The sequence below is a fragment of the Lithobates pipiens genome, unplaced genomic scaffold, assembly GCF_037356315.1.
Source record: "Lithobates pipiens isolate NorthernLeopardFrog02 unplaced genomic scaffold, aLitPip1_a1.2 Scaffold_28, whole genome shotgun sequence".
NCBI lineage: Eukaryota > Metazoa > Chordata > Amphibia > Anura > Ranidae > Lithobates > Lithobates pipiens.
Window position 1 is genome coordinate 36,590,864 of NW_027507789.1, and position 144,179 is coordinate 36,735,042.

General features: G+C 45.2%; 1 protein-coding gene and 1 pseudogene across 3 annotated transcripts in view; both read left to right on the top strand.

The window, feature by feature from the left end:
- Positions 1-2,792: 2,792 nt before the first annotated feature.
- On the top strand, positions 2,793-105,187 carry SGK2 (serum/glucocorticoid regulated kinase 2). Of its 2 annotated transcripts, none has more exons than XM_077459091.1 (12): positions 2,793-3,228; positions 46,972-47,067; positions 48,715-48,772; positions 61,333-61,416; positions 61,537-61,668; positions 69,034-69,146; positions 70,549-70,585; positions 72,290-72,376; positions 77,211-77,306; positions 78,210-78,365; positions 100,062-100,151; positions 102,026-105,187. In XM_077459091.1, exons 2-12 carry the CDS (start codon positions 47,027-47,029, stop codon positions 102,221-102,223), a joined length of 1,092 nt encoding a protein of 363 aa, XP_077315217.1. In that variant the 5' UTR covers positions 2,793-3,228; positions 46,972-47,026; the 3' UTR covers positions 102,224-105,187. The 2 variants fall into 2 exon arrangements, with proteins under 2 accessions (XP_077315217.1, XP_077315218.1); XM_077459092.1 differs by having other exon boundaries at positions 2,793-3,136.
- Positions 105,188-123,185: 17,998 nt separating this feature from the next.
- The window catches only part of LOC143934784 (intraflagellar transport protein 52 homolog), a 28,901-nt pseudogene continuing 7,907 nt past the window's right edge, over positions 123,186-144,179 (top strand). Inside the window, exons 1-5 of the transcript XR_013263367.1 lie at positions 123,186-123,480; positions 124,427-124,539; positions 126,330-126,417; positions 128,642-128,771; positions 137,689-137,764. The product of XR_013263367.1 is annotated as an intraflagellar transport protein 52 homolog (transcript). The remainder of the gene's footprint in view (positions 123,481-124,426; positions 124,540-126,329; positions 126,418-128,641; positions 128,772-137,688; positions 137,765-144,179) is intronic.

Sequence of the window (144,179 nt, forward strand, 5' to 3'; positions counted from 1 at the left end):
GCCAGCCTGTGTCCCCAGTGTAGCCAGTCTATGTCCCCAGTGCAGCCAGCCAGCCTGTGTCCCCAGTGCAGCCAGCCAGTGTTCCCAGTGCAGCCAGCCTGTGTCCCCAGTTTAGCCAGTCTATGTCCTCAGTGCAGCCAGCCAGCCTGTGTCCCCAGTGCAGCCAGCCAGCCTGTGTCCCCAGTGCAGCCAGCCAGCCTGTGTCCCCAGTGCAGCCAGCCAGCCTGTGTCCCCAGTTTAGCCAACCAGCCAGCCTGTGTCCCCAGTTTAGCCAACCAGCCAGCCTGTGCCCCCAGTGCAGCCAGCCTGTGCCCCCAGTGCAGCCAGCCTGTCTGTGTCCCCAGTTTAGCCAACCAGCCAGCCTGTGCGCCCAGCCAGCCTGTGTCCCCAGTTTAGCCAACCAGCCAGCCTGTGCCCCCAGTGCAGCCAGCCAGCCTGTGCCCCCAGCCAGCCTGTGTCCCCAGTGCAGCCAGCCAGCCTGTGTCCCCAGTTTAGACAACCAGCCAGCCTGTGTCCCCAGTGCAGCCAGCCAGCCTGTGTCCCCAGTGCAGCCAGCCAGCCTGTGCCCCCAGTGCAGCCAGCCAGCCTGTGCCCCCAGTGCAGCCAGCCAGCCTGTGCCCCCAGTGCAGCCAGCCTGTGCCCCCAGTGCAGCCAGCCTGTGTCCCCAGTGCAGCCAGCCTGTGTCCCCAGTGCAGCCAGACAGCCAGCCTGTGCCCCCAATGCAGCCAGCCTGTGCCCCCAGTGCAGCCAGCCTGTGCCTCCAGTGCAGCCAGCCTGTGCAGGGGAAGAGAGGGAAGAGAGAGGAGAGCCTCTGCTTCCGCCTGGTTGATTATAGCGCGCCGTCACATACAGCCCCTTCCCTTTGTCCGGGGACGGATGATCTGTCTATCAAAGTTGTGACGGCACGCGGCAGGGAACACACAGCTACTGAAATTAAAGCTGTTATGTTCCCTGCACTCTAATCAACCAGGTCTCTTCTGCGCTATAGGGCACGCCCATAATGGGTGGCACCAGGGGTGGGGGCGGAGCCCCACCCAGGCCCCACCCCTTTCTCTGCTCCACTATTGGCCATTTTTCTCTTTCGGCAAGGTCATTTTCAGCCGAAATTTCGGTGCATCCCATATATATATATATATATATATATATATATATATATATATTATATTTTTATTATTATTACATATATATTTTGAACTATCAAATCTGTAAAAAAAAATAGGTCCAAGTTGCAATAAAATCCCCCCCAAAAAAGTTGTGCAGGAACCTTTTTCAAATCCGCTGCAACTTACATTGCAATGATTTGAACAGTTCCATTGCTGACTATAGGGTGCAACTGGTCAGGCGATGGTCACGCGATTTTGAATAAAGTTGCAATAAAATCCCCCAAAAAGTCGTGCAGGAACCTTTTTCAAATCCGCTGAAACTTGAGTCGCAAAGATTTGAATGGTTCCATTGCTGTCAATAGGGTGCCACGTGTCATGCAGTTTTGAACTATCAAATCTATCAAAGTTGCAATAAAATCCCCCAAAAAGTAATGCAGTAACCTTTTTCAAATCTGCTGCAACTTGAGTCGCAGCGATTTGAACGGTTCCATTGCTGGATATAGGGTGCAACTGGTCAGGCGATTTTGAATAAAGCTGCAATAAAATCCCCCAAAAAGTCGTGCAGGAGCCTTTTTCAAATCCGCTGCAACTTGAGTCGCAAAGATTTGAACGGTTCCCTTCCTGTCAATAGTATGCAACGTGTCATGCAGTTTTGAACTATCAAATCTATCAAAGTTGCAATAAAATCCCCAAAGTGCAATAGTGCAGGAGCCTTTTTCAAATCCGCTGCAGTTCAAAATCAAGCGATTTTGAACTAACAAATCTGTCAAAAAATCTGTCAAAGTTGCAATAAAATCCCCAAAAAGTAGTGCAGGAACCTTTTTCAAATCCGCCGCAACTTAAGTCGCAAAGATTTGAATGGTTCCATTGCTGGCAGTAGGGTACAACTGGTCATGTGATTTTAAACAATCAAATCTATCAAAGTTCCAATAAAAAATAAAATAAAAAAAAGTTGTGCAGGAAACTTTTTCAAATTTGCTGCAACTTGAGTTGCAACAATTTGAACGGTTCCATTACTGGCAATAGGGTGCTACTGGTCATGCGATTTTGATATGTCAAATCTATCAAAGTTGCAATAAAAAAAAAAAGAAAGTGCAGGGACCTTTTTCAAACCCACTGCAACTTGAGTCGCAACAATTTGAAAAGTTCAATTTCTGGCAATAGGGTGCTACTTGGTGATTTTGAATAAAATTGCAATATAATCCCCAAAAAGTAGTGCAGGAACCTTTTTCAAATCCTCCACAACTTAAGTCGCAACGATTGGAACGGTTCCATTGCTGGCAATAGGGTGCAACTTTTCATGCGATTTTGAACTATGGAATCGCATGACAAATTGCACTGATGTGATGTAAAGAGTGCTATGCGGGGTCTTTCTTTAAGAAACAATGGTGTGTGTTGCAGCTCACAGGTGCCCAGCCAAAAACTGGACTGCACGTTTTGGGTGGAGGGGACATAAAAGAAAAAACGTTTTTTGTTAGGACGGTGGTTAGTAAAAAAAACTCAAAAAGTTGAAAAGTTGAAGTGACTCCACTTTGCCGATCTTTATCATAGAAGATTATGCACCGTTCACCTAGGGACCTGTCCGACCCCTCCCTGGATTCCTGGATTCTCACTACCTGTGGGCAGAGCTGCATTTTTGGCTTATCTTGAGCAGCCAGTTTGTCTTCCTCCTGCGCCTGTCATGGAATGCCTGAGCGACTCTACAAGTGTCACTGTCACAAGAACTCCTTCTGCACATTCAGAAATCCCTTTAAAAAATGCCCAAACACAAAGAGGGAGGGGGGGTTACTCATTAACTTGCCCAACTTCAGCCACTCCTTGAGACAAATAGATTTGACCTTCACACTCGTCCCCAGCCTTTTTTCATTTTTTTTTTTCTCCAGCACAGCAGCCTCCTCCTCCTCTTCCTCCTCCCCTGCCCACATTCCCCCCACCTCCCCCAGCTCAAAAACAAGTCTGCTTACTAGCCGCAGGTAATTCGGGGTCTGCGACTTCAGCGACAGCGGGACGCCCACCGCCATCCCACTTCCCAGGTAAGGACGTTCATCCGGCTAAAAGACATTTAGCTCCATAGGAGGAAGAGATTTCTGCAGCTGGAGAAAGAGTCGTCTGTGGTTGTAACAAGGTAAGTGCAATTATTACATATTGGCACATAATAATTAGTATATATAATTAGCAAATAATAACTAGTATATAATAATAAGTGCTAACAATAATTTACAAAGCCACCCATAACGCTGCTCCCAACTACATCACTAACCTAGTCCCAAAATACCAACCAAGGCGCTCTCTCCGGTCATCCCAAGACCCCCTGCTCTCTAGCTCCCTTGTCCCCTTCTCCCATGCTCCCCTCCAGGATTTCTCCAGAGCTTCTCCCATTCTTTGGAACTCCCTACCCCAATGTGTCCGACTGTCCCCTAATCTATCCATCTTTAGGCGATCCCTGAAAACCCTTCTCTTCAAAGAAGCCTATCCTGCTTCTAACTAACGCTGTTTTACCACCTCCATCAGCTCAAGCCCGACCCAAGCTATTACCTTTTGTATCAATTGACCCTTCCTTTTTAGATTGTAAGCTCTAACGAGCAGGGCCCTCTGATTCCTCTTGTACCAAATTGTAATGTAACTGTAATGTCTGCCCTCATGTTGTAAAGCGCTGCGCAAACTGTTGGCGCTATATAAAACCTGTATAATAATAATATTAATAATAATAATAATAATAATAATAATAATAAATGAATTATTATGTACTAATTACTATATGCAAATTATTATGTGCTAATTATTACATACTATTTATTACGTGCTAATTATTATATACTAATTATTACGTGCACATTATTACATATTAATTATTACGTGCTAATTATTATATACTAATTATTACGTGCAAATTATTGCATATTAATTATTACGTGCTAATTATTACGTGTAAATGTAGTCCCTCGTACTACTAAGTGAACAATAACTACTAATTAAATACTGTGAAAATGCTGCTAGACCTAATGTGAACACAACGCACAAAAGAATAACAAAACGAGGGAAGTGATCTGCGCAAATTCCTAAAGTGGGGAACTCTAAAAATACGATAAATGCGGTAATATAGTCCAATAAGGTGTAACACAGAGTCCAAGCAAGTGAAAGTGAAATTGCTCTTCTGAAAAGTGATAACAAAATCTTCAAATCTTTAAATGCCAAGTGAATCCTTACATAAAATCAGAATATAACAAGCAATAACGATGAAAACACAATATTTACGTCACTTCTGGTTTGTTACACCATCCGACCACGCCCTGCACGTTACGTCACGGCACGTGATGTGACTTCATCAGGGGTTCCCCATACTATTACGTGCTAATTATTATATACTAATTATTATGTGCTAATTATTGCATACTAATTACTATATGCTAATTATTATATACTAATTACTATATGCTAATTGTTACATACTAATTATTACGTGCTAACTACTATATGCTAATTATTACGTGCTAATTATTACATACCAATTACTATATGCTAATTATTACATACTAATTATTATGTGCTAATTATAATATATTCCCATTACTATATGCTAATTATTACATACTAATTATTACGTGCTAATTATTATATACTAATTACTATATGCTAATTATTACGTGCTAAACACACTAATGCTTAGCTACTTATTATACCTAGGGATTTTGAGGTCTAGTAAAATCATAATTATCTGCAATGGGTCACTGATATCTGAACATTTTTCCGGCACCGTCTGCCTGTACTACCATCGCTGGTAACATTACCGGTTTATCAACCTATTCGGATAAAAACTCATCTGGGTCATATTAGGCTGGCCATAGACGATTCGCATCTCGGCCGGACCCTGCTGAAATTCAAACCATTGGTGGACAGGCTGAATGTACCAAGTTGATCGATCGATCAACTTGGGTACAACCAGCCTGCGGGATTCGCTTGCGATTATCCCTATTATATAGCCACTAGCAATAATCACTGTCTTCTTCCGGGGGAGACGGCTCACCCCCCCCTCCCGCTTGCCTCCCGTCAGGAATTACATGGCAAATCACATCAATGTGAACCAGGGCTCAAAAAGAGATCAAATCTGCCAGTAAAATGATTTAGTAGGTGGACATAGGTCACTGCTTATATAAAGTATGAAGATGTCCAAATATTGAACCCTCTATGACAGCCAAATATCTGCTAATGTCTTTCGTATGAGTGTTTATGTAGAAGATCACTAATTCACACATTATGAACTCTATATACTCTTCTCACCAATGATCCCCTATTTCCAACAAGTGCAGGTCATTACTCGTCATCACTTTACATAGCAGTGCTTAGGATTCTACCAAAGCACTTTTGCAAACAGTAGCAGCTGTTTCAAGAGACGCCTTAGCTGGATGCAACAGAATTCTACTGTAAGGTGGGAAAAGTCAGCCCGGCTCCACACCTTGGGTCGAATAGGAAGGTTTACTTGCCCTAGCAGGGACAGTAATAAAAACCTGACAGAGGTCCGAAACCCTCACCAATCTATCTTAAACTTTTTCCCTTAAGGCCGGGTTCACACTGGATGTGATTTGGATGTGAATTTCATGCATCCAGTTCGCAATAGCAGGAGATTGTGACTCTCTCTATGGAGCCGGTTCACACAATTTGCATCGGATCCTGAGCGTCTTCTGGTCCATTTCAGATCCAAACTCAGCCAAAAATTCGGGCTGAAATCGACCTGAAATGGTGAACGGGGATGCAGCAAACTCCAGCTGTGAGCCGCATGCCGCAATATTGTGATCCCAGCCTTAGATACACTTTAATGGGCACTGTGATCCATTGGCAGTGCATGAAAATGCGTGCATATTCATACACTGCAATTGTCAGTTATGAGTACACTGACGCACAACAAAAATTGTCAAGAACTTTTTTTTTTTTACAATGCTGTTTGACAACATATACATGAGAACTTGTTATATTACAAATATTAGGAAGTCTTAGCGCATTCATTTCAATTGGAAGGAGAATTTTCGTTGCTTTCTTTTTTTTTTACTCACCAAACTTGCTCCAAAAATGCGGCAAGCAGGATTACTTTACACCGCAACAGAAGTGCGCCTCCCCAGTGTGAGGACATACATAGAATTTAGAGAGAAGCATTTTTCTTGAGCTTTTTTAAAAGGAAAGGCGCTTCAAAAGCTCCTTAGTGTGAAAGCAGCCTAAAACCCAAATTCAAACATTTATTATATTGCAGATTATCAATTCCTAGATACGATGGCTGCATTAGCTTTCTTTTGTAGGATTTATGTCTTCTATTTTCATTTGGTCATCCAGCTAGCAAGTCTGTTGTCTTTTACAAGCTCAAGCTCTCCAGCAGAATGTATCAGTTTACATGGATGAGTCAAACCACTTACTGATTGTAAAGGTTCTTTTTTGTTATTTAATAACAAACATGTCATACTTACCTGTTCTGTACAAGGGTTTTGCACAGAGCGGCCCTGATCCTCCTTTTCTCAGGTCACCTAGCGGCGCTCCTGGCTCCTCCTCTGCATCGAGTGTTCCCACAGGGAGCCGCATGCCATGGGGGCACTCATGCGGGCACGCTCCTGAGTCCTGCTGCTGGACTCGGCCCTGCCTCCCCCCCGGCTCCCACATCGTTGGATTTGATTGACAGCAGCGAGAGCCAATGGCTCTTGCTGCTATTAATCTATTTAATGAGGATCCGAGACAGCGGCTGGAGCTACTGTGCTCATCCCTGTCACTGGAACAATTGGGCTCAGGTAAGAAAAAGGGGGGCTCTGTGGGGAGCTGCAGCACAGAAGGTTTTGCACCCTAATGCATAGAATGCATTAAAGCGGATTTCCGGCAAAAAATTTATTTGATTTTTATTTTTTTGATGCTAGCATCATTGCTAATGAAATTAAAATAACAGTATACAATGATCCTGATAGATTATTCAAAGATATAAATTCCTTACTGTAAAATTTCATTCCGTTGTTTGTGGCCGTTTCCATCATTAATGTGGGCATGTGAAGCCCAATCGAGATCGATTCCTGGAATATGCATGGAGAGGTGCATGCTGGGTAACCAGCATGCACCTCTCGATCTTGCGCATGTGCGATTCAACGGCGGCCATATCGCCGATTGTTTGTACTGCCCATAGACTCCTGGGTAATGATGTGTCATAATTTCCCAGGAGCATAGGCGAGGGAGGAAGTCTCAAAGAGCTCTGCGAACCAGGAAGTGGCAGATTACGAGGCCTACATAGTAACAGGGCGTTTAGGGCAAGTCTAAAAACGGTTTTTCATTTAAAGAGGAAGTAAACCCTGATGGGTTTACTTCCTCTTTCATTCCCTGCAAAGGTAAAGCATAATGGACTACTATGCATCGCATACAGTAGTAGTCCATTATGTGTCACTTACCTGACACAGGAGCCAGTGAAGTCACCGCTGTCCCCTGTTGTCCGGCGCATCCATCTTCTCGGTTGGGTCTCGCTGCTCCACCGCTGTCGTTCGGCGAAGCCGCGATGACGTCACTCCCGCGCATGCGCACGGGAGCCGCCACGCATATTCGCCGTTGACGGTGCCGCGCTCAGTGCGCCTGCACGCCGCTGTCTATGGCAAATGCGCTGTAGACAGCGGTGCCTGTCTTTCGCCAAATATCTCCTAAACCGTGTAGGTTTAGGAGATATTTCTTGGACCTACAGGTAAGCCTTAATCTAGGCTTACCTGTAGGTCAAAGTGTGTGGTAAGGGTTTACAACCACTTTAAATGAGTAATTTAAAGGAAAAACATTTTTTAGGGTGGAACTCCGCTTTAGGGTGAAAAACCACAAGGGTTTACTCCTTTACCACTGGCAGGGATGATTAAGACCGCTTTCACACTGGGGCAGTGCGGGCTTTAGCGGTGAAGCCTTACCGCTGTTATAGCTGCGCTTCTCGACCACTAGCGGGGTGCTTTTAGCTCCCGCTAGCAGCCTAAAAATGACCAGTTACACTTACCGGTAACGTCTTTTCTAGGAAATCTTCCAGGACGGCACACCTGAGAGATGACTGGTCCACCTGACAGGAAACACAATCAACAACGAATTTAAAAGTCCCCACCCTTCCCTCAGACCTTCAGTTATGGTAAAGAAAATCCCACACCAGTGTCAGAGGGAACATTCTGTGAAGAATCAATATATCACACCAATAAAACAAGGGTAGGGAGTAGGCCTGCCGTCCTGGAAGATTTCCTAGAAAAGACGTTACCGGTAAGTGTAACTGGTCATTTTCTCCAGTCATCTTCCAGGACGGCACACCTGAGAGGATAAGCAAGAAGTTCAGGCCTACCTTTAGGGCGGGACAACCGCTTGTAGGACCTTCCTGCCAAATGCCAAATCCTGAGGGGACAACAGCTCCACTCTGTAGTGCCTCAGAAATGTTCTATGGCTCGTCCATGTTGCTGCTCTGCAGATCTGGTCAATTGAGGCGCCTGCCCTCTCTGCCCAGGAGGTCGCTAGGGATCTAGCTGAATGCGCCTTAAGGCGGGTTGGTACTGGTTTACCTGCCTGTCTATAAGCTATGGATATGGTCTGTCTAACCCATCTAGCTATCGTAGATTTAGATGCTTGAAGACCCTTTTTCTTCCCTGAAAAAGTGACCAATAAATGACTGGATCTCCTAAAGTCTTTCACCCTTTCTAAATAGACTAGGAGACAACGCCTGACATCTAAGAAATGAAATCTTTCTTCTTCCTTATTCTTAGGATTCTGGCAAAAGGACGGGAGAATAATCTCCTGTGTTCTGTGAAATAATGAAGCAACCTTTGGCAAATAAAGAGGATCCTGAGTGAGGATTACCCTATCCTCTAGGATGCGCAAAAACGGCTCTTTAATCGACAGAGCCTGTATATCACTCACCCTCCTGGCCGTAGTGATAGCCAGGAGGAAGGCCAACTTAAATGATAAAAGCTTAACCGAAATTTGAGCCACCGGCTCAAAAGGCCCCCTTGTTAGGGCATCTAATACCAGGGACAGATCCCATGGAGGGCAACTGACCGACCTAACTGGAACTACCCTTTCCCTGGCCGATAAAAATCTTTTTATTAGCGGCTCCTGTCCTAGCTTCCTATCAAAAAACACGGACAGGGCTGCCACCTGGACCTTTAGGGTGCTAACTGCCAAACCCTGGTCCACCCCCTCCTGAAGAAAGTCTAGGATGGTGGGTATCATCTGGAGAGCCCCCTCCTTAGACTGTAACCAGTGGGAGAAGACTTTCCAGACCTTTGCATAAATCTTTCTGGTGACGCCTTTCCTACTGAAGAGAAGAGTATCTATCACTTTTTCCGAACAGCCCCTGTCTCGGAGTATTTCCCTTTCAATAGCCATGCTGTCAGAGAGAGACGACCCGGGTCGGGGTGAAAGACTGGACCCTGACTGAGTAGGTCTCGTTGCACCGGCAGATGCAGTGGGGGAGCTATCGCGAGACTCTGAATGGTGGGAAACCAAACTCTCTTGGGCCACCAGGGTGCTATCAGTATCAGGACTGACCTTGAGTAGGTTAATTTTTGCAGGACTCTGGGAAGGAGCACCAATGGGGGAAAGGCATAAGCCAGTCTGAAATCCCATACTTGTACAAGAGCGTCTATCCCTTCTGCTTCTTGATCCTTGTAAAGGGAGAAAAACCTGAGAACCTTCGCATTCTCCCGGGAAGCGAACAAATCTATTTCTGGCTTGCCAAAATGTTTGCACACCAGGAAGAAGATTTCTTTGCTCAATCCCCATTCCCCCTGAAGGATGGGCTGTCTGCTTAAAAAATCTGCTTGCAGATTGAGTGAGCCCTTTATGTGAATCGCTGACAATGAAAGGACCCTCTTTTCTGCCTTCACAAGGATCTGTTGCGCTAACCGTCTTAGTTTGTCCGACCTTGTCCCTCCTTGGTGGTTTAGGTATGCCACCGTGACCAGGTTGTCCGAGAGGACCTGAACCTCCCTGTCCTGCAGTTCCTCTCGGAAATAGTCTAGGGCTTTTCCTACTGCCAGAAGCTCCCTGAAATTGGAAGACTCCCTGGCTTGGCTGTGGTTCCAGGACCCCTGGGAATATCGGTTTCCCAGATGAGCCCCCCAACCCCAGGCGCTGGCGTCCGTGGTTACGACCAAAGGGTTTACCTGAGACCAGGGGCGACCATTCAACAAATTCTGTGGGTCGAGCCACCACCGCAGAGAACGAGATACCTCCTCTGTGATGGGCACTCTGTTCTCTAATGTTTCTCTTTTTCCTCCCCATGAGGCAAGTAGAAAAGACTGAAGCTCCCGAGAATGGAGTTGTGCCCAGGTTACTGCCGGAATGCAGGCCGTCATGAGGCCCAGCAATCTCATTATATATCTCAGAGAGGCTTCTCCTCTTTCGAGAAGGGTGACAACCGCATTCTGGACCTTCGTTACCTTTTCTGTTGGTAAGAATACCTTCTGTGCCTGCGAGTCTAACAGGTAGCCTAGGTATAACTTGGACTGAGATGGAGTCAGTGAGGACTTCTCCTGACTGACCATCCAGCCCAAGGTCTCCAGAGTTTCCAACACGATGTCTCTGTCTATTACTGCTTGCCTCTGATCGACACTGTAGATCAGCAAGTCGTCCAGGTAGGGTATTAACCTTATCCCCTGCAGGTGTAGGTATGCCACTACTTCGACTAACACCTTTGTGAATATCCTCGGACTTGCCGCCAGCCCAAAGGGGAGAGCCCTGAACTGCCAGTGTTGTATCCTCTGCTGTATACAAACTGCGAAGCGTAGGTACTTCTGGTGTTCGGGAGCAATGGGTACGTGTAGATAAGCGTCTTTTAGGTCCAGGGTGACCATAAAGACTCCTCTCTGCAGATGCTTTCTTACTGAGTAGATACTCTCCATCCTGAACTTCTTGTGAAGCAGGTAACGGTTGAGTCTTCTCAAGTTTATTATCAACCGAAATTTTCCTGAGGGTTTTGGAACCACAAATACGTGTGAGTAAAAACCCTGGGTAAGCTGATTGGTTGGTACTGGAGTAATAACCCTTTGCTCTGCTAGCTCCTTTAGATTTTTCAGTAACCCTTCTGCCTTGGTTGGGTCCCTGGGAGGAAAAGTAACCAGAAATTCCTGTGGGGGATGGGTCTGAAATTCTAGTCTGTACCCCACTTCTAAAAGGTTTAGAATGTATGGACTCTGCGTGATCCTTTCCCACTGTGGAAGGAAATCGCGGAGTCTTGCGCCTACCTTTACGGTGGCGTCATTTGCCTTCTTTCTGAGAGGCTCCGGAGCTGGAGAAAAGAATTGTACTTTTTTCTCCATCCCAAGTCTTGACCCATAGAGCTCTCCTGGAAGAGTTCAAAAGTGCTGCTGCTTTAGCTGTGGTCCTAACAGTTTCTACAGCTGCATCTGCCACATATGCTACTGCTCGACTGATTACTTCCAGCGAGTCTACAATCTCTTTAGCCTCCTTACTGCGGGAAACATGATCCATTAATTTGCCCAGCCAGGTGTCAGCATTTCTGGCTACACAGGCGGAAGCTAGGGCAGGCGCCATTGCTGCCGCATTCGCCTCCCAGGCTCTTTTGAGTAAAGTTTCCGACTTTCTATCCATCTGATCCTGGATATTTCCGGAATCCTCAAAGGATAAGTCAGACCTCTTAGATACTTGTGCTAAGGCTGCATCCAAGCGAGGAGCCTTAAAAATTTTTTCCTCCTCCTCATCTTTAAAGGGACACCTCCTTTTCCAAGCTTTCAGTTTGAGAAGCTTGCGTTCAGGTTCCTTCCATTCTCTAAGGATTATCTCCTTCAGAGACTGGTGGATGGGAAAGGTTCTGGTCTGTAACCTTCCTAGACCTCTATATACTCTATCTTGAGCTGAGACTTGAGCAGAGGGAACCTGAATATCTTCTGAGGCGTAAATGGCTTTTAATAAACCCTCCATGTCCTCACTCGGGAACAAAAATCCCCCAAGCTTAGCCTCCCCCTGGCTATCTTGGTCTGAATCTTCCTCTCCAGAACTACAATCTGGTACTTGGCCTTCCTCCACTTCAGATAATAGGGAGACTTGGCCCTGGGAACTTCCCGCATAAGATGTGGAAAGATTTTCCTGTAACTGAGGAGTCTCACTCTCTGACGGTACTTCCTGCAAACCCTTCACAAGGGTGGACTGAAAAGTTTGAAGGGTAGCCAACATTTCTGCTTGTAAGGCCCTACATTCCTTCACGACCTGAGCGGTCTCCCTGCCTGCGAGCTTGATGATACATCGATCGCAGAAAGGCTTGGAGTGGTCTTGTGCTAACTTAGCGTTACAGTAACCACAACGCCTGGACTTTGAAGTAACCTTCCCCTTAGACCTAGCAGCTGACCCCTGGGCAGAGCTTTCGGTCCCTGGGAATAGTCAAAAAATAGACAATTTTAGCTACACAAGTCCTAAAAGGGGCACAGGAGCTCTACCCCGAGAACCCTGCCCCTAAATAAAGTTGGATCACTCACCCCCAGTGGCGACCTCAACGACTGTCTGCTCAGACGGACCTTCCTCTTCCATGGCGATTTGCTGCCCTGCAGGATCGCTGGATCAGGTCTCGAGCATCCCCTTGTTGTCTTTTCCAAGTGCCAGGAAAGCGTCTTGCAGGACGAGGAGACTGGGTGTATTACAGCACACCCGTTCTGTTTGAAAAACCGCGCCGCTCGGCGCCATCTTTAAGGAGGTCCGTCGCCCGGAAATGACGCACGGCCTCTTCCGGTCCTGCGCACTGAGGCTGGAACGCACATCGGTGCGTCCAGCCATCTCAACTTCCGGAACTCGATACCCGGAAGTGACGCCCTTGGACTTCCGGACATGCGATGTGGCGTTGGAACGCACGCCATCCGCGTCCGCATAAGGAAAGGCATCACCTCACCACTCCACCAACGAATGTGCAGGTAGGCCAATACAACAGGGGAATAGCCTACTGGGACAACTCCCCTGTCCCACGAGGCTCATACAAGGCTCCCTAAGGAGACCTTGAGTGAGGCATACCCCCCCAAGATTTCTCTTGGGGGTATACAAGGGAGCACCACAGACCCTGTCTGTTTAAGTCCCTAAAAGGAAAAAAGAACCTCACGAGAAAAAAACACAGGGTCCCAGACCCCAAGGAAAAAACTTTTTAGAAAGAAACTTGGTTTCGCTGTCATCCTGTGGGAAACACAATCAAGAACTGAAGGTCTGAGGGAAGGGTGGGGACTTTTAAATTCGTTGTTGATTGTGTTTCCTGTCAGGTGGACCAGTCATCTCTCAGGTGTGCCGTCCTGGAAGATGACTGGAGAAAAAAGAGTTAAAAGTGCCCATGTTGCAGCGCTGCTGAAGCGCTTTGCAGGCGCTTCGGCAGCGATGCCCATTCATTTCAATGGGCAGAGGCGTTTTTGGAGCGGTGTATGCAGCGCTCCCGCACTGCTCCAAAGATGCTGCTTGCAGGACTTTTTTTCCCCCATCCTGCAAGCTCACCGCCCCAGTGTGAAATCACTTTGGCTTTCACACTGGGGAGGCTTAAGAGGCGCTTTTCAGGTGCTTTACAGGCGCTATTTTCAGCAATAAAAGCCTGAAAAGCGCCCCAGTGCGAAATGAGTTAAAAATTATCAGCTATTATTTATTCATGCAAAACCTTTATCCAAAAAGGAACACAAACAGTTTGCTGTAACTGATTAGAAAATGTGAGCCAGAGTTTGGCTTCAATTAGTTACTGTATCTAAATCCGCCAATACATTTAACACTCCGCCTCGCCCCCAGACTGACAATGCTGCTGTCTGCTGTGCCTCCTACACTGTGTCTCACTAATAACGGAGGTGTGTTATTAGCCAGATCACCAGGTGAAAATAGGGGTGGGGGGGAGCCAAAGAAAACAAATTCAGCCATCACATCTAATGATTGGAAAGCTGCAATTTAATACATTTTTGGTTTTGGGTTTAATAACGCTTTAAAATGTAACTGAGGCAGGTGGAAAACTATGGGCCAAACTGTCACTGTCTAATCAGATGAAATCGCTGGCAGGGGCAGGAGCCATAGCTGCCAGTGTTCTGTCAAAAACTGTCTGGCCATCAGATAGCGTCCGCCCCGTACTGCGCAGGCGCAACGCAGTACGGAGGACAAGGAGACTCCGAAAGTCTCCGAAGAAGAACGGCGCCTGCGCACTGAGTCCAGGTTGAAGCCCTACCATCCAAGTGGACAAACGGTAGCACATATGAACAGGGCCCCTCGCGGGCTCGCTTCGCTTGTAGCTTCGGGCACGGCCACGTTTCGCTCTGCTATTTTTTGTTCTAACTCTATGTCCACTTGGATGGTGGGGCTTGAACCTGGACTCACGGCGCAGGCGCTGTTCATCTTCGAAGACGTTTGGCGTCTCCTTGTCCTCCGTACTGCGCAAGCACAGTAGGGGGCGGACACTATCCGATGGGAGACACTATTCGACACGACACATCACCGGTATGAAATGGAGGGTATGAAATGGAGATTCCACACTGGTCAGTGGTAAAAGGGAAATCAAGCAATTTCCTCTCTAAGGCTGACCATACAGGGTGCAAATTGCTTTCCTTCAACCACAGGTTGCATGAAAGCAATTTTCATGATTCCCCCATCAACACAGATAGTTCTGACAGGACATTCCCTCCTGCCAAGCTCAATAGGGGGGGGGGGGGCAGTGATTATCGCTAGTGGCTAGCAATAATCGTAAGAGAATCCGACAGGCTAGTTATACCCAAGTTGATCGATCGATCAACTTGGTACACTTAGCCTTCCCATTAACGGTTTGAATCTCAGCTGGTTCCTGCTGAACGCCCGAGATTCTAACCGTGTATGGCTGGCCTAACTCGCACCTCTCAAAAGACTACATTTGAGCCATTGTATTTAAGTATGTCTACAAGTAATCAAGACAAGAATGCGGTAATGTTTGTGCCCCTTGGCCATAGGTGAGATGTCCAGATAGACAACTCGCTGAAAAACATTATTATGTCTGCTGACTCATCACTGATACGGATATCATTAAGAAATTGTTTATATACTGCATAGCTCCCAACTGTCCCTGATTTGGAAGTCCCTCTGTCCCTCATTGCTCCTCATTTGTCCCTCATTTGGTCTGATCTATATAGTTGTATATAAAATGCACTTTTTATCTATCAAAAAGTGTTTCCCAGCGCTAAACCTTTCATCCAAATTCTAAATTGCTACATTTGTAAATTTTAAAAGCCAATATAAAGGAATAGTAGTGGTAAAAAATAAGCACTTGTAGATTTAATTAACCTTTTTTTGGGTTAATGCTCCTTTAGGGGGTGTGGCAGGGGCGTGTCCTGTGCCTACATACATTTGCTAGTAGGTGTCCCTCATTCCCATCTCTTGGGAGGTGTGCGAGCGTGCATGTTCATACCATGATTGCCCTTAAAAACAATCAACGATCAGATGTTACAACTGCAATTCTTTGCTAAATTAGAGGAGGAATGAGGGACGGAGGGACATTGCATCAAATCAGGGACAGTCCCTCCAAATCAGGGACAGTTGGCAGCTATGTGCTTGTATTGTCTGAGCCTGTAGGTTTATGCAGTGAGAAGCTGACCCTAGCACCAGCTTTATCTTGGGATGCCAATTTGGCAAATAGAGGCTGGGAATAGTCAGTGGGTGTTCGAAGATGAAGCTGCAGAGTGCCCATAGACAAGTTTGTCTACAATCATCCAGATCAGGTTACACTCGTGTGTGTGTGTGTGTGTGTGTGTGTGTGTGTGTGTGTGTGTGTGTGTGTGTGTGTGTGTGTGTGTGTGTGTGTGTGTGTGTGTGTGTGTGTGTATATATATATATATATATAAATTATATATATATATATTTATTTATTTTTTTATTTTTTTTGTGAAGTTTGGGGATACTAGCTCCGCGGGATTAAGTGCATAAACCGTTATCATTTATAATTAAATAAAAAATAAAGCTTTTCTTCAGCATAAAAAAAAAACGTAAATTAAAATCCGCTTATCTTCAGCACAAACAATACAAAAAGAAAAGCACCTACAGTTCTGTAGACAGGTCTTCACCAAAAAGTTTCTTTAGAGTCCTTGCAGAGATCTTTTTGCAGCCTCCAAAACAGCAAACAGCAAACAGCAAAATTCAACAACACAGCCAGACAGCTCTTCAGACAGGTGTTCATCTCCTTCTCCTCCTCACCACCACCTCTCTACTACTTCCTGTCTTATAGGCTGTCTGTCTTCCTGGAGGCCGTTAACCCCCTGTGGGCCAAATCCCTGTGGTCAGGGAGGGAGGCTCTTTCCCACCCAAATGTCACTTCAGAGCCTCCCAAATTCCGGGTCCCAACTATCTCTCTTAAAATATAGAGAGGACCGCGAATCAGTCTTCTCCCGAAAACTATCCCCGGAATTTGTCACCCATTTTTGGGTGACCCCCTGAGGCCTACCATGATTCCCTTAAAGGGACCACATCCCAAATATAGGCGCCATATAGTACCCATCCAGGACCCAACCTTGGTATCCTGTACATATCCCCCCCCCCCCGCCTCAACACGGAGGAGTTGGAGGCACCATTTGAAACCATACAGTGGACCCGGGAGAGGGCATCGGCATTCTGATGTAGTCTCCCGGGTCTGTGCTCCACCACAAAATTGAACTCCTGGAGAGACAGGAACCACCTCGTTACTCTGGCATTCGTGTGTTTATTTTGCCTCATCCAGGTAAGCGGGGCGTGGTCGGATACCAGGCGAAACCTTCTGCCTAGGAGGAAATACCGCAAGGAGTACAAGGCCCACTTAATGGCAAGACACTCCCGCTCCACCACCGCATAGTTTTTCTCCGCTGCCGTCAGCTTTCTACTCAGGAAAACTACGGGGTGCTCTTCCCCGTTGATTACCTGCGACAGGACTGCTCCTAACCCCTCATTTGAAGCGTCTGTCTGTACTACAAAATCCTTATTAAAGTCTGGAGCAACAAGCACCGGATCCTGGCACAATGCCGTCTTAAGCTTCTGAAAAGCTTTTTCGGCCTCTTTATTCCATTTTATCATCACCGACTTTCTGCCTTTGGTCAGGTCCGTCAAGGGTGCAGCAATGGTGGCAAAGTTGGGGATAAACCTCCGATAGTACCCAAAAACGCTCTGACCTGCTTCTTGGTTAGGGGACGGGGCCAGTCCTGTATGGCTTTCACCTTACTCATTTGGGGCTTTACCAGCCCTCTACCCACAATGTACCCCAGGTACTTGGCTTCCTCCACCCCAACTGCACATTTTTCTGGATTTATGGTGAATCCTGCTCTTCTCAGGGAGTCTACGACTGCCTGAACTCGGGGAAGATGTGACTCCCAATCAGGGCTGAAGATGACGATATCATCCAAATAAACCGAAGCGTACCGATGATGTGGACGCAAAGTTTTGTCCATGGCCCTTTGGAACGTAGCGGGGGCAGAGTGTAAACCAAACGGCATTAGTTTGTACTGGAAGTGGCCTTTCGGGGTAGAGAAGGCCGTTTTCTCCCTAGCTTCCTTGGTCAGGGGAATCTGCCAGTACCCTTTCGTGAGATCCAGCGTGGTAATATACCTGGCAGGCCCCAACCTCTCAATGAGCTCATCTACCCGTGGCATGGGATAAGCATCAAACTTGGAGATGTCATTCAGTTTTCTAAAATCACTGCAGAAACAAAGAGTGCCGCTGGTTTTGGGTACCAACACGATTGGACTCGACCACTCGCTCTGCGATTCTTCAATGACATCAAGCTCGAGCATTCTTTTCACCTCTTCAGACACTGCCACTCTATGGGCTTCTGGGATACGGTAAGGCTTTAACTGCACTTTTACCTTGGGGTCAGTTACAATGTCATGCTCGATGACATTGGTGAGTCCTGGCAACCCTGAAAACATGTCCCTATTTCTTTGAAGAAACTCCTTTGCTTGCTGGGTTTGGGGTCTAGTTAAGGTAGAAGCCACCTGCTCCAGGTCGATCCCTGCATGGTCTCCTGACTGTACCGCTACCACCGCGGATACCTTGTCTCTGTCTCTCCAGGGTTTCAACAAATTCACGTGGTAGATCTGGTATGGTTTCCTTTTCCCTGGCTGGTGTACCTTGTAGTTTAACTCCCCCACTTTTTCCACTATCTCAAATGGACCTTGCCACTTGGCCAAGAACTTGCTCTCCACTGTGGGTATTAGGACAGCCACCCGGTCTCCTACTTGAAACTGTCTGACTTTTGCAGACCGGTTATACACCCTTCTTTGGGCTTCCTGAGCCCTCTGCATGTGCTCCCTCACCAGCGGCATCACCTTCGCCACCCTCGCTCGCATTTGAGAGATATGCTCTACTATGGTTTTGTGTGGTGAGAACTCACTTTCCCACGTTTCCTTTACCAGATCCAGCAACTCCCGAGGCCGTCGCCCATACACTAGCTCAAATGGGTAAAAGCCCGTGGATGCTTGTGGAACCTCCCGGATGGCAAACCAAAGGGCAGGGAGTATCATATCCCAATCCTTCCCGTCCTTCTGGATGACTCTTTTTAGCATGGTCTTCAAAGTTTTATTAAACCTCTCCACTAGGCCATCAGTCTGCAGGTGATAGATGGATGTCCGCAACTGCTTAATTTGAAACAGTTTGCACAGGTCCGCCATCACCTTTGACATAAAAAGGGTGCCCTGGTCCGTTAATATCTCTTTGGGAAAACCAGTTCGCGAAAACATTTGAAATAGTTCTCGGGCAATGGCTTTAGAGGAAGTTTTCCTCAAAAGGAACTGCTTCTGGGTACCTGGTTGCATAGTCTAGGATGACTAATATATACTGGTGCCCCCTTGCCGATTTTACCAGGGGTCCCACGAGATCCATAGCGATCCGCTCGAATGGAACCTCAATAATTGGCAAGGGTACCAGAGGGCTTCTATAGTGGGGCACTGGGGCAGTTAACTTGCAAACGGGACAAGATGCACAATATCTTTTAACCTCAACTTTCACCCCTGGCCAGTAAAACCGGTCAGTTATCCTGGCCTCTGTTTTCTCTGCCCCCAAGTGTCCTCCCAGTGCGTCGTTGTGGGCTAGATCAAGTAGCATCCGCCTATACGGTTGGGGAACCAGCAACTGCTCTATAGTTTCCCCACGGCTTTCAGCCACTCGATAAAGCAAGTCCCCCTTTAAGGCAAAATGAGGAAACCTCTGGTCTGCTCCTGGCATTTGTGAGACCCCATCCACAACAGAAACTTGCTCTCGGGCATTGACCAAGGTAGGATCCTGCAGCTGGGCGCTGCCAAACGCACCCCTGGGTACATCTAGATCTGGGTGTACCGGCCTTGAGGATGTTTCCCCTTCACTTTCCTCAACCGGGGACTGCAATGGGGAGAGCTCCTCGTCATCCTCCCCCAGCATAACCTGTAACGGGAAGACTTCCCCCCCTCCTCAGAGTTTAACTCGGTTTTGCAATCTGAAACAGACACATCCTTTAACTTAATATTCTCTATAGTATCATTATCAATAATGGGTATCTCTGTATCAGTGGGGTGGGTTGTGGGGGATTCAGGCCCAGGTTCCTCAGACTCTCCTGGCTGTCCTGGCAGCCCCATCTGTACCTGGCTCCACAGTTCGAAAAATAGTGGACAGTCCCGCCCCACTATAATGTCATGTATTAGACTTCTCACTACCCCGAACTCTTGGGTCACTGAGATATGGCCATAGGACACAGTCACCAAAACCATGGGGTACTCCTTGGTGTCCCCATGGATGCACACTACCCGTAGGGTTTTCCTTACAGGGCCAAGTCTCCCAATCACCTTGGCATGTACCAATGTTACCATGCTACCAGAGTCTAATAGCGCCCTGGCAGGAAGGTGGTTCACCCACACTTCACACTCAAACTGTCCTGCAATTGGATCTAGGTGAGTGGTGCAGACTCTTTGCACGTAGAAGGAGCTTCTCCGACCACTCCCGCAGTCCATAGGCTCCTCCTGAAGTGGGCATTGCGCCCGGGTATGTCCCCAGGACCGACATCGCCAACACTGTAGGTCTCCTGTTCTTGGGACAGGAACTACCCTTCGAGGTTCTGTAGCAGATGATGCGGTTTTGCGGATCCCAACGTCTGGCAGGGCATCTCTGCTAGGCGTTATGGCTGGTCGGTTTGCCCTTGGTGTGGGTTCCCTACGCCTGGCAGGCCCAAGCAGGTCCTCCACCACGGTGTACCTTTCAACCAACTCCACCAGCTGGTCAGCGGTTGCGGGGTCTCCATGGCTTACCCAGCGCTGTAGGTCATCTGGCAGAGACCGCAGGTACCAGTCCATCACTATTTGTTCCACCATCTGTGGGCCTGACAGTTTTTTTGGCTGCAGCCATTTTTTAACCAGCTGAACCAGTTCATGCATTTGCGACCTGGGTGGTCGGTCAGGTTTGTACCGCCAGCGATGCACCCTCTGAGCCCGGACAGCTGTGGTCACTCCTAGGCGGGCCAGGATCTCTGCCTTCAGACGCTCATAGTCACTGATAGGTTCTGCTGGGAGGTCAAAATAGGCCTTTTGCGAGTCACCGGTGAGGAAAGGGGAGATAATGCTGGCCCATTGGTCACGGGGCCACCCCTCTCTTTCCGCTATCCTCTCAAAGGTGGTTAGAAAGGCCTCTACATCATCGCTGAGCGTTAATTTTTGTAAAAAATGGCTGGCCCTCACAGACACCTGGTTGCCAGCGGCGACAGCCGCTTGTTCACGTCCCTGAGCCAGCCGCTGTACTGCCTCCTGCAAGGCAGCCACCTGTGCTTGAGTGGACTCCTGCTGAGCAGTAAACTGGGCGGCTAGCAGCCGTGTGCTTTCCTGTTGTGCAGCTATGGCCTGTGCCAGGGCCTGCTGCTGCTGCTGAGCCATCGCTTCCTCATGGCGACAGTTTGCGTCTGCTGAAGCTTGCTGCTGGGTCATGGTGGCTTGTGCCAAAGCCCTAATGACCTCCTCCATGTCTTTGCCTGCTGCTTGCAGCATCTGGGCTGGCTTCACCCAAGACATGCAATTTGTACACATTCTCTTTTAAATGTCATTTTTTTGAACGGTTTTTGCAGCTGCAAATGCACTTTTGCCTGCATTCTCCACCAGTTGTGAAGTTTGGGGATACTAGCTCCGCGGGATTAAGTGCATAAACCGTTATCAGGTGAAACCAAAAATATATTTATTTATAATTAAATAAAAAAATAAAGCTTTTCTTCAGCATATAAAAAAACGTAAATTAAAGTCCGCTTATCTTCAGCACAAACAATACAAACAATACAAAAAGAAAAGCACCTACAGTTCTGTAGACAGGTCTTCACCAAAAAGTTTCTTTAGAGTCCTTGCAGAGATCTTTTTGCAGCCTCCAAAACAGCAAACAGCAAACAGCAAAATTCAACAACACAGCCAGACAGCTCCTCAGACAGGTGTTCATCTCCTTCTCCTCCTCACCACCACCTCTCTACTACTTCCTGTCTTATAGGCTGTCTGTCTTCCTGGAGGCTGTTAAAGAGGAAGTAAACCCCTTCAAACCACTTTGACCTACAGGTAAGCCTAGATTAAGGCTTACCTGTAGGTCCAAGCAATATCTCCTAAACCTATATGGTTTAGGAGATATTTGCCCGAAAATGGGCACCGCTGTCTACGGCGCATGCGCCGTAGACAGCGGCGCGCAGGCGCACTAAATGCGGCAAGTCCAAGAATGGATTTGCCTAATTTGTCGACTCCCGTGCGCATGCGTGGGAGTGACGTCATCGCGGCTTCGCCGAATGGCAGCGGCGGAGCTGCGAGACGCGACTCCCGTGCGCATGCCACCAGCAAGATGGATGCGGCGGACTACAGGGATCAGCGGCGACTTCGCTGGCTCCTGACACATAATGAGCTACTATGCGATGCATAGTAGTCCATTATGCTTTACCTTTGCAGGGAAAAAAAGAGGAAGTAAACCCATCAGGGTTTACTTCCTCTTTAACCCCCTGTAGGCCAAATCCCTGTGGTCAGGGAGGGAGGCTCTTTCCCACACAAATGTCACTTCAGAGCCTTCCAAATTCCGGGTCCCAACTATCTCTCTTAAAATATAGAGAGGACCGCGAATCAGTCTTCTCCCGAAAACTATCCCCGGAATTTGTCACCCATTTTTGGGTGACCCCCTGAGGCCTACCATGATTTCCTTAAAGGGACCACATCCCAAATATAGGCGCCACATAGTACCCGTCCAGGACCCAACCTTGGCGTCCTGTACAATATATATATATATATATATATATATATATATACTGTATATATATATATACAGGGGCGTAACTATAGGGGGTGCAACAGTCGCGACCGCAACTGGGCCCTGTGCCCATGCAGCCCCCTCTACATATGGTCGGCAGCAGCATAGGCAGCTAGGGGTACCAGTGCACCATGCACACGGGTGGCTGGAGGTGGAGGGTGACCAGCAGAGCTCCGTGCTCGACTATCGCACTGGCTGCTCTTTAGTTGTGCATTCCCTGCATGACCTGTGTCCTCAGCCGGCTCCTCAGAGTACCCCTCTCCTGTTCCATGCATTGCCGCTCAGTCCGATGTCTATTCTCCCCAGCCCCCCCCCCCCCCCCCCCGAGTCCGGCCCACACTGCACTGCATACTTCTCCTGGGTAAACAAACTTTAAGCACACAGATGCAGTGCTGCCCTATGAGAGCCGGCTCCCGGAGGACACTGCAGGCTTGTCTGCCAGCCCCCCTCCTCCCCCATCACACACAGATGATGAAAGGTCTTTCTGGGAGATATGCTGATCACCCGTCCAGCACACTGGATGGAGCCCAGACCAACATGGATGAGTGTGCGGCCTGCAGCTTAGTCATGGTGAGTGAGAGGACCCCATCCCCCACACACCATTACATACCCCCTCCATCTCCCCCTGGGGACAGGGGCCCCTTCTCATGTGGGGACAGGGACCCCCATCTCCCCTGGGGACAGGGACCCCCTTCTCACCTGGGGGCAGTAACTTCATCTGCCCTGGAGAAAAGGACCTCATCTCTCTCTGGCTGGGGTTCAGGGGGGACCTTCATGGTTTCTTGCATCGGGACCCTGAAGGTTCTAGTTACGCCACTGTATATATATATATATATATATATATATATATACAGGGCTTTTTTTTTAGCGGGAACGTGGTGGAACTGCACTGAATGTATGTAATAGCATGGGGTGTGCTGGAGGATCTATTGTCACTGGTGTGGATCTGATTTTGTGTGAGGGTCTATTGTTGCTGGGGAGTCTTATGTGGCTGGAAGGGATCTACTGTTAAGGGAGAGGTCTATTTTTACTGGCTGCTGGAGGATCTATTGATGCTGGCTGCTGGGAGATCTGTTGTTGCTGCTAGGGAGGAGGGTCTAATGTTGCTTGGGTGGATATTTTGTTACCGGGTGTGATATTTTGTTGTGGGTGGTTCACTGTTTCTGCAGGGAATCTATTGTTGTTGGGGTGGAGTCCATTGTTGCTGGGGGAGTCTATTGTTGTGTGGGGATATATTGCTGGGATTCTATTGTTGTTGGCTGCAGGGGATCTATTTTACCGCTTTTCGTTTTATCATCAACATGTTCCATACAAATGATTTAGCACCACAAAATTATACTTGGTTCTGTATTCTCTAAAAGGGGCAGTACTAGGAGGTGGAATTAAGGGACGTGGTCAGAGGTGGGTGGGGCTTTCACACTCGGGATTTCACACTGGAGACAATGGTGCAGCAGTTTGAGGGCAGATTGCAGGCGCTATTTCTAACACTATAGCACCTGCAAAATGCCCTTGGTGTGAAAGGGGTCTTAGAAAAAGGTTCCAGTACGACTTTGAGGGCAACTTGAGGCGACTTGCATTGACTTCTATAGAGAAGTCGTTTTGCAAGTCGCCAAAGCTGTTATGTCCAGGTCACCTGAGGCAGTCGCGCTACAAGTCGTGCTGCCTCAGTGTGAACCGACACTTAAAGGGGTGGTACTGGGAGGTGGGTAAGGGGTGGAACCAAGAAACGGTGGATGAAGGTGGGCAGGGGGTGCAGTCAAGGGTGGCTTGGAAGGGAGTTCCTGCACCTATTGTCTGAGAAAAAAAGCCCTGTATATATATATATATATATATATATATACATATATATATATATATACACACACACACACACACACACACACAATTTGCCTCTGCTGACTTTTTATTGGTGCAGGCCCTGGGGCTGTCATTCTTTTGCGTACTTCTTCTCTTGGTGAATCCATGACCTGGAACAAATATGCAGGCAAAGTGCCTATTGTATCTAAAGCCAACAGTTTTTTTTTGTTTTGTTTTTTTAGTTGAGGGGTTTGGGAGATTAAAGCAGAAGTTCAGTTAAAAACATTTTTTTTCTACAGTTTTAGTCACATGATTTATCTGTAATGAAGAGTGTCCCGTGATGTGCAGGCTTTTGGATTCTGTAGAAATCTTCGCTGCAGGACTGCCCTGTCCTCTTCCTGTTGCTGAACTTCCAGCACTGTGGGGGTTCATTTTTAGTTTTCCAAAATGAGCAGCACTAAAGATGATCCGACAGGGATATACCCCCTCCTGCCCTCTCCTCCATATAGAAAAGTTATTCCACTTATTACACTGCCTTTAAGGTCCGGTTCACGGTGCGAGAACCCTGCAAATCAACTGCGGGTTCCCGCATCGAACCTGACACACACAGCAGTTCACACTGCCATATGCGAACTGCTGGGGAGTGTCATTATATGTTAACGACACCCCCATTTCAGCTCACATACCGCACTGCGAACTGGCAGTTCAGACAGGAATAGGATTGCATATGTGTGAACACCACATGCGATCCGATTCTGGTCCGAACAGAAAAAAGGGTCCTGTATGTGTTTGAACCGAATGCGGTGCAATATCAGCCATAATAACTGTATGGCTGATATCGCACCTCGCAGACATTGCATGTAATGTGAACAGCAGTGCGCTGCGAATTACATGCGATGTCTGGCATCACACAAGTGGGAACCGGCCCTAAGACAATCTGTGAATGGAGGAAAGAATTCTGTGACAGTTCAGACTCTTCCATTAATCATAGATTGTGTTACAAGAATTTTTTTTTTTTAAGTTAAACTTTAGTTTTAAAGAGGAAGTAAACCCTGATGAGTTTACTTCCTCTTTGTCTCCCTGCAAAGGTAAAGCATAAAGCATAAACTCTGGCCACTCACTGTGCCGGAGCAGTGATGACGTCACTCCCGCCCATGAGCACGGGAGCCGCCACTAACGGCATATCGCCGTTAGCAGCGGCATGCTGCTAACGGTGATAGTGCGCCTGCGCGCCGCTGTCTACGGCGCATGCGCCTTAGACAGCTGTGACTGTCTTTTAGTAAATATCTCCTAAACCGTGTAGGTTTAGGAGATATTTCTTGGACCTACAGGTAAGCCTTAATCTAGGCTTACATGTAGGTCAAAGTGGTTTCTAAGGGTTTACAACCACTTTAATCTTCGTATTTCCCTGGTGAACATTTATATGTTATATGTTCCTTATATCAATAGTGTTGTACCATTGATGAAGGCAACATTTTGGAGCTACAGTGCCTTGTTCCTAGCTATCTTGCAGACCTTCTAACTTTAACTACTTGCTGCCCGAAATACGCATATATAATATATATATATATATATATGAGTGAGTGCCTTGTATAGCGCTACCTATGCGAACTGAATCGCCTCAGGGCGCTTTCTTGCCACCAGAGTCCATCTGTGGCTTTTGTGTGGTCCTTTCCCCCCCGTAAGGTCCTGACACGCTTACTAACACATACAACATTGACATACACATACACATATTAAGGCCAATTTTTTTTAGACAAGGTCTAATTAACCTACCAGCATGTCTTTGGATATATATATATATATATATACACACACACACACACACAGTGGCTTGAAATAGTATTCATACCCCTTGAAATATCCCACATTTTGTCATGTTACAACCAAAAATGTAAATGTATTTTATTGGAATTTTATGTGATAGACCAACATAAAATGGCACATAATTGTGAAGTGGAAGGAAAATGATAAATGGTTTTAATTTTTTTTTTTTACAAATAAATATGCGAAAAGTGTGGCGTGCATTTGTATTCAGCGGCCTTTACTCCAATACCCCTAATGAAAATCTAGTGGAATCAATTACCTTCAGAAGTCACTAGATTAGGAAATAGAGTCCACCTGTGTGTAATTTAATTGAAGTATAAATATAGCTGTTCTGTGAAGCCCTTAGAGTTTTTTAGAGAACCTTAGTGAACAAACAGCATCATGAAGGCCAAAGAACACACCAGACAGGTCAGGGATAAAGTTGTGGAAAGGTTTAAAGCAGGGTTAGGTTATAAAAAAAATATTCCAAGCTTTGAACATCTCAGGAGCACTGTTCAATCCATCATCAGGAAATAGAAAGAGTATGGCACAACTGCAAACCCACCAAGACATGGCCGTCCACCTAAACCAATAGGTCAGGCAAAGAGAGCATTAATCAGAGAAGCAGCCAAGAGGTCCATGGTAATTCTGGAGGAGCTGCAGAGATCCACAGCTCAGGTGGGAGAATCTGTCCACAGGACAACTATTAATCGTGCACTCCACAAATCTGGCCTTTATGGAGAGTAGGAAGAAGAAAGCCATTGTGGAAAGAAAGCCATAAGAAGTCCCATTTGCAGTTCACGATAAGCCATGTGGGGGACACAGCAAACATGTGGAAGAAGGTGCTCTGGTCAGATGAGACCAAAATGTATCTTTTTGGCCTAAAAGCAAAACGTTACGTGTGGCGGAAAACTAACACTGCACATCACCCTGAACACACCATCCACACTGTGAAACATGGTGGTGACAGCATCATGTTGTGGGGATGCTTTTCTTCAGCAGGGACAAGGAAGCTGGTCAGAGTTGATGGGAAGATGGATGGAGCCAAATACAGAGCAATCTTAGAAGAAAACATTTTAGAGTCTGCAAAAGACTTGATACTGGGGCGGAGGTTCACATACCAGCAGGACAACGACCCTAAACATACAGCCAGAGCTACAATGGAATGGTTTAGATCAATGCATATTCATGTGTTTTTATATATATATATATATATATATATATATATATATATATATATATATATATATATATATATATATATATATATATGTATTGTGGTCAGCAAGTGGTTAAAGTTAGAAGATCTGCAAGAAAGCCAGGGGCACCATATGGCCAAAAATTGGCAGAAGCTTGACCATCAAACAAACTGATATGAGTTTGTTGGACATTCCATTTCAAAGCCATGGGCATTAATATGGGGTTGCCATTCTCACCCCCTCCCTATTTGCAGCTATAACAGTCCATTGCTTCAGCCTATACTATACTATACTAGGACCTAAACATCATTCCAAAGGGATGGTTCCAGAGATTTCCTATGACCACTGAACTGTGTATGTTGTGCATAGTGTTGCGGTCAAATGCACTGCACAATAGTGGCCAATGTGTTGCAATTCACTGTTAAAAAAAATGGTGCATGATTTTTGGGGTGATAGGATGAGCTCCCAGATCTTTTAAAATTAGATTGTCTGCTCTGAGACAGACAATAAATAGCAAAATCAGTTTACTGAATCAGATCAGGCAGCAATTGCGATTGGTTTCCAGAAGTTACAGTGTATCATTATCGCTCACTGACTGGCTGCTACAGGTTACAGCACACATAGTGGCTCACGGATTATTTGCTAGGGGTTACAGCACATGACTTCAGCTTGTTGACTGGCTGCTAGAGATTACTATACAGGTTGCTGGACATCCTTACCAGTCACTAATCGGATGCTAGAGGTTACTGCACATCATTACTGCTCACTGATTGGTTGCTAAAGGTTATAGCACATCATCTCCTCACTGTCTTCCCACCATGGACTGGGGTGGTGAGGGGATCCATCAATAGACAGAAAACTCCCAGGTATACTAGGACTCCTGGGATTAGTGAGATATCGGGAGACAACATGGGACTAAAAATTCGAGGGACAAGGGAATTTAAACTGGGATAGTTGGCAAGTATGAGGCATCTGCTTTGGGCCCCATAACAATGATGGGGCCCAGGGTAGCTGCACCTTTTGCCCTGCCTTAAAGATGGCATTCCCCATCTCCTTTGTACCCTTTTCTAGACCTTAAAGCTGAGTTCCACCCTAAAGTTGAACTTCCGCTCATCGGATCCCCCCCCCCTCCAGTGTCACAATTGCTACCTTTCGGGGGAGGGGGGACAGGATACCTGTCTTTGACAGGTATTCTTTCCCACTTCCGAGAGTTCGGTTGTGGCGTGATGTTGCCGTAAAGTCACAGTGGGGCTCCCTCCTCCTCCTCCCTCGGCCTCTGGGCTAATAGGAGAGAGGAGCGGGGCATCACGCATGTGCAGTAGGGTTCCCAGCGTGAAGCCGAAAAGGCTACACTGCCGGGTTCCCTTACCTGCAATGACGGTGGCAGCACCCGACAGCTGATGGAAACATCAGCTGCGGTGCCGATATCGAGGGACTACAGGACAGGTAAGTGTCCATTTATTAAAAGCCAGCAGCTGCAGTATGTGTAGCTGCTAGCTTTTCTTTTTTTTTTTTCCCGGAACATCACTTTAAATACCCCCTTTCTCTGAGATCCGGACACAGGCTTCAGCATAGATTTCTATGGGACCACCTCATTGACCCCGTCCTTCCTTTTTTACCCCTCCCACTTGGTGAAAATGGGCATGGTTTCAGTGAAATAGTGGTCATGGCTCTGAGGTGGTGTGGTTAGTGTCTGAGATGAACGAGGGATGGAGGGAGAGGGAGGGATGGAGGGAGGGACAGTAGGCCCAGATCCTACATAACAATAGAAATATGTGTGTTCTAGAAAGTTTAACAATCAGCAGATAAAGATACTCCAAACACCTGGTGTTAGCACTTCAATCATCCCGCCACCATGGTTGTTGTGGTGTCAGGATGATTGATACGCATTATTTCTATTATTACATTGTAATATAAAATGAAATCGTTCAACTCACCATAATGCAGAATCAGTGGGAGCCCTGAGCGTGTCACTAGCCAAGTCGCCTGCCACCAGATGCCATTCGGTGCCCCCCAGCGGAGTCCCTCCTTACATGCAGCCTGTGTCACATCAATGCAGTTTGTTTCACATAAAATGCAGCCTGTGTTACATCAAATGCAGCCAGCTTGTGTCACATTAAATGCAGCCAGCTTGTGTCACATCAAATGCAGCCAGCTTGTGTCACATTAAATGCAGCCAGCTTGTATCACATCAAATGCAGCCAGCTTGTGTCACATTAAATGCAGCCAGCTTGTGTCACATCAAATGCAGCCAGCTTGTGTCACATCAAATGCAGCCAGCCTGTGTCCCTGTGTCCAGCCTGTGTCCCTGTGTCCAGCCTGTGTCCCATGAAATGCAGCCAGCCTGTGTCCAGCCTGCATTACATGAAATGCAGCCAGCTTGTGTCACATCAAATGCAGCCAGCCTGTGTCCCTGTGTCCAGCCTGTGTCCCATGAAATGCAGCCAGCCTGTGCCCCATGAAATGCAGCCAGCCTGTGTCCAGCCTGCAACACATGAAATGCAGCCAGCCTGTGTCCCTGTGTCCAGCCTGCGTCACATGAAATGCAGCCAGCCTGTGTCCCTGTGTCCAGCCTCTGTCCCATGAAATGCAGCCAGCCTGTGTCCCTGTGTCCAGCCTGTGTCACATGAAATGCAGCCAGCCTGTGTCACATATAATGCAGCCAGCCTGTTTCCCATGAAATGCAGCCAGCCTATGTCCCTGTGTCCAGCCTCTGTCCCACCAAATGCAGCCAGCCTGTGTCCCTGTGTCCCACCAAATGCAGCCAGCCTATGTCCAGCCTATGTCACATGAAATGCAGCCAGCCTATGTCCAGCCTGTGTCCCATGAAATGCAGCCAGCCTGTGTCCAGCCTGTGTCCCATGAAATGCAGCCAGCCTGTGTCCAGCCTATGTCCCATGAAATGCAGCCAGCCTGTGTCCCTGTGTCCAGCCTGTGTCCCATGAAATGCAGCCAGCCTGTGTCCCTGTGTCCAGCCTGTGTCCCATGAAATGCAGCCAGCATGTGTCCCTGTGTCCAGCCTGTGTCCCATGAAATGCAGCCAGCATGTGTCCCTGTGTCCAGCCTGTGTCCCATGAAATGCAGCCAGCCTATGTCCCTGTGTCCAGCCTGTGTCCCACCAAATGCAGCCAGCCTGTGTCCAGTCTGTGTCACATGAAATGCAGCCAGCCTGTGTCCAGCTTGTGTCCCATGAAACACAGCCAGCCTGTGGCCCTGTGACCCATGAAATGCACCAGCCTGTGTCCCTGTGTCCAGCCTGTGTCCCATGAAATGCAGCCAGCCTGTGTCCCTGTGTCCAGCCTGTGTACTTACCTTGCTGTGGTGTGCTCTCCTGCAATGTCTCCATCTGCTGGCATTGGCGATTCCGTTCCTCATACTTCCTGTTTCCTCTCTCCCGGGCGCAATGGGAGAGAGAAAACAGGAAGTGACATCAAACTCGGATGTCAATCAAACCGCCCGGCCATAGTAATAGATACTAAAAGCGCCGGGCAGAAGCTACTTGGCACTTCGGAAAGCGCCGCAAGGTGGGATAAATGACCGCAAATTAAGCGCTATGTGGCACTTCCCATAAGTGCACTGTGTCCGGCGTCCGAACACAGTGCTCTTTTTGTGACTGCCTGTAGGGGGGGTGGCGCCCATGTGCTCCCTATGGACGGGCCGCCACTGCCTGCAATGATCCAAACAGCAATGTCTATACCCAACCAATCTGAATAGTAGAGCTGTGTTTAGTCTTTCCCAGCAGAAGAATAGCAGCCTGATTTTACAGGAAGAGAATACAAGGTGTACTGAGCCTTATCTTAATAATCGGTTTACAATGTTTCCAAAACAATCCCTTTTTTATTGTTTTCAAAGCACGTGAAGACTTGATAAACTTGTTTCAATCATCAGTTTTAGTACTTTTTTATTTTTAGAATTTTTGAAAGTCAAATGAAAAGGTAATAAAGACGTTTTACACATTCAGGTGTAAAGTCCCCTATACCTTTATAAATAGAGGTTTCCAATTTAAAAGTCTCTTGAAGGGTTGCATGTGTCCTATAATGTGACTGTTAAGAGCTGAATTATATACAATTCACACCCTAATGAAGGTGCATGTACATTCGTTCTGTGCAAATGGGGCAAAAATGAATGTTATGAGGCTATAACCTATGCTGTTTGAATGTAAATCGTTGATTTTAAATGGAAAATACTGCATTTGGCCACTAGATGGAGCTAAGTATTATAGGAAACTTTTTTCAACAATGATTTACATTCGACCAGCACATGGGTATTAAAATTATTTTTTGCCCCAGTCGCACAGAACCATGTACATGCACTTTCACGGGGCAAATGGCTATGCAAACCCATAATTTCCTTTTCTGGATATCACATCTGAAATTACTTGATTTTCCATAGTTGTAGACACTCTGGAGGTCTTTTTTGGTTGCAGGATGATGTTGGAGGGACCTTGTCACCAAGTAAAAAATTTGCAGAAAAGGCATAGAAAAATCTAATATTTTAAAAGCTTATTCCAAAAAATGCTTTTTTTTGTTTGCAATGTGCCTTTGAATTTTTATAAAATATGACTACAGGCAATCCCCAGGTATGTATGTAGGTTGGAACAGGTACACATTTTATGTGTAACGGCAGCCAAAAAAAATATTTTTACGTTTTTGATAGCATAGGAAAGGGTTAAACGTGTATGTAACCCCTCACATATACCCACTGAAGTGAACAGCCTCAGATGATACATAGAGATGTTTAGAAAGTGCTCTTATGGCGCGTACACACGATCAAATTATCCGGCGGACTTGGTCAGGGGGACCAGAATCCGCCTTTTTCCCAAAAGTCCGGCGGACTTAGAAATTAGTTTTGACTCAAAAATTGTCCGCTGGACTGCGAGTCTGCCGGACTTTTGAAATGAACGGACTTTCCTGCACACGGAGTAAAGTCCGTTCATTTTAAACGCGGCTCCAGGTAGCCGGGACTAGCAAAGAAAGTCAATGTCGCCACCTTTAATAAGGGGTCCCCCAGATACCGGCCCCCCACCCTATGTGAATGAGTATGGGGTACAATGTACCCCATACCCATTCACCTGTAAAAAAAAATGTAAATAAAACACAACAGACAAGGGTTTAAAATAATTTATTGCACAGCTCCGGGGGTCTTCTTCCATCTTGCAGGGTCTTCTCGCTGGACTCCTCCGCTATCTTCTGCTAGCTCTTTTACTAGCGGATGAGCCCGGCTTTCTTCTTCGTCGCCGCCCGGGGGTCTTCTTCTGACTTCGGGGGACTTGTCCCCCTCTTCGGGGGTCTTGTCCCCCGGGCCTCCGCTTTCTTCCTTTAGCTCTTTTACTAGCGGTGGCCCGGTCTTCTGTCGGCGCCGCCTCTTCTTCCGACTTCGGGGGTCTTGTCCAACTCTTCGGTTCTTCTTGCCAGGCCCCCGCGCCTTCTTCCAGCTCTTTTACAAACGGTGGCCCGTCTTCTATCGCCACGGTGCCGCCTTCTCTTCTTCTTGTTCTTCTTGTTCTTCTTGTTCTTGTTCCTTGACATCTTCTGGGACTGTGACATCATAAGGGGCGGGGACATCACCCGGCGATGTCCCTATATAAGTCGCCGCACACCGCTTACCTGTCATTGCGGCCAGAGAGTGTCGAGTCAACATCTCAAGGAAGAAGAACAAGAAGAAGAGAAGGTGGCGGCGGCGGCGATAGGAGACCGGGCCACCGCTTGTAAAAGAGCTGGAAGAAGGCGCCGGAGCTGTGCAATAAATTATTTTAAACCCTTGTGTGTTGTTTTTTTTTTTTTTACATTTTTTTTACCAGGTGAATGGGTAGGGGCCGGTATCTGGGGACCCTTATTAAAGGGGGCTCCCAGATTCTGATAAGCCCCCCGCCCGCAGACTCCGACAACCAATGGCCAGGGTTGTTGGGAAGAGGCCCTTGTCCTCATCAACATGGGGACAAGGTGCTTTGGGGTGGGGGGGCCACGCGGCTCCCCCTTCCCCAAAGCACCCCCCCATGTTGAGGGCACGCGGCCTGGTACGGCTCAGGAGGGGGGAGCACACTCGTCCCCACCCCCTTTCCTGACTGGCCGGGTAGCGTGCTCGTATGGACCTAGGGGGGGAACTCCACGCCGTTTTTTCATGGTAGGGCTTCCCCTTTAAGTCCATACCAGGTGAAGGGATCAGCGACGTGTCAATCTCGCCACCGAAGGCGGCAACATTGACTTTCTTCGCTAGTCCCGGCTACTTGGGGCGTGTTCAAAATGAACGGACTTTCCTCCCTGTGTGGGCAAGTCCGTTAATTTCAAAAGTACGGCAGACAGCCGCCATAGTCCGGTTGTGTGTGGGCAGGTCCGCTCGTTCGGAAAGTCCGGCGGACTTTCCGGCGGTTTGACCGCCAGACTAAGTCCACCGGATAGTCTGATCCTGTGTACGTGGCATTAGTCTTAGAATTTTCACTTCCTCATTCAGCAGTAGCAGTGTAGTGTTGGATTACACTGGGAGACAGCTGATTGGAGGAAAGGCACACACCTCCCTCCAGATATGCAGAGACTTTGAGAACTGTCCTGTGAGTAGAACAGCTCTCTGCTAATCTATTTATAGCACCCTCCCTGACACAAATTCCAGGCTGGTTTTATCACGTGTCAGAGAAATTGTCAGGCTTTAGCAGGCTGATAACAGAAGAACAGAGCAGGAGAAACCCACTGGACTTAGTGCTTTGAAGAGTGATAAGAAAACACTGCAGATATATGTGCCCAGCTCAAATTTAATGAATTGAGTTTACATCCACTTTAAGCAGTTGCTGACCGCCGCATGCTGATATGCATCGGCACAATGGCAGCAGGGGGCAAATGGGTGTACCTGTATGTCCCCTTTAAGAATCAGGGATAGCAGATGCCAAATCCCAATAAGCGTATATTGATTGCTTTGCGCAAAAAGTTATATCGTTTACAAACTATGGTATCTATACTGGATTTTTTTTCTTTTTATACTAGTAATGGCGGCGATCAGCGACTTATAGTGGGACTACAATATTATGGCAGACAATCATACACTAACTGACACTTTGTTGGAACCAGTGACACTAATACAGTGATTGGCTTCTGCGCGTTTCCCCTAGGCAGAAGTGCAGAATCGCATATGTGTATATACAGTATCTCACAAAAGTGAGTACACCCCTCACATTTTTGCAAACATTTTATTATATCTTTTTATGTAACAACACTGAAGAAATGACACTTTGCTACAATGTAAAGTAGTGAGTGTACAGCTTGTATAACAGTTTAAATTTGCTGTACAAATACACGCCTCAAAAAAACTCATCACACAGCCATTTATGTCTAAACCACTGGCAACAAAAGTGAGTACACCCTTAAGTAAACTAGTCCAAATTGGGCCCAAAGTGTCAATATTTTGTGTGGCCACCATTATTTTCCAGCACTGCCTTAACCCTCTTGGGCATGGAATTCACCAGAGCTTCACAGGTTGCCACTGTCCTAGTCCACCGGAGTCCTCTTCCACTCCTCTATGACGACATCCCGGAGCTGGTGGATGTTAGAGGCCTTGCGCTCCTCCACCTTCCGTCGAGGATGCCCCACAGATGCTCAATAGGGTTTAGGTCTGGGGATATGCTTGGCCAGTCCATCACCTTTAGGGCCGGTTCACACAGGGGGCGATGCGAGGCGACACCGACTTGCCTCGCCGCGACCTGCCGCGACCTCAGCGGCGACTTGCAAATGACTTCTGTATAGAAGTCAATGCAAGTCGCCCAAAAGTAGTACAGGAACCTTTTTTCTGAGTCGGAGCGACTCGAGTCGCTCCTCTCAGAACGGTTCCATTGTACAGAACGGGGGCGACTTGTCAGATCGCGGCACGGCAAGTCGTGTCGCCTCGTGTCGCCCCCTGTGTGAACCGGCCCTTACCCCCAGCTTCTTTAGCAAGGCAGTGGTCATCTTGGAGGTGTGTTTGGGGTCGTTATCATGTTGGAATACTGCCCTGCGGCCCAGTCTCTGAAGGGAGGGGATCGTGCTCTGCTTCAGTATGTCACAGTACATGTTGGCATTCATGGTTCCCTCAATGAACTGTAGCTCCCCAGTGAAGGCAGCACTCATGCAGACCCAGACCATGACACTCCCACCACCATGCTTGACTGTAGGCAAGACACACTTGCCTTTGTAATCTTCACCTGGTTGCCACCACACACGCTTGTCACCATCTGAACCAAATAAATTTATCTTGGTCTCATCACAAAACAGGACATGGTTCCAGTATCCATGTCCTTAGTCTGCCTGTCTTCAGCAAACTGTTTGCAGGCTTTCTTGTGCATCATCTTTAGAGGAGGCTTTCTTCTGGGACAACAGCCATGCAGACTAATTTGATGCAGTGTGCGGCGTATGGTCTGAGCACTGACAGGCTGACCCCCCACCCCTTCAATTTCTGCAAGCAATGCTGGTAGCACTCATACGTCTATTTTCCAAAGACAACCTCTGGATATGATGCTGAGCACGTGCACTTCTTCTGAGTGGAACCTGTCTGGTTAAACTGCTGTATGGTCTCGGCCACTATGCTGCAGCTTAATTTCAGGACCTTGGCAATCTTCTTATAGCCTAGGCCAGTGATGGGAAACCTTGGCACCCCAGATGTTTTGCAACTACATTTCCCATCATGGAAAATTTAGTTTCAAAACATCTGGAGGGCCAAGGTTAGCCATCACTGGCCTAGGCCATCTTTATGTAGAGCAACTATTCTTTTTTTTCAAAAAAAGAATCCTCAGATTCTCAGTTCTTTGCCGTAAGGTGCCATATTGAACTTCCAGTGACCAGTATGAGAGAGTAAAAGCGATAACACCAAATTTACCACACCTACTCCCCATTGACACCTGAGACCTTGTAACACTAAGGCCGCGTACACACGGGCGGACTGTTCGCCCAACCTTGTCCGCTGAACAGTGTTTGGGCGGACAGTCCGCTCGTGTGTGGGCTTTCAGCGGACAGTTTCAGCGGACAGTTGGACGGACAAAGTCTTTCGGAAATTCCGAAAAACTGTCCGCTGAAACTGTGTTTGAGCGAACAGTCCGCCCGTGTGTGGGCTTGTCCGCTGTACTTTCGAAATGAGCGGACTGTTCCCGCTCGGAAAGTCCGCCCATTTCGAGCGCGTGTACAGGTAGGCGGGGCCCGCGAAGGAGACGTCGCGGGCTCCGCCGCCTGGAATGGGCTTAAAGGGGAACCCCAACGCCGAAAAAAATCGGCGTGGGGGTTCCCCCCAAGTCCACACCAGACCCTTGTCCGAGCACGCTACCCGGCCGGCCAGGAAAGGGGGGCGAGCGAGCGCGCCCCCCCTCCTGAGCCGTACCAGGCCGCGTGCCCTCAACATGGGGGGTGCCTTGGGGAAGGGGGGGCCGCGCGGCCCCCCCACCCCAAAGCACCTTGTCCCCATGTTGATGAGGACAAGGGCCTCTTCCCGACAACCCTGGCCGTTGGTTGTCGGGGTCTGCGGGCGGGGGGCTTATCGGAATCCGGGAGCCCCCTTTAAGAAGGGGGCCCCCGGATACCGGCCCCCCACCCTATGTGAATGAGTATGGGGTACAATGTACCCCTACCCATTCACCTGTGAACTAAAGTACAATAAAAAACACAACACAGAGAAAAAATATTTTATTGCACAGCTCCGGGGGTCTTCCGTCTTCGGGGGTCTTCTCGCCGGACTCCTCCGCTATGTGTGTGTAGCTCTTTTGCTAGCGGAGGAGTCCGGCTTTCTTCCTCCCCGCCGCCGGCCTCTTCTCCCGACTTCGGGGGTCTTGTCCCCCTCTTCGGTTCTTCTGCCGGGCCACCGCGCCTGGTCCGGTGGCCCGGTCTTCTGTCGCCGTCTTCCGTTCTTCTGTCGCCGCCTTCGGTTCTTCTGCCGGGCCACCGCGCCTTCTTGTAGCTCTTTTACAGGCGGTGGCCCGGTCTTCTGTCGCCGCCGCCGCCTTCCGTTCTTGTTCTTCTTCTTCTCCTGGAGATGTTGACTCGACGAGCTCTCCGGCCGGAATGCCAGAGCCGCGCTGTGCGGTCACTTATATAGTGACAATGGGGCGGTGTCACATGGTATATGTCACATGGGTTGGTCACATGGTGACCCCGCCCCCTTACGATGTCATAGTCCCCATGTGACATCAACCCATGTGACCAACCCATGTGACATATACCATGTGACACCGCCCCATTGTCACTATATAAGTGGCAGCGGAGCGTGTCCCTGGCATTCCGGCCGGAGAGCTCGTCGAGTCAACATCTCCAGGAGAAGAAGAAGAACAAGAACGGAAGGCGGCGCCACCGCCTGTAAAAGAGCTACAAGAAGGCGCGGTGGCCCGGCAGAAGAACCGAAGGCGGCGACAGAAGAACGGAAGACGGCGACAGAAGACCGGGCCACCGGACCAGGCGCGGTGGCCCGGCAGAAGAACCGAAGAGGGGGACAAGACCCCCGAAGTCGGGAGAAGAGGCCGGCGGCGGGGAGGAAGAAAGCCGGACTCCTCCGCTAGCAAAAGAGCTACACACACATAGCGGAGGAGTCCGGCGAGAAGACCCCCGAAGACGGAAGACCCCCGGAGCTGTGCAATAAAATATTTTTTCTCTGTGTTGTTTTTTATTGTACTTTAGTTCACAGGTGAATGGGTAGGGGTACATTGTACCCCATACTCATTCACATAGGGTGGGGGGCCGGTATCCGGGGGCCCCCTTCTTAAAGGGGGCTCCCGGATTCCGATAAGCCCCCCGCCCGCAGACCCCGACAACCAACGGCCAGGGTTGTCGGGAAGAGGCCCTTGTCCTCATCAACATGGGGACAAGGTGCTTTGGGGTGGGGGGGCCGCGCGGCCCCCCCTTCCCCAAGGCACCCCCCATGTTGAGGGCACGCGGCCTGGTACGGCTCAGGAGGGGGGGCGCGCTCGCTCGCCCCCCTTTCCTGGCCGGCCGGGTAGCGTGCTCGGACAAGGGTCTGGTGTGGACTTGGGGGGAACCCCCACGCCGATTTTTTTTGGCGTTGGGGTTCCCCTTTAAGCCCATTCCAGGCGGCGGAGCCCGCGACGTCTCCTTCGCGGGCCCCGCCTACCTGTACACGCGCTCGAAATGGGCGGATTTGCCTCCGCCTTACGTGGGCGAGTCCGTTCATTTCAAAAGTTGAGCGAACTGTTTGCCCAACCTTGTTCGTCAAACAGTCCGCTCGTGTGTGGGCAAGTCCGCTCATGCAAATTTTGAGCGGACTGTTTGATGAAACTGTTTGCCGAACAAGGTTGGGCGAACAGTCCGCCCGTGTGTACGCGGCCTAATGAGTCACATTACACCGGGGAGGGAAAATGGCTAATTGGGCCCAATTTTGACATTTTCACTTAGGGGTGTACTCACTTTTGTTGCCAGAGGTTTAGAAATTAATGGCTGCGTGTTGAGTTATTTTGTATGTTTTTGCATGACGCAATTAATTACTTTTGTGTTAACGGGCCCTCAATGTAAATTTAATTGTATGGGAAGAATTTTGCTTAAATTAACAGTCAATATGTTCACCATTCTTCCAGCGGATCAGATGAGAATGGACAGGCTGTCCGTTTTCATCCGATCTCCCCATAGAGAACAGCGAGGGTCTGACAGGTCCGTCATTGTACAGTGAGTCCGTCCATTGGATCTGCTCCAAGTGAACCCAGCCTTAAGGTCAAAAGTGACAGGTTTCCTTAAAAACACATCGACCTCTCACGAATACCTGCACTGTGCTTGCCCACCACTCCATTTGTTTGTTGGAGGCCTCTGAAATACACAGTACTTCTAGGTTCGAGGTGATCTGTATAAATTCTGGCCTACACAGAGCTTACACAGGGATTATACTGGGGGTCCTGGCAGATGCACAGGGTGGAGAAGGAGCAAGTGGGTGGTGGTGCTATGAGGAGTAAAGATAGCAATAATGATAATTAATAGCAGTTTGTTCTTATTTCCCATAGCTGGCTATATATACTTAATAGCAGTTAAAGAATATGCACATGGATGATCTGTCTGTCTGTCTTGTCAACATCATGTGTGAAGTCCAGAGTAGCTTTGGTAACACAAGTGAATAGTTGGGGGGAGGGCCCAATAAGGGAGCACCACCCTACTGGAACTAGAGTATTCTGGTAACAATCGGAGGGGGGCTTCCTACAGTAGCTGGGGCTCTTGGAGAAGGTGCATGCGATTAGGCTCAGATTTGGCTGCCCGCACACCTGTTCTGACAGTGGAGGGCCTTACACCTAGCTGCACATCATTTGCCCAGCTGCCTTGGCCTCATCAGATGTGGCCTCTTTGATCGGCTAAGGGCGGGAAGCTGAGAAACTTATATTCCTTGGACATGTCCAGGAACCCAAGGTTTCTGAAAAAAAGGTCTATAGATGGATAGGTGATGGAAGCCGCTAGATGGGTGATGGGAACCCTGAATTTTGTTCATCTCAGCTTTATGTCTTCCGACAAATGGGATCAAATCAGAAAGTGAGCATGCCCTTAAGGCATTTGACCCCATTGACCCACTCCAAGAATACTTAAGAGCAAATAAATTAAAGCAAGTTGATTTTTATTCTACCTTACCTCTGCACACAGTGAATTGAAAAAGCATGGTTATCACATATGATACAAGATGAAACAAATTTACTTTATAGTTTCTTTCGTAGGCAGAAACAAACTTATTTTTCCTATTTTTTTAGAGTAAAGTCATAAAGGCTTTCTATAGGATCCCTCCACATAAATAGCAGACCGCAGTCTGGACAGGACTGTCACTAGGTATGGACCCCGGTCCGCCATTTAGTGACCCATGATGACCCACTGCCACAGCTGGGTATCTCTCTCAGATCTCTTACCCAGCCACCAATGTCATCCTTACAGTGGGCAGGAGGTGCTGCAGATCAGGACAGAGGGTTGGAGTCTTTTCATATTAACAACCCAGGTAATCACCCAGCTAACATAAAAAACTCGGGCAGCTCCCGCCCTCCATCCCCATATGCAGCTTCTCCTGCTTCCACCCACTGTAAGGATGACATCGGTAGCCAGAGACTCGGGAGAGGACCCCAGGATAATTAGTGCCTCTGTCCTGCCAAAGGTACTGTAGCACTGTGCGGGGGAAATTTGCATTAAGACCCCTTTCACACTGAGGTAGTTTATCAGGCATTTTAGCGCTAGAAATAGTGCCTGAAAACTGCCTCCCATTCTCTGTAATGGGTGCTTTCACACCCGGGCGGTGCACTTGGGGAGCATCCGGAAAAGTCCTGCAAGCAGCATCTTTGGGGCGGGTATACTGTATACAACGCTCCCAAAACGCCTCTGCCCACTGCGCCTGAAAAGCGGTTTGGAAGCGCTGCAACACTAGAGTTTTTAACCTCTTCTTTGGGGTTAAACGTGTCCTGCTAGTGGCCGAAAAGTGGTGCAAAAGTGATGCATAAACAGCAGTAAAGCGCTGCTAAAACGAGCGGCGCTTTACTGCGAGTGCTCCTGTGGCTCCAGTGTGAAAGGGGTCTAAAAGGGGCCCTGTGTTGTGAAGAGGCACTGTTAAGGGGAACTGTGTTTTGAAGGGGTGCTGTTTTGTGAAAAGGCACTGTTAAGGGGCACTGTGTTGTTAAGGGGCACTATGCTCTGAAGGGGCACTGTGTTGTGAAGGGGCACTGTATTGTGAAGGGGCACTGTGTTTTGCGAAGAGGCACTGTTAAGGGGCACTGTGTTGTGAAGGGGCACTGTGATGTGTTATAAAGGGGTGCTATGATGTTTAAAGGGGCACTGCAATGTAATGGGGTGAGGATGTGAAAAGTAGGCTGAAGACAATGATGTAGAGGGAGACTGTGAAGTGTTCTAGCCACTTATAGTGGAAGGAACACCAGGACAATGGAAACACCCAATAAATAACCCAATTTTGGAGAGTAAACACCCCAATGTATTTTCTATGAGGCATAATAAGTCATTTTTTTCAACAAGTTTTTGGAAAATGTGGAAAGAAAATGAAAATTCTTTTTTTTTTTTTACACAAATTTGTCCATTTACAAGATATTTCTGACACATAGCATGTACATAGCAAAAGTGACACCCCAAAATATATTCTGCTACTCCTCCTGAGTATATCAATACCACATGTGTGAGAGTTTTCCACAGCCAGGCCACATACAGAGGCCCAACATGCAGGGAGCACCGACAAGTGTTCTAGGGACATATATTTAAAATCTAATTTGACTACCTCTTACACTTTTGTGAGGCACTGATGTGGCACTGATAGGCACTGTAGTGGCACGGATGAGCACTGATGTAGCAAGGATGTGGCATGGATGAGTACTTATGTGTTATGGATGAGCACAGATGTGGCACGGGTGAGTACTGATAGGCATGGATAAGCATTGATGTGGCCCAGATGTGGTATGGATGTGGTATGGATGAGCACTGATGTGGCACGGATGAGTTCTGATGTGGCACGGATGAGCACCGATGTGGCATGGATGTGGCACGGATGATCATTGATGTGGCATGGATGAGCACTGATGTGGCACGGATGAGTACTGATGTGGCATGGATGTGGCACAGATGAGCATTGATGTGGCATGGATGTGACACGGATGAGCACTGATGTGGCACGGATGAGTAATGATGTGGCACGGATGAGCACTGATGTAGCATGGATGTGGCACAGATGAGCACTGATGTGGCGTGGATGTGGCACAGATGAGCACTGATGTGGCACAGATGAGCACTGATGTGGCATGGATGTAGCACAGATGAGCACTGATGTGGCATGGATAAACACTGATGTGGCACGGATGGGGATGGATGAGCCATGGATGGGGATGGATGAGCCATGGATGGGGATAGATGAGCCATAGATTTGGATGCATGAGCCATGAATGGGGATGGATGAGCCATGGATCAGCAAGAATGAGGGTGGATGGATGAACCATGGATGGGCACAAATCAGCGCTGTGGGAACTTCAGATCCAGCCCACAGCGCTGCTGCACCGGCTCCCTCCTCTCCTCGCACTCTGTACGGATTGGTGTAAGGAGAGGTGAGGAGCTGAACCGGACAGGCTCTGGTTTGTTGTCAACTGATCGTTCCATCATTGAAAGGAGGGATCACTTGGTGAAGGGCCGCTGTCATTGGCCCTTGAGAGTGATCTGTGATGCGCTGGGTCCCATAAACTCGACGAGCATGGACAGTCCCGTGTGCGCGCCCCAGGGGGTGCGTGGGAGCGTGATTCTTGGAGATACCAGAGTTATCCGACCGTGCTGTAGAACTTCACTCTCCCTGGAGCTCCTCTTATTCGTGTTTGTCCTGGATACTTTGACGTGTACTTATGAATAGATCATTGGACAATCACTCCAAATGCTTTTTTTTTTAGTCCCATATGCTCACTGTGTGTACTAGGCATAACCGTCACCTATTCCAATAAAAGGATCAGTCAATAATCAATAAAGCGTTTGTAAACCTCAGTTTGTTATTCTTACCTACAGGTAAGCCTATAATAAGGCTTACCTGTAGGCAAAATTAATACAGTATCTCCTAAACGTTCCCGTTCACGAAAATCTGCAGCACATGCGCTCTTAAGGTCCGGCACACCACGCTGGATCTTTCTTACCGGAACCAAGGGCTCTTGTGCGCATGCACGGGAGTGACGTCATCGTGGCTCCAGCCACTCACTTCTCGGGAAAAAAGGCCGGGGGAAAATGTCAGCCTTCTCGGCGGTGATTGGGAGCCACTGGGAGGGCTTTTTTTAAAGGTAGGTATTTCATAATGTGCTAGTATACGATGCTAGCTAGCTAGCTAGCAATGCATACTTGCACATTATGCCATTGTCTTGCAGGGTTTTTTTGTTGTTGTTTTTTTAGGCGGTTTACTACTGCTTCAACAGTCTTTAGATTTGCAATGTCAGTTATTCCAGAAATATAGAATTAGCCTTTTACATAGCTCTACATTCTAGACACCATTAGCCCCTGAACCGTTTTCAAATCGGCACCGGTGTGAACGGGGGCTAAAAGCACCTGAATGATGTAGCTAATGCCAAGAAGTTTCTGTTCCCAGGAATGGGTAATAAGAAGAGGTAGGGCACAGCTATGATGTCATCATTGTTATCAGTAACAAATGTAGCAAGGCTTTTAAAGCATTTGTTTGATGTTTTTCTGTGTAATTAGTCTATGGCCGTGTGCCCTCATCATAATCCATGGCAGTGTAAATGTTATAAATGTATCTGATAGTCAGGGCACATAATGGAAATGTAGCTGTTGTGTTTTGCTATGGAAGTGATCGCATGAGAGAAAACCAGTTCCACTACATTAGTCTGGATATGATTCTTCATTAAAAGAGTGGGCTATAGACACATACAATCATTATTTAGAGCTAATGTTGCATGATCATATAGGATGAGTTTAGGAAAATAAAGCAGTTGGGTCATAATCTCATTTTATACAGTATATCCGGTCTACATAAATACAGTAATGGTTTATGACACCATGGATAGCCAGTTTAGTATATGTTACTGGTGCTGCCTATTGCCTGTTTTTTAATTTAAAGGGTTAGTTCACCTTTACCAAAAAACAACCTTTGCAGATAAGGGGCGTCTAAAGAATAAAAACAAACCGGGCAGCTTTGACTAAAGTTGAATAATGCCCTTGCTATAGGCCAGCGGTCACGTCCTGAACCGGGTCGAGTGGCAGTCCTGAACCGGACCGTGGCCATGCTAATGCTATGGCTGGGTGTCCTCTCCTGGGCATTCTGCCTGGTCACCAATGTCATCCTCACAGCAGGAGCTACAGATCGGGACTGAGGGCCGGGAGCTGCCCATGCCCAAGTTATTATGTTAATAAGCAGGTGATTACTAGGCTTGTTAATATGAATATACTCCCACTCTCTGTCCGAATCTGCAGCACCAAGGTCGAGGCAGAGAGCGGGATTCTTTTCAGATTACCAAGCCGTGTAATTACCTGCTCCTCCGGATCCCACCTGCTGTGAGGATGACATTGGTGGCCGGGCTGGAGGCCTGGAGGACACCTCATGATGATTAGTGCCTCTGCCCTGCCAAAGGTACCCTAGGGTGACCGCATTTCCAAATTGACATTCAGGGACACCCCCCTTTCCAAAAAAAGATGATTTTTGATACCTTTTTTTTTCCAATTTTTGGAAAAATAAAAGTAAACAGTGGGCATCAGTTTAGACAGGTGGTATATAATGTGCACGTGCTTTAACCTCCCCAGTGGTAATCCCGACTGTAGCTCAGGGTGAATTTTCATTACCAAAAGCAGTAACCCCGAGCCACACTGGGGATCACATGGCAGAATCCAGGCAAAGTTACTTGCCTTGTCCCCAGGATCCTGCAATGTCCTCCGCTCGATCTATCACAGTGCCAGGCTCCGTTCCTTGTGAGCGTCGTGACACATGGGAAAGGGGCCCGGCGCCAAATTCAAAAAGTGAAGAACACAGAACACATCAAAAGCAGCTTTGGACCAGCTAGAAAACAGCGATAGTAAATTGGAACATTTTCAGAATTGAGCGATAGCGATTCACGGGGGAAATTTGTCATCAAACACTGAAAGTAATGTCAGCAACAATTCTGCAACTGAAAAATATCAGTGTTGATTTGATTACATTATTGGATAAATGTTATTATTATTATATTATTATTTGTTATAATTATTTATTGCATTATTATTTATGATTTCGTGTTTCAAACTTTATCATACCCCAGATTTCTACTAGACTCTTGTTTGGACAGATTTAATTGATTTGTGTTATTCCTAAGAATTACAGGCCTACAATATATAAAATGCCAAATTTCTATGCAAAACAATGTTTGAGAATCAAAAATCTGACATAATCATACCGCCAGGGAGGTTAACTAAGTCACGTAGTGTTCTTTGTACGTCAGTCTGCCTGTAAATTGGTGCCTCTGTAGCATGCATAAAACATGCATAAATCACATTTCTAAAAAAAAAAAAAAAAACAAGTCAAATCACATTTAAATCGACTTGCAGTTGAAATTGCCATTACCCGGGTATTGAAAAAAAAACAACAGTGCGGTCCTTTAGGTCTGGTATGGATTTTAAGCCCTCCTCCCCCACCACAAAATCCATACCAGACCCTTATCCGAGCAAGCAGCCTGGCAGGTCAGGAAAGGGGGAGGGATGAGTGAGTGCCCCTCTTCCTGAACCATACCAGGCTACATGTCCTCAACATGGCGGGCGGGTGGGTGCTCTGGGGCAAGTGTGCTCTGCCCCCCCCCTCACCCAAAAGCACCTTCTCCCCATGTTGGTAGGGACAAGGGTCACTTCTGCACAACCCTGGACTGTAGTTGTGGAGTATGCAGGCAGGGGTCTTAATAATGGGCCCCCCAGATCCCACCCCCCCCCTCAATGTGTCAAAAATCATAAAAACATAGAGACAGTTTTTGACAGTTACTTTAATAAAAAATAAAAGAGTGTCCCCAGGCGTCAATCACACCACCGCTGGACCTGTAAAAGAAAAAGAAAAATGCTCACGCCGATCCGGGTTCATGGGCTCCTGTCCTTTGAATAGACAAGCCACAATGACGTCACTCTCGTGCATGCGCACGGGAGTCACTGTTTATGGCACAGGGCTCAGAAGAGACGGCATGCTATGGTATGGTATGCTGTTCCTTCAGAGCTCATACGCCGTGTTGCCTCTATGCGCCTGTGCTTTATATCTGAGACATTTTTTTAAATTTTGCTACAGGTTCTCCTGGTAGATCTGAATGTCATTACCATCACAAAACCAAGAGCAATCTATGCCTTATGTCTAAAAGCCAGGTATTCTCAACCAGGGTTCATTGGAACTCTAGGGTTCCTCCAGAGGATTGACCATCATTTGATTGTACCATCATTTGATTGTCAGAGATAGCAGCATGACACCAGTTATCTTTATAGCTGTCGGTAAGAGTGGCATTTTGACCACCATTGTAAGGGTTTAATTCTTTCTACTGACCACCAACGTAAAAAGCATTTGTCCCACTGACCCTCAATTAGCTGGCCTTAGTAAGGTTTCCCTAAGACCCAGAAATGATTTTAGGGGTACCTCTGGAGTGAAGGGGTTGAGAAAGCCTAGTCTAAGCACTTAAAATATGAACTTACTCTGCAGAAACCAGTACTTGGGGTATTAAAGGGTACAACTAAATTGACGCTGGATGTGTTACATCTGATGCAGGGGAAGAACATACAATCTAAATGGTGATTCTTCCCTTGGTTAAATCATATAACTAAACGCCTAGACATTTTTACATGTGACAGCCACCATGTGATCATCCTGAGGTTGTGGTTCCTGTAGAATATGTTATATGGTTATCGTTATATGTCCTGTTATATGGTTACGGGCAGGTTTCATGAGACTGGGGGGCTGGGTAAGGGCCTTACATGGAAATAGTTCTGCTTTAACATTTTTTATACTGGGGAGCTGGTGGAAATGCTCTGAAAAAGTACAATAACTTAAAAAAAATGTGTTTACTGGCAGGGGTGGACTGACAACTCATGAGGCCCCTGGGCAATAGGAGATTATGGGGCTCCCAGGCAATCAGAGATTATGGGACCATAGACAATATTGGACTATTGGCTGAGAAGGTACTGGAGAGGTGGGGCAGGTATAATCTCTGGATTTTTAGACCAAAAAGATGTCAGTAAGGGACATTTCAGAGACAGATGTAAAAAAACCCACAGATTTTTACATACTGTCCCTGGTTTTACTGAGGCTGGCAACCCTGATGGGGCCTCCTAGTTGCCTGGGGCCCTTGGGCAGTGCCCGAGTGGCTGAATGGTCAGACCGCCCCTGTTTACTGGTACAGTCCTTTTATATTGCACCTTCTGCCCTTCCTTTCTTAATGTGTTTGTGGTTAACTGCAAAGAAATCAACCTAAGTTCTTCATTTTACAGTTCACTGGATGACATCGAGGCAGGAACAGGTGAAAAGCTCCACTTCATTCCCATCATGACGTCAACAATCAACCTGGGCCCCTCTGCCAATCCCAAGTGAGTGCATGGCACACGCCCCGTAAAAGGGTTTATAGAGAGTCTATTACTTGAAAAAAAAGAAGATTTGTGGAAGAACTGGTTTACAGAAGACAGAACACTTATTCAGCAATGTGTACTGGGAAAGATATACTTCTTCTTTACAATACATAGTAGGACTTGCATTGACCTGTTATTTAGAGAGTCTGCTATTTGTAGATTTCCACATTCCACCCTTTTAAGTGACCAAATAGTAGAGTGGACATTATCGGGATTAACCAGTTCGGCTCCAGAGCAATTTTTTTTCTTTGTCGCACACATGTAAATGTCCTAATTTTTGGCAAAAAAATGATATAAACCCCCAGAATATTATATATTTTCTGCAAGCAGAGGCCCTGTAGAATAAAAAGGTGATAGTTGCAAATTTTTGTTTCACAGGATATTTGTGCAACTTTTTATTAAATGCAAATATTCTGGAAAAAAATATAATAAAATGGACCACGCCATATAATATCCATTTTTGGTTAAAATATAAAAGATGAGGTTGCATTGAGTAAATTGATACCCTAGCATTCCATGTTTTAAAATTGTGTGCGCCCCTGATATCGCCAAAAATGATGGTGCCCAAAAATCACCAAAAAAATCTGTTACAGCTCATCAATTTAGAGTTAACTAGGAGCTCTTGTGCTAGAATTATTGTTCTCACTCTGACGTTCGTGGCGATATGTCAAATGTGTGGTGCAACCGCGGTTTACACGTAAGCTCCCTGGGCTTGCGTTTACGCAGGTATGTGGGGCAAATGGGGGTTGGGCAATTTTTTTTTGCCATTTTAATATATTTTATTATAATTTTATATTTTATTTTTCCTTCATTTTTTTTTTTATGTGATAGCATTGGGCAGGTGACAGGTACTCTTTTTGGAGACATTAGGGGTCTAATAGACCCCAGTTTCTCCCCTGCCCTTCACACCATCTAACCAAGCACAGATCAGCTTGGTTAGATGTGTGCCCTGGCTGTTCTGGCCAGGAAATATTGCATTTGAAAGCACGAGTGACATCACTTCCAGTTTCACTGTTTGCATGTGAAATCGAGGCACAGACGTGCCTCAGTCTCACTGCAGTATCTTCTCCACAAAGCCCCCCCTCCCCCCCGTATAGCCCGGGAACCATGGGAAAAGAGCAGGTGATCAGCTTGTGATGAAAGGTTCACTTTTTGGACGTACATAAATAGTAACATACAGACATAGGAGTGTGCACAGGGTGCAGGGTGTGGTGCAGACTCCTCCTGTTTAGACCCCTGATATTTTACCAAAGAAAAAAAAAATGTAAAAAATAAAAATAAAAAAGATAAAATTGTAAAAAAATAATAAAAATAAAAACTGACACTGTACACTGCCCTTCTGACACCAACCTTTGCCCTACTGATATACTGTATACACATGCACACACACCCAAATGTGTTTTTGCTTTGGGGTGCACACCTTAGTGCAATAGGCTGTGCGGACCTATGCATACAGAGTATAATGAAAAATGCAGATCCCTGCAACAGTCGTAATGTATCTTTTACCTTTTTGGGCTGCTTTTCCCATTTGATTACTCTTTGCATTGACTTCTATATTGATAGAGTTCTGTGGAATAATGCTTTGCGTTATCTTGTTGTGTTTTGCAGTGCTAAACCTACCGATTTTGACTTCTTGAAAGTGATTGGAAAGGGGAGCTTTGGAAAGGTTTGTGACCGAACTATAAAAGCAAAATCTATGTATACTAAAATCAAAAACTTTTTCATTTTGGATAGGGTAGGGGGTGGTTAAAACCCTTGCCTTTTATTTTTTAATTTTTCCTAAAATGTTTATTTTTTATTTTTTCCCCCGAATAGGACAAAGTACATGGAATACTTTGCCCCATGTTTCTAAGTATTACCCAAATTAGGGGCAGCTGGTGCTCCATCGGTCGGTGGGGGCAGGCAGACGGCCCATACCCACAACTCCGGTTGTTGGCTTACTCACCCTGTGCTGCCCTGGACTGACATGTTGGAGGGTGCCCGCTGGCGGCGGCTTCCCCCCTCTGTCTTCTCCGCTTCCCAGCCTCCATCTGTGGAAGGGTGCTGTGCTATCATCGTGTTGTGTGCAGTGAGCTGTCATCAAGGGCTGCCATTCTCAGCTATAGATGGATCCAGTGGCGGCTGGTGGTCGGTCGGTCGTGCTTTCCCTGCGTCTTCATGATAGCCGTGAGTCTCCTCCCTCCTCCCCCTAGGTCAATAGGATCGCTTCTCCCTTCGACCAAATGGGAAATGGGTCTCAAGACCCACTTTCTGATTGGCCAGGAGGAGAATCAGTGTGACAATAGCAAATATTCATGTGCTATTGTCACACAACTGGGTGGCCCACCCTTTTTTGAAGCCTATTAGAGCCTCTGGCTCTCATCACATGCTTAAAAAAAAAGCCCCATTGGAATCCATGCGTATGGCACCCTCATGTAGATTAGAGGGGCAGATGCATGGATATAGGGTTCCAAATCTTGTTATGAGTACTGACCTTCCCCCTCCTCTCTGGCCACGGCCGAGCTGACAACATCTCTATAAAGGAGACAGCTGATTTTTAGCTGGAGTTTGTTCGCTGGTGAGCACTTTCCCGAGACAAGCAACTGCAAGAGGAATGCAAAGGCTGGCATGTCTTACTCCCTCTGCCTTCCTCTTGACATTGCTTGTCTCGGGAAAGTGCTCACCAGCAAACAAACTCCAGGTAAGAATCAGCCGTCTCCTTTATAGATGTTGTCAGATCGGCCATGGCCAGCGAGGAGGAGGAGGTCAGTACTCGGAAAGCAGAGGGAAGCTGTACTTATGAATCAGTGGTCTCCTTCATAGCTATTGTTGGATCAGCTGCGGAAGAAGGGGAGAGAGGCAAGTCAGACCTCATGTATAGGGTTAGCAAACATTTAGAAATGTGAGGCAATATACTACATGTACTTTCTCCCATGGAGACATAACTGTGCAATATAAGTTATAATGATTAATCTTCTTTAATTCCTATTAACACAACAGAAAGTAACAGAAAATCTGTCCAAAGTAATGTAAATTCTCTTAGAAGAACAGGTGTCCCTGTTGTAAGATTTCGGCTCTATTCCTGTTAAGGTGAGAACTCAAAATTTTGTATTTTCCCTCACTGTCACTCCCCGTGACAATTGTCATTAGGACAAATCTTCCCAGCAGGAGCACAAACAGCAATAAAACTTGACAAAGGTTCCTAACCCCCCTCACCACTTTAGCCTTATAAAAAAGAAAACGAATGCTGGTACCCCATCTAATGACTAGTAAGCTGCAATTTAATACATTTTGGATCTTGAGTTTAGATATTTCAGTTTTGTCAAATTGTTGTTGGAGCAAACATGAGCAGATTCACCTATAAACTAGCAACTTCTCTAACTAGGCTTTATATACAGTTATAATATGTGAAGTTAAAGTATTGAATCTTTTATTTAATAGAAATTATGGCCATGCATGCAGCAACCCATAACATTTCAATCACCAAAATATATTTTTCCATCTGTACGATCCACTGTACGTCCACCAAATATCGCATCCATTAGTCATTCAGCACACTGCTGAAATGTGGATGTTAATTGGCTGCTACCGTTTACTTTAAATCATTGCTCTTTGGCCCATATTACGACATAAAGGCCTACATGTAAAATAATTCCTAATCCTTGTTCTGTCTGCTCTTTGTCTTCAGTGGATTGTATGTAACACAGTGCTGGGGGGTTAACGAAGTCTGAATCCCGATGCACTGCTGTGAGAATTCCAGCCGGTTCTGCCAAGGACTCGAAGTTGGTCGCTAATCTTATAATCTGGAGCTGACTTGGCAGGACATTCCTGGGGGATGAGGGGCTCTTTTATCACTCTGTATTAGTAGAACTTGCTATTTTTTTTTTGTCAAACAGTTCTTCAAATGCGCTTAAATATCTCCATTTTGCATATTTTACAATCTGTAAGGAAGGTGTCTGACACGCGAGCCTTGATTCATCAACTTGCAATAACACTTAGCCCTTGTACACATGGTCGGACATTCCGACAACCAAATCCGTCGGATTTTGTCCGAAACTGTTGCATACACACAGTCGGACAAAGTTGTCGGAAAATCCGATCGTTCAGAACGTGATGCGTTATTTCATTACGACGGGACTACGTTCAGGCTAGTAGCCAATAGCTTTGGTGTAGGAATTTGATCTGAGCATGCGCGGCACTTTGTCCAATCGGAATTCTCTACACATGATCGGACAAGGTCCGATCGGATCTTGTTGTCGGAAAATTTTACCGACAACAGTCCGATGAAGACCACACACAGTCGGATTATCCGACAAAACGGTCCGATCGGACACATTCCGTCTGAATCTCCGACCGTGTGTACAAGGGCTTAAAGTGTTACTAAATCCAGGACCCTGTATTTACTATATCTGGTTTCCCACAGTATACAGAACATGGAAATGCAATTATTTTAGTAAATATAAACTGCTAAATACCTTTCCTCATAAGCATTATGTAGGAGTCTTGTGACTTCTATCAGTGTCCGGCCGAGCACTGGTTAATGCTTGTAGGAGGAGCTTTCATGCTTCTCTGACTGTCCTTTGAGGCTGCATGACCCCTGACTTTCTGTCTGGACAGTGCTTATTGGCACTGTGCTGATCATATGCACCCCCCCCCCCCCAAAAAAAAAAAAAAACTCGTTAGCAATATTTACCAGACCAAACATGTGCAGAATGCTTCCAAGGTGTATATTCAGGAGGTGGACTGGGGACAGTAAAAGAAGGGGAAGATCAGAGAAGATAGGATCAAACAGCCTTTTCTTATACACAATGCACAAGATTAACCCCATAGGTTTCACATTGAGTATAACAAGCATAGTTTACTATATGTAGAGTATATGACAATCAGCGCCACCCTAATCCTTAATAAAGTGCTGAGTGCAATATAAAATTTCTAACCGTGTATATATAAAAAAAAAAATATATATATATATATATATTTTTTAAACAAATCCTATAACGCAGCTGCTGCTATAGTCCCGTCGTACGTGTTCTATGTCACCTCGTTCAGAACGATCGGATTTTCCGACAACTTTGTGCGACCGTGTGCATGCTAGACAAGTTTGGGCCAAAATCCGTACAGGGCATAAGTATTGTGCACACCTCCACCAGCTATTTTACCTGCTCACCCCAAGACGGAGTCGGGTAGACTCAAACATAGCTCTTTATTTTTCACTCCTCAATGATCTCTCCCTTCCACTGTGGATCAGCTATTCACCATCCGCCCTTTTGCAGTTTTAGCTACTCCCAATATGATACACATGGATTGAGGGTTGATCTCTCATACAAAAAGCTTCTCTCCTTAGGCTCGGTTCACACAGGGGTGGCACGACTTGCAGCACCGCGACCTACACACGATCAGCGGCGACTTGCAAAACGACTTCTGTATAGAAGTCAATGCAAGTCGCCTGAAGTCGCCCCAAAGTAGTACAGGAACCTTTTTTCTAAGTCGGAGCGACTTGAGTCGCTCCTATTAGAACGGTTCCATAGTACAGAACGGAGCGCGACTTGTCAAGCGGCGAAGTCGCCTGGACAAGTCGCCCCCAAATTTATTAAAAAACCCCCGCTTAAAAAAGGGACACGTACAAGGTTAAAAAACAGACATTTGCTTGGGTGTAATATAAGAGTGTCCGCTAACTCACCACCATGGCTGCGTGACGTCACAGGCTCGGTTCCTGCCCTCTGCGCGCGTATCGACTTCTGATTAGTCTTAAAAAATATGTAGCAGAATACATATTGGCCTAAATTGATGAAGAAATTCAATTTTTTTATTTTTTTATTTATTGGATGTGTTTTATAGTAGAAAGTAAACAATATTGTTTGTTTTTTTCAAAATTGCCACTCTTTTTTTGTTTATAGCGCAAAAAAAAAAAAAAACTGCAGAGGTGATCAAATACCGCCAAAAGAAATCTCTATTTGTGGGAAACAAAGGACATCAATTTTATTTGGGTACAGCATCGCACGATCGTGCAATTTTCTGTTAAATTAACGCAGTGCCGTATCGCAAAACATGGCCTGGTCAGGAGGGGGGGGGGGGTAAACCTTCCGGAGCTGAAGTTTAACAAACAGAGACACTGTCACTTTGCCCATTCAGATATATACATACCAATGCTTACTTGCCGACTACCCTAATTTCCAGAGTTCATAGTAATAGAGCTGGCCTTCTAGGTGCTGGGTATTTAGTATGTGACCTCCCCTACTTCGCAGTGTTTGGGCCTGAGCCCCCAATCACCAGGCCACAATACTGTCACATAGGGGAGCTGTGACATCATCCCACTGTCTAAGCTTAAGCTCCAGCAGCATATAACACCGAAACTTAAGCTGGCCATACACAGTTATGCCCAGAGGCGGCTCTAGACTTTCTGAGGCCTTAGGCAAAACTTAGACATGAGGCCCCACTCACGCCCATAATGGGAAAAATATTATAAAAATGATAAAAATTAACTGTATGAATGCATATATTTACTTAAATCCTATGAACTATGAATTCACAGTTTCTATAAATTTCTCTAGCCAATTATTCTTTAATCAAATATCATTAAACATAGGGTGGGTGGGTATATATGTTACACGCACACAGATATAGATCAAATTGTGCAGCTGCCTACTCATTATCCTTTGTGCTGTCTCATAAATGTGAAATTAATTTGTCAACAAAGTATAAAACAAAAAAAAAAGTAATTTTACAACATATTCTAAAACATAACCTGTTTAATGCAACAAGTGATTTTTTTACAAAAATGTAAAACATAAAAACATATAAATATGTAACTTTGAATATTTGCTCAGTAGTGCATGGAACATAATAGGTATAAAGTGCAATATTTTTCAAGTAACAAAATAACTCAGTTTCTTGTATTCTTTAGCAAAACATCAATAAAAAAAAAACTTAAATTGGAACTTTAGTCAGAAAATTAAGTCCTGCTATCCTGTGTAGCCAAAGAAGCTGCTTCTGTTTGATCTGCAACTACCATGGTGCTGCTCCAACAAATTACTGTCAATTCTGAACAGGTGTCTGTTTAGGGTGCCTGCAGGAAAACAGCCTGGTGTAAGAGTGCCCTATTAGATTAGACTTATACCAGGGTCCTTTCTCAGGCACTTACTGAAAGCCAATCAAAACAAAAACAAAACAAAACAAAACCTTTGTTTCAATATACAATGCCACAATATATGTGCTAACTATAGTTGGGGCTCATACACAAACCCCCTGGGAAGTTTTAACAGTAGTACATTTTTTTGAATGTTTCAATATCAGAAGTTGCAAAACAGTCGCCTACATTTGGCAGTTGTAAATTCATCTATCACAGATGAATAATTTAATTTTGAAGCCAAGATCAAGTTCAATGTACAAAACTGCTAAGGCAGACAATCCTTTTGCCACACCTTGCTGATAAGGTTGATTTTTACTAAAATCTCATACCATACAATTAATGACAGAACAAACTCATATAACAAAATTTCTTCTTTTAGTGAAGACAGTCCAAACCAGCTAAGGGACAGTCCCATATAAGGGACGGTCCGACCCAGCTGAGAGACGGTCCAATCCAGCTGAGGGACGGTCCAATCCAGCTGAGGGACAGTCCAATCAGATGAGGGACAGTCCAATCAGATGAGGGACAGGCCAATCAGCTGAGGGACAGGCCAATCAGCTGAGGGACAGTCCAATCAGATGAGGGACAGGCCAATCAGATGAGGGACAGGCCAATCAGATGAGGGACAGGCCAATCCAGCTATGGGACTGTGACATTCCAATCCACCTAAGAGACAGTCCGACGCCCAGCTAAGGGACAGCCTAATACAGCTGAGAGACAGCCCAATCCAGCTATAGGAGTTTGACAGTCCAATTCAGCTATGGGACTGCGACAATCCAATCCACCTAAGGGACAGTCCAATCCAGCTAAGGAGCAGTCCCAGCTGAGGGATATAGTCATAGTCCAACCCAGCTGAGGGACATAGTCCGACCCATCCAATCCAGCCAAGGGACAGTCCCAGATAAGAGACAGCCCAGCTAAAGGACAGTCACCGACCTCACATCCATGATACAAGAGATGGTCAGAGACTGTGTACGGACAATAATACAGGAGATGGTCAGAGACTGTGTGTGGACAATGATACAGGAGACGGTCAGAGTCTATGCAGACAATTATACAGGAGATGGTCAGAGACTGTGCAGACAATGATACAGGCAATGGTCAGAGACTGTGTGGACAATGATACAGGAGATGGTTTTATTATGGTAATGACAAGCAAACTCTTACCTGGCTAACATGGTATCAAACGTTGGAGCCACTGACAGGGTGCTGACAGACAATCATGCAGGAGATGGTCATAGACTGCAGAAAATGATACAGGAGATGGTCAGAGACTGTGTGTGGACAATGATACAGGAGATGGTCAGAGACTGTGTGTGGACAATGAATCAGGAGATGGTCAGAGACTGTGTGTGGACAATGAATCAGGAGATGGCCAGAGACTGTGTGTGGACAATGAATCAGGAGATGGCCAGAGACTGTGTGTGGACAATAAATCAGGAGATGGCCAGAGACTGTGTGTGGACAATGATACAGGAGATGGCAAGAGACTGTGTGTGGACAATGATACAGGAGATGGCCAGAGACTGTGTGGACAATGATACAGGAGATGGCCAGAGACTGTGTGTGGACAATGATACAGGAGATGGTCAGAGACTGTGTGTGGACAATGATACAGGAGATGGCCAGAGACTGTGTGTGGACAATGATACAGGAGATGGTCAGAGACTGTGTGTGGACAATGATACAGGAGACGGTCAGAGACTGTGTGTGGACAATAATACAGGAGACGGTCAGAGACTGTGTGTGGACAATGATACAGGAGACGGTCAGAGACTGTGTGTGGACAATAATACAGGAGACGGTCAGAGACTGTGTGTGGACAATGATACAGGAGACGGTCAGAGACTGTGTGTGGACAATGATACAGGAGACGGTCAGAGACTGTGTGTGGACAATGATACAGGAGACGTCAGAGACTGTGTGTGGACAATGATACAGGAGACGGTCAGAGACTTGCAGAGACAATGATACAGGAGACGGTTTTATTTTGACAAGCAAACTCTTACCTGGCTAACACGGTATGAAAAGTTGGAGCCACTGACAGGGTGCTGACAGACAATCATGCCACAAAGATGCAGGAGATGGTCAGATACTGTGTGCGGATAATGATACAGGAAATGGTCAGAGACTGTGGGCGGACAATGATACAGGAGCCACTGTGCCATCAAAAGCAGCCACCGTGCCATTAATCGCAGCCACTGTGTCATCAAACGCAGCCACTGTGTCATCAAACGCAGCCACTGTGCCCTCAAACGCAGCCACTGTGCCCTCAAATGCAGCCACTGTGCCCATCAATTGCAGCCACTGTGCCCATCAATTGCAGCCACTGTGCCCATCAAACTCAGCCACTGTGCCCATCAAACTCAGCCACTGTGCCCATCAAATGCAGCCACTGCGCCATCAAACGCAGCCACTGTGCCCATCAATTGCAGCCACTGTGCCCATCAATTGCAGCCACTGTGCCCATCAAACTCAGCCACTGTGCCCATCAAATGCAGCCACTGCGCCATCAAACGCAGCCACTGTGCCATCAAACGCAGCCACTGTGCCATCAAACGCAGCCACTGCGCCATCAATTGCAGCCACCGTGCCATCAAACGCAGCCACTGCGCCATCAATCGCAGCCACCGTGCCATCAAACTCAGCCACTGTGCCCATCAAACACAGCCACTGTGCCCATCAAACTCAGCCACTGTGCCCATCAAATGCAGCCACTGCGCCATCAAACGCAGCCACTGCGCCATCAAACGCAGCCACTGTGCCATCAAACGCAGCCACTGTGCCATCAAACGCAGCCACTGCACCATCAATTGCAGCCACCGTTCCAAACTCAGCCACTGTGCCCATCAAATGCAGCCACTGCGCCATCAAACGCAGCCAATGTGCCCATCAAACGCAGCCACCGCGACATCAAACGCAGCCACTGTGCCATCAAAAGCAGCCACTGTGCCATCAAACACAGCCACTGTGCCCATCAATTGCAGCCACCGTGCCATCAAACACAGCCACTGTGCCCATCAATTGCAGCCACCGTGCCATCAAACTCAGCCACTGTGCCCATCAATTGCAGCCACCGTGCCATCAAACTCAGCCACTGTGCCCATCAAATGCAGCCACTGCGCCATCAAACACAGCCATTGTGCCATCAAACGCAGCCACTGTGCCATCAAACGCAGCCACTGTGCCCATCAAACGCAGCCACTGCGACATCAAACGCAGCCACCGTGCCAACAAAAGCAGCCACTGTGCCATCAAACACAGCCACTGTGCCCATCAATTGCAGCCACTGTGCCATCAAACTCAGCCACTGTGCCCATAAAATGCAGCCACTGCGCCATCAATTGCAGACACCGTGCCATCAAACTCAGCCACTGTGCCCATCAATTGCAGCCACCGTGCCATCAAACACAGCCACTGTGCCCATCAATTGCAGCCACCGTGCCATCAAACTCAGCCACTGTGCCCATCAATTGCAGCCACCGTGCCATCAAACTCAGTCACTGTGCCCATCAAATGCAGTCACTGCGCCATCAAACGCAGCCACTGTGCCATCAAACGCAGCCACTGTGCCCATCAAACGCAGCCACCGTGCCCATCAAACGCAGCCACCGTGCCCATCAAATGCAGCCACCGCGCCATCAATTGCAGCCACCGTGCCATCAATTGCAGCCACCGTGCCATCAAACTCAGCCACTGTGCCCATCAAACTCAGCCACTGTGCCCATCAAATGCAGTCACTGCGCCATCAAATGCAGCCACTGTGCCATCAAACGCAGCCACCGTGCCCATCAAATGCAGCCACTGTGCCATCAAACACAGCCACCGTGCCCATCAAATGCAGCCACTGTGCCATCAAACGCAGCCACTGTGCTCATCAATTGCAGCAACTGTGCCATTAAACGCAGCCACTGTGCCATCATTAATATGGCCTTTGGACTCTTAGATTTGGTGGGGGTGCATTGTTGTTAGGTTTTTCATATATATATATATATATATATATATATATATATATATATATATGAAAAACCTATATATATATATATATATATATATATATGTGTGTGTGTGTGTGTGTGTGTATATATATATATATATATATATATATGTATATGTATATATGTATGTATATATATATATATATATATATATATATATATATATATATATATATATATATATATAAACTGTACCTGCTCCTGCTCCTCGCCTTGGTGACAAATTGGTAAAGGCAGCAGGACTCAGTTGGAGAAGCAACACATGATGTTCTAGCTCTGCCCTGCAGTGCAATCTGGGAGTTGTAGTCTCTGCAGAGCACAGGCACCAGACGGCCATGTTGAAGTCTATGTGCCTGTGCTCTGTGGGAGAACTACAATTCCCGGCATGCAATGGGGCCGCCGTTAGGGGAAGGAAGGGCTAGGACTCGGAGGACGGCGCTGCTGCTATTGGACACGCAGGCAGCCTAAGCCATGCAGATTAGACAGTCAGACATACTCTTATCACCCCCCCTCGTCCACCGCCGCGGAGCTCACTCTGTCTGCAGCTGTGTGCAGCGCGCCCGCCGCCCGCTCACTCAGCCGTTTGAGAGACTGTCCCACACTCCACACAGCAGCAGACAGTGCAGCACAACACCTCAGAGACAAATTAGGCAATCGCTCGATGGCGAGGCCCTTCCTGTGGGCGAGGCCTAAGGCAATCGCCTAATTTGCCTAATTAAAGAGCCGCCTCTGGTTATGCCCTGTACACACGGTTGGACATTCCGACCACAAAATCCGTCGGAAACTTGTGTTGCATACACACACTCGCACAAAGTTGTCGGAAAATCCGATTGTTCAGAGCGCGGATGTAAACCACGTACGACGGGACTATAAAGAGGGCAGTAGCCAATAGCCTTTGTCTCGTAATTTATTATGAGCATGCGTGGCACTTTGTCCGTCGGAATTGTCTACACACAATTGGAATTTAAACGATCGGATTTTGTTGTCGGAAATTTTTAGATCCGGCTCTCAAACTTTGTGTTTGTCAGAAATTCCGATGGAAAAAGTCAGATGGAGCCCACACGCTATCAGAATTTCCGACAACAAGAGCCAATCACACATTTTCCCTGGGAAAGTCTGACCGTGTGTACAGGGCATTTAGTATTTAGTAATAAATGTCAGCACCCATTTGCTCATATGCAGTTTAGTGCTTGGAATGGTGTTGCATAGGGAAATTAAACTTTTCCATGAATGCAATTTCTTCTGAAAGAATTAATAAAAAGAAATTTGCCCAAAAAATAAATAAATAAATAAAAAAAGATGCAACTGACATAAACTTTTGGTCCACCCATCGGTAATGTGTCAACATCTCCTGGGGAAGAAGAAGAAGAACAAGAAGAAGAAGAAGAACGGAAGGCGGCGACGGCGACAGCGACAGCGGCGACAGAAGACCGGGCCACCGCCTGTAAAAGAGCTACAAGAAGGCGCGGTGGCCCGGCAGAAGAACCGAAGAGGGGGACAAGACCCCCGAAGTCGGGAGAAGAGGCCGGCGGCGGGGAGGAAGAAAGCCGGGCTCCTCCGCTAGTAAAAGAGCTACACACAGATAGCGGAGGAGTCCGGCGAGAAGACCCCCGAAGACGGAAGACCCCCGGAGCTGTGCAATAAAATATTTTTTCCCTGTGTTGTGTTTTTTTTTGTACTTTATTTCACAGGTGAATGGGTAGGGGTACATTGTACCCCATACTCATTCACATAGGGTGGGGGGCCGGTATCCGGGGGCCCCCTTCTTAAAGGGGGCTCCCGGATTCCGATAAGCCCCCCGCCCGCAGACCCCGACAACCAACGGCCAGGGTTGTCGGGAAGAGGCCCTTGTCCTCATCAACATGGGGACAAGGTGCTTTGGGGTGGGGGGGCCGCGCGGCCCCCCCTTCCCCAAGGCACCCCCCATGTTGAGGGCACGCGGCCTGGTACGGCTCAGGAGGGGGGGCGCGCTCGCTCGCCCCCCTTTCCTGGCCGGCCGGGTAGCGTGCTCGGACAAGGGTCTGGTGTGGACCCTTGGGGGAACCCCCACGCCGATTTTTTTCGGCGTTGGGGTTCCCCTTTAAGCCCATTCCAGGCGGCGGAGCCCGCGACGTCTCCTTCGCGGGCCCCGCCTACCTGTACACGCGCTCGAAATGGGCGGACTTTCCGAGCGGGAACAGTTGGCTCATTTCGAAAGTAGCCTACACACGGGCGGACTGTTCGCTCAAACACAGTTTCAGCGGACAGTTTTTCGGAATTTCCGAAAGACTTTGTCCGTCCAACTGTCCGCTGAAACTGTCCGCTGAAAGCCCACACACGAGCGGACTGTCCGCCCAAACACTGTTCAGCGGACAAGGTTGGGCGAACAGTCCGCCCGTGTGTACGCGGCCTAAGAGTTATCATGGGGAAAAAGGTGTCTCCACAGAAGCTTTGTTGAGTTTTTCCACGACAACCCAACATTTTCAAAATCCAATTATCACAGGGACAGAAAGTGAGGTGAAATCTTCTGAACAGGGGCACAGACAGCAAAACAAATGTTACAGGGGTGTTAACCCTTTCCTATGCTATCCAAAAAACTTGTACTTGTTCCAACTTACATACAAAATAAACTTAAAGTGGACCTTCACCCTCCTGAGGGAGATACCGCCTTGTCACATATCCCAGGAGGCATAGGCTATTATTGAAGAACAGGAGGAGGGGCGGACCTTTTGGCGCGTCATCTAGAGGCCCGCCCGCTGAACCCGAAAGAGTCGGTGGGCCTCTCGATGATGTCATAGAACATAAGAATGTAGAACATAAGAATGTAAAACATGGCGGTGCAGGACGTAGCTGTGGCCGAGCATAAGATGATCTCAACGGGTCAACGCCGTAAACACTGGATTGGTGAACATTTGAAATGTGCAGATACCACCATCGGGTAAGTGGGGGGGGGGGGGGGATGGGGAGTTCTTCATTAAGAACAATCCTACAGAACATATTGTTTGTAAGCTGGAGACTGCCTGTAATTCAAGCTGTAGTGTTGATGAGCAGTTGTTCAAGGTGGCTTTACACAATCGTTTAACAGCATCCCTATATAAGTGTAGACGTATACATCTTGTAATGATTTTTTTTCCCCTATAGGTCCTCCTGGCAAAACGTAAAAGTGACAGTAAGTTCTATGCAGTGAAAGTTCTGCAGAAAAAGACCATTCTGAAAAAAAAGGAGGTAAGATTGATTTCCTACGGAGACACATTATGGTATATGACGTTCCCAATAGGCAGCTATGTGTGTTTTGGTCTCTAAGGTCAGTATTCATTTTTAATGGTATGCTATTCTTTTTCCCAGCAATCTCACATTATGGCTGAAAGGAATGTCCTGCTTAAGAACCTGAAACATCCTTTCCTGGTAGGCCTGCATTATTCCTTCCAAACTGCAGAAAAACTCTACTTTGTCCTGGACTACGTCAATGGAGGCGAGGTGAGGCTGCAGTAACTTCACACTCCATTCCTACATAGCACACAAATGGTCCTTTTGTGAAAATACAGGTTCTCTTGGAACTCAGAATCCTCTGCCCCTCTGTCATACTCATCATTGTACATAATGTGCATTCAGTTTGTAGAACTGTATAAGTAAATGTCTATTTGTTTTTTTTAAACGTTACTATTGCAGGTACGTAGTGCAGGCCCCGACATGTGCCTAGTTGCACACTACTGTAGCACACCCCTCGTAAGAGTTGCTGATGTTCGAGTCCCCACTGCTGCACAGCCAGTCACTTAGCATTTCCTTCACTCACTCAGACACAGAAATCAGTCCTTGGCTTGTTTTTGTTATTTTATTAGCGGGTGATAACTTGGATGTCACAGGGATACCCAACTTGAAACAAAACAGGGACAACTCCCTCCCTATTTACATGAAGATGCTCGACTTCCTTCCTCCTCCGCAAACTTGGCTGTACAGTAATCCAGTGTGAAACATTGCCTCTGTAATTAAGACCGCTCACTGCTGCTCTCCCTTCTTGTGCAGGGTGACTGGTCTTGTCTCCGCCCCCTACTGTAGTTTTCAGTAGGCAGTTTGTAGTGGGTGGAGCCTGCTGAGCCCCTCCCACAGCTCTGCTCTGGCTATGTACAGCACGGGATGACATCGCTGCTACTTTTGTATGGTAATATCTTTTACGGCTATTGAGGAATATATTCAAATGTAGAAAATACTTACCTCCTCTTCTATAAATGCCGGATGGCTGCACATCCATAGGTCCATAGAATCATAAACAGATTCCCTCCCTTTTTTTTTTTCCTACTGAGATCCTTTGGGTGAGGGGGTCCCTTTATAAATATGTGTACATGCCTTAATAAGTGTACATTGCAAATGACCACTGTGTTTATTGTTTGGTTTGATTTGGTTTGATTGGTGGTTTGTTGTGCCTTCACTTCAGCTGGTATTTTCAGATGAAGGTCAGCAACGGCAGCCTTCATATTTTACTCAGTGACTTTGAAAAAAGTTCTTGCACTACCTTTTTCCCATTTCATTGCAACTTGCATAGACATTTGTTAAACTAAGTCACAAGCCTCAATGATATCGGAGGTGCAAATCACACTGACCTGCGGCTTTGAAGTCGCGCTGGAGTTGCGCAGTGAATCAGGGCTAAGTGCACAGGAAAGTACAGGGACACTGGGTTGGGTAGTAGTGGGTTCTAAAAAAAAATAACCATAAGTAGAAAACAAAACATTCACAACTTACAAAAGTCAACATATGACCCCACCCGGACGCATCCAGGTGCCCATGCACCAATGGATTGCATTGTTAGGCACAAGCGCTATACATCATTTTTTTTCTCAGCACTCGTGATAATGGCGTGCTGGGGCAGGACCATTGGACAGGTGCGTATGGAGACTTTAGTGCCTGTATTCTGCTGCTTTGCTTGGCTGGCATGTGATGACGTCACTCATGTGCATGTACAGCAGTGCAATTATTCCAGCACACTATGTGGTTGATATACTAAATCTGGAGAGTGCAAAACCTGGTGCAGCTCTGCATAGAAACCAATCAGTTTCTAGGTATTTTTTTTGTCATAAATGAATTGAACAAGTTGAAGTTAGAAGCTGATTGGCTACCATGCATAGCTGCACCAGATTTTGTACTCTCTAGTTTTAGTAAATCAACATCTACTTAGCTGCACATGGGCAGCTCCACGTACATTTTGCTGGGGATTGCGAACAGGCAGGTAAGTCGTTTTTGCAGAAGAGATATAGGGGTTTGCAGCGGTACCCTCATAGGGGCTGCTGGATTTTGTGGTCCACCTGTAACCCTGCCCAGCCCAGCATTCACTTCCCAGTCACTCTTGAGACAATGAACAGTCCATATGTTTGTTTTGGATTTTAAACTCTTGATAGGTTAAGGGAAATTATGGGAGGCCCAAAGTCAATAAGGGAAATCAATAAAATGATCAGTTAAAACCTATATTGACACTTCTAGAGTTCCAGTCTCCTGCAGCACAACGCTTATTTGTACACTGTTCCTCTCTCTCCTGTACAATACTTGGTTCCTGGTACAGCTAGAACATGGTAGGTTCAACTCTGACTCTGTCAGGCCTTAGCAACTGCCATTTGCAGGCAGGGATCACAGGTCCCCTTAGTGTAGCAACAAAAATAGGGAAGTCTTTAGTGATAGCTGACCTTGGTGGACTATTGCTCCCAGTCAGTCCTCTTCAGGCCCTGCCAACCTTCCTGGCTGCTGCTGCCCGACTCCACTGCCCATGACATCACAGTCTATCCTGCTGGCTCTACATCTATCTCAGACTGCACACTACCAGTCTGCTCCGGCATGCCTCCCCAGCTTTGACAACTTTGCCTGTCACAAACCAGCCCTCCAAACTGTACTCCGGTGGACCCCTCCTGGTGACTTGCCTGGCAACACTAGCTCCCGTTTTTCTTTCTCGGTTCTCTCTGTGCCTCCTGTCCAGATCCTTCTTTGTTTCTCAGCAAGGGTCCAACTTGCACCCAAACTCCTCAGGCCCAAGGTCACCGCCCCCCCCCCCAGACTAGGGAGTGCCTCATAGGCCCCTGACAACCTAGTACTCCATCTACAGCTTCTTCCACCCGACAACTCCTCCCAGCTAGGCTGACTCAAGGTATTTAAGGAGGCCTTCCCCCTGCCAGTCCAGGTTGGGGATTGGTCATGGCTCCTTAGAATGCCTCAGACAGCTCCACCTCTGTTCCCCTCATTCCTTCTAGAAGCAGAAGGGAGGTAACCAAAAGATGATGCTATCTGTGAGTCACCAGCCTACTCCTAGCCACTCCCAGCCCACACAGATCAAAACAAACAGGCCTGATTACATTTTTCTGTACTTACAAAAATCCTACTACTAGCACCTACCTAAAGTAGAGGGTGGTACCGGTTGATTTACTAAAGGCAAAGAGACTATGCACTTTGCAAAGTACAGTTGCCCCACAGCTTAGTAGATGATCAGAAGCTCTGTTGACCTCCATCATCCAATCATGTGCAAGCAAAAATGCTGTTTTTATTTTATTTTATTTTTTTCCTTGCACGTGATTAGGTAGTCTTTTCAAAGTGAAGTTTTCCTCATTTACTAAGTCCTGGAACAGCTGCACTTTGCAAAATGCACAGTCTATTTGCCCCAACCCCATTGCATGTTTCTTCTGCATTAAAAAGCCTGCCTGTTTGCAAATTTTAATGTTTTGCTTTCAGTTCCACTTTAATACAGCCACCAGATCTAAGAACCGGTAAGCTGCAGTATATGCCATTTTCGGTTTAGATATTGTCACTGGCTATGGCCAGGCGAAAAAAAGGCCCATTGTTGTCACCATACAATAGCCCCATACAGACAGAGATCTCTCTATATGGAAATCTTTAGAACGCTGAGAAATTTGTCTGTAGCTCTCAATGACACCTGAGCCTAGGTAAGCAGATCTCGGAGGCCACACACAGGTCATGTAGAAAGAATACTTTTCTTCTAGAATCCAATTGATGTTCCATATTCCCGATCAGTAAATACGCGCTGACACCATGGTGTTCTATCCTTGGTACCTGATCCTCTGTGCAGAGAACATTATGCCTGGGGAGCTTTGTGCTGTGTCATCAGCCTCTTCCCCACATGTACACCGTACAGTCATTTGACTGTTTATAAACAAGGTGGATGGCGACTAAGATAGCGATGATTAATCTGCGTGTTCAGCAACTTGTCAAAGCCTGATAAATGTTATGGGAATTGAATCCCGCTTATCGTGTACTTGTGTGATCTCTCTGTGGCAGAGATGAATAGTATAGGGGTTGGCAGTGGTTTGGGCTGTCATATAGGTAGGATCACTTTAAAGCTGAACTCTGGGGTAAGCAAATATTGTCTAAATACAAGTGTGTTTTTACTGGGATCTTGGTGTGCTTTGTGTATTTCTTCCGGATCTGTACAGTAATCAAGTGTTAAACATTGCCTCTGTAATAAAGACCGCTCACTGCTGCTCTCCCTTCTTGTGCAGGGTAACTGGTCTTGTCTCCGCCCCCTCCTGTAGTTTTCAGTAGGCAGTTTGTAGTGGGTGGAGCCTGCTGAGCCCCTCCCACAGCTCTGCTCTGGCTATGTACAGCACAGTGATGACGTCGCAGCTACTTTTGTATGGTAATATCTTTTACGGCTATTGAGGAATGTATTCAAATGTAGAAAATACTTACCTCCTCTTCTATAAATGCTGCACATTCATAGGTCCATAGAATCACAAACAAGTTCCCTCTGTTTTTTTTTTTCCCTACTGAGATCACTTTGGATGAGGGGGTCCCTTTATAAATATGTGTATATGCCTTAATAAGTGTACATTGCAAATGATCACTGTGTTTATTGTTTGCTATTGGTGGTTTGTTGTGCCTTCATTGGCTGTATGCTTGTTCTGGGTCAGCGATGTTGAAGCCATAGACAGCCAGGCAGCTGGTATTTTCAGATGAAGGTCAGCAACGGCAGCCTTCATATTTTACTCATGATAGGTTTCCTTTAACCACTTGACCTCCACAAGATTTACCCCCTTCATTACCAGGCAATTTTTTGCTTTTTGGCAGGGTGTTATTTTAAATGACAATTGCGCGGTTGTGCGGTACATAAATTAAAGAGGAGGTCCAACCTGGGCGAAAAAAATTAAAAGTCAGCTGTTACAAATACTGTAGCTGCTGATTCGTAAATGCGGATCTTCAGAACGACTCCTGGGTGCTGCCACCACCATTCCTGGTAAGGGAACCCATCAGTGAAGACTTTCGGCGTCACAGCTGGGTCCCTACTGTGCATGGGCGAAGCGCACTGTGCTTTCTAATTGGCCCGGTGGTGGGGGAAAGAGGAGGGGGGCTGAACTTCCAGGAGATCAGGCCGCGTCTGTTTTTGACAGGTCCCCATTCCCCCCCTCCTCCCTGAAAGGTGCTAAATGTGGCACCGGAGGGGGCGGGGGGGGGAAGCATATAAGCGGACTTTCCACTTTTGGGTGGAACACCGCTTTAAATTTATATCCCTTTTTTCTCCACAAATAGAGCTTTCTTTTGGCGGTATTTGATCACCTCTGTGGTCTTTATTTTTTGAGCTATAAACAAAAAAAAATACAAATTTGAAAAAAACAAAAAAAACAAAACAAACAAAAAAACAGTATTACAGTACTATATAGCATGTCCAATAAAAAAAAATGTAAAAAATCGAATTTCTTCATAAATTTAGGCCAATACGTATTCTGCTACATATTTTTGGTAAAAAAAATACCAATAAGCATAAGCTGATTTGTGAAAAAGTTATAGAGTCTACAAACTATGGGATATACAGTATACTGGAATTTTTATTTACTTTTTCTTTATACTAGTAATGGTGGCGATCAGTGACCTATAGCAGGACTGCGATATTGTGGCAGACAATTAGACACTAACTGACACTTTTGACACTTTTTTGGAACCAGTGACACTAATGCAGTGATCAGTGCTAAAAATATACACTGTCACTGTACTAATGACACTGGCTGGGGAGAGGTTATACATCTAGGGCTGTCAAACAGTTGAATGTGTGCCTAACCAGTGTTTTTGTGCTTACTATGTGCTGTTTTACTGCTTTGCAAGGACAGGAATTCCATCACATCCCTTCTGACAGAATAGAGCTCTGCCTTGTTACATAGGCAGAGCTCTGTTCTGTGTGTCTTCTTGCTGATCAGCGGGTGCCGTGCACATCCACTCGCCGGCGCCCACTGATCGGCTTGTTCTGTATCTTAACACAGCACAGCCGCAGGGCTCGCAGCGCGCCACGTGCCCCTTACCTGGAAGTGCCACCGTATAACCAAGTTATGTGGTCGGCAAGCGGTTAAAGTGGTTGTAAACCTCAGACATGGAATATGAATACAGTAAGGAGCAAGGGAGAGGGGATTGTTGTGGTGCCAAAAATAACTCAAGACATCAAGTTAGAAAAAATGGAATATATACATTTTTATTACAATACATCCAAATTTAAAAAGAGCCAACAATGCAGTGTGTATGATCACATGTAGCGAAGAAACAAATAGCAATATTTTGTTGACCAAAGAAATGATGGTAAGTAAAATAGCAGGTCAACTCTTCTCTACTATTTTCGCCAAGGCAAAGTGATCTTTGCTTTATTCCATTCCCCTGAAGAAGCCAATGCCTTGGCGAAACTAGTCTGGAAGAGTTGACCTGCTATTATACTTACTATCATTAATTTGGTCAACAAAATATTGCTATTTGTTTCTTCGCTACATGTGATCATACACTGCATTGTTGGCTCTTTTTAAATTTGGATGTATTGTAACAGAAAAAATTTAATATATACATTTTTATTACAATGCATCCAAATTTAAAAAGAGCCAACAATGCAGTGTATGATCACATGTAGCGAAGAAACAAATAGCAATATTTTGTTGACCAAATTAATGATGGTAAGTATAATAGCAGGTCAACTCTTCCCTACTAGTTTCGCCAAGGCAAATTGATCTTTGCTTTATTCCATTCCCCTGAAGAAGCCAATGCCTTGGCGAAACTAGTCGGGAAGAGTTGACCTGCTATTATACTTACCATCATTAATTTGGTCAACAAAATATTGCTATTTGTTTCTTCGCTACATGTGATCATACACTGCAATGTTGGCTCTTTTTAAATTTGGATGTATTGTAATAAAAATGTATATATTTAATTTTTTTCTAACTTAATTTCTTGAGTTATTTATGGCACCGCAACAATCCCCTCTCCCTTGCTCCTTACTGTATCCACTTTATGGGATGAGGTGCCTTATCTATTAAGGACATACCAGCCACTACCCTCTTTTTCAATGGAATATGAATAAGGCATATCCCTCTATAGTGTGTACTTGTCTCAATCCAGAACACTGAGTGTCATTTCTGTCTGCTGCTTCATTCCTCTGCTATCAGCATGAATCAATTCTGACAGGTTTTCCTGACACCAAGAGAAAAAGGTGACAAAGAAGGGAGCTGCAGCACACAACCTGTGATTGGCTGCCTCCGCTCTGTTCCAGTGTGCTGTGTGAAGGAGGGTGTGTCCCTTCCCTCCAATCAGCTCTCACTGAGCTCTACGACTTCAGCTCCCTGCCCCCTGCTTTCTGAAAGGTCAGACAAGTTGTAAAAATTCTGCACTTTGAATAACTGTAGAGAAGAGAAGACTGCATATAAACAGGTACAACTTATGTACGAACATTTGTTTAATCTCTGTGTATTACCTGAGGCCAGTCACTTCGCTGGGTATATGGAAGGGTTTTTATATATAAAAAAAAATTTTGTCAGGTTTTCCTACTTTGCCTCTAAGTTTTGTATATCACTAAAAATGTACTTGGTGTTTATCCTCCCTTTATAGCTTTTCTTCCACTTACAAAGAGAGCGCTCCTTCCTGGAACCCCGGGCCCGCTTCTATTCGGCGGAGGTGGCTAGTGCTATTGGCTACTTACACTCTCAAAATATCATTTACAGGTAAGAGTTACTGCAGATTTCAGGTCATCAGAAGTATTTCCATAAATCTTTTGTTCCTACTAAAGTTATAAAATGTTTTAATTAAAGCTGTACTCCAGACAAACAGGAAAATGCACAGATGATATACATACAGTATCTCACAAAAGTGAGTACACCCCTCACATTTTTGTAAATATAAGTACCATATTTATCGGGGTATAACACGCACCCCAAGTTTAGGAGGGCATTTTAAGGAAAAAAGTTTTAGGAGGGAAGTTTAAGGAAAAAAAACTTAGATTTAAATGCCCGTCAATGCAGCCTTATCAGTGTGCATCAACAGCCTTGTCCATCATTGCAGAATGATCAGTGTCATTTGCAGCTTGCCCAGCATCATTTGCAGCTTGCCCAGCGCTGTTTTCAGCTTTGCAGTGTCATTTGCAGCTTGGCCAGCGCTGTTTGCAGCCTTGCCCATGTTTAAATTTCCTGCCGCGGAGACAGACTGAGCGAGTGCCGCCGAAAAAGACCGAGCGCCGCCCAAAAAGACAGAGCCGACTTGCTCGGCTCCGCTCGTAGTCCCGCCTCCCTGCTGTTTCTGGAGCGAGCGCTGCCGAAAAAGACAGAGCCGACTGTACTGTGTACTTTTTCGGCGGCGCTCGGTCTTTTTCGGCGGCGCTCGGTATTTTTCGGCGGCGCTCAGTATTTTAGACTCACAGACAGTGGGGATCGGCGTATAACACGCACCCACGACTTTCCCCCGATTTTAAGGGGGAAAAAGTGCGTGTTATACGCTTTACTGTCGTTTTAGTGGCACTATTCCCTGCTAGTGGGGAGGTTTTAACCCCAGCTAGTGCCCAAAAAGGGGTTAAATCTGCCCTCAAAATGTTGCCGCAGCGGCGTTTTGCCAGCGGTGTGACAACGCTGCCCCATTGATTTCAATAGGAAGGAGCGGTGGAGGAGCGGTGAGTTCACCGCTCCTTCACTGCTCCAAAGAAGCTGCTGGCAGGACTTTTTCTGACGCACTGCCTGCGCACCGCTCTAAGGCTTTCACCCTGGAGTGAATGGAGCAGCTGTTTTATGGTGGTTTGCCAGCGCTATTTTTAACGCTATAGCGCCTGCAAAACACCTTCGGTGTGAAAGGGGTCTAAAAGTAGCACAGTGCTAAATAGCAAAAAAATGCCCTGAAGGCCATGTCATGAAGGGGGTAAAACTTTCCAGAGGTAAAGTGGTTAATGGTTATGTTTGAACTTAATTATAATTGTCCATCTATGCTTTAATTATTGTTATTAAAAAGAAGACTGAGACAAATCTAGGCCATAATGAGAAATATAGGACATAGTGTTCATTTTAGAGACACAATAAACCTAACAGCAGAAACTGCTTGTTCTACAAATACATGCTTATTATTATATTATGCCTTTTCTAGAGACTTGAAGCCTGAAAACATCCTGCTTGACAGCCAGGTAAGAAAAGAGAAAGTGAAAAGAGATTTTAAAAAGAAAAGAAGGCAAAGTGAGGTGACAGTCTTAGGTGGCACTTGGTGGGCGGCGGCACCAAGGGCGGAATGTCACTTCTGACCAGCTGCAGCTTAGTAATGTTGCCATGTATACATGCAAAGTGTTGCTAAGCAGGTTGCTAAGATGCTGGCAGCTGGGCCACCCAGCATGATTAGTTATTATGGTGCAGCCTGCCGATGACCAAAGATGCTGTACAGCCCAGCCAAATGCATGATATCACTGGTTGCTGGGATGCTGGCAGCTGGGCCACAACGTCATTGGTTTCTGTGCCAGAGTCCTAGCAACCAAAGAGGGAAGGGGTAAAAATGGGATGGGGACACCCACCAGAAATCATTCTGAGTTTTCATCTAGAGTAGCCCATGAGAAGAACATAGAAAGAAATTACCACCCTTGGAAAGGTAAGTATTATTCATATTCTTTCTTAAAGAGGACCTCTTTTTTTCTTGCCAGGGATACAAAAATATTCACAGTCACGTTTGTCCCAACACGTTGCAGGGCACATTGCCAATTTTTGCCAGTTTTAAAACATTTGCCTTTTCATATACAGGCAGTCCCCGAATTACAATCTGACTTGCATACGGAGGCAGCGCGACGTTACACTGGTCCTGGAAACTGTCTTGCTGCTCACCGCATTCTGCAACCTACTGTCCAGCAATCCTATATCACTGCATGGCCAGTTAAAACTTCCCTATGCTATCCAAAACGTATAACTTTTTTGCGCAGATACACTTAAAAAATGTACCTGTTCCAACTTGCATACAAATTCAATTTAAAGCGGAGTTCCACTCAAAATTGGAACTTACACTTATCTGTCTCCTTCTTCCCCTTCGGTGCCACATTTGGCACCTTTTAGGGGGGAGGGGGAAACTGTTGCCTGTTTTTGACAGGTACTCCTTCCCCACTTCCACAGCACCGTCCCTTTAGAAGTTCGGCCCCCCTCCTCCTTCCTCCACCGGCATTCGCAGTAGGGACCGGCCTGCAATGTTTCCTTACTGGGAATGGCAGCACCCACCAGCCGATCTGAAAATCGGCTGGGGTGCCAACATCATGGGCTCCCTGGACAGGTAAGTGTCCTAATAATAAAAGTCAGCAGCTACAGTATTTATAGCTGCTGACTTTAATTTTTTTGTGGAGGGCCAGAACAACTGTTAAGAACTAACCTACAGAACCTTGGGTTCACCTCCAGGAACGGAAGTGTCAGATTTTGCAGAGTCTTAAAGTGGTTGTAAACCCTTCCAGACCACTTTGACCTACAGGTAAGCTTAGATTAAGGCTTACCTGTAGGTGCAAGAAATATCTCATTTACCTACATGGTTAAGGAGATATTTGCAAGAAAGGCGGCATGCATGCCGTAGACAACAGCACAGGCGCACTGGGCATGCCGTTTCATAATGAGCTAGTATGCTATGCATGCTAGCTCATTATGCCTTTGTCTTGCATGGTGTGTTTTTTTTTGTTTTTTTTTAGAGAGGCTTTACTTCCTCTTTAAGGCACCTGCTTCCCTTCATTACAGCTGAGATGTATGGGCATCCGAAGGGAGGGTGTTAGCTGGCTTATTTGCAAGGAGGACTTTATTTACATATTTTTTTTAGCTAAAGAGTTGCTTTAACAGCAAAATTCAGCCGAATGTTATCTCCTGCTTACTTCTAGGGCCATGTTGTTCTGACTGATTTTGGTCTCTGCAAAGAGGGGATGGAGCCAGAAGAGACCACTTGTACCTTCTGTGGGACTCCTGAGGTATGCAGATCTTCTAAAACGTATACAAAGAAAAATGCAAAAATGTGCCTTTAAAGTGACACTTAAAGTATAACGAAAGGCAGTGGCATCGCTAGGGGGTGGCTTTTGGGGCTATAGCCCCGAATCTGGGGCCCATAACTCAGAGTCTCTGCAGGGGTCCCCAAGGGGAGGGGAGGCTCTCTGGGGACCCTGATGTAAGTGGGAGGCTCTCTGGGGACCCTGATGCGAGGGGGGAGGCTCTCTGGGAACCCTGATGTAAGAGGGGGGCTCTCTGGGGATATACACACACACACATATTATATACATGTGTATGCCCGCCCAAGCGTATGACTTTCTTTACTACGCTGCTATGGGCTCTAGCCCCAGATCTTTTGTAGACCTAGCAACGCCCCTGATGAAAGGCAAAACTTTTTTTTTTTAGTTTTAGATAGTGTGGATGTGAATTAGAATGCTTATCAGTTTGTATTGCTGCCTGGGCCCTCATTAAGGAGATCCACCCTCTCTATTTGTCCTGTTTACCATTATCATTGAAAGTGAAAGGTATGAAAATTCCAAATTATGGGTCGTAACAAGATAAGTAATAGAGGGGAAATCTTCCAATGGGGACACTAGTACTAGTGACCTGGGGGTCCCCAAGCAATTCCCTTAATATGCAGGGATTTCCTCTCACTTCCTGTTTTAGCTATGGGACAGGAAGTGAAGGGAAATTATTATTATTATTCATTATTCACGATTTATATCGCGCCAACAGTTTACGCAGCGCTTTACAATGTATAGGGGGGACAACACAATTACAGTACAATACAAAAGGACCTGCTCGTAGAGCTTACATTCTAAAGGGAGGGGGTGGTGGTACAAAGGGTAATAGCTGCAGAGAATGATTTGATGGGAATCTCCGCAATGGGGCACAGATTGCCCAAAAAAATCTGACAGAGGTTATAACCCTCCCTTACCCTATCCAAAAATGGAAAAAAAAAAGTTTTGCCTATAGTTCTACTTAACAATATCTAACAATATCCTTATTCTCCAAATAGAATCCATATACACCCACTACTTAATGACCCTATACTCTATTTTTCATGAAATAGTTTCTTATGCCGCGTACGTATGTATGGAATTTTGGCCAGCAAAAGACAGATGAGAGCTTTTCGTCTGAAAATGCGATCGTGTGTATGCTCCATCGGAGTTTTGCTGGCCGAATTTCCGCCAGCAAAAGATTGAAAGCAGGTTCTCAATTTTTCAGACGGAAAAAGTCTCTTTCGGAAATTCCGATCGTGTGTATGCAATTCCGACGCACAAAAACTCATGCATGCTCAGATTCAACTACGAGATGGAAGCTATTGGCTACTGGCTATTGAACTTCCTTTTTCTAGTCCCGTCGTACATGTTGTACGTCACCGTGTTCTTGGCGGTTGGAATTTGGTGTGACCGTGTGTACGCAAGACAGCTTGAGCGAAATTCCATCGGGAAAACCATCTGAGCTTTTTCCAACCAAAATCCGAATATGTGATCACTTTAACCCAGCATGATTTATCTTCAGAGTTTACCTTTTTGGTGTATGCCAAACTAGTCTTACATCTAACATATCAAATTTTATTTATTTATGTGGAAATCTTCTATCTGTCAAAAATAGGGCAAAGGAAAGCCGTTTCTCCATCATCCTCTATTATGTGAGCCGAGGTAATGGGCCAAATATCGGGTGGTTCATTAGACACCATCTGACATTCAGCCCATGTGTGGGGCAGCTGGAAGTGGGAGCGAGTACCTCTCAAAACCAGGTACCTGCTCCCTGGGAGAAAAGGAAACTTCAAAAGTGTAAGCCCTTGTACACACGGTCGGAGATTCAGACAACCAAATCCGTCGGATTTTGTCCGTTGGATTTTGTCCATCAGATCTTGTCCGAAACTGTTGCATACACACGGTCGGACAAAGTTGTCGAAAAATCCAATCTTTCAGAACGTGATGACGTAATTTTGTTACGATGGGACTACGTTCAGGCTAGTAGCCAATAGCTTTGATGTAGGAATTTGATCTGAGCATGCGTGGCACTTTGTCCGATCGGAATTCTCTACACATGATCGGAGTATATCCTATCGGACCAGTTTGTCGGAATATATTTCCAGCAAGTTGGAAAATTTGGTCCAACGGATATTCCGACGGAAACAGTCCGATGCATACCACACACAGTCGGATTATCCGACAACACGGTCCGATAGGACACATTCCGATGGACTCTCCGACCGTGTGTACAAGGGCTAAGAGGGGGTGGAGGAGAAAAAGCGAAATTTCCCTTTCCAGGTGAAGTTCAGCTTTAAAAAACAGGTTGGAAACTAGTGACGCAGCGAAGTTTCGCCTGCCGAAAATTATCGTCCGGAAATTGGATTTTCAGCGTTGTACTGAAAGAAAAAAAGTGCAGATAATGGCTGGTGAAAACACCTGCGATTTTTCCGTGAATTTTACCACGATTTTGTTTTTGTGTTGTTGATGTGTTTTTCATAGGTATGTGACTAATGCATCAAAAACACAACACTTGCTGCGTTTTCAATACATTTCAATGGAGAGGTGTGTTTTTGGTGCGTTTTTTTTTTAACTGACCAAATATGCACCAAAAATGCAGGATTTTTAACATTACTTCAAAAGGTGCCGACAATGAATTAATATTCATTTAAATTCATGATATTAATTAAAAAGTTGCATATAATGCAATTAGATGTGCATTGCCAAATTCGTCATTCGTTATGATCGCAATTCGAAAATAAGAAAAAATAACTGACTAATAATAACTATTAAATTATAGGTATTGGAATTTCCTTTCAAATTTGGCTGTCAGTGAACGTAATCCCACGTACACACGACCAGACTTCCTGGCAGACTAGTTCCAACGGTCTTCCCGACTGACTTTTCGGCGGCGTTCCGACAGACTTCTGAACGAACTGACTTGGCGACACACGGACAGACTAAGTGCATTCGTTTTGAATGTGATGACGTAAGATGGGACTAAAAAAGGAAGTTCAATAGCCAGTAGCCAATAGCTGCCCTTGCGTCGTATTTGGTCCATTGGACCAGCACACAGAAGAACGGTTTTCCCGATAGGAATTGAGTTCGTTGGAAAGATTTGAAACATGTTCTATTTCTAGGTCCGTCTGAATTTTTTTAATGAAAACGATGGGATTAGCTCACACACGATCGGATTGTCCGACGGACTGAGTCCATTGGACCTAGTCTGCCGGAAAGTCCAGTCGTGTGTATGCAGCATAACAAATTTATCCGAAGTTACGAATTATCCAAAACAATGAATGCCGCATCTAAACAAATAGAACAAATTAATAATTATTATTATTAATAATAATAATAATAATAATAATAATAATAATAAAAAGTTGTTATTACTATTATTGTTATTTATTATTATTAATTTGTTACGTTCCATTTGTTTAGATGCGCCATTCATTATATTGGATAAATTTGTTTTTGTTACGTTAACGAACAGCCAATTTTGAAAGGAAATTCCAATACCTATAATTTAATAGTTAGTAATAGTTAAGTCATTATTAGTTAACTATTATTTCGGATTTTATTAATGAATTTGTCGGACTTCGGAACAAAATTAATTGCATGTGTCTAAATGCAATTATTTATAAAAATATATCAATTTTTTTCAAAAACTTCAATTTCGGTTTTGGCTTCGGCGAACTGCATCCTGATTTTTTGGTTTCGGCACCAAAATGTTCATTTTGGTGCACCACTATTGGAAACTAACAAAATAGAAATGGAAAGCAATAGAGAATTACAAGATTTGAGCAGAATATTGTATTAACTTATTTATTGAAGGATCTGATTGACAACAGCATGGCCATTTGTCACTTGTCACATGCACTTATGGAGACTAGAGCCCCATACAAATGGACAGAATGTCAAGACAACGCACGGCAAAAAAAATAAAAAAAATAAAATCCGACATTCAGTCCGTGCATTTGTCGATCTTTAGACAGAAATTGGCTGCAAAAAGGCTACAGGAGATCAACCGAACTAAAATTTAACGTTAAAAGAAAACAGTATCCTATTTAACCCCTTTGCACTGGCTCTTTAAATGGGCTGTGATGCCCAAGGCTGATAGAGTGGACTCCCAATAATGAGGCATGGTAATTCTCTGCAGTGCTGACGTGTCCATCCTACTGGCTGCCGATGGTTGGTAGTTAACCTGTCGGTGTCGGTGACAGTTCAGGGATCACTGATGGAGTGAGTCTCAGAACTAGACATATATGCAGCAACTGGGTGTTAAGGCCCACCCACTTTCCACTGCATATATGCATATTACTGTCATAAAGTTAAAAGAATGGTTATTGTTTAACATCAACCTTAAAGCCCAACTGCGGGCATATAAAAAATGATCCCCTTGCAGTGTTGCTGCACTCACACTGCAAGGATTAATTAATTAAGCTCTGTTTAGCTAGGCGAGAGGAAAAAACATGTAACTTAGCTGATCCTCCACTCCCCGGCAGGCGGTGCTCCCCGCAATCCAGCAGTGGGCTTTCCCTCGGCGTCCTGTCATCCAGTGCAGGACTATGGACTCTGCTCTGGTCTTGATGAAGTCAGGATCCTAGCCTGCTGGAGTTTGGGGGTGCACACCCTGCACAGACCAGTCTGGCTGCAGGGAGGAACGGAGGGTTGGGTAAGTATATCTCCTTATGTTGTTCCCCTAGCCATAAACAAGCACAGCTTCACTGCAAGGGATCATTTTTTATTTGCCCAGAGTTGGCCTTTTATGACCATCTACTAATGAGCATGGATGCCATTCGTGTTCTGATACCACAGCTTTACCTCTACTCCCCAGTACCTGGCCCCTGAGGTCCTGAGGAAGCAGCCGTATGACCGCACCGTGGACTGGTGGTGTTTGGGCGCTGTCTTGTATGAGATGCTCTATGGACTGGCAAGTATCTTTTCTGAGCAGAGAGAACTAGTACTATCCTTGTTGTACACACTGTCAGATGTTCTTCTCTCATCACTTTTGCATTTTCTCTTTCTTCTATTTCTCTGCTCCCTTTTCACTAAAGGCATGGTGCTTACACAAGAGGTAAGGCCAGGTTGAGCAATCTCAGACTGGTGTCGGCAGGTCATAGTTTGTCTCCGATGTTATTATTCTTGGACTATCTCCACCTTGTTATTCACACTTAGCCTATTTCTTTACACCTGTGTCTGTCTGGACTCTGAACTTCAATCATCTGTTGTTTCTGTACTCCCCTTTTTTTTCTAATTTCTCATAGTTACACACCCCATCATGTAACCCCCCCAAAAAAAAACTTGCATGAGCTTCTGTGCTGGCCTGGCCACATCGATGAAAGAAAAGTGTCTGTGTTTCTAATACTAACCAATCAAATAATTTTGATTGCAGTCATAGTTTGGCTATGCAAGGTGGTCCCATTCACTTAAATGGTATAGTTTGACAGTCGGTGCCATCTGTCAAACTCGGCATGTCGTGTTAATGTCATGGCAATGTGTACTGCCCCAAGTGGCACCATGTCTGCCTGTAGGTGGGTGGTCAAGGGGCAAGAAAAACAGATGGTCCATCCACATTTTTATTGCCCACCTATAGGCAGAGATGATGTCACTTGGGGCAGTACACATTGCAATTATATACCATCATCACCCATGTGAAAAGAGCCTTAAGCTGGGCCATACATTATGCAATATCTGTATATCTTCCCGTGTATGTATTGTTCTGTTTACAATTACTGTATTTATTCACTATTACTATTTACTTATCACTGAGCTGCATTTACTATCCCACCAACATTCAACATTCTCACATCCATCCTTCTTTGTCTCTGCTCAGCCTCCGTTTTACAGCCGGGATGTTTCCCAAATGTATGACAACATCCTGAACCAGCCGCTGCAACTCCCAGGAGGAAAGACAACCGCCACCTGCGACATCCTCCAGGGTCTTCTGCATAAGGATCAGCATTGCCGATTGGGTGCCAAGTCTGACTTTGTACAGTATCTCCTTCCATTACATATTCATAGCTCTTCGTATAGTATGACCTCTGTGTTTCCAGCTAAATAAGTTAAAGGTTCAGTCATGGTTTTACGCCTCCCCACCTGAACCTGGGCATGCAGCCACTCAGGGCTGAAAACATCAAAATGTTCTGTATAAAAAATGGTGATCCTAGCAATGGGGTTTTGACTTACACCTACCAGCTTCAGTAATGGAAATCTGGCCCTGGGGTCACTCAATTTTGGTCCATGGCACTCCCAATGGGAGGTATGAATGCTAGATCATACCCTTGTCTCACATGATGTAACAGAGATTGCTTGAGCATCAACTGTGACATTTTGCTACAAAAGGGTGGGGATTTGTGGAAAGGTATACAGAAAATGATGTGGGAGAGACACTGCACATAGTAAATAATGGCTAATCCAGCTCAATACTCAGTGTGGTTATCAACCCAGAGAAATATAACCAAAAGTAGAAGAGCAAAAAAGATGTGGGTGTTCAAGGATGACCACTCAATAAACGACATGTATATTATAAAAAAAATCACATCTTTATTACAAAACATTAAAAGTTGTACAAACAATGGGGGCAAAATTTCCACCCAACATAAATTAAGCAGCAGTCAGAGAGATGTGCTGATGTGAGCAGGATCCGTCCTCATTAGTCAAGGGAACTACTGGACATTGTGTACCTTGGCAGTCATCCAGGAGCAATTTTACTATATAGAGTGTATGATGGAAGCGCTTCTTCATGTTAACTATTGTTGATGGTGCTGTATTGCCAATGCTGCCAGACCATGATGGGAATGGTGTGAATGCCATTTACCTCCTGTTGCCATAGCCCCATTCTTTGAGAATCATACTTGGCTGGTAAAATCCTTTTTCAACCTTCTTTCTGGTTAGTTTCATCTATGCTGGGCACTATCTTCGCCTTTTGGTTACATTTTTCGCCCCCCCATAGCCCAGATTTACATGATGAATTCACTTGATTTAAATTGTCGATATTAGGCACTTTGTCGGATGACGAGGTTGTGAAGCCCCGAGGAAGTAGCTGTGACCACAAAACGTGTAGGAAATACTCCTATCTCTCTGACCGCTGCTTTGTTGGTTTTATTTTATGTGGGGTGGAAATTATACCCCCATTGTTTGTACAACTTTTAATGTTTTGAAATAAAGATGTTATTTTTTTATATTATACATGCCGTTTGTTGAAATAGATATACTGAGTGGGCACTGGTCATCCTTGAACACCCATATTTTTTTGCTCTTCTACTTTTGGTTAGATTTGCGGGAAGGGGTGTAACCTCAGCACAATGAAACTTTGGAACATTTATGAAATGATGGTGAGCAGTATAGCATCACTATTGCAGAACAGTGTATTGACAGGTGACCTCTTGAAACAGTTTCTTCTGACTCTGGGGTTCCTGTACCCCATAGTTTCAGGATCTGCAGGCTCTTGGAGCATGCAGCAGAATAAGGGAAAGGGGTAGGCAACCGATGTTACCAACCCTTGTATGCAAAGTCAAAACTTTTCTTTGTTTTGGATAAATTTGTTGATTTTTAAAACCTGTCAGATTGTGTCCCATTGGGGAGAATTAACTTCACTTCCTCTCTGTTAGACACAAAAGGAAGTAAGCGGAAATCTCTCCAAAATAAGAAAAATCCCCTCTCTAACCAGCCATAACGCTATACAATCTAATTTTGAGTTACAAAAAACATGTAATATGAGCAAACATCTAAACCTCCCATTTAATTTCCTCTCAAATCAGGGAGTTCCTTGCACTACCTAGTTGATGGGAGATCTAGAGGACATTAGATAGCATTGTTTATGGCCAGCTTTAGACAATATAGTATGCTATATAATTAGAGTGTATAGGGCAGTGATGGTGAACCTTGGCACCACAGATGTTTTGGAACTACATTTTACATGATGTACTCTGCAGTGCAGTTCCAAAACATCTGGGGTGCCAAGGTTCGCCATCACTGGTATAGGGTATGGGTCGCTTTAGACAGTTGCCTCCAGAACAGGCATCCCAGTAGAAAATGCCCTCTCTATTTGTGTTCTGGTGACCACTTAAATATTATGTTTTTTCCTACCAATTTCTTTCCCAGTGGCAATGGTCACTGGGGCAAATAGAAGGGTAAATCCTGGTTTGCGGGTCACGGTAACTGAACACTGGTGCTTAGTTTCGACATAGAATCTTATTTTCCTACTCCCACTCCCCAGCCTGAAAAACACTATTATTTTGCTGTTCTTTGTTGGCACAACAGCAGACTTACAAAGGAAGCACTTTTTTGGGTTGCGTTTCTAACAAAGAGCCTTTTACACAACCAGCACACCTCTTTGGTCCTGGTATGCATCAGGTTATGAAGAGCCTTGATACAGAAGTCTCTGGGTTATTCATTAATCTTTACTTTGGGACAGTTAAGACTGTGGCTTAGCATAGTAATCCACTGCTTAGGAGTCATATAAATCCAAAACTATTAGAATCATATGACAAATTCTCTGGGAGAACATGTGCCCAAGCAAAACTCCAGGTCCCGAGTTTAAAAACTGCCCTATGTCTATGTCCTATCTGAAGAGGAATGGGAAGCCTTGCTGGGATGCAACCACAATCAGCTAGCCCTTTTGTGGTAGAGATTTCTGTTGGCCAAAGAAAGCATGCCATTCAATACGGAAAACTTGGTGATATTACACTACAAGATTTTTGAATAAACGTTCGTTACGAACGTACACTCGCTGATATGAAGAATGTCATTTGAGACCACATCAAAAAATGTTTGCTTCGGAATGTATGGAGTTTCCCAAATGAGGACCACATTCACTGTTTGAAATTCATTGGTTCAAGAAAAAATGTCCATTCTGCTCCTTTGAATTTTAATTTCACTTTGGTCAAAAAACAAATGTCAATTTGACCCCACTAACAATTACAAAAGATCGGGGGCGTGGCTACCGCGCACTGGTGGATGGCCGCATAGAAGGAGAGCTCCGCTCCAGCGACGGGAATCCTTCCGCTTTAGAGATCCCCCGAGCCGGCGAAAACGACAGAAAATCACTCCGGTGAGTCTCCCTACCCTCCGGAGATGTCGCCAAAACGGAGAGGACCCGCGCAGCCCAAAAAACTGCCGGATTTCTTTCCGCCGGCGCCCGCGAATCGAGCCAAGATGGCGCCGGCGGCGGCCTGCATGCCTCCCCTGGATCCTCTTCAGCCTCCACCGGGAGCCCAGCACCCAGCATCGGTCAGGGGAGAAGGTCGCCGGGGACATCTACGCCTCTGAGCAGCAGCCCTGTGAAATCTAGGCCGAGACTATCGGATGCAGCTCTTCAGGTTAGTGCTGAACACAGATCCTCTGCTGACACCAGGGAACTCGCTGAGTGCATCTCTGCCTTTCCTGCCACTAACCAGCCTGTCTCTGAATCAACTCTTAAGGACATGCTTGTCTCCCTGCGGGCTTCCCTACACACGGATTTTATGCAATGTATCAGCAACTTTAAAGTTGAAGTGGGTGAGCTTGCCAGGAGAATGGACCATGTTGAACAAAAAATGGGGGACTTTGCCGTAGCCCACAATACATTAGTGGATGCACATAATGATCAATCCGAGGACATTGCATGGCTCAAATCCAAAATGGCGGACCTGGAAGATAGGTCCAGACGCAACAACGTTAAACTGCGGGGAATCTCTGAGACTGTCTTACCTACCCAGCTTGCCCAACATGTCCAAGACCTTATGAAAACCCTGCTGCCCTGTTTATCAGATCAAGAACTGATCATTGATCGCATTCATCGACTCCCAAAGCCTGCGCACTTACCGGACAACATCCCACGAGATGTTCTGATGCGGGTTCACTTCTTCCATATAAAAGAGCAACTGCTGTCGGCGTTCCAGAGGGAGACCCAGCTTCCAGATAGATTCTCCCACATACACATGTACGCAGACCTCTCCCGATTCACCATGCAGAGACGTAAAACACTCCTGCCTGTCACTAAAGCTCTTCGGAACCACGGAATCCCATATCGGTGGGGATATCCCCTGAAACTGCTGATCACCCACGAGGGCAAGTCCTCTGTGGTCTCTACCCTCCAAGAAGGGCTGGATCTGCTACGTATCTTGGACATTCTTCCCGAGGAACATACCGCACATCTGGCTGCATCCCCACCTGCAAAATTAGATACCCAGGAAGACTGGCAGACAGTGCAGCGAAGAAGAAAGAAGAAAAATAAAAAAAGAGATCCCTGAAGCGGACTGCTGCTACACTCTTATCGACTGAGTTTCCTAGTCGCTGGATGCACTTTGGTGCTCATCCTTGATATACCCCACATCAATGGGCATTCGTAGTGCCTTCAGACCTCCTCGGAGGTCATCTTTTTTATTGTTCCCTGTTTTGAACTTTTGTTTCTCGATTTTTTTTGTTTTTTTACAGCTGTGTTACAGCTCTGTTCTGGTTTGTCTGTGCCCGAACTGCCCTACTTCATTTTGGTCCTTCCATCTCATGCACCTTGGAGGACTCGGACCCTCAGGTGATGTTGGTACTTACCTTAATTGGAATCCCACTTTATCTGTTTTGCATCTGACTGCTATATCCAATGTCGCTCAATTTTGTTTCCTTTAATGTTCATGGCCTAAACCACCCGGTCAAACGGAATTCTGTGTGGAAGGAGGCCTTAAGTCTGGGAGCGGATGTGTTATGTATCCAGGAGACTCACTTTTTAAACTCAGCTGCTCCTAGGTTCCAGCATAAGAGCTTCCCTCACATATTTCGGGCCTCCGCCTCAGAAAAGAAACGGGGGGTAGCTATTGCCATAAAAGACACAGTGGCCTTTTCCTTTTCTGAGGTGCTGACGGATCCTGAGGGGAGGTACTTAATTCTGCTTGCTGAATTGAATAATAAGGCATATACTATTGTGAATCTTTATGCTCCCAATGTACATCAGTTAAGGTTTCTGAACAGGCTTTTTCGCAAGATTAATCAGTGTCGCAGGGGGTCGTTGGTTGTCTGTGGCGATTTTAATATAACGGTCGACTACACACTGGATACTACATCCAGATCCAACCGTCCCTTGCCGAGACTCCAACACCTCTTAGCAGCTGAAGATCTGTACGACGCCTGGAGATGTCAACATGCGAGCGAGAAAGACTATACGTTTCACTCTGCTAGACACAACACTTACACTAGGATCGATTTGATTCTGGTAGATAGGTTGCTACTGCAGGCAGTGTCCTCCTCCACCATCCACGATATCTCGTGGTCAGATCACGCACCCGTATCTATTGCAGTGGTGGAGGGGCACGCTCCGCGCTCAGCCTATGTTTGGAGAGCAAATTCTCAGCTGTTCCAGAACTCCTCGCATGTTGCCGCTATCTCCAAGCACTTATCTGAATTCTTTGAGTTGAATGTCCGCTCTGTACGCAGTCCTACTACACTTTGGTGTGCCCATAAGGCTTTCATAAGGGGTATCATGCTTCAAATTTGCTCTAGGGAAAAGAGAATAAGGCCGCGTACAAACGAGAGGACTGTCCGTCCAACTTAGTCCGCTCGTGTGTGGGCTTCAGCGGACTTTTTCAGCGGACAGTATGGCGGACTAAGTCTTTCGGAATTTCCGTAATATTGTCCGTCCAAACTTGGTTTCAGCGGACAGTCCGCTCGTAAGTAGGCAAGTTGGACGGACTAAGTATGGCGCATGCTCAGAAAGGATTTCCGCGGCCGAAGGTTGCATTGCAGTGTATTGGACGTCGTATTTCTAGTCCCGTCGTACGTGCTGTACACGTCATCGCTCAAGCTTTCAGCGGACTGTATGTTCATCGTGTGTCGTCAAGTCCGTTCATTCAAAAGTAGGACGGACTGTCTGTCGGATTGTCTGACGGACTTAGTTGGGCGGACAATCCTCTCGTGTGTTCGCGGCCTTAGGAATCAACAATTGGACTCTATCCTGGCGGACATTCGGACCTTGGAATCCTCTAACAATCTTAAGCCTGATCCCAACATGGCCCATAAGCTTACTCAGCTCCGTGTTGACCTCCGACGCTTATTGCTTGCTAAATATGATAAACTTGTATATTTCCTTAAGCTGTCGCATTATTCCTCCAGCAATCGTGCTGGCAAATACTTAGCCAACAGAGTGAGGGCAGCTAGGGTCAAGGCCAGGATCCCTTTTATCTACCACCCCGTGACCAAAGATAAGAAACTAAACCCGCAGGAAATAACAGACGCCTTTGCCGACTACTATTCTTCCTTGTATAACTTAAAATTAGATGCAGACACCCCCCAGCCTACAGATGATAGCATACAATCTTTTTTAGCTAGTGTTAATCTCCCCTCTCTTACTAAAGATCAATTAGAACTTCTCAACCAGCCCATCTAACCGGAAGAAATAGGGAAATGCATTAAATCTCTCCCCCTGGGCAAATCTCCAGGTCCGGATGGCCTAACTAATGATTTTTACCGCACATTCTCTGACCTACTTGCCCCAAAGCTCTCGGAGGTATATGCAGAGGCATTTGCCTCGGCCTCCTTTCCCCCTGAGATGCTTGGGGCTTATGTGGTCACAATTCCCAAGCCAGGTAAGGACCCGACTACCCCCTCCAATTTTAGGCCAATATCCCTCCTAAATACAGACGTTAAGATATACGCCAAAGTTCTTGCCCAGAGACTTCTACCCCTCATCCCCTCGCTGATCCATCCGGATCAGACGGGCTTTACACCTGGTCGGCAGGCTTCAGACGCCACCAGGAGGGTTATTGGTGTTATCCAATATGCACGGACCTCTCGGACGCCTTCTCTGCTCCTCTCTTTGGACGCGGAGAAGGCGTTCGACAGGATCCATTGGGGCTACATGGAACGGGTTCTACAGAAGTTTGGCTTTGGTGGGCCGATCCTCTCAGCTATTCTCGCCCTTTATTCCGCCCCTTCGGCACAGGTCTTCACCTCTAATATGTTGTCATCTCCTTTTCCTATCTCGAATGGTACCAGGCAAGGGTGCCCCCTTTCCCCTACAATTTTCAATCTTTTGATTGAACCACTTGCCGAAAAAATTAGATCTCACCCTCAGATTGCAGGCATCCCACTGCAAGAAGGCCACCACAAAATTAACTTATTTGCAGATGATATTATCCTTTTCCTAACCCTCCCACCCTCATCTTTACCTCAGGCCCATCAGGTACTCCAGGAGTTTAGCTTGATCTCCTACTACAAGGTAAATTTCTCCAAGTCCATTATCCTAGACCTAAGCACTAACCCATCCCTCTATACTGATTTGAAGACCACGCTTCCATATACTTGGAGCAAATCCACCATCCCCTATCTAGGCCTTCATTTATCCAGGTCAGCTCAGGATTTGGCGGATGCCAACTTCCCTCCACTTATCGATAAACTATCCAAAGAGGCGAGCAGACTGGCTAGAACTGAGCTCTCATGGTCAGGACGCCTTGCATCCTTTAAGATGCTGCTACTTCCCCAAATTCTGTACATATTTAGAGCGTTGCCGGTCCCCCCCTCTGGGAAACATCTTTCTGGACTTAATTCTCTAATGAATAAACTTATTTGGTGTTCGAGGAGACCGAGAAGTTCCAAGACCCTGTTGACAAAACACAGGCTGGCGGGAGGTATGGGCATGGTGGATCTTAGAGACTACTATCTGGCATCTAGGCTTGTCCAACTGAAACACTGGTTCAACCCTACCCAGGAACCAAGGTGGTGCAGTATTGAAAGAGCCCTCTGCCCTACTCGGGACCTAGGGCTCTTCCTTATTACGGATTCAATTAAGCAGTGGCCCCTTCGTCGGCTTCCTGACACTCTTCGAGCATCTCTGATAGCTTGGAGAGAACTCCTTAAGTCCACCCCACAGATCATTAAACTAGCTGACCTCCCTATCCCTTTACAAGCTCTAGACTTCATCATTCCTAATCTCACGGTAAAGGAATGGGCTGAGAAGGGGATACGGAGGCTGCAAGATCTTTTTCAGGGACCCCTACTGATGCCATTCCAATCCCTCCGATCACGCTTCCATCTGAAACCTACCGATGCCTACAAATATTGCCAAATTTCTCATTTAATGAAGGATAGTAAGACCACACATGTAGTGCTAGCGGATTCTCTTTGGCAATTTTACGCTGCCGTTCCTACCTTACCCAAAGGAATATCTATATTTTATAATTTCTTTCAGCATAAGCTTACCTTTGTTAAATTCCGTCCCTACCTGCGCTGGGAGGAGGACTTGGGGAGGGCCTTCACTGAGGTACAATGGTGCCAGGCATTCAGAGCGAACTATAAAGCCTCCAAATGTGTTGGACACTGGGAGATAGCCCAAAAAATAGCCTTACGGTGGTACCTTACACCATATAGGATCTCGAAATTTGGCCTGGCTAAGTCCTCCCCCCTGTGCTGGAGAAGCTGTGGGGAGGTGGGTAACCTCCTCCACATGTTTTGGTCCTGCAAGCATTTTACCAGTTTCTGGAACGCCATATTCTGTGGTATTTCCAGCATCACTGGTTTCCTCTCCGCCCCTGAACCGGGGTTGGCTATTCTCAATCTTGGCATTGAAAAATATCCACCTAATTTCAGAGTTATAGTATCCCATATTCTTCTGGTATCTAGAACACTGATTGCTAGATACTGGAAAAATAACCAAGCACCCAACGCCTCTGAGGTTTGGGCAACTACCAATGTACACTACACGTATGAATCAACCCTAGCCCTCAGGTTGGGGAAAAAATTAAAGTTTGATAACAATTGGCAAAAGTGGGACACATGGCATAGGAATACTCCAGTTACGTATCCATTAGTGATGGCCGAACGGTTCGCCCGGCGGTCGTTTTGCGGCGAATTTCGGTCGTTCGCGGTCCGCTCGTTCGCTCACCTTTTGCCGTTGTTCGCCCCGGCGGACTTACGTGTTTAATGTGTAAAAGAACTTTGACCTATGATGACACGTCTATCATGGGGTACAGGACAGCCAATTGAGACATGACAGCACATGGACACTTGGACATTTCCCCTAACCTATAAATACACCCGATCCGGTGGCCATTTTACATTCTTTCTTCTGTCACTATAGGGAAAGGTTGCTGTGTGGAGTAGGGAGAGATAAATCGCTAGCTATTTGGTTCACAAAAGTTCTTTTCAGGACTGGTATAGGTGTTAGGTGTATATAGGTTTGCTGTGCTACTGATTCTTGCAGCAGCCTGAGTGTCTTTTGTCAGTTTAGAGAAAGGGAAAGGACGGTGTGTGCTACAGGGAGAGTCAGTTTAGTCGTCATCATCATCATCATTAGCTGTTACTATCAGGTCCACAAAAGAGCTATTCTAGTAACCACTAATTGTTCCAGGCTCCTCTTTTTTGCCACTTTGTATAGGGACAGGAAGGAAGCAGTGTGTCAGGCAGTGAGGGTCAGTTTAAAGACTTGCTGTTACTATTAGTTCCACAAAGGTTCTTTTCAGGACTGGTATCAGTGGTATGGTAATAGGCTTGTACACGTATAATATTCTTTCTTCCAAATATAGAAAGAATATTATACTTGACTGCTGCCCTTCTGCTGCAGTCTGCTAATCATTCACAACTCACTTGTTCCACAAAGCTCTTTATCAGGACTGGTAACTTGGTCTGTGTAGGGTGCTACAGTACATAGGGTTGAGCGAGGTACAGTCTGCTATTCTGTAAGGACCGCTATCGGTCCACAATAGATAGGGTTGAGGTGCACCACTGCTGACCGCTGCCCTATACTGCAGCAGTCCTTCATTGGTATAGGGACTGACGTACAGTCTGCTAATCACTAACACACAACCTGCTTGGTCCACAAAAGTTCCTATAAGGACTGGTAACTTGGTGAAGGGTGCTACAATATATAGGGTTGAGTGAGGTACAGTCTGCTGTTCTGTAAGGACCGCTATCGGTCCACAATAGATAGGGTTGAGGTGCACCACTGCTGACCGCTACCCTATACTGCAGCAGTCCTTCATTGGTATAGGGACTGAAGTACAGTCTGCTAATCACTAACACACAACCTGCTTGGTCCACAAAAGTTCCTATAAGGACTGGTAACTTGGTCTAGGGTGCTACAGTACATAGGGTTGAGTGCGGTACAGTCTGCTGTTCTGTAAGGACCGCTATCGGTCCACAATAGATAGGGTTGAGGTGCACCACTGCTGACCGCTGCCCTATACTGCAGCAGTCCTTCAGCGGTATAGGGACTGACGTACAGTCTGCTAATCACTAACACACAACCTGCTTGGTCCACAAAAGTTCTTATAAGGACTGGTAACTTGGTCTAGGGTACTACAGTACATAGGGTTGAGTGCGGTACAGTCTGCTGTTCTGTAAGGACCGCTATCGGTCCACAATAGATAGGGTTGAGGTGCACCACTGCTGACCGCTGCCCTATACTGCAGCAGTCCTTCAGCGGTATAGGGACTAAGAGTTTTGTCACAGGGTGATTTAAAAAATGACAGGCAGAGGAAGAGGCAGGCCCTTCCGCAGGGGTGGTAGGGGTAGGGCAGGAGCAACAGCCTTGAGCCAAAGTGGAAAGTTGCAGAAGGTGCGTTCAATTACTTTAAAGGACGCACCAGACTTGGTTGAGTGGCTCACTCAGCCTTACTCTTCTGCACCCTCCTCATCCTCTCGATCTGCACCCTCTTCTTCACTCTCTGCTATGTGCACCCCCAAAGACACTACCACCAACAACACCACCACCACCACCACATACCTTCCGCTTGAGTCACAGGAATTATTTTCCGATCCATATCAAGAGGACATTTGTGATGCACAGCCACTCTTGGTATTGGATCAGGAAGAGGAGGTAGCAACAACCGCTACTCAGCAGTCTGACGACAGTACCCAGATCAGCCCAAGGAGGAGTTTGGTCCCCGGTGTTGCTGCCTACTCCGAGATCTCTACTTATAGCGGTGGGGAAGGTGACGTTGATGATGACGTGTCTAGTGATGTCACGTGGGTGCCCACAAGAGAGGAAGAGGAGGGGAGTTCAGAGGGAGATATGGACCAGCATATAGGGAGGAGAAGCAGGAATAACTTACATTGCACAGGAGGGACAAAGCAGACTGCAAATGTATCAGGAGCGAGTCATCGACCATGTACGATCAAATCTGGCGCTTCTTGGACACCGGCACATGGCTCCGCAGTGTGGGCTTTTTTTAACGTGTCCGCTGCTGACAATAGCGTTGCCATCTGCAATCTTTGCAGTCAACGCATTAGTCGCGGTAAGCCCAACACTCACCTAGGGACGACCGCCTTAAGAAGGCACATGAGCAGCCATCACCGAGCCCAGTGGGAGCAACGGAACACACAAAGCCACACTGCAGGCTCTCACCGTCCAGCCTCGTCTTCTACTTCTCCTTCTCCTCTCTCCTCACAATTGTCCTCCACTCCACCTTCCATCACGCCAAGCTCACATTTTTCTGCAAAAAGGCAGGCTTCTGTGGGCCTAATGTTCGAGCGTAAAAAAATGATGACGCCGCATAACCCTCTTGCCCAACGGTTGACGGCTGGCTTATCAGAACTGATAGCCCGCCAACTACTGCCATATAAACTGGTGGACTCGGAGGCCTTTCGCAAATTTGTGGCCATTGGAACACCACAATGGAAGGTCCCAGGAAGGAAGTATTTCTCAGAGAAGGGCATCCCAGAGCTATATGGCCATGTTCAGCGGCAAGTGAATGTATCTCTGGCACACAGTGTCGGTGCCAAGATACATCTGACCACAGACACGTGGTCTAGCAAACACGGGCAGGGAAGGTATATCAGTTTTACTGCCCACTGGGTGAACTTTCTGACGGCCGTCAAGCATGTAACCCGTGGCACCCGTGTAGATTTGGTTTTACCGCCACGGATTGCATGCAGGCCTGACTCTTCTTCTCCTCCTCCTCCTACTCCATCCTCCTCCCTCTCCTCCTCAGCTGCCTCCTCCTTTTCCGCTGCTAGCGTCTCTTCTGCTGCACCGCCCAAGCTCCCCAGAACCTATTCCACATGCCAGGTGAGACGTTGCCATGCCGTGCTGCGTCTGTTGTGCCTGAAAGCCAAGAGCCACACTGGCCCGGCACTCCTTTCAGCTTTACGTTCACAGGCAGATCAGTGGCTAACACCGCTCAATTTGACAGTTGGTAAAGTGGTGTGTGACAACGGTGCCAATCTGCTTAGCGCATTGAAACAGGGCAAAATCACGCACGTGCCATGCATGGCACACGTCTTAAACTTGGTCGTGCAGCGATTCCTTGTCAAATACCCTGGGGTCCAGGACATCTTGCGGCAGGCAAGGAAAATCTCGGCCCATTTCAGAAGATCTTACACGGCCATGGCTCGCCTTGCTGACATTCAGCGGCGACACCATCTGCCGGTCAGACGTCTTATTTGCGATTGCCCGACATGATGGAACTCAACCTTCTATATGCTTGATAGGCTGCTCCAGCAGAAACGTGCAGTTAACGTCTACCTGTATGAACTCTGCGAAAGAAACGGTTCTGGGGAGCTGGGGTTTTTTTCACCGCGCCAGTGGCTGCTCATGCGCGACGCATGCAGACTTCTGCGGCCATTTGAGGAGATCACCAAACTGGTCAGTCGCAGCCATGGCGCCATCAGTGACATGGTACCTTATGCCTTCTTTATGGAGCGTGCATTGCGTCGTGTCATTGATCAGGCTGTGGAGGAGCAGGAGCGGGAAGATGAGGAAGTCGCAATGCTGGATGAATTCCCAGGGGGGGCTACTCTATCTGAGACAAGTCAACAACAGGAGTCTGATGAGGAGTCAGAGGAGGATGGTGCCGGGGCGGATGAGGAGGAGCAAGAAGAGCATGCTTTAAACCTTTCTGGGATCCCTGTTGTGCGTGGATGGGGAGAGGAGAATGAAGAGGACGACATTATCCTGGATGATGAGCAGGAGCCAGGCCACCACACCGCTTCCACTTTAGTGCAAATGGGGGCCTTCATGCTCCAGTGTTTTAATAGGGACCCCCGTATAAAAAGCATAAGGGTCAAGGACCAGTACTGGGTGGCAACGTACTTAGACCCCCGGTACAAACACAAAATGGCGGAAATGTTACCGCCGTCGCAGAGGGCTGTCAGAATGCAGCACTTCAGGCCTTGCTTCGAGAAATGCTGCATTCTGCTTTTGCGTGCGCTGGCAGAGGAGCAATTCCCACTCCCAGAGAAGGATTTGCGGGTACCAATCCAACAGCGCCTGCAAGAAGAGGCCGGTTTGAAGATGTGTTGGTGAATTCGGATATGAGGTCATTCTTTCAGCTGACCCATCGACAGGTGTCATCCGGATCCAGCATCAGGGAACGCCTAGACCGTCAGGTGTCCGACTACATTGGGTTAACGGCCGATGTGGACGCTCTGAGGAGTGATGAACCCCTGGACTACTGGGTGGGCAGGCTTGACCTCTGGCCAGAGCTTGCCCAATTTGCAATCGAACTGTTGGCTTGCCCCTCATCCAGTGTCCTGTCCGAAAGGACGTTCAGCGCAGCAGGGGGGATCGTGACCGATAAGCGTACTCGCCTAGCTCACAACAGTGTTAACTACCTCACATTTATAAAAATGAATGAGGCATGGATCTCGGAGGAATTCAACACATGTGACCAGTAGACCATGTATATGTCTATAAACTATTTTTTTAATCAAGCACACAGACCTTCTTTCTTCATTTGGCTCACTTCCTTGTCCCAAAAAAGCACACCGTACTATATGCCCCTACCCTCCTCTTTGAAGAGGTTGAGCGGTGTCATATTTCTACTGGGGCTGCTTATGATATCCCTGTGCTGTGCTGACTTCCTCCTGGGGGTTCTTATTATGAGGGGATCACACCATCCCTGTGCTGTGCTGAGTTTCTCCTGGGCCTGCTTATTATGAGGGGATCACACCATCCCTGTGCTGTGCTGACTTCCTCCTGGGGGTTCTTATTATGAGGGGATCACACCATCCCTGTGCTGTGCTGAGTTTCTCCTGGGCCTGCTTATTATGAGGGGATCACACCATCCCTGTGCTGTGCTGACTTCCTCCTGGGGGTTCTTATTATGAGGGGATCACACCATCCCTGTGCTGTGCTGAGTTTCTCCTGGGCCTGCTTTCTATGAGGGGATCACACCATCCCTGTGCTGTGCTGACTTACTCCTGGGGCTGCTTACGGTGCTGCTGTCAGTGCTGTATATCACGGTGCTGGTGTGAGTGCTTAATGTCACGGTGCTGCTGTCAGTGCTGTATATCACGGTGCTGATGTCAGTGCTTAATGTCACGCTTCTGATGTCAGTACTCTCTATCACGGTGCTGCTGTCAGTGCTGTATATCACGGTGCTGCTGTCAGTGCTGTATATCACGGTGCTGATGTCAGTGCTTAATGTCACGCTTCTGATGTCAGTACTCTCTATCACGGTGCTGATGTCAGTGCTGTATATCACTGTGCTGATGTCAGTGCTGTATGTCACGGTGCTGCTGTCAGTGCTGTATATCACGGTGCTGCTGTCAGTGCTGTATATCACGGTGCTGATGTCAGTGCTTAATGTCACGCTTCTGATGTCAGTACTCTCTATCACGGTGCTGCTGTCAGTGCTGTATATCACTGTGCTGATGTCAGTGCTGTATGTCACGGTGCTGCTGTCAGTGCTGTATATCACGGTGCTGCTGTCAGTGCTGTATATCACGGTGCTGATGTCAGTGCTTAATGTCACGCTTCTGATGTCAGTACTCTCTATCACGGTGTTGCTGTCAATGCTGTATGTCACGGTGCTGGTGTTAATGCTTTATGTCATGCTGCTGATGTCAGTGCCCTCTATCACGGTGCTGTTGTCAGATGCCTCTATCACGGTGCATGTGTCATTGCTGTATGTCACGCTGCTGGTGATCATCTCCTGCACCCTCTTCTTTGCCTACCCTGGTCCCTGACCTTCCCTCTCCTCCATTGCCTTCATGCGCTCCACAGTCCTGAATTGTCAGAACAATTTCCCATATAAAAAAAGAATGCTTGTAGTTATCGATCCCAAATTCACCTCATACATGTATTATGTCATTGGCCATGTGGTGGGACTATGTTTGCCCTGCTAATAATTACCTCGTGGCTGCAAATTTGACCTAAAGGTTGGCGAAGTTCGCCTCGCATTGAAGTCAATAGGGCCCGCGGCGAACGTTCGGTTTCGCGAATGGTCGGCCTCGTTCGCGTTACGCGTTCGTGAAACGTCCCGTCGGAAGTTCGTCCATCACTAGTGTCCATGACCCGATGACCAATTACCCTTATTAAGTTGCGGGGATCACACGGGACCACTCTTGTGCTTACTTACTCTCAATCTTGGGCATATGACAGACCAGTTTTTGATAGTTTCTTTCTTTTTTTTTTTTTTTTTCCTTTTCCCTTGTTTCTTTTTTTTCTATCACATGTTATACTCAGTTTAATTCCGAGTTTGATCACCCAATATCTCATCCACCTCTCCATCATTCTCCGTCCTCCCCCCTGTCTGTTTACTACTTTGATTCTGAACAGTTGAGCGAGTGTATGGCGGGGGGGAGGCTCGGTCGTCCCCCTTCCTCCCCCCCCATTTCACACTGATCTTTTTTCGGTGTGGTGGGTGGGCGGGATCTGGGGGCTGAGGGGTAGGACTGGCAATAGACGCTTATCGGTATACAGACATATAGCCAATCTGACGATAGTGATACACATACTATATGGGCTTGGTCTTAGGCGTGGGCCGCTGATCCACCCTCTGCTCCCGGTCCCCCCTCTTATTTCTTTATTTCTTTGTTTCTTGTTTCTTGATATGATACAACGGTAGGGGGGAGGTGGAAATTACCTTGCGATTATTTTGTGATTATTTTGTGATCATTTCCTGATTACTTTGTGATTTGTATTTTGATTATACTGTGAAATTCTCTTAATAAAAACTATTTACAAAAAAAAACAATTACAAAAGATCAAATGAACAGTCTTAACACAAGAAAACATTTAAACTAAATGTTACTAGTGTATGTACACCTTCCACTAGTACCCGCTCAACCTCCCGCATCGTCTGCTCATGCATGCTCTCCCATACAGGGATTGGTGACCTGCTATGCCCACCAGACACAAACGACCACCGGCCGGCACACTGGGGTCGGCCCTGGTACCATGTGATCATTGTGACCAATCACAGCGAGCACATGAATAGTAGTAAACAATGCTGTCATTGTTTACTACTGTGTGAGCTCTGTGATTGATCACAGCGATCACATGGTACCAGGGCTAATCACAGCTGCCCTGTACCATGTGACAGCTGTGACCAATCATGGCATCACAGTATTACACAAGGTTTCATAATCCCAAAACCAATCACAGTAGTACACAATGTTTTATTAATGAAACCGTTACACAGTGTTTACCAATAGGTATGGGCAGACAGCTATACTGAAAGTCTGCAGGAGCCTGACATCTGTTGATCGTAGCTGCAATACTCTGCAGGCATTAAAAAATAATAATAATATAAATGCAAATTTTTTTTACTTGCAAAAATATATGCATTTATTTTTTTAAAGGAGAACTTAGCCTTTACCAATCATCTTATAGGGACAAACGCTGGCCATACACTGATCAATATTTTGATCAGTGTGTGGACTCCCCCACACTGTATAATCAATAATCAATTTTTGTTGTAGGGACATGTTGGAATTTTTTTTATTTTTTTTGATCAGGAGCTGCAGTCAGTTCCAGTGTTCAGTGTACTCTGACACCTGCGGGTGCTGCTGTCAGAATACAATGTCAAATGAGGGGAATTCCTCCTTCCATCTTGGTTGTGTGGATAAAGACATAAAGACAGAAAGAGATCCGTGGGAGGTTAATGTCCATACTGAGTACCCAATGACAGTCTGTGAGAGGAGGACACGCGCATCTCATATTTCGGTACTCGGGTTTCCCACAGCAGCCTGCAACACAGCGACGCCAGGCTGCTGGGGATGACGTCAGTGGGAGACAGGAAAAGAGGGCGAGGCTAACGCCCACGGCTACTTTCGGCTGCTTTTGGCTCTGTTCAGAGAGGCAGGGCACGGTGCGACACGCGGATGACGTCATCGCCCAATAATCGATTGTGCCAGTCGCAGCATTGTGGACTGCTGAATCGCGATGCATCGATGCTGCAAGTAAATTTAAAACCCTTTAAAAGGTGACTTTTGAAGGCAATTGGTTCCACTAGATTTTAGTAGTTGGGGTATCGGAGTAAAGGAGGCTGAATACAAATGCACGCCACACTTTTCACATATTTATTTGTAAAAAAAATTGAAAACCATTTATCATTTTTCTTCCACTTCACAATTATGTGCCACTTTGTGTTGGTCTATCGCATACAATCCCAATAAAATACATTTATGTTTTTGGCTGTAACAAGACAAAATGTGGAAAATTTCAAGGGGTATGAATACTTTTTCAAGGCACTGTAGTATAAGTAATTGCATATGGCCGACACTTTACATATTGTACATTTACAACAGTCCCTGTCCTCAAGAAACTGAAAATCTAAGGTCCCTATGGCTTCATTCACATCTAGGCGATTTGAATTCCAGAATCGTGGTAAAATGCGGGATGCGTTTGCGATGCCATTACAGTGTGATGTTGCTGCGATTGTCACATGGTAAATGGCTGAAAAATCTTAATACGCGACGCTGTTGCTCAAAAGAAGCTCCTGCTCCTTTTTTTTTTTTTTTGTAATTCTTTTATTTATTTAATGCGGAAGAAATAACAGGCACATGGACAATCATAATAAAACATACAGAATTTCAAACATAGAGCTTACAGTATCACTCAGGTGGGACATATATAGAGACCACCCCCAACACAGGCTTAAAACGAAACAAGAAAAACATTCCCAGACCGGGGGCTAGAGTCCTTCTCCAGACCTCCAACATCAATTAGCAAACCAATCCCACCTAGGTGAGCAGCAATCATCGCATGGCCATGTATTACAGTGAGATGGACAAATTTTTGTGTTATAAAGAAAGGGAAAAGGAGGGAGATGGGCGATGAGCCCCAGGCGGACAGAACAAACACTCGTTGAAAACCGGTCAGTCCCAGGGAAGCCCACAACCCACTACTGTCCGCCAGGGCTAACCGGCAGGATCTAAGCATGAAAAATAAAGGCTGAGAAAGCAAAACGGTAAGGGGAAAGGGGGGTACGGAAGGAAGAGACTACAGGGGGAAACAGAGAGAAAGGGGAGCCAGGGAGAAGGAAGGGGTATCAGAACAGAGAGACAGACCACGTAGAAGAAACACAGAGAAGGCTCCAGGCGAGCGAAAGCGAGGAAGGCAAACAGAAAAGAGCGAAACAGGGACCGTGAGTACCACCCGACCGCGGGGGGGGGGGGGGGGGGGGGAGCGAAGCCAGCCGACAGAGACCCTCTCTCAACGGGCATTTAAAGCTACCACCCGAAGGTAAGCCTCAGTGTAGGTGAAATGATTCCAAGGCCTCCAAGTCTCACGAAAGGCCTCCTCCCTATTATGAAGCGTCGCTGTGAGGTCTGCCATATCTCTTAATTCATTCACTTTAGAGAACCATAGAGCCATAGCCGGTGGGTTCTCCGATCTCCAGCACAGAGGGATACAGGCCTTCGCCGCGTTAAGCAGCTGAATAGTCAACGAGTTCCTGTACTTTTTAATGGAACGGTCCGACAAGTGCAGCAGGCAGGCCGCAGGGTTCCCCTCCAGAGAAACACCAGTCAGACGACTGATCGTGTCGGTCACCCCGTGCCAGAAGGGTACCAGCTTGGGACAGGCCCAGAAAACGTGCAGCATCGTTCCCTCTGCCTCCCCACAACGCCAGCAGCATGCCGACACCTGGAGGAAGATGCGGTGGAGAACGGATGGGACTCTATACCACCGAGTTGTGATCTTGTAGCACGTCTCCTGAACCCGTGTGGCCATAGAGGATTTCTGTGCAAAATGGAGAATTTTCTGCTCTCCTGCTCCTTTTTGAGCGACAAGCTTTGTGCATTGCGTTTTTGCAGCGATTACAGCGTTTTTTATCGCTGCAAAATTGCACCACGATTGGGGTGCCATTAATAAGTAATGGCATTGCAAACGCGTCCGGCTCATGATTCAAATCGCCTAGGTGAGAAAGGAGCCTACGTAACTCACATACATATTCACACACTATATACACATGCACATACTAGAGCCTATTTGGGCAGAAGCCAATGAACCTACTGGCAAGCCTTTGGCATGTGGAAGGAAACTAGAGTACCAAGAGGAAGCCCATGCAAGCATAGGGAGAACATGCAAACTCCATGCACATAGTGTCCTGGTTGGGATACAACCTAAGACCCCGTTAAAGTGTTCGGGTTTGACTTGAAGAAAAAGGTGGCAACTCTACCCTATGCTTATATGCTGCAAATAGTTTCCTTTGGCACTGCAAAGGATTGCAAAATTGTTTTGCAAAGGATTAAATAATTCTAATATAAACAGCTTGAGACAGCTGTTGCTTGCGGGAAATAAAACTATATTTGCCAGAACAAACAATTGAGACATCATCACAAAGTCAGGTGTCCCATAAACAGGTTAATCATACAAATGAGCAATTACAGTACGTTGGTGACCCTGCTGCTGTTAAAAAAAAAAGAAAAAAAAGCTAAGCCAGCCTGTCGAAGAAGAAAAAGCTTTTTACTTGCTTGTACAATGCGTGGTATGTTAAATCTTTGCTCTCCGGGCACCACGTCTAACGCGTTCTGGGTTCAGATGCGGTGGGGCTGCCTTAGGCGGCTATTTGAGCATAGTATTACCGCATGACAAGGCAAAATGCCTTGCCTCATCTGTGCCTGGTTCACACCACCACTGGTTCACATCACTAAGTACTGCATGCAGCAATCAATTGCCTTACACTGAGTGGCGGGCAATTAAACTTTATGGTGTGTCTGCATGACATTTCATAAAAAAAAAAAAAAAAAAGTACGATGTGCATTGTAACACAGCGCCTGGTGTGAATGTTACCTACCAAAGGACAGTGAACTGATCCTTTGCTTAAAGCGCAGTTACACCCAAAAGTGGAACTTCCACTCATTTGTCTCCTTGCCCCCTCCGGTGCCACAATTGGCACCTTTCTGGGGGGGAAGGGGGGACAGGATACCTGTCTTTGACAGGTATCCTGTTCCCACTTCCGGGAGTCCGGGCAGTGGTCCGTGACATCAACGCGGGGCTCCCTCCTCCTTCCCTGACACCGGGCCAGTAGGAGAAAGGAGCAGGGCCTCACACATGCGCAGTAGGGTTCCCGGTATTTAGCCGTAAGGCTACACTGCTGGATACCCTTATCTGCAATGTCGGCGGCAGCACCTGATGGAAACATCAGCTACGGTGCTGACATTGCTGGACTCCAGGACAGGTAAGTGTCCTATTGTTAAAAGCCAGCAGCTGCAGTATGTGTAGCTGCTTTTAATTTTTTTTTGGGCGGACCTCCACTTTAAGAACATGTCCCCCCCAGGCGGAGGCTTGTAGCATTCTATATATCCCTTTCCTGTGTTTTCTATGGCTTTGTTCTGCTGCAGCACCAACTGAAAACTCTTGTGTATCAACTTCCCTCGAAAAGAAAAAAAATGACACAGGGTCGTCTGTGGAAGCCCTATCCATTGTTATATGGCAGCACTCAGTTCTTGCGATTGTCTTTACATGCATCATGCATTGAATTGTAGTAGAAGGGTGAATGCCAACACTTCACACGCAGCTAGTACAGCTATTTCCTGGGGATCTGGCAGTGGCACAAGACAATCGGAGCATGGAAGAAGTGAAAGGATTAGAGGTAGACATGTGCACTGCCAAAAAATTCATTTGTTTTTCGTTTTATTCGTTTTTTGTTTTTTCAAAATTCGGAAATCCAGAAATTCGAAAATAAGAAAGAAAATCTAAAAACTCTAAATAATAATTAATAATAAAAAAATAACTATTAAATTATAAGTATTGGACTTTCCTTTCAAATTTGGTTGTTAGTGAATGTAAGGAATACAATTTATCTGAAGTTATGAATTATCCGAAATAACGAATGCTGCATCTAAATGGAACGGAACAAATAAATAATAAAAAGTAAATTGTTACATTCCATTTGTTTAGATACGGCATTCGTCATTTTGGATAATTTGTAACTTCAGATAAATTTGTTACGTTCACTAACAAATTTGAAAGAAAATTCCAATACCTATAAGTTAATAGTTTAGTAATAGTTAAGTTATTATTAGTTAATTATTATTTCAGATTTTCGGGTTTTCGTTCTTTTGAATTTTTAGATGTTCATTCTTATTTTCAGTTCTTCGGATTTTCAAATTTATTAATTTTCGAAATTTTGAATATTCAGAAAAATTTGTTAAATCGTTTTTTGTTAATTCGGATATTTCCAAATTAACCAATTTGTCGAAATTAGTTAAAAAATTAATTCGGAATGAAACAAATTTCACATGTCTAATTAGAGGATGATCATTGTGCATGCAATGAATCAAACGTTTCCCTTGTCCTAGTATGGGGAATGTAAAGGCTCAAACACAGCCACGTTGACATACTGTGGAAAAACTGGTTATGGCAACCTCAGTGTACTGAAGTAAATCTAGTATGAACAGGGAAGGCATATTCGTGATCCTAGGCATAACTTTCTAAGAACCCTTCACATAATTGATGAGTGCCGATTTTCTAATGTGGTAACATAACATAAGTTAAATATTTGATATAAAGTGTATCTTGTTCTAATGAAACATGTTATTTATTCTGCAGCTGGAGATCAAGAATCATGTCTTCTTCAGTCCCATTAACTGGGATGATCTGTATCAAAAGAAGATTCCCCCACCTTATAACCCCAATGTGGTGAGTGAATGTAATCCTGCAATATCTAATTAATCTTTTTTGAAGAAGGTTGGTCTTAGTACTTGTTCATACTTCTGCTGTGATAATGCATGCACCGCAATACGCTATATGAGCATTGAGGTGCACTGCGTTATTTCAAATGGGTCCCAGTGCTGGAGAAATAATGCTTTGTGGCATGCTGTAATGCAGGTGGGATGTGCCAACACATTACACCAGTAGAACACAACACTCAGAGCACTGTTTTGTGGCTTAAAGTGTAACTGTAGCATTGAGTACAGATGTATAGAGTAAGAAACAGGGGTCTACTTATCAATCAAAAAATTTCTGTGACAGACTCCATACAAAAATCCACAGAGTTTATTGATTAAAATTTAAAGTGGTGTTCCACCCCAAAAAAAAAAAATCATTAATGTGCATTAATTAATGCCTGTTGCTAGGGGGTCCCTGGTAATCTGCCTCCTTCAGCGTGGGCTCTTGACGTCACTTCCCTCGGCACAGGAAGGGAGATCAGCTCTGCCCCCTCCCTCTAGCATACTAGCTCATTATGAATTACTTGCCTGAGATCAAAGCCCCGGCATCGCCCCTCGTTCGCCTCCCCTGACGCTGGCATCTATCCCGGAATGACTTCTGTGTATTGATGACATCACTCCCACGCATTAGCTTCCTTTTGACCCAACTTGATCCCTAGACAATGGATCTGTGAATAGCCCCCCAGCTAAGCTTAGCTGGGACTTCGGTGTCTTCACAAGTGCTTCTCTGGCACTCCTGCTCCACGGGCAGAGCCCATTCACAGCGGTCTCCTCCTTCAGGACTGGACCCAGGAACACTTAATTCTGCTAGCCAAGGCCTCGGACTGTTTATGAGCTCTCTCCGCCTTCTTGACACACCACCCAAGGGGTTGGCTGAGGTTCCATAAATATTCAGGCTGCCTGTTCTTCTCTAGCTCCCACTATATTTCTAGAAGACAGGGGGAAGTAACAGAACAACAAATTGTGAAACACTGAGCAGTCCTAACCAATCAATCCCTGCTCCACTGATTACATAAGAGCTAAACTAAATTTGCCTAGCAGCCTACGCAATACTAGGAGGGTGCTACAACTGGTAAACACCCAGCACTTGAATACATTATAAATCACATTTGTAGACTTAACTGAGCACTATTGACTAAAATGGTAGGTCACAAAATTATCAGAGTTAAACGGTGACTTATGGAAATAGGTATATGATCTTTATATCTGTGTTTTTCCAATAAGGACTACATAGCTCCCAACTGTCCCTGATTTCAAGGGACTGTCCCTGATTTGGAACAATGTCCCTCTGTCCATCATTCCTCCTCATTTGTCCCTCATTTTTGTCTGATCTATATAGTTGTATATAAAATGCACTATTTATCTTTCAAAAAGTGTTTGCCAGTGCTAAACCTTATATCCAATTTCTAAATTGCTGCATTTGTGAATACCAAAAGCCAATATAAATATTGAATGAATAGTGAATAGTTTCTTTTTATACAATTCTCCTTTAAGGGGGTCGTGGTAGGGGTGTGCCCTATGTCTACATACTTTTGCTAATAGGTGTCCCTCATTCCCATTTCAGAAAGTTGCGATTTATGGGAATAAAAATAAAGATCTGTGGTATATTTAGCAGTTAGGATATGGTGACTGATTAACCAAAACTGTAGAGTGCAAAATATGGCGCAACTCTGGATAGAAACCAATCCGCTTTCAGGTTTTGTTGTCAAAGCTTAATTGAACAAGCTGAAGTTAGAAGCTGATTGGCTACCATGTACAGCTGCACCATATTAGGAAATCAACTCTACAGAATCAATCAGCTGGAAATTTTAAGTAAATAAAATGGTCAAACCTTTCTCCTTGCAGGCTGGTCCAGCTGATCTACGTCACTTTGATCCAGAATTCACACAGGAGGCCGTGCCGAATTCTCTGAGCCGCACACCCGACCTGGCCCTCTGCAGTTCCAGTTGCTCGAATGCTTTTTATGGCTTTTCCTATGCACAAAGTGAGGATGACTTTTTGAGTGGAGATAATCATGCAAACAGTGATTTTATAGGACAATAAATAATTCCATTTGGGTGAACGAACAACTCCACACTCTCATCGGCAGATGAAATGAACGATTATTCCTAAAGATTGGTGCATGTGTCCTTTGATGTGTAATGCAGACCAGTCTTGAACCATTATATTGACTGATGAACAGAGATGAAGACAGACAAGTGTTTGTAAGCTCAAACTTCTAATGTTGATCAATTTAATAAGTACTGTATAATTAACAGTAGCAGTAATTGGCTTGCCATTTTGAGTTCATTGTAAATAGTGCACCCAAGCCATGTCATCCTCTTTGCTACTTATGTGGTTTAATAATACCTTTCAGAGTCTGTCCATGACAAGTAAAAGAGTAGAAAACATTCCTCCATTAGATGGATAATGTCCAGTGGTGGGGCTGCTCTATAGGACTCGCCTACCAACTGTAAGGAATCTGCTACATCAGTCTTGAAAGCCTCAGTACTAGTTGGCTTTCTTTATTTGCAACCTACTCCAACACAATCACTTTCTCATAGATCTGTGGAATTCACCAGTCTGTGGTGTCCAAGGGGATAGTGGCTGCTGTACCTTACTCTGCTACTGAAGGATTTGCCTTTTTCATTAATTTTTTGACTGATCAGAAAACACATTTACCTACCATCAAGTGCCATTGTGCCACATATTCTTTATAGCAAATTTTGTCAATGGCAGTGGAAGACCAGCCTAATTCTGTGTACACACGGCTGGACTTTTCGACAGCAAAGGTCCGACGGAACAAATCCGGCAGACAATTTTGACCGTGTGTGGGCTTCATCGGACCTTTGCTGTCGAAAAATCAGATGGACTTTAGATTTAGAACATGTTTCAAATCTTTCCTACCGACTCGACTCCGGCCGAAAAATCCATTCGTCTGTATGCTAGTCCGACAGACGAAAACCAATGCTAGGGCAGCTATTGGCTACTGGCTATGAACTTCCTTATTCTAGTCTAGTCGTACGTCATCATGGTCCAATCTGTCGGACTTTGGTGTGATTGTGTGTAGACAAGTCCGATTCGACGAAAGTCTGTTGAAAAGTCTGATGGAATTCGTGTGTACATGGCATAAGACCCCATACACACTATACAACTTTTATTGTCTGATTTCCTTCATATTTACCAAAACCATGTAGTGCAAGGGACTGCCTTACTGCATACAAACTCTTAAGGTTTGACCGTATATGGTTTTTTATGCTTTTGGTAAATTTGAAGGAAAACATCCACAGAAAATTGTATAGTGTGTATGGGGTCTAACTCTAGCTGTTCTTGAACACGTTTCCACCCACCTATCTTGCATACCCTGTATAAAAAAAAATCTGTGTACTTACCTATTTTTATCCAGTCACTTGATCCAGCAGCTCCAGGTCCCCTGTGTCAGTGAGTGGCTGCTGCAGGGGAGAAGGAGGGAGCACCGACAACGTCCAGGCCATGGGAGTCTATGGTTGACATCATGGAGCCAGGAATTCACAGCCATTGTTGAGGGCTCCTTTATACAGGGGAGGAAAAGCTGCTGAATCACGTGACTAGTACGGCCTGGAAAAAAAAAAGTAAATGTTTTTAAACAGGGAACGTATCAATCCCACTATATCGCACCTCAAGTAGGAGCCGCATACTAGGGGGCACCCTCAGGGGCCACTGACAGCCTCCTCAGCTCTCCATCTTTCATCGGACTTCCCCTGCTTGCCTGACCCATGAGTATTTATGAGGTACCTGCCCCCTGCCAGCCCATATACTGGTTATTGGCTGGGGCCTTCATCAGTACTCCAGGCAGCTCCTCCTAAACTCCACCTTCTACTTCTGGAAGCTTCTCCAAGGTTCCGGGGAGTTACCAGAGATGCTGCTTGCTGAGTCTTTCAGCCTCCACTCAGTCACTCAGCCCTGACCCAGATTCAACCCAGGCCTGTGCTACACCACATATTCTCATTTTGGCAATGCCAATGGAAGAAAAAGATGACTCTAACTGTTCCCCCTCTCCACCCATCTATCCTGCATATCCTGTATATATGTGTGTATATATATATATATATATATATATATATATATAAAATCTGTCTACTTGCCTATTTTTAATCCACTCCATTCTGGTCATGTGATCCAGTCACTCCAGCTTGCCTGTGTCAGTGACCAGTTCCTGCAGGGGAGAGGAGGGGGGAAAAAAGCATTTATAAATGAGGGTCAGCACAGGGCCTCCAAGGGTCATCGGCCAGCTAATGGTCGCTATGACACAGCACTTTATAATCTTTTAATTAACGCTCAACCAAGCAATTCTGCCTGTAGCTTCTTGTTCTACATTGCATTCTTCTATAACTAGACCAAATAAATACATTTACAGACATTTACATGCTCAAAAAAAAAAAAAATACCATTTGTCAGTGTCTTGTCTTTAGTTAATCTACAATGCTTTAAAAAAAAAAAGTGTTATAATTATAAGGATGCCTACAGGCAAGATAGCAAACGGATATAAAACTTACTAAAACACACAACAGCTGACTGACTTTGTCAGGTCTATGGCTTGATTTATACAGACTTCAGCTTGTATAAAAGCAGTGTGAACATCAGAGGTTACAGTAAGCTTTGTCGAAGCTTTTAAGCTACCATTCTTCACCAGTTAGTAAATCTTGAACAGAGATCCTAATGGGAGCGCTGATTGATACTTTAAACAAGCTGCTAGCATGCTTCAGCACCACTTGAAGCTTGCCAAAAGTCTGCTAGCAGCTTGTTTAACTGCTTAAGGACTGCCTCCTGCACATATACGTCGGCAGAATGGCACGGCTGGGCACAATCACATACCTGTACGTGGCTCTTTAAGTGCCCAGCCGGTCCTGAGCTCCGTGACCCTGGGCGCGAGACCCGTGGACCTGATCTGTTGTAGGGAAAGACTATCAGTGATGTCACATGCCAGACCACGCCCCCCTACAATAAAAAAAAAACATAACGCCACACATAACCCCTCCTCGCCCCCTAGTGGTTAACTCCTTCACTGCCCGTGTCATTTACATAGGAATCAGTGCATTTAAATAGCACTGATTGCTGTATAAATGACAATGGTCCCAAAAATGTGTCAAAAATGTCCGATGGATAAAGAAGGTAAACTAAAAGAAACTGATAAATATTTAAATAAGGCGAGACTCCCCAGGATCAGTGAAATTGATAAAGAATATTTAGAAAACCCCATAACGGAAGCAGAAATAAATGAGGTATTAGCGGAATCAGCTCCTGGGAAAAGCCCGGGACCAGACGGTCTGACAATTAGTTACTACAAGAGGTTTAAGAATATACTAGTACCGAAACTCTGTAAGTATATGAACGGGATTGGGACAGAATACGCCATGAGTAAAGAGGCGCTATCTGCCTCAATAACGATCATACGGAAAGAAGGAAAAGACGAGACCAAGTGCGCAAGTTACAGACCAATATCACTCCTTAATGAGGATACTAAACTATTTGCTAAGGTGTTAGCAAATAGAATGAAAAAAGTAATGAATATACTAGTACATCCAGATCAGACTGGGTTTATCCCCGGGAGAGAGGGAAAGGACAATGGGGTAAGAACTTTATTGATCCTATCTCAAAGGAAGAAGACGGAACCCCCGGCGCTACTATTATCAACAGATGCCCAAAAGGCCTTTGATAGAGTCGATTGGGGATTCATGTTCCAGACAATGGATAAAATGGGCATAGGCCCTAGGATGGCCAAATGGATTAAAATGATGTATGACCACCCGACAGCGACTGTAAACATCAACGGGTTGCCCTCCTCTTCCTTTGAGATGGAAAATGGGACCAGACAGGGATGCCCACTGTCACCCCTTCTTTTTGTGCTCTCGTTGGAACCCCTACTCGCGACAATCAGAAACAACCCGGAAATAAGCGGAATTAAGGCTGAGCAAGAGGAACACAAACTTGCAGCATATGCAGACGACGTGATGTTTTATATAAGTAACCCAGTAGATTCTCTGCCCAAGATAACAAAGGCCCTGGATGAGTACGGGAAATTATCAAACTTCAAAATTAACCAAATAAAATCTGAAATCCTTAATATAAATGTAGGTGCGACGGAAGTACAACTAATCCAAGAACAAAGTAAATTTAAATGGACAAAAGATCTGAAATACCTGGGAGTAAAATTGGCAAACACTCTGGATAAGATATACCGCCTAAATTATATCCCTTTATTGAATGAAATAAAAACTGAACTCAGAAGAGCAAGTAATAGATCGATCTCGTGGATAGGTCGAATAAACATTTATAAAATGTTTATTCTTCCAAAAATTGTATATAAATTCCAGATGTTGCCAGTTGAAATCCCACCCAGCTATTTCAAAAAATTAAAAGCAATAATGAGCAAATTTATATGGAATAATAAAAAACCTAGGATCTCCCATGGAGTATTAAAACAAGAAAAAGGGAGGGGAGGATTAGCGGTCCCTGATTTACAATATTACTATCAGGCGGTGGTCTTATCAAGAATTGTAGAATGGGTAAAAGGGAAAAAAAAAGAGGAAAAAAGATGGGTTAATTTAGAATATACATACAGTAAAGCACAATTAAATAAGATAATATGGAATCCCCCAAAATACAGGGTACTAGATATAGACACAAATAAGTTAACACAGATTGCACTGAAGATATGGGATAAGGAGTATAAAAGATTAAATGGACACTATAATTCGCCACTGATAACTTTAAAAGACAACGAATATTTCCCACCGGGTAGAGGGGTGATAGGAGGGAACTGGATAAGATTAGAGGGGTCACAAATAAAAGATATAATTAAAAAAGGGAAACTTCTTTCACATGAAGAGTTAGTGCACATGGGATTTATGAGAAGGGATAGGTGGCGATATCTCCAGCTGACCCGTTTCATAGAAAAACTACCCCAGCCGATTAGATCTGAAAAGGATTTGACAGGGGTGGAACAACTTTGTATGGCTGACAGTGCAAAGGGTATAATATCAAAGCTATATGGGCTATTGATGCGGACCAGCTGGAAAGATACGCCGCCATATATAAATAAATGGGAAAGGGAATTGGGATCACAAAAAGGTAAAGAAACAATAAATAAAATATTGAAAATGACACACCGCTCGGCAAGGGATAATAAAACAGCTGAGATGAACTACAAACTTATCTCCCGATGGTATAACACCCCGGATAAGGTATCTAAATTCCAGCTAGGCGGGACCGCCGAGTGCTGGCGGGGCTGTGGGAAAACAGGTACCATGACACACATCTGGTGGGAGTGTGCCAAAATTAAACTATACTGGGAAAAGATCCTTCAAATGATTAAGGAAATAACTCAAACAGCATTGAAACCAGACCCCTGGGTAGTACTCTTTCATGGCACGGAGGTTGGGGTTAAACAATACCAGGACACAATCATCCCGCATCTATTAAATGCTGCGAAAAAACTGATCCCTAAAAAATGGCGAGAGGTAGAGGGCCCAACAACATGGGAGTGGGTAGATGCGGTAGAAGAAATATATAATATGGAAAGCCTGTGTTTGAGAGAAGAAGAGGAAAGGGTAATATTTCTAAAAAAATGGAGAGGTTGGAAACAATTTAAGCGGGATTGGAGTTTCTCCGCACAACTAAGAACATAAAGACCAGGATATCAGGAGCAGGGACACTACTGACAAGGGGAAAGGGGAGGGGGGGGGGGGGTAGTATAACTTTAATATAATTTTAGTGAAATATTGGGAGTAAGATATAAGAACAGTTTTAAGAAATATGAAATAAAAGTTGGATAAATGTTTTACATTTAATTATACAAGTAAGTAACAAGAAAATAGCCACAATGATGTGAAGATTAATTCTAAGAGACAACAATGAACGTTAAGTTGATTTATAGTCTCAGGTAAAGATTCGCTGATGTGGCAAAAAGAAAAAAAAAAAAAAAAAAAAAAAAAATGTCCGATGTGTCCGCCATAATGTCGCAGTCACAATAAAAAAAACACTGATCGCCACCATTACTAGTAAAAAAAAATATATTAATAAAAATGCTATAAAACTATCCCCTATTTTGTAAATGCTATAACTTTTGCGTAAACCAATCAATAATCACTAATTGGGATTTTTTTTTTACCAAAAATATGTAGAAGAATACGTATCAGCCTAAATAGAGGAAAAAAAAAGTTTTTTTATATATTTTTTGGGGATATATATTATAATAAAAAGTAAAACATATTGAATTTTTTACATAATTGTCGCTCTATTTTTGTTTATAGCGCAAAAAATTAAAACCGCAGAGGTGATCAAATGCCACCAAAAGAAAGCTTTATTTGTGGGGAAAAAAGGACGCCAATTTTGTTTGGGAGCCACGTCGCACGACTGCTCAAGTTAAAGCGGCGCAGTGCCGAATCGCAACAGGAGCTTGGTCCTTTGGCTGCAAATTGGTCCGGGGCTATTCTTCTACATATTTTTGGTAATAAAAATCGCAATAAGCGTATATTGATTGGTTTGCACAAAAGTTATAGCCTCTACAAAATATGGGAAAGATTTATGGCATTTTTATAACTTTTTTTTTTTTTTTACTACTAATGGCGGTGATCAGGGATTTTTATTGGGACTGCCACATTATGGCAGACACATCGGACACTTTTGGCACATTTTTGGGACCATTGGCATTTATACAGCGATCAGTGCTATAAAAATGCACTGATTATTGTGTAAATGTCAGAGGCAGGGAAGAGGTTAACAGTAGGGGGCAATCAAGGGGTTAATTGTGTGTCCTAGGGAGTGATTCTAACTGTGGGAGGATGGAACTGCCTGAGTAGGAGACTGATTGTTGTTCATTCTTAGTATGAACAACAGATCAATCTCTTCACCCCTGACAGCACAGAGATCTGTCTGTTTACATTGACAGATCTCCGTTCTGTCTCTGTGTGGAGCCTTCGCAGATGCCCGGTGGCCATTGCACTCGCCGGACCCCTAGTGGTCAAAAGGTGAACCGATGTAAGGTAACGTTGTTTCGCCCAGGGGAGCCAACCTGCTGCAGTACAACTGCGGTGGCTGTTCAGGAAGGGATTAAAGTCGCAGTCAACACTTGCATTAAGATTTGAGTGTAACATTTCTAAACAGGAGCCGAAGGGTGTTTTTAAGGCTTACAAAAAGCTCTTGAGGCTTGCCAAAAGTTTATTATTATTACAGGTACGTATATTGCACTACCAATTTATGCAGCACTTTACCCATGCAGACACAGGGAGAACATTGCAAACTCCAGACAGGTAGTGTTAGTGTGTTGCTAGGCAGAAGTGCTAACCACTACACCACCGTGCTTCATAAAAGCTTGCTGTTCCCTCTGCTCTTATACAAACTGAAGCCTCTGTAAAACTGGCCAAAAATAGCTCCACCACATTATCCTCTCATTTTGAACATGGGCATCACACCTGATTGGAGTTTTTGAGGGGGACGGCCTACAAAGAAAGACTGGTTTTTGAAGTCGCCTGGAAACGGGCCCTAAGCAAAACCTTCACACAAGGTATGGACTGAAATCTATATCCTATCTCCTGAAACAAATATTCCTGTCATCATCTGACACCTGAAGGTAACTATCCAGGTGGTATGTAGATGTTCACTTACCCTGAGGCAAATAATCCCATCACCATCTGACACCTGTGGGAGATGCAATCAACAATTGGGCAGCCAACCTCCACATTTGGCGGCGCTGCATAAAAATACCATCCTTGTGGAGGAAAGTTTTCCAGATAAATAATACGACGCTTGCAACAGAGGTGACAGGAAGCCCAGAGATTGGCCTACTGTTCATGCTCCCAAGCTCCCTATGGCTCATTAAATAAGATATTTTGAGATACTGTCTGGTGACCACCAGGTCTACTATCTCAACCACTGGCCTCTTTTGCCCCATACACACAATCGGATTTTCTGACAACAAATGTTGGATGTGAGCTTGTTGGCTGAAAGTCCGACCCTATGTATGCTCCATCGAACATTTGTTGTCGGACTTTCCACCAACAAATGTTGACTAGCAGGTTCTCAAATTTTCCACCAACAAAACTTTGTTGTCGGAATTTCCGATCGTGTGTACACAAGTGCGACGCACAAAAGTTCACACATGCTCGGAATCAAGCCGAAGGAGCCGCATTGGCTATTTATACTTCCCTTTTCTCGGCTTGTCATGCGTCTTGTACGTCAGCACATTCCCACGCTTGTAATTGTTGGCCAACATTTGTGTGACTGTGCGTATGCAAGACAAGTTGGAGCCAACATCCTTCGAACAAAAATCCACGGTTTTGTTGTCGAAAAGTCTGATTGTGTGTATGGGGCATTAGGCCCACAATCATGAACAAATTGATGCATATGGAGAGCCTGGTAGCTGGAGATTTCTTTAGAATGGATTCCCTTTGGTCACCATCCTGGACTTCTCACAACTTTGAACATCTCCTAGGTCCCCATCCATAACTTTCTAGCTAACAAAGCCTATATCAAGCCTAATGGGGAACCATCCTTACATTCATAGTTCCCCATCAACCCTTTCCCCTATCCCTTCCTCTCCTCCCGTCTCTAACCATGGTCTTTTCTCACCTTAGTTTACCTGCACCCTTGTTGGGTTAATGTTTAGCAAAATTTGGAACTGTTCACACTCTACCTCCCAGTGACCGAAATAGAGGACCTGGAATGCTATACTGCACTAGTAATGTTCCAGAATTGGTACATTAAGTTAAGTTTGGAAATTCAGTTCTTTCACTTTATTACTATAAATATAGTTCCCCCCAAACTTGATTTTGCAATTTCTTTTCTCCTATATAATGGTAAAAAGTCAATACAAACGTATTATACCCTAATGGGATATATCTATCAGGCTTGCAAGGCCTGCTAGGGGTTCAGCAGCTGAAGCGTCAGTCTTTCTTACCTCCAAATTAAAGCAGAACTACAGGAAACACTCTTTTTTATTTTTTTTAAGTTTTGGATGGAGTGGAGAGGGATTAGAATGCCTGTCGGGCTTTTATTGCTGTCTTTGCCCCTGTTACCCACTTGATCTCCGGAAGATTTTCCCCTCCTTCATAACCAGGCTATTTTTTGCAATACGGCATGTATGTCCTTTTCCCCCCAAAAATAGAGCTTTCTTTTGCCGGTATTTGATCACCTCTGTTTTCTTTATTTTTCATGCTATAAACAAAAAAAGGTCGAAATTTTGAAAAAATAAATACTAATATTTCTTACTTTCTGCTATAAAACATATCCAATAAGAAAAAAAAATCATATTTCTTAATAAATTTAGGCCAATATATATTCTGCTACATATTTTGGTAAAAAGTCCCAATAAGCACATATTGATTGCTTTGCGCAAAAGGAATAGCATCTATAAACTATGGATTTTTTTTGTTTTTTTTTACTAGTAATAGAGGCGATCAGCGACTTAAAGTGGGACTGAGATATTGCGGCGGACATTCTGAGACTTTTGATACTTTTTGAGGACCAGTGACACTAATACAGTAATCAATGCTAAAATATGCACTGTCACTGTACTAATGACACTGGTAGGGAAGGAGTTAACATCAGGGGTGATAAAAGGGTTAACTGTGTGCCTAGCCAGTATTATATTATACTGTGTGGGGTGCTACACAAACTTCATCCCTTCCTTCCTGTCAGAATGGTGATCTTCCTTGTTTACATAGGCAGATCACAGTTCTGTGTCTCTTCCTAACGATCAGAGGGCGCCAGAGAATATTGAGTACTGTGCACCCGCCGATCGGCTTCCGCTGCGTGTAACCACAGTGGAAGTGAGCTGCCGGCGGCGCGCATGTGAACCCCCTACCTGGAAGTTTTGGCTCACGTGTGTGTATGTGTGTGTGTGTGTGTGTGTGTAAAATATATTATATATCCAACACACAGGTGGTGCCCTATAGCAGTGAAACTGCTATAGAGTAGACCTAAAGTGATTAAAGAGGAAGTAAACCCATCAACCTTTCATTCCCTGCAAAGGTAAAGGTAAAGCATAATGGACTACTATGCATCGCATAGTAGTCCATTATGTGTCGCTTACCTGACACAGGAGCCAGCGAAGTCACCGCTGTCCCCTGTAGTCCGGCACATCCATCTTCTCGGTGGGTCTTGCCGCTTCGCCGCTGTCATTCGGCGAAGCCGCGATGACGTCACTCCCGCGCATGCGCGCGGGAGCCGCCACTCGCAGCATATCGCCGTTGACCGCGGCGCGCTCAGTGCGCCTGCGCGCCGCTATCTACGGTGCATGCGCCGTAGACAGCGGTTCCTGTCTTTCGGCAAATATCTCCTAAACCGTGTAGGTTTAGGAGATATTTCTTGGACCTACAGGTAAGCCTTCATCTAGGCTTACCTGTAGGTCAAAGTTGGTTGTAAGGGTTTACAACCACTTTAAGAAGATTCCTCCTCTCTATTTGTCCTGTTTACAATTATCATTGAAAGTAAAAGTAAAGGAAAATCCCAAATTTTGAGTTGTCACCAGAAGAATAATAGAGAACTCTTTTATTTGGGACACTAGTTCTGGGGACCTGGAGGGCCGCAAGGAATTTCCTTAATTTGCAGGGATTTCTTCTCACTTCCTGTTTCGCTATGGGACAGGAAGTGAAGTGAAATCTCTGCAATGGGACATAGATGGGGAAAAAAAAATCTGACAGTGGTTATAACCCTCCCTTACTCTATCCAAAATGGAAAAATATATAAGATTTTGCCTATATTTCTATTTTAAGTTAGAAGAAAATATGCTTTCTCAATGTACTCTTTCTATCTATTTTTCTGCTCTCCCCCTGTTATAACACTGCCACTTTCCATTCACTTTGTCACTGCCATTTTAAATGCATAAAACCACATCTAATAGCCACGTATCATCTCTCGCTGTACATAAGAGTGATGTAAGTGAATAAAGACATTGAGCTGTTTGTCTAGCAAAACTGCCATTTCAGATGAATGGGGTAAAATCTAATGTTCTCAGGCTGTTTTCTCTAAAGTTCGAATAGTATTCGTTCATTAAAAAAAAAAAAAAAAAAAGAGTCGTTCATGAAATTAAAGCCTCGTGGCAGCTTGATTGAGCTGATGATTATAGGAAATGCATATTTTTTTCCTATGATCTTTAGCTTCATCTAGTGGCCATAATGTGGTATGTTAGCCTAAGGACATTTAAATGTTGCCCTAGTTTCGCTGGACAAATAGCTATGTGACATTTTTTTTTATACCTGCACCCTAAAGTGTAGCTAATAAGTCTGTAGACGCACTGAGAATAATTTTATAAGCTTTTCCATACTGCGATATAATGCATTTTGATAAAGTGAGTGTTTAGAAACAAATACAGAATAAACAGGGTGTAGTAATCTGATCGATTCCAGTTCACGGTTCTCTACATAGACCACATTGTCATTCTACAGTCTGCTCTTTATCTTTTCCTTGAATGTGTTACCATTTATCATTGCTAACAGCAAGGGTAATAGAATGGGGGCTCAGATTTTAACAGGCATGGCGAGCGGTGTTAAAAAAAAAAAATTATGTATATAGCATATACCTTGCCATTAATAATTCTCAGCGCTCTACAGTGTTTTTGTTAGTTTTTTTGTTTAATTTGTCTATACAACTCTTTTAACAGATGCCATATTTTCCCATACAACCTGGTTTTAGAATTGTATAATGGATTGTAGTTGACACTTATTTTAGTAAAGAACTTATGTCCACAATAGTGTGTATTTTTTATTATATTCAAATTAAGCTTTACTATTTTCAACACGCACAATGATTAAAGGCCAAGCCAAAATACATCCCTGGGAATTACAAACCAGTTAGCCTAACATCAATAGTATACAAGCTCTTGGAGGAAATGATAAGGAATTATACACAAGATTTTAGTAATAAAAACGGTATCATTAGCAGTAATCAGCATGGATTTATGAACAATCGTTCTTGCCAAACCAATCTATTAACCTTCTATGAGGAGGTGAGTTGCCATCTAGATAAAAGAAGGCCCGTAGACATGGTGTATCTGGATTTTGCAAAAGCACCTGACACAGTTCTCCATAAACATTTACCATAGGGTGAGTACATGGATTGAAAACTGGCTACAAGGGCGAGTTCAGAGGGTGGTGAAAAATGGGGAGTACTCGGAATGGTCAGGGGTGGGTAATGGAGTCCCCCAGGGTTCTGTCCTGGGACCAATCCTATTTAATTTGTTCACAAATGACCTGGAGGATGGGGTAAACAGTTCAATCTCTGTATTTGCTGATGCTACTAAGCTAAGCAGGGCAATAACTTCTCTGCAGGATGTGAAAATCTTGCAAAACGATCAGAACAAATTAATAGGGTGGGCAACTACATGGTAAATGAGGTAGAAAAATGTAAAATAATGCATTTGGGTCGCAAAAATATGAATGCAATCTATGCAGTGGGGGGGAGAACCTCTGGGGGAATCTAGGATGGAAAAGGACCTGGGGGTGCTAGTAGATGAAAGGCTCAGCAATGGCATGCAATGCCAAGCTGCTGTTAACAAAGCAAACAGAATGTTGGCATGCATTAAAAAGGGGATCAACTCCAGAGATAAAATTATAATTCTCCCGCTTTACAAGACTCTGATCCGGCCACACCTGGTGTATGCTGTCCAGTTCTGGGCATCAGTCCTCAGGAAGGATGTATTGGAAATGGGGCGAGTAAAAGAAGGGCAACAAAGCTAATAAAGGTTCTGGAGGATATTAGCTATGAGGAAAGGTTGCGAGCACTGAAGTGAGAAACACGTTCCACATGGCTAATTTCGCAACTGCTGCTTGGTCGAGTTTGAGAACTTAGTCTGGATGTTGCACTGGTATGAAAAAGACTAAAAGTCATGATATAAAGGACTGTGCTTGAGGAATAATCCTCATCGTAAAGTTCAGCATCCCTAGTAAGGATTGTAACTGGCTCCTGGTGCACCCTTGTGACAGGGTGAAGTCTTGGATAACTGTCCTGGTACGGGCTAGTTTGTCGGGAGGCAGGCTAGTCTGTATGGCACACGTGTCCACCTAGGAAGGTGATAGAGTGTGCTCGCCCTTCCAATTTAGGCTTGACTATGGGCACGTTGAGATTGCTGAGCGCTATTCTTAACCTGTCTAGATTTGCTAGGGGTGTGATTGGTTGTTCGATGAGCAGGAAGTCATCGATGTAGTGGATAAGCGTCTGACAATGGGCCTGGTGTGACAGAATCCATGTGAGGGCCGCAGAGGTCAACAGCCAAGGGCTGTATTGGACCCGAAGGTTGGTGGTGAAGTAATAAGACTCCATCTTAACACGGTGCCACCGCCAGAGGGATGGCTCGATAGGGAGGAGTTTAAACACATCTGAGATGTCTGCTTTGGACAGCCAAGAGCCGGGACCTATCCTAATGATTACCTGAATGGCCATGTCTACTGAAGCGTATTTGAGGAAATATTCCTCGGAAGAAATCAAGGAGTTCAGGCTCGGAGTGTGAGAGGAATGAGACGCAGACAAATTGTACACTAAGCAGAGTTTAATGGAGAACTTGCTCTTGACAAGCCCAATAGGGCTTACTCTCCAGACTGGAGAAGGTGACTGAAAGAAGGGGCCGATGATGAAGCCTCTGTCCAGTTCTATCTGTAATAATGAGTCTATGGCCTGTTCGTCAATAGCTGCTGCTGCAGGTTCCTGCATTCGTGGGTTGCAAGGGGTAAGGTGATGAGGCTGCTGGGGGTGGCTGAGCAGATAACATCTTTAAACATTCCAAATACCAAGACAAACTGTGTGACCGTTGAGCCTGGGGTCTTTTGATTTGATGACCACTGAGACGTCCCCCCCAGGCATATGATCTGTTATCCGCCAAATCGTGCACTGAATTCAGCAGAGACACTAGACTGACGTCCTTGCCCTCCAAGATGCCCTTCCTGAGGCTGGCAGGGACGAGGTGAGCAGGGAGCCTCCGGCCAGCCTTCTTACTTATAGTCAGAGTGTTCACCTGGAAATGCGATACCCTAACTACCAAGACCTGAGGTGCTCAGGTGTGCCTTGGCCTAGCTGGTCAGTACACCTAAAAGAGGGAAAAAAGACACAAAGTAGGTGTGATCAGAAAGCCTGATGAAGGGTAGGTAACAATCCGTCTAGTAGAGTAGCGAACTCCCAGGTGGCTTCAGTATACGGATCTGGTATGTATCAGCTATAACAGAAGGAATTCCAGCGTTCCATGAATTGATGATAAGAAGAGACCCCCTGTCTGGAACCTGCAAAACTGCCCAGATCCCAAATAATGTCCCGTAAATGATTTAGATTAAGCCTAATTTCCGTGAAAACACAGACATGAGAAGGAACTGCTTATAATTAGGGATGAGCTTCGTGTTCGAGTCGAACGTACGTTCGACTCGAACATTGGCTGTTCGTGCGTTCGGCGAATTCCGAACGTTTTGGCCGTTCGCGTCAAAATTCGAGTGACGCGCGCGCGGACCACAATGCACTGCGTTGGCGCAGTGCATTGCTGTCCGATGATTGGCCAAGCATGCACTGTGACCCCGCATGCTTGGCCAATCGCAGCGCCGGCAGCGAGGAGAGCCATGATTGGCCACAGGCATCCTGCCTGTGGCCAATCATAGCTCAGACTGTGTAGTGCACGCCCCACACTATAAAAGGCCGCCTTTAAGGCGGCCTCCTGTAGTGTGTTACTTTGCATCTGAAGCAGTGGGTGTTCTGTGTACCTTCAACACAGTACACACCAATCGTTTTTGGCTGATTTCCTATCTTGCTGCTGTGTAGTGGTTGTTGTCTGTGCCCTGACTGCAGTATACACCACTATATTCACCTCACCTATATAGCTAGTGATCTAGCTTTAACCACTTAACAACTGCCCATTGCCGATTAACGGCTTCAGGGCGGTTGTTTAACTCAGAGAGGCCGTTAATTAACGGCCTCCCAGAATTCTGCTCTCGCGTGCCCCGAGGTGTGCGCACTCGAGAGCATCCGTGACCGCCGGGTCCATAGGACCCGGCGCATCACGGTAAACGGCCGCTCATAGCGGCCGTTTACCACGTGATTGCTCCGTCAAATGACGGAGTGATCACTTGGAAACAAACCGGCGTCATGTTATGATGCCTGTTCCTCCCTCCCCTTTCTGTACCGATCGGTACAGCGGAGGGGAAAGAGATCGGTGTCAGCAGCGATGTGGGCTGCATCTGCAGTGCCCACATCGCTGCTCACCGAATTTAACCCCTCAATTCCCTGCCAATACTCTGCAATACCAGTGCATACTCTGCAGTACCCTGCCATTACTCTGCAGTACCCCGCCATTACTCTGCAGTACCCCGCCATTACTCTGCAGTGCAGTACCCTGCCATTACTCTGCAGTGCAGTACCCCGCCATTACTCTGCAGTGCAGTACCCCGCCATTACTCTGCAGTGCAGTACCCCGCCATTACTCTGCAGTGCAGTACCCTGCCATTACTCTGCAGTGCAGTACCCTGCCATTACTCTGCAGTGCAGTACCCTGCCATTACTCTGCAGTACCCTGCCATTACTCTTCAGTACCCCCCATTACTCTGCAGTAACCCCCATTACTCTGCAGTACCCCCCAATACTCTGCAGTACCCTGCCATTACTCTGCAGTACCCCCCATTACTCTGCAGTAACCCCCATTACTCTGCAGTACCCCCCACTACTCTGCAGTACCCGTCATTACTCTGCAGTACCCCCAATACTCTGCAGTACCCTGCTATTACTCTGTAGTACCCCGCCAATACCCCGCCAATACTCTGTAATACCCTGCCATAAATTGCCATACCCAGCCATACTCAGAGATACCCAGCCATACTCGGTGATACCCTGAAGTACCCAGCCATAGACGCCCCCCACCCCTCACCGCCCTCTGGTGCTTCTACCAACTCGCCAGTACGATCAAAGCCAGAATCTTTTTTTTAATTTTTTATTTCAGGCTTCCCAGCCTAGAGGTGAGATGTGGGGTCATATTGACCCCCCAGATTTCACTGTAAAGAGGACCTGTCATCCCATATTCCTATTACAAGGGATGTTTACATTTCTTGTAATAGGAATAAAAGTGATCAAAAATATATTTTTGGGAAAAAAAATGTCAAACTAAAATAAAGTAAAATGAACAATAAAAAAATAAAATAAAAATTAAAGCGCCCATGTCCCCATGTGCTCGCATGTGCCACACATGTGAGGTATCGCCGAGAATGTTAGAGCGAGAGCAATAATTCTAGTCCTAGACCTCCTCTGCAACTCAAAACATGTAACCAGTAAAAAAATATTTAAAGCGTCGCCTATGGGGATTTTTTAAGTAGCGACGTTTGGCGCCATTCCACGGGCATGTGCAATTTTGAAGAGTGACATGTTTGATATCTATTTACTCAGCATAACTTCATCTTTCACTTTATGCAAACATTGGGCTAACAAGTGGTTAATAATAGAGCTTGCAGCCAGTAGTGTTAGGCGTGCTGTCTGCGTGCTCTGTACCCAGTACATACCGCTATAATATAGGGCAGGCCCCTACTTTCAAACATCCAACTTACAAACATCTCCTACTTGCAAACGCAAGGAGACAGCAGCAAGTGAGATGAAAAAAGATGGACGACAAAACAAATTATACAGGGGTGATAACCCTTCCCTATGTTTTCCAAAAAGCTTAAAGATAGTTTTTTTGACTGGAGCTACACTTTAAAAATGTACCGGTTGAAAATGACAAACAGATTCAACTTAACACAACAAACCTACACAGTCCCTGTCTTGTTTGCACCGCCTGTATACTGCTGTTCTGAGTATATAGGGCCTGGGGGCCACACGCATTTCCTTTTTTTAATATGGGTACGGGGTTCCCCTTAATATGTGTACAAGACCCAAATAGGCTGGTAATGGGCAGGGAGGGCTACCCATGCCATTTTTCTGAATGATTTTCAACCATATTGCAGGAACCAGATATAACATTAAAACCGCAAGCAGTTTTAAATGGTGTTATTTCCGCTTAATGTCATTTTGTGCAGGGACTGTTCTAAACACGGGAAACACGTGGCACTTCACAGGCATACTATAGACACCCCCCAGGCACCATATTTAAAGGAATATTTCACTTTTTTTTTTTCACTTTAATCGTCATTAAAATCACTGCTCCCGCCAAAACGGTAGTTTTTAAAACTTTTTTTTGCAGTGACCCATGTCCCCTGAGGCAGGAGGCAGGTCGCCAAACCCTTTTTAGCACACTATCTTGCATATTAGCCGTTAAAATTAGCACTTTCCAATTCGAACGTTCGAGTCCCATAGACTTCAATGGGGTTCTAACGTTCGTACCGAACGCGGGGGTCGTTCGCAAGTTCTGGTGCGAACCGAACCGGGGGGTGTTCGGCTCATCCCTACTTATAATGAGAGGATACGTGGGGGAAAGGGAGCAAGGGCTGACCCAACTGACATCTGTCCCATGCAGCTCCGATTCAGAGATCTGCTCATGACTCACCTGCTGGACGGAGCGGAGCAGCACCAACTGAAGCCTTGGTCTCAAACTGGCGGCCCTCCAACTGTTTCAAAACTACAAATCCCATGGGGCATTGCAAGGTTGACCATTACAAACATATCTCCCACAGGCAGAGGCATGATGTGACTTGTAGTTTTGCAACAGCTGGAGGGCCACCAGTTATAGACCCGTGTTATGGCTTGTTTATACTAGCGGTTGGGGGGGAACTACGCGAGTGAGCCCCATTTTTACCACCCCACAACCTCTCCCCCTTCTGCTACAAAGGCAGCGGCCACTGCAGGAATTACACGCCCTGTTCTGTTTGGTGGGCACTACTTCCAAATGTGACCCATTGAAGTAGCTGCATAGTAGTGCGGAATTTATGGAGTTAAAACAGTGGGGAGGCAACATATCGCTCCTTACTGCCTGTCAAATACCCCTAAAAAGCAATCTGAACATGGATCACTTTTCAGAGGAGCGGCAGACTCGAAGCAGAGTTGTGTTAATGGCTGATCACCACATAAAAATAACAGACTAGAAGCTTGAAAAAAAAATGTATGCAGCCACCACATCCAATGACCGGTGAGCAACGGTATATTACAGTTTCGATTTTGCATTTAATTAGGATTCAAAGCGGAACTAAACCCTCCTTTCCTTTACAGCCAAGTAAGCCGCCATCTAAAGCCTCGTACACATGATCAGATTGTTGACCAACAAAGCGTCAGACTTTTGTCCGAAGGGCGTGTGCCAGGAACTTGTCCTGCATACTAACAGCACACAATTGTCGGCCAACAAACACGAACATAATGACATACTACGTGGAATTTCAGCTCTTGAGGGCTACCCTTTGGGCACCTTCTGCTAATATTGTGTTTGGTGAGGATTGATTCCGAGCATGCGTGTTTGTACTTTAGACTTTTGTCTGACGGACTTGTGTACACACGATAGGAAAATCTGACAACAGCCTGTTGTCTTCCGAAAATATAGTAGCCTGCCATCCAACATTTGTTGGCGGAAAGTTGGACAACAATTGTCTGATGGAGCGTACTAAAGACTTGTACACACGATCGGATTGTTGGCCAACAAAACCATGGACTTTTGTCCGAAGAGCATTGGCCCAAACTTGTCTTGCATACACACGGCCACACAATTGTTGGCCAACAATCACAAACATAGTGACGTACTACATGGTTTTTCAGGTCTTTAGTGGCACCCTTTAGGCTACTTCTGCTAATTTTGTGTTAGTAGAAGCTTGGTGAGTGTTGATTTGCGCTTTTCTTTTCGCTCTTTTCAGTTTGCGCTTTTCATTTCGTGCTTTTTAGTTAATTTCTGAACAGCCGTTGGTCAACCAGCCATGAGGGGGAATTGGAGGAGATATCGTGTTATTTAATATTGGCCTTGGAGTTATTGCTTTGACATTATTTTTTTGGTGAATAATGATTTGATTTGGTATATTTTCTATATTTTTGGATGCAAAGAATGCACTTTTTGGTTAAGTTCTATTGGCAGATTGTGTGTCTAATTTTATTTGTTTTCTTTTTTTAATGCACAATAAAAAAATTGTGTAGAATAATACTTGGCTATGTGTTTTACTCCAAATGACAGTTTGGGAGTAGGCAGTTACAAAAAATACAATATAATATTGACAAGGGACACCAACATAGTTGTATCTTTGATCTTAAAAACTACAGGATAATGGTGTTGTGGTAACTTTGTCCAAATAAAAACAAAAAACAAAAAAAAGCATAATAATATTATACTTGATATCACTAGAAAAAAAAAAGCCTTTGGAAATTAGTTTGCAATAACTCCATCAGTATCACCAGCAAAGCAGCTTCATTATTATCCCATTAAATCAGAAGAGAATTGTGCGCTGCATTTCGATATTTCATAATTTTCCACGTCATGAATGTTAATTCTCCATTATGAAGGCTAGTTTACAAGACCGACCGCTTCTGGCTTGCCGTTGCTTCCGAGCATGCGTGTTTGTACTTTGGACTTTTGTCCGATGGACTTGTGTACACACGATTGGAAAATCCGACAACACACATTTGTCCGCGGAAAATTTTAAAGCCTGCCATCCAACATTTATCCACAGAAAATTGTCCGATGGAGCATACACATGGTCAGATTTTCCTGCCAACAGCCTGTCATCACACAATTCCCTGGTGAAAAATCCGATCGTGTGTACAAAGTTTTGTTGGTGGAAAATTTGAGAACCTGCTAGCCAACATTTTTTGGTGGAAAGTCCGACAGCAAATGTTCGATGGAGGATACACACGGTTGGACTTTCTGACAAGCGTGCATCCCACATTTCCCGCCAGAAAATCCGACCGTGTGTACGTGGCATTGCAGTTGCTTGTGCCCTCAACTGAACTGCCAGTCCATCAAATGGTTGATGTCATAACCAGTGTAACTGCAAATCAAACCAAGGCTAAACTGACAGTTGAGGGCACAAACAACTGTATTGCCCCGTACACACAATCGGATTTTCCGACGGGAAATGTTGGATGTGAGCTTGTTGTCGGAAAGTCCGACCGTGTGTACGCTCCATCAAACATATGCTGTCGGACTTTCCACCACCAAATAGCAGGTTCTCAAATTTTCCGCCAACAAACCTTTGTTGTCGGAATATCCGATTGTGTGTACACAAGTCCGATGCACAAAAGTTCACGCATGCTCAGAATATAGCAGAAGAAGCCGCACTGGCTATTGAACTTCCTTTTTCTCGGCTCGTCGTACGTCTTGTACGTCACTGCGTTCCCACATTTGGAATTGTTGGCCAACATTTGTGTGACCGTGTGTATGCAAGACAAGTTGGAGCCAACAACCTTCAAACAAAAATCCACAGTTTTGTTGTCGGAAAGTCCGATCGTGTGTACGGGGCATTATGTCCCATACACACAGTCGGACATTCAGACCACAAAATCCGTCAGATTTTTTCCAACAGATTTTGGCTGAAACTTGTGTTGCGTACACACGGTCGCAAAAAGTTGTCGGAAAATCTGATCATTCGGAACGAGGTGACGTACAAAATGTACAACAGGACTACGTAGAGGCCAGTAGCTTTCGTCTCCAAATTTTTTCTGAGCATGCGTGGCACTTTGTGCGTCGGATTTCTCTACACACGATGGGAAAAAGTCTGATCGGATTTTGTTGTCGGAAAATTTTTAGATCCAGCTCTCAAACTTTTTTTCCGTCAGGAAATTCCGACGGAACAAGTCCGATAGAGCCCACACACGATTGGATTTTCCGACAACATAATCCGATTGGACTGTGTTTATAGGGCATGAGAGTTATCATTCTGTGGCATGCCTTGCTTTTGGAAACCGTTAAATTGTCGGTTTTATTTACCATTTAAGTTTATTCAGTCAGCAGGATCATTTTATGTCTGAAAAAAAGCAAATCTCTGTGTGGCAGATCGTTTATACCCATCCCAATTCTTAACCGACGACTGAAAATTCCCACATTTTAGGATTATTATTATGCCAGCACTGTGCTTGCAGCGGTTGCCAGGAGACGGGTCACTCCTGTATGAGAATGGAATGCTGGGATTTTCTGAACTATGAGAAGGCCTCTGCCTCCACCAAGATGGCTGCCGTGAACCGACACTGAATAAGGAGGGGGCTTCGCCGTACGAGCCCACCTGAGGGAGGAAGAGAGGGAGCTCCACCAGCACCCACTCCCCAGCTAAGCCCGGAGGGGAAACGGGCACACACACCGGGTATTGAACGACGGGACCGCACCACGTGACCGTATTTGGTTACCAAGCAGGAGCGACTCCTGGTTACCAGCGCCCATAATGCAACGGGACAGCGCGGGGAGAAAGATGGGGGTCAGCAGACAGGTAAATACGGCTGGGGACTGACTGGGCCTCGGCCCTGATGGGGGGGGCACAGCACACCGTAACCGGAGGGAACCGGTTTACTATGATACAATGACATTTGTTTGGGGACATTTATAAGGGACAGGCAGTGTGGTGTACAGACAGGGGAGGGTGACAGTTGTCATGGCAACCGGAGTGACGCTTTGTATTCCCTGCCCTGAGCACAGAGGGGGCCTCAGGATCTCCAGGTCATCCCCTGCCATCTTTTGTGTCACAGGAGGGGTGTCGCCATACTTTGCCAGCACCAACGTCACACGAGAGAGGCGCCGCTCTCTAGATACTTAAGGACCGAGTCTCTTTTTGAGATTTGTTGTTTAGGTGTAGGCTTACCTGTAGGTCAAAGTGGTTTGTAAGGGTTTACAACCACTTTAAGGCCCCATTCAAATCTTGCGATTTTTGGATTGCGAGCAGAATTGCATGGCAATTGCAGCACAATGCACTGCGTACATTTGGGTGCCATTATCCTTCAATGGCACCACAAACGTTATGTGATTGTCAAGCGACAGGACACAAAAAGCATGAAGAAAACATGCATAGGGGAGCCCATTCAAGTGAATGGACTATCCTATGCGACATGCAGAATCACATGCAAATCAATCAGAGGGAAAGGGGCCTAACAATCTAGGCAATGCAGGAAGTGTTCTATATAAAGGCTTCATGCCCGTGGCTGTACAGCGCTCCCAATACTGCCGGGCATTGAGGAGAATTTGAAGATTTAGCTGTACACAGTTATGCAGTGGGGGTCATGTAAGGTACCCACATGCGCACTGATGTATGCGCTGAACGCACACAACCTGCCTTTAATTCTTCTCAAATACTTATTTACAAAAAAAAAATAAAAAAAAATAACTTTGCCCGTTGTGTTTTTTCCCTGTTTCTATTTCTCTGTATATTTTTCTTCTTCCAGGTTCCATCTGATAATGAAAACGGAAACACCATTTTATTCAATGTGTCAAAGAATGAGGCTGGAGGCTTCAAATCTTTCCAGAAAAGACTGAGAAGCACCTGGAAAATACAAAGGTAATGGCTTTTGTTCTGGATGGCATCACAAGTTACCGCAAGACATTAAAAGAGCAGAGCAGCTGTGCAGAAATGTTGTTGGGAGTTTTTCCAAAAATTCTTTTCAGATTTGTTTCAGTGGGATTTCTGGTTTAGAGACCAATTCCCATAATACCAATCTGTAATATACAGTATTTTTGTAAATATTTTATTATATTTTTATTATTTATTATATTTTCATGTGACAACACTGAAGAAATGACACTTTGCTACAATGTAAAGTAGTGAGTGTACAGCTTGTATAACAGTGTAAATTTGCTGTTACTACTCGGTATTCCTGATGGGATTTGGCTCCAAATTCATACAACAATAAATAGGATACATAGTGCTCTCCATTTGAAACATTTATTAACCACTTCCCGCCCAGCCTATAGCAGAATGATGGCCGGGTGGTGGTTCAGTTATCCTGACTTGGCGTCATATGACGTCTTGCAGGTTAACAGTGGCCGCGTGCCCATGGGGGCGCACACCACAGCGATCGGTGGTACAGTGTGTCAGTCTGACACACCGATAAACCGATTTCAGTAAAGAGCCTCCGACGGAGGGAGATCTGTGCTGATTGTTTATCAGTGCAGCAACCCCCCCCCCCCCCTCGGATGCCCACTCTAGACCACCAGGGAAGCTGCCAGCACCACCAGGGAGGCGCATAACGTGGATGGGCAGGTACACCCCCCCATGGCCATCCACATGTGCAAATTAATACCCAATCTATGCCAATCGGTGCCCACAAATGGGCACTGACTGGCACCATTATGGAACAAATTCAGTGATGCCCAGCAATGCCACTCATCAGTGCTGCCTATGAGTCCCCATTAGTGGCACATACCAGTGCCTTCTCATCGGTGCCCATCATTGCCGCCTTATCTGTGCCTGTCAGTGCAGCCATAGCAGTGTCCTTCATTGAAGATGAAAACGTACTTATTTACAAAAAAATTTAACAGAAACAAAGAAACTTTTTTCCAAAATTTACGTTTTTTTTATTTGTTGCGCAAAAAATAAAAATCGCAGAGGTAATCAAATACCACCAAAAGAAAGATCTATTTGTGGGAACAAAATGATAAAAAATGTGTTTGGGTACAGTGTAGCATGACTACGCAATTGTCATTCAAATTGCAACAGCGCTGAAAGCTGAAAATTGATTGGGCAGGTGAGTGACTGGTATTTAAGTGGTTAAAATGCCCCAATTAAAAAAACACTTATAAGATATTCAGTTAAAACCAGCTCTGTATAGTTCTGCTCACCACTGTGGCTGCGTGACCTCAGGGGCTCGGCTCCTCCCCTCTACATGCGTATCGCTTTCTGATTGGGCTTTCCCTATAGATGTGCTGAGTAAGCCCAATCAGTTACAGTGACAGTGGAAAGAAAGTGCATGCAATGGGGTTTAAATTAGCTGGGAGCATCTTGGTGACATCCTAGCAACGAGGCAGGAAATTATTATGCAATGTCATACCAACCTCCGCCTAAGCAGAAGATTGGGTGGAAGTCTAAATTTGTAATTTTCTACCCTGAAGATTCATCTGGTTTGGTAAGCAATACCTGGCATTTTTGGTGGCACAGAACAATGTCATAATTCATGTACTGAGCATTAATAGGGATATATTCAAGCTGCCTCAGAGTTCAGGCATAGGTCAGTCATGTTTTCAGGAGGAGGGTTGAGAATTTGAGAAGTTATTGCGGCTTCAGAAAAATGAGTCTTCACCATCAGAGTATAGCAGCTCTTGTAATTTCTACCTTCTCTTTATTTGCTCCAGTTTGAAAGATGACATTACTGCAGAGAAGATGGTGGGGGTGAAGCTCTGGATTACTGCAGGGCCCAGGGAGAAGTTCACAGCCGCTGAGGTGAGTCTGCTATTTCTTTCATTATATAAAGGGGCAACACCCTATTTTGGGGGGATTCCCTGTTTCTTTTTAGAGGGAATCTGTCATCTCAGTACTTAACTGAAAAGCCTGAATTTGTCCACCTTTTATAAACACCCTCAACGTCCTAATTATGTGATGAGACCGTATTTGCAGTAAAACTGAACAGGAGAAAATCTGCCGTGAAATACTAGTTTAGGCGTTCAAGAGTTTCTGCTTCCATTGGAGATTTCTACGTGGGTAGGTGTCTTAATGGCGGCATCCTGTGTCAGCTCTCTTGGCTCTACTTCTCCTGTAGATCACAGGAGAGAACTTTGTTCTCCATTCCTGTGACCTGTATCCAGCCAGCAGCAGTCTAAAGTCTTCTGTCGGCTGACATCACAGAACTGGTCCACAGTCTGGAGGGATCCTGACATTTAAAGTCGTATTCCACCCAGATGCCCGAGCACCAGCTGGCTTGGCCTCTCAGCAGATCGCTGAGAGCCTGAACCAGCTGCTCCCACCGCTTGGTGATCCAGTGAGCTCTGGAGGGACAGAGCAGAGAGCTGCTGACTGATAGTCAATGGCTGTCTGCTCATTGAAGACCAAGAACTGAGTGATCAGTGGTCTTTGATCGCTCAGCTCTCGGTCTTAGAGGCAGCAGAGGACAGATGCTTCATCCACCTAGGTGAGTATGGATGTTTATTTTATTTTTTCATATCCCGCACTTTTATTTTCTACTCCTTCTTCTTTTCACAATCATAAGGCCTCGTGCACACTGAACGCATTGGCTCCCCTAGGCACGTTTCCTCCTATCAGCGGTGTTTTGACAGGAAAAAACACTTGACGCTTGTAACATGTAAGCATGTTAAAGCTGCCTGAAATGAATCAACGCTCAAGCGCTAAATGCGCCTAACATTTAAGATGCCTTCACGCATGTCACACGATTTTGCTGTGATTTATTTATTTATTTATTTTTTTCTTTTGCCACGATTTTACTGTGCTTATGGTGTGGTTTTCATTTGGTCCACCCCAATGGAAGAGCAACTGACCACTGTGAAGACATGCATAGAGTTTAAAGGGATGCATACATGCCCACTGTAGGAGCTTTTGTCCTTGGATACAGATCAGCATGGGCAACCTGCCCATGCACTGTCCCATACGCCACAAACTACTGCGATCCCATTTATTAAATTTTTCTAAATTGTTTTTTTGTTTTTTTTTAATGCTTTCAACACATCAATATGGAAAACATGTTTACTTGCTGCCTAATATAACATCCACTTTCAGATGCCATTGGTGTGTGTGTGTGTGTGTGTGTGTGTGTGTTTTACAGAATCATACTTGCCTAGGTGGATGCTGCATCTGTCCCCTGCTGCCTCTAACACTAAGAACCAAGCGTTCGAACACCACCGATGGCTTTTTCTTCCAGCTCCCCAAGCAGAGAGCTGCAGACTGTCAATCAGCAGCTCTCTGCTCTGCCCCTCCCCACGCTTACTGGAGCGCTGAGCTGTGGATGGGCGGGGTGCGGCTGTCTCAGGCTCTCGGAAGCTCGCTGAGAGGCTGAGATGGCCATCAGTCCAGGCACCTGGCCGATCCAGGCTTTAGGCTGGGTTCACACTGCTGCGGCTACGAGAATCGGATGTGATTCGCACCGCACTGCAGTGCAAATCACAAATCACCCTCCCCAAACTCGCACAGGACCCTTTTTTTGGCCCGCAGCAGATTCCTGTCCGAGTTTGCAGATCGCACTGCGATATGTGAACTGATCTGGGGGTGTCATTAACGTTTCACTGACACTCCCAGCAGTTCGCATAGGGCAGTGTGAACTGCCGCCGGGAGGCATGCGATGCGGGAACCCACCACGGATTCGCAGAGTGTTCCCGCATTGCTGCAGTGTGAACCCAGCCTAATTGTCAGAATGACGCGGTGCCTGGACTAATCTGTGTGAAAACGAGTCACAGGAGTGCAAAACAAATTGCACTCCTGTGATCCATAGAAGTACAGCCAAACGAGCTCAGATGGGACTTCTCTTCTTCCCTTTTTTTTTTTTTTTTTAACCTGTCAGTGATCATAAAGTTATGGCTGATCGGTGTGTGTTTTTTTTTTTTTTTTTTTTTTCATGTCCCTTCTTTTCTCCTTTACTGGACAACACATCCAACAACAGCACTTAGACAAGCAAATGATTGTCAGTTTTTGGTGCTTACTATTACCTCTCATCCTACAGTTTGAAGCACTGAAACAATACATGGAGAAAGGAGGTCGTATTCTAGTGATGCTGGGTGAGGGAGGAGAGTCCAAATATGACACCAATGTAAACTTTCTATTGGAGGAATATGGTGTCATGGTAAATACAGGTAAGCCCTTTTCTTGATGCTTTTTAACATTCATGTGGCAGGAATACTTTAATTAGGATACAGCACAGCTACAAAGTTGACTAAAACATGATAACTGATATGTGCAAGCGCAAACCCAAAGCCCAGAGTTTTCGGTTTAAATCGACTAAATACAATGGAGGAGTATCAAAAGAGAAGGTGTTAATTTTATTTAGAAGACAACTATAGCCTGATTTAAAAATTCCTTTTCTCTGCAAGCATGCTGTAGAAAAGCTTTCTATGTGGAAGCAGTGGTCTCTCTGCAGGGGTCTGATACACCCTCTTCTGAGTTGGAGCTAGAGCTCTCCAATCGGCAAACGTCATGCCTATGCTTGCTTGCAATGAAAATCTTGTAAAATTCATTCAGCAAAAAAGAAATTAGCTTGATGCTTGCTATTGATCTGATCGACTCAAGCAATAATCAATCACATCTGGACAATTTTTCAGTCCTAATAAGCTAATCTCACATCATTGGATTGAAGATGAAAATCATTGCATGAGTAGGTAAGTTCCAAACCTTTCAGCAGCAGATTGTTTAAAAGATCATTTTCCCCTGTATCTTTTCACTTGATTGCAACCCAGAAATCACTCATTGGAGTTGATTTATTTACTAAAGGCAAATAAACTGTGCAGTTGCTCCAGAGCTTAGTAAACGAGATGAAGCTTCACTTTGCAAAGAATACCCAATCATGTGCAAGGAAAAAAAAAAAACAGCATTTTTGCTTGTACGTGATCTGATGATGGAAGTCGGCAGAGCTCTCCCTCGTTTACTAAGCTCTTGAGCAACTGCACTTGCAGAGTGCACAGTCTATTTGCCTTTTTAGTAAATCAGCTCTACTGTGTCATTCACACTTGAACAGGCTAAGCAGTCAAGGTGCATTAAAATGTTTTCACAATGATAGTTTATTCTTACTATTTTTGGTAGCTGTGTATTGTGTGTTTGTTTTTGCTTTTTTGTTTTTTTTTTTATATCTAAAGTTTTTATTTTTATAATTTAGTTATTTAACCGCTTAAGGACCACCTCGCGCCGATGCACGTCGTCAAAATGACAAGGCTAGGCACTATCGTGTACCTGTACGTTCCCTTTAAGTGCCCAGCTGTGGCACTCGCGACCCGGTCCTGAGCTCCGTGACCGTGGCCGCGGGACCCGCAGACCCGATCGCCGCCGGTGTCCCGCGATCGGGCCACAGAGCTGAAGAATGAGGGGAGGTAAGTATAAACAAACCTCTCCTCGTGCTTCCTACTAAGGCTGTCACTGATCGTCTGTTCCCTGTTATAGGGAAAGACAATCAGTGACCTCAGACGCCAAGCCACACCCCCCTACAGTTAAAAAAAAAATAAATAAATAAATAAAAAAAAATACACACTTAACCCCTACACTGCTACCTAGTGGTTAACCTCTTTACTGCCAGTGACACTTTTACAGTAATCAGTGCATTTTTAATTGCACTGATTGCTGTATTAATGACAATGGTCCCAAAAATGTGTCAAAATTGTCTGACGTGTCCGCCATAATGTCGCAGTTACAATAAAAATCGCCCATCGCCGACATTACTAGTAAAAAAATTTTTTTATTAAAAATGCCATAAAACTATCCCCTATTTTGTAGACGCTATAACTTTTGCGCAAACCAATCAATAAACGCTATATTTTTTATTTATTTATTTTTACCAAAAATATGGAGAAGAATACGTATCGGCCTAAACTGAGGGAAAAAAAAGTCTTATTTTTATATATTTATTATAGCAAAATGTAAAAAATAATGCTGTTTTTTTTTTTTTTTTTTTTTTTTTTTTTGTCGCTCCCCTTTTTTTATTTATTTATTTTTTTTTCTTTTGTTTTATAGTGCAAAAAACCAGGGGTGATTGAATACCACCAAAAGAAAGCTGTATTTGTGGGGAAAAAAAGGACGTCAATTTGGTTTCGGAGCCACGTCGCATAACCACTCAATTGTCAGTTAAAGCGACGCAGTGCCGAATCACAAAAAGGGGCTTGGTCCTTTAGCTGGAAAATGGTCCTGGGCTTAAGTGGTTAAAGCTGAACTTAGTGTTACTAAACCCAAGGACCCTGCATTCACTATATCTGGTCTCCCACAGTACACAAAACATGGAAATGCAATTATTTTAGTAAATATAAACTGCTAAATACATTTTCTCATCAGCAGTTAGAGTAGTCTTGTGACATCTATCACTGTCTGGTTAAAGCTTGTAAGGAGTTTTCATGCTGGTCTTGCTGTCCTACAACACCACAGGACCTCTGACCCTCTGTCTGGACAGTGCTGATTGACCCCGTGGTGATCACATGCATTCTCCCAAGTAAAAAAAAAAAAAAAAAAAAACTCTCTAGCAATACACACCAAACTGAGCATGTGCAGCATGACCCCCACACTCTCTACTATTCTTTTTCCATTGGAGACACTGGAAAAAAGGGAGGAGACCTTATCAAACAGCCTTTTTACACAGTGCAGAGGATTAACCCCTACAGTGAGTGTAACCAGCATGCTTTACTGCATTTACAGACTGATTTTACTGTTGTGGGTTTCTGAGCACTAAAAACTTTTATTTTATTTTTTTATATTCAAAGCAAACGCCCCCGTTCATCCATGTCTCCATTTTGTTGAGAAATCATGTTGAAATACATCTGTCCAGCATTTCTAGGTGCCACCATTCTTGAGGAAGGGCAGATGATTCATGTAGCATTTACTTCCTGGAATCCACCTATCCTTAGCTCAGACATGCAGGTAGGAGAGTGTGCTTGGCTGAGAAAACTCCTTTTCCTCCCCTTCAGATTAAGAGATGCAAAGGAATGATAGGTGGGGGAAAAAGAGCGAGAGACTAAAAAAAAAAAAAAAAAAAAAAAAAGGTTTAACCACTTCCGGTCCACCGCACGCTGCTATACATCGGTTGTTTGAAGAGGGACATCTTTGTTATGGCAGCAGCCAGCTACCATAACCCCGGTATCCTCTTCTTCAGCAGGTGGTCTGGTTTCCGATAATGGTGGTCTCTGCGGTGAATTCTCCACAAGATCCCTTTTTTTTTTTTTTTTTTTATCTGCGACGGTAGAGGCGCCCCCATCCGTGTGTGGAATGGAGATGAGTGAGGGGAAGATGGCCCACCCCTCTCCATACCATTGCAGGGTGGAAGCAACGTCAAAACATTCCTTCCGCACATAGCTCTAAAATATATATATTTGTATTATAATTTTTTTTTTATTCCTTTTAGTGTAAATCTCATATTTAAGAGGTCCTGTCATGCAATTAGATTGGTTCTTTACATTTCTAGTAATAGGAATAAAAGTGACACTTTTTTTTTATTTTTAAGAACAGTATAAAAGGTATAATAAATAAATAAGTAAACAAAAAATTCTAAGTAATTTTCTAGCAGAAAAAATTGTTTTTAACTTGTAAACAACAAATCTCCAGAAAGAGGCTTGGTCCTTAAAGTGGTTAACATATATACTTTTTACCAATGCTAGCAGTATAAGGATTAAAAATACCGATAGTTGGACCATTTCCCATTAATTCCAGTGGTGCCTTTTCACATTGAGGCGGTGCACTTGAGGGACATTATAAAAAAAATTCTGTGAGCAGCATCTTTGGGGCAGGTTGGGAGGGCTGTATTTAGCACTCCCAAAAAGCCCTACTCATTGGAATGAATGAGGAGTTTTTTTTAACCCCTTTTTTTGGGGGGGTTAAAATCACCCCGCTTTTCACGAGTTTTTGATGTGAAAGGGATCTTAAATGACACATTCTCCTTTGGTAACGTTACATGTGTGCTCCACCCACACGGCCGTGTCATTCATTCAGAGTTCTGTGAGTGAATGAACTAAAAGTACTAACAGCCTTTGCGGCTAATGGCTTGTAGTTCTCAATGAACTGCCAGGGCACTGATGAGTTGATGTTTCCTGTCATTTAGTAATTGTCTGCCCGTATGAGGTAAGAGCAGAAAGTCTGCAAGAGCCAGAGATTGCTTATCACGGATGTAGTGCTTAAAAAAATAGATACATCCCCTTTTTTTTCCCTGCAAAAAATGTACTATTATTATTATTTAATAATAATAATAATAATATTTGAGAAATGTGATCTTATTCTTTAACTGCACCGTACGGCGCACTCCCAGCACAGAGACCGCGATCTCACTAAGCGCTCGGGGCCTGTGCTAAAGATCATGATTTTGGATCTCCTGATTTCAGCCTCCGATTGGCTACCACAATGATCGATCACCGTGAAGCCCGCCCCTGTGTTTTGTGTGGGGTTTTATTTATGTATTTATATTTCTTTCTTTCTTTCTGTGACTGGAGAGATAGATGCATTGTATCTTTTTCTTTCAATGCAGAAAAAAAGTGTTTGTAAATTAAAATAATAAAAAATACCTAGGTCAGTGGCAGGGTTAGTGTTTTTTTTTTTGGATCAAGTAAGGGTCAAAGGTCAGGGTCAGTATATTTTGAGCCGGATTTTATTTTATTTTTTCTATTGGCATCAGTGTCAGTGTGTTTTTAGGTAGGAAAATTTAGGAGAAATTTATTTTGTTTGTTCTTTGGTAGGTTATGGTAGTAACAAGAAATCTACAGCAAACTAACAAAAAAAAAAGATTTTTCTTTACTATATTGGCCCAGTTTTTCCTTTTGATAATAAAACAAAAAAAACAGAAATTATCCATAACTGTTTACTACCAAATGAAAGTCCAATTTGTCCTGAAAAAATACCAAGGTATAATCCACCTGGATGCACAAAGTAGATGTGATAATATGTACGGCTTTACTAACATATGCCAAAATTGTGCTTTTGGTTTTTAGACTTTTAGATTTGTTTTACCCTTCTTTGTCCAACTTCAAGCAAACTTTTTTTTCTTTTAGTTTTAGATGGCATGGGGAAAGGTTAAGCTGGCCATAGACAGATTAATATGCAGCTGGAATTTCAATCCATGTATGGTCGGGCTGGTTGTGCAATGAGCCTGTCAAGTGTTCTGTTTTTTATTTTTATTTTTTTATCATTTCATCAGTGCCAGCAGCTATAGCTGCAAGCAGTGATCATTGTATTCTGGCGGCTGGGAAATCTCCCCGCTGTCACAATACAATAGCTCCGCAGGAGGGCTTCCACCATCCAAAACTAAATGTGCTGATGGGGGAATTGATCATTTATTCTTTCCTTCAACCTGTAAAAAAAATAAACTTGAGTAATGTGTGGCCTTCCTTATCACTTTTGTTAGGTTTTAAATTCTCTTGTCACCATAAGAGACTCCTCTTTTCCTTTCCTATCTAATACTCGTCATCTAGGCAGAAAGTGAGGGAAAATCTCCCGCATGGGGAACCAGACGCCAATAAAATGCTGACAGAGGTTCTTGATCTTCTTTGTTATTATTGTCTTTGTTCTCACTAAATATTCTATATGATACCTGCCAAGAAGTGGTTTGGGTTCACACTGTAGTGATGCGGGAACCAACGCGATTACAGTGCCGGTTTCCGCATCGCATTTCTCCTGGAAGCAGTTCACTCTGCTCTCTGCGAACTGCTGTGGGTGTCAATGCAATGTTAATGACACACCCAGATCGTTTGGGTGCGAGTTCACAGTTCGCACTGCAATCCGATTCCAGTGTGTGTGTGGGGGGAGTCCCTTCACTATTTTCCTGCAAATGCAATGCGAGTTCAGCTATACAACTGTATGGCTGAACTTGCATTGCACAGACATCGCATGCGATTGGCACCACAGTGCAGGTACCAATTACATGCAATGTCTGTGTTTGCACAGGTGTGAACCCCGGCTGAAGTGGGACTTTAGTCAGAAAATTAAAGTTGATGTAAACCCTCTCCTATACCCAGTGAAGTGAACAGCCTCAGATGATACAAAGGGATGAAACATGATGCATAAGGATTACATGTATATGTCTTTATTTTTATATACTGTTTTTAGAAAGTGCACATCCTGTTAGAATTTTCTCTTCCTGATTCACCTGTAGGTGTGGATTCTTTCCATACACTATGAAACGGCTAATTGGCTCTCTGCTACTCTAATTATAGCACCCACCCAGACAGAAAATCCAGCCTGGATTTATCACAGTTGTTGGAGAACCCGTCAGATGTTATCAGGCTGATAACTGAAAAAAATAAAAAGAGCAGAAAGCCAGAGGGCTTTGAAGAGAGCTAAGAAAACACTGCAGATATATGTGACCAGCTCAAATGTAATAAGTGGAGTTTACATCCCCTTTAAAGTGGTTGTACACCCTGCTTTAAATATGTCCTAAACCTCCACGGTTTAGGAGATATTAACAAAAAAAGCAGAGTGCCGATGTCTACGGCGCATGCGCACTTTAGAAAGGGTACATTGTGCTGTTTCTAATGGGGATCATGCCGTTTCTGGTGTCTCCAATGCGCACGTGCGGTAGTGACATCACGCGACTCTGGCCAGTCACAGAGAAGGAGTTTGCGGCCCCGTAAAGGAAGAGGGGTGAAGATTTACTCTCGCTGCTAGCAAGGACAACAGAGACATTGCAGGCTTCGGTTTCAGGTAAGTGACACATAATGGGCTACTATGCGATGCATAGTAGTCCATTATGCTTTACCTTTGCAGGGAAATAAAGTGGAAGTAAAACCTACCAGGGTTTATAGCGGAAGTAAACCCATCCATAAAACAGTTTCATTTCCGGCACGTTCCAGAAATGTAACACTCCCATTGGTTGTGTTCTCAACCAAACTGTCAAACCATCCAATGGCTGGTGTCATAACTGATCACATGTGCAGCATCATGGCAGCTGTATATTAAACGGAGGCAAAGATGGCAGCTTCCTTGGCTGAAAACGATAGGGGGGGTCTACTTACACTTTAAGGGCTCGTTCACACTTTATGTGCATGAAAATTGATGGGAAAACTGCAGAATTAATTTTACAGAGACGAGTTTACATCAGTTTCACATCAGTTTTCATACGCAGTTCAGTGAGGTTTTTATGCACGTTTATCTCAGTTTTCGTGCACGTCAGTTATGTGCCCTGTTCCCACCACAGTATTAAAAATTTGCATATGATACTAGTGTTGTAGTGTAAACAGGGCACATGGAGAACAGTTTTTTTTTTTTTTTTTTTTTTTTTTGCCCTTGCAGAATGCATGCAGAAAATCTCACGTCTCATTCACACCATGGTGCAGAGGCCTAATTCCGAATTAAAGGTTAAGTTCAGCTTTTATAATGTGTTACATTCAGTCACCCATATTCAGGATGTAACATATTATTAATGCACTGATCCGGCTGTGACAGTAGATTGGGACCTGTGTGTGCTGCCAAAATAAAAACAAAACCCCCAAAAAACACGTGGCCATGTGTGATTCCGCACTTATTCAAAGTCCTCCTGTAAATGAAAAATGACAAGGTCCAGGAGCCTTTGTGGCTGTCGGCTTGGTAGTTTGTCGTCAACTGGCTGCAAGCGCCATGGTAGTTTGAGACTTCCTGTCAGAATGTATTGAGTTGCTCATATGAGATACGAGCAAGCCAATACAGTGGCAGATCTGCTGGAGACCTCCCATGGTACCAGTGATCTGCTGATCCCTGGTGCAATGCTTTACAAGCTCCTGCAGCAAAAAAAATTATAGCTGGACATTATTTTACCTGCACAAACATATGCATTTTTCTTTTAAAAAGTGAACTTAATTATCCTTAAAGTGGATGTAAACCCACTCTCATCCTTTCTAAACTACTGCAATATTGGTTATCTAGAAGGATATACATGCCTCCTGCATGTATACTTACCTGTCAAATGACTCCCCTCTGTCTGCTATGCGACCCGAAAAAAAAAAAAATGCAGATTTTGTGGGTGGGTCTGTTTTCCAGGGCTCAGTGGGTGGAGTCGTGATGTTAGTAGACTCCCCGCCCACCTCTACACTCCCCTTATCAACCTGCATTTTCTCCTGTGTATTTCTTACACTGAACTTCTGCTATGATCACTAACATCCAGAAAAGTCCCCACATGACTTCAGCATGCCCAATCCTTGCAGAGCAGCAGAAGAAAGGCGTGGGAGGGAATTAAATAATAATGCATGTCTCTTAGGCTAGTGCACAAGATATGTAAATCACCACCTGCCACTCACAGCAAGGGGGGGGGATTTGACAAAGTTTTTGTCTGTTTATCTCACTGAAGAATAAAAGAGGATTGCTCAGAGCTGGATTAACTCTTTGTGGCAAGACTGGGCTCAAATGATAGGAAATCTTATACTCTACATTATGACATCCACTTTAAAGCCCTCCTATCCTTTATAGCCATGGAAGCTGCTTCTGATTGATCTGTAACTGACATGTTACTGCACATGTGATCAGTTATGACACCAGCCATTTGATGGTTTTGACAGTTTGGTTGATGACGCAAGCAAATGTGACAGATGGCCATTACCAGCATTCCAGGAATGTAACTTTTTTTTTATTTTATTTTTTTAAACCGTTTCATTGCTGGGTTTAGTTCCACTTTATGATTTACAGCTGAGGCTTTGGGCTTCAGCAAAATGGAAGCCTCCAGCTAGAAGAAACCAGATAAATGCTGGAGGCAATTTACAGTACACTGTAATTTTGGTAGCGTTTTTTTTTTTTTTTTTTATTAATGTGGGAATGCATGTTCCTTGCTAAAGAGTTTTTTTTTTTTTTTTTTTTTTTTTTTTTTTTTTTCCTGTTGTTATGGGTAAAGTTCTGCTTTAATAGGTAATCCGATAGCAGTAAAGACCTGGAAGAGGTTTATCCTTTCCTCACTTGATGTAAAGCAAACCACAAACTTCTGGACTGGAGTTGGTCTATAATTTAACCACCAAATGTACATGTTACCTGTGGGTATGTGTAGGAAGTGCTGTTTGCCTCTGTAGCATTGTTTGAGGCTTTGCTTGACTTGATGTGCAAATATTCTTTCTTACTTTTTCTTTTTTTTAATTAAAGATTCAGTTGTAAGAAATGTTTACTACAAGTATTTCCACCCTAAGGAGGCACTCATCTCCAATGGAGTGTTAAATCGGTAAGTTTGGCAGAAAACACCGTTGAAATAGGTGTTCTCGGCTGATTGGAGAAATTAATGATTAACAAATGTGTTTTTTTTTTTTTTGTTTGTTTTCCCCAAACGTGAGTACATGCTTAATTTCTATTGATGTGATCTTTGGCCTCATCATTTTAGCTCACATTTATACAAGGGTTGTAACTGTTTAGATTACTGCATGAGTGATTGCAGACACGAATGCAGAGGATCACTCTGCCCTGTAATATTTCCTCTAGTTCAGTGAATTTGGGAAGTACAACCTATTGTACACACTGTAAAACCTGAAATCATATACACTCTATTACCAGAAGTATTGAGCTGCCTGCCTTTACACACACATGAACTTTAATGGCATCCCAGTTTTCGTCCGTAGGCTTCAATATTGAGTTGGCCCACCCTTTGCAGCTATACCAGCTTCAATTCTTTTGAGAAGGCTGTCCACGAGGTCTAGGAGTGTCTGTGTATGGGAATGTTTGACCATTCTTCCAGAAGTGCATTTGTGAGGTCAGGCACTGATGTGAACGATAAGGCCTGGCTCGCTGTCTCCGCTCTAATTCACCCGGAAGGTGCTCTATCAGGTCGAGATCATGCCAGTCAAGTTCCTCCACCCCAAACTCGCTCATCTATGTCTTTATGGACTTTTCTTTGTGCACGGGTCCAAATCATTTGGTGGAGGGGGGATTATGGTGTGGGGTTGTTTTTCAGGGGTTGGGCTCCTTAGTTCCAGTCAAGGTCTTTATGGACCTTGCTTTGTGCACTGGTCCAAATCATTTGGTGGAGGGGGGATTATAATGTGGGGTTGTTTTTCAGTGCTTGGGCTTCTTAGGTCAAGGGAACTATTTAATGTGTCATCATACCAAGTTATTTTGGACAATTTCATTCTCCCAACTTTGTAGGGACAGTTTAGGGATGTCCATTTCCTATGCCAACATGACTGCGCACCATTCACTGGTGCGCAGTCATCTTGGAACAGGAAGGGGCCATCCCCAAACTGTTCTCACAAAGTTTGGAGCATGAAATTGTCCAAAATGTCTTGGTATGATGACACCTTAATAGTTCCCTTCACTGGAACTAAGAAGCCCAAGCCCTGAAAAACAACCCCACACCAAAATCCTCCACCAAATGATTTGGACCAGTGCACAAAGCAAGGTCCATAAAGGCATAGATGAGTGAGTTTGGGGTGGAGGAACTTAACTGGCCTACACAGAGTCTTGATTTCAACCTAATAGAACACCTTTTGGGATGAATTGTGGAGTGGAGACTGAGAGCCAGGCCTTCTTGTCCAACATCAGTGCCTAACCTCACAAATGCGCTTCTGGAAGAATGATCAAACATTCCCATAGACGCACTCCTAAACCTTGTGGACAGCCTTCCCAGAAGAGATGAAGATGCAAAGGGTGGGCCAACTCAATCTTGAACCCTAAGGACTAAGACAGGGATGCCATTAAAGTTCATGTGCGTGTAAAGGCAGGTGTTCCAATACTTTTGATAATAGAGTGTATATGATTTCAGGTTTTACAGTATGTACAATAGGTTGTACTTCCCAAATTCACTGAACTAGAGGAAATTTTATAGCCTGCACATTCAGTTGTTTTCATATGAAAATTTGTAATTGGCTGTTGAAAGCACCATACTAACGGTCTGAAAATCAGCAAATCATTCGTTTGAACGAAATGTAACTTCTGATTTTCTTATCATGTGTACAGGCCTTTACTTCAGCTTGTTAAATTTAAGCTTTAACAATAAGATCTGGAAGCTGGTTGGCTACTATTCAAAGCTGCACCAGATTCTGTGTGCGCTAGTTGTAGTAAATCTCCCCCATAATGTCACCATTTTTCTGTTAATAAAAGGAGTTTTGAAGTAGCTTTGACAAATCCTAAAAAGTATAATTCTGGGCAAAGTAAAAACAAAATGTAGTACATTTCTGCAATGCATAAACATTTCTCCATGCCGCAAGTACAGAAAAATGTAAAATAACAGTGAACCGCACCAAGAGAATAGAATCGGTGCAGCAGCTGCTGAGACAGACAAAAAAACTCCCAGACTAACAATAGATGGCAGCAGAGCTAGCTCTGATTATCCTCTATAATTATACAAATAATTCCAGAAAAAAAAAAAACACACCAATAAATATTGTGCAAACAATAAATCAGAACAAAATTAATTCAAAGTGACGACGTGTGCTTGAAAGTGACAGGTATTGAACAAATCAAACAGATGTCTTTTAACTCAATCCCAAAATGTCCACAAAAATTCACCATGTTATAATCAAAATAGTTGTTAGAAAAAATGATTTCCTTTTATTAATTTTTCACAAAAAAAAGAAAACCACAAAAAAAAAACTTTGTGTTTAAAAAACCCAAATCAAAGTTTTTATGTCCAAGACATAAGATGGGGGAATACAAATGCCTAAACTTTTTTATTTTATTAAATTTTTTTAATTTTTTAATTTTTTTTTTTTTTTTTTTTATCTTCATGCAAGGAGTGCAGGTGAAACAATGTTTAGGCTTTATAACCACTCTAACAGCATTGACGGTGGAGGTTTCTGTATCCCAGAATGCACTGGGAAATAATAGAGCGCTAGGACAGAATGGCTCCAACCACTTCCTGTTCCTCAAGCCAGCCAATAATACTGACAGTGCCAGGTAGGAGCAGAGGCAATGAGCATTATTGCCAGTGGCCATGGAAAACCTTTTTGTTTCAGCAAAGCTGAGCTGGACCAAGACAAGCGTCAAAGAGATCAAAGTATACAAATTAATCTTGCTGAGAATTTGCATATCTATCACTTCACAACTTAACCTCAACTCAAAGCAGATCATTTCTTCTAAACGTCCCACTAGAAAAGCAACACTTTCATGGGCATTTTTTATTTATTTATTTATTTTTTTTCAAGCATTCTTGACGCTTTTTCAGAACTTCAAATACACATCCATAAATGCTATAGGCACATTAATGAGCATTGCTTCATTCTTTATAATCAACACATGTGTAAACAAACCCTAAAGCACACTCATAAACGCGATCGTATTTTCCGAAGGGAATTGTGTGATGACAGGCTGCTGGCGGAAAATCCAACCGTTTGTTCGCTCCATTGGACAGTTGCCGGATTTTCTGCAGACAAATGTTGGATGGCAAGCTTTTAAAATTTTCCGTGGACAAATGTCTGTCGGATTTTCGAAGAGTGTACACGAGTCCATCGGACCAAAGTCCAAACACACATGCTCGGCAGCGAGGATGAGCGAGAAGCGGTCGGTCTTGTAAACTAGCGTTTGTAATGGAGAATTAACATTCGTGACTCGGCAAATTCTGAAATTTCGAAATGCAGCGCACATTTCTCTTCTGCTTTAATGGGATAATGATGAAGCTGCTTGCTGGTGATACTGATGGAGTTATTGCAAACACATTTCAAAGGCTTTTTATTTTTTTTTCTAGTGATATCAAAAATATTATGCTTGTTGGTTTGTTTTGTTTTTTAATTTTGGTGCAAGTTACCACAACATTATTATCCCGTAGTTTTTAAGATCAAAGATACAACTATGTTGGTGCCCCTTGTTAATTTTACATTGTATTTTTTTAAATGCAAAGAACTGTGAGGAGCTGAAAAAAAAGAATTGTCACTCTACATAAAGATGGCCTACGCCAGTGATGGCGAACCTTGGCACTCCAGATGTTTTGGAACTACATTTCCCATGATGCTCTTGCACTCTACAGTGTAGTTGAGCATCATGGGAAATGTAGTTCCAAAACATCTGGGGTGCCAAGGTTCGCCATCACTGGCCTAGGCTATAAAAAGATTGCCAAGACCCTGCAACTGAGCTGCAGCATGGTGGCCAAGATCATACAGCGGTTAACAGGACAGGTTCCTCAGAATAGGCCTCGCCATGGTAAACCAAAGAAGTTGAGTGCACGTGCTCAGCGTCATATCCAGAGGTTGTCTTTGGGAAATTGATGTATGAGTGATGCCAGCATTGCTGCAGAGGTTGAAGGGGTGGGGGGGTCAGCCTGTCAGTGCTCAGATCATAAACTGCACCAAATTGGTCTGCATGGCTGTCGTCCCAGAAGGAAACCTTTACACAAGAAAGCCACAAACGACTTACTGAAGACAAGCAGACTAAAGACATGGATTACTGGAACCATGTCCTGTTGTCTGAGACCAAGATAAACTTATTTGGCTCAGATGGTTTGAAGCGTGTGGCGACAACCAGGTGAGGAGTACAAAGACAAGTGTGTCTTGCCTACAGTCAAGCATGGTGGTGGGAGTGTCATGGTCTGGGGCTGTATGAGTGCTGCTAGCACTGGGGAGCTACAGTTCATTGAGGGAACCGTGAACACCAACATGTACTGTGACATACTGAAGCAGAGCATGATCCCCTCCCTTCAGAGACTGAGCTGCAGGACAGTATTCCAACATAACAACCCCAAACACGCCTCCAAGAGGACCACTGCTTGAGGGTAAAGGTGATGGACTGGCCAAGCATGTCTGCAGACCTGAACTCTATTGAGCATCTGTGGGGCATTCTCAAACGGAAGGTGGAGGAGCGCAAGATCTCTAACATCCACTAGCTCCGTGATGTTGTCGTGGAGGAGTGGAAGAGGACTCCAGTGGCAATCTGTGAAGCTCTGGTGAACTCCATGCCCTAGACCAGTGATGGCGAACCTATGGCACGCGTGCCACAGCTGGCACGCAGAGCCATCTCTGTGGGCACGCGAGAGGGTCTGGTTCACGGTGGGGAGAACATGGCAGCAAACGGCGGCGAGGTACAGGAAATTAACTGCACGAGTGAGTGGGTGGCTCTGCAGCCTCCGCACGGAAGGCTACAGACCTGAGAGCACACAAGGGAGAGAAGCAAGCAGCGACGAGGTGCGGGGACACTGTCTGCATGAGTGAGTGGGCGGCCCAACATTCTCCGTGTGGTAGGCTACAGGCCTGACAGCACGCATGGGAGGGAGAGAAGAGCTTCACTGCTTCATTGTATGGCTGAAGAGGGGCGCAGCATCCCTGGCGCCTTCCGGAGCTTGGACTCCTCAAACCTGCTTCAACAATGAGGCCGTTGGATGGAACAGGGATGGAGACAGGTACCGGGCACAATTATACACTGAATACCTGCAGACAAAGACTGGGGCAGGGAGGCAGAGCAGGGATTGCAGATAAGGTCTCCCTTTCTCTCAGCTCTCCTCTTTTTCAGCCCTGTGCCCCCCTCTTTCTGCTCCCCCTCTCTGTGCCCCCCTCTTTCTGCTCCCCTCTCTGCCTCTGCCTCTCTCTCTCTCTCTCTCTGCCTCCCTCTCTGCCTCTGCCTCCCTCTCTGCCTCTGCCTCCCTCTCTGCCTCTGCCTCTGCCTCCCTCTCTCTCTCTCTGCCTCTCTCTGCCTCCCTCTCTCTCTCCTCTCTCTCCTCTCTCTCTCTCTCTCTCTCTCTCTCTCTCTCTCTCTCTCTCTCTCTCTCTGCTCTCTCTCTCTCTCTCTCTCTCTCTCTCTCTCTCTCTCTCTCTCTCTCTCTCTCTCTCTTCTCTCTCTCTCTCTCTCTCTCTCTCTCTCTCTCTCTGTTCTCTCTCTGTTCTCTCTCTCTCTGTTCTCTCTCTGTTCTCTCTCTCTCTGTTCTCTCTCTCTCTGTTCTCTCTCTGTTCTCTCTCTCTCTCTCTGTCTCTCTCTCTCTCTCTCTCTGTTCTCTCCTCTCTCTCTGTTCTCTCTCTCTCTCTCTCTCTCTCTCTCTCTCTGTTCTCTCTCTCTCTCTCTCTCTCTCTCTCTGTTCTCTCTCTCTCTCTCTCTGTTCTCTCTCTCTCTCTCTCTCTCTGTTCTCTCTCTCTCTCTGTTCTCTCTCTGTCCTCTCTCTGTCCTCTCTCTGTCTCTCTCTCTCTCTCTGTCCTCTCTCTCTCTCTCTGTCCTCTCTCTCTGTTTCTCTGTGCCCTCCCCTTTTATCTCTGTCCCATATCGCTCTCTTTGCCCCATCTCTCTTTCTCTGCCCCCCTCTCTCAGCATCTCTCACACTCCTCCCCTCTGTGGGACCCCATCTCTCTGTCCCCCCTCTCTATCTGCCCCCGTGTGTCCCCTATCTCTATCTATCTGTCCCCCTCACTCTCTGTCACCTTTCTCTCTCTATCCCCCCTCACTCTCTGTCACCTTTCTCTCTCTATCCCCCTCTCTCTCTCTCTCTCTGTCCCCTTTATCTCTGTCCATATCTCTCTCTCTCTCTCTCTCTCTCTCTCTCTCTCTCTCTTCTCTCTCTCTCTCTCTCTCTCTCTCTCTCTCTCTCTCTCTCTCTCTCTCTCTCTCTCTCTCTCTCTCTCTCTCTCTCTCTCTCTCTCTCTCTCTCTCTCTCTCTCTCTCCCCCTTTATCTCTCTCTCTCTCTCTCTCTCTCTCTCTCTCCCTCCCCTTTATCTCTGTCCCATATCTCTCTCTC

What these genes read in the sequence shown, in the direction of transcription:
- SGK2 (XM_077459091.1), top strand. Translation starts at nt 47,027, where the DNA reads ATGACGTCAACAATCAACCTGGGCCCCTCTGCCAATCCCAA. An exon ending in ACATCCTGCTTGACAGCCAG is followed by an intron (nt 70,586 to 72,289) that starts GTAAGAAAAGAG and finishes GCTTACTTCTAG; the next exon opens with GGCCATGTTGTTCTGACTGA. An exon ending in CCTTCTGTGGGACTCCTGAG is followed by an intron (nt 72,377 to 77,210) that starts GTATGCAGATCT and finishes TCTACTCCCCAG; the next exon opens with TACCTGGCCCCTGAGGTCCT.